This window comes from Heteronotia binoei, chromosome 3 (assembly GCF_032191835.1).
Source record: "Heteronotia binoei isolate CCM8104 ecotype False Entrance Well chromosome 3, APGP_CSIRO_Hbin_v1, whole genome shotgun sequence".
In the NCBI taxonomy this organism is placed as follows: Eukaryota; Metazoa; Chordata; class Lepidosauria; order Squamata; family Gekkonidae; genus Heteronotia; species Heteronotia binoei.
Genome location: NC_083225.1, coordinates 37,871,037 through 38,015,215, shown reverse-complemented (window position 1 = coordinate 38,015,215; position 144,179 = coordinate 37,871,037). Strand labels below are relative to the sequence as shown.

The 144,179-nt window shown below is 45.1% G+C and overlaps 1 protein-coding gene across 2 annotated transcripts; it reads right to left on the bottom strand.

Annotated features, from left to right (window-relative positions):
- Positions 1-27,656: 27,656 nt before the first annotated feature.
- On the bottom strand, positions 27,657-126,145 carry SPRY2 (sprouty RTK signaling antagonist 2). Of its 2 annotated transcripts, XM_060233628.1 has the most exons (3): positions 126,132-126,145; positions 34,197-34,217; positions 27,657-29,485 (listed from the first exon to the last, which is right to left on the bottom strand). In XM_060233628.1, exon 3 carries the CDS (start codon positions 29,432-29,434, stop codon positions 28,493-28,495), a length of 942 nt encoding a protein of 313 aa, XP_060089611.1. In that variant the 5' UTR covers positions 29,435-29,485; positions 34,197-34,217; positions 126,132-126,145; the 3' UTR covers positions 27,657-28,492. The 2 variants fall into 2 exon arrangements, with proteins under 2 accessions (XP_060089611.1, XP_060089612.1); XM_060233629.1 differs by lacking the exons at positions 34,197-34,217; positions 126,132-126,145 and adding an exon at positions 33,416-33,433.
- Positions 126,146-144,179: the final 18,034 nt, after the last annotated feature.

The following is a 144,179-nucleotide window of genomic DNA, read 5'->3' as shown; positions in this document are numbered from 1 at the left end:
TTTATTTATTTATTTGATTTATATCCCACCCTACCCCACCAAGGCGGGCTCAGGGCGGCTCACAATACAAAGATTCTAACATAAAATTCCAATTTAAATATAATAACAATTTACATAGTTAAGAAATTAAAAACATTAAAAACAGTGCATCCGTCCAACAACGTGCAATCCAAACACTTCCTTCAGTTTTTGGTACTTTAGTGGTTTGGTGCCGGTCAGTTATAGGCCAACCAGAAGAGGACTGTCTTACAGGCCCTGCGGAATTGTCCAATATCCCGCAGGGCCCTGACCTCTTCCGGTAACTGGTTCCACCAGCAAGGGGCTGTTATTGAGAAGGCCCTGTCCCTGGTTGACTTCAACCGGGCCTCCTTAGGCCCTAAGGTAGGCAGGTCCTAGACCATATAGGGCTTTAAAGGTAATAACCAGCACCTTGTACCGGACTCGGTATATTATTGGCAGCCAGTGCAGTCCCCGAAGGCTGAATGTGCTCCTGTCTAGGGAGCCCTAATAGCAGCCGGGCAGCGGCGTTCTGCACTAGCTGCAACTTCCAGGTTCAGCACAGGGGCAGCCCCATGTAGAGGGCATTACAGTAATCCAACCTTGAGGTGACCGTTGCATGGATCACTGTTGCTAGATCGTCCCGCTCCAGGAAGGGAGCCAACTGCCTCGCCCGCCTAAGATGAAAGAATGCGGACTTAGCAGTGGCTGCTACCTAAGCCTCCATAGATAAGGCAGGCTCAAGTAGTACCCCCAAGCTCCTGACCCTGTACGCCATTGTCAATGGCACACCGTCAAGGGCTGGAAGGGGAATTTCCCCCTCCCCCCCCCCAGACTACGGTGACCTAAGCAAAGGACCTCTGTCTTCGCTGGATTAAGTTTCAGCCTACTCAGCCTGAGCCATCTAGCCACGGCTTGTAATGCCTGGTCCAGGTTTTCTGGGACAGAGTCGGGCCGGCTGTCCATGAGTAGATAGAGCTGGGTGTCATCAGCGTACTGGTGACAACCGAGCCCATGCCTCCGGGCAATCTGGGCAAGGGGGCGCATGTAGATATTAAATAACATTGGGGAAAGAACTGCCCCCTGAGGCACCCCACAATCCAGTGCGCGCCTCTGGGACAGCTCATCCCCCACTGCCACCCTTTGTCCCCAACCATCAAGGAATGAGGAGAGCCACTGTAAGGCCAACCCCCGTATCCCCACGTCGGCGAGATGGCAAGACAGCAGCTGGTAGTCGACCGTATCGAACGCCACCAATAGGTCCAACAACACCAGCACTGCCGAGCCGCCTCGATCCAGATGCCGCTGGAGGTCATCCATCAGAGCGACCAGCACCGTCTCCGTCCCATGACCTGGACGGAAACCGGGCTGATGGGGGTCAAGAACGGAAGCATCCTCCAGAAAGCTCTGTGTGAAACAATGGTGATGTCAGGGGGTGCGTGGCCTAATATACAGATGAGTTCCTGCTGGGCTTTTCCTACAGAAAAACCAAAAGCCCTGACTACCACTAGTAGCCTTTGAAAACCCTTCCTCTGATGGGGTAATTTAAAGGGAGTGACTTAATGGGTCTATATGGAACACTGGTAAAGATAGAAGGAAAGACATTTGGAGTTGCCTGGTAAGAGAACTGTTACTTGGAAGGAAAGGAATCTAATTTGTTTTGCTGCTAGGTAAAGAGAGGAGCTATGTAACACTATCTGCTGTCAACAGAACCAGGTGTATACAAGAATAAGAGTTAGATCAAAACAGCTCTTCCTCTACTGAAAAGGAAAGGAGGCCCATTTAAAAAGGCTATGCTGAAAGCTCATGGGACCCACATGGACAAAAGCTGTAAGTGATGGGGATTGTTGTAAGCAGGAGAATTGGGTGAGACTGAATGAAAAAAGGTGGCTATATCCAATCAGGGTGCTTTTTTTGAGCACGAACACACAGGAACACAGTTCCAGCTGGTGTTGGGGATGTGGCCCATTATGCAAATGAGTTCATGCAGGGCTTTTCCTACAAAAAACACTGAGTGAAACAATGGTGACATCATGGGGTGTGGTCTAATATGCAAATGAGTTCCTGCTGGGCTTTTTCTACACCCCCCCTCCCGATACAATCCTAGGTGTAGCAACAGGTTACTTAACCATTCCTGTTGCTCCAGCTATTTCCCCACATGTAGTCATTCCACTCTCCCAAGCTGCTTTCCAAATCAAAGGGTGGAGAAGTATAAGTACTTGTAACTTTTCCTCCTGGTGGCAAAATATCTGGGTATCATGCAGGGGTTGTTTTGTTAAAAAAAACCCAAAGTGGCAGAGCTCATTAGCATAACTCATTAGCATATGCTGCCCCCCCCCCACCGACAAAAGAAACCTGATGCAAAGAAGGAGAGCCCCAGATGAGCGAGGCCTGCTTGGGCTGGTCAGAGTTCCAGCCAGGCCAAGCAGGCCTTGGTCTCCTGGGGACCCCTCCCCCAGTCAAAAGGCCAAGCAGGCCATCTGCTGCCCAAAATCACATAAGAAGTGGAGAAAGGGTGGGGCAGGCTTCTCCAGGGGTTAATGAGGGCTGCTGTGGGCATGGCAAAGCCCCTGGTGGTTGTCTGGCTGGCAGCTCTCCTAATCCAGGGATTGTTATGCAGCTGCACCTACTGTTCAATGGACAAGATAGGTGGGGAGGGAGAGTGGGAACCATCAGAAAGGTTCAGGAGCTGCGTTGCTGTGAGCTCCTGCTGAATCTGTGGCCTGACATCATGGATTTTGAGCAGAAAGAAGCAGGCAAAGGGGAAGGGGTAGGAAGCCCCCTCCCACTATCCTTTTGGTAAATGTTGCTGCATTTTCCATTTTAAAAATGTTTGGAGAATGATGTATCTCCCATGTATTAACTGCTGTGGTCCTCCTCCAATGTGGCACAAGGCAATGTGGAATGAAGCTGAGGCAGAGGCCTGGTGAACCAGCAGCAATAGTACCAATGTGGGGAAATCTCAGAGTACACAACCAATAATACCAAATCAGAATTTACACGTATGGTAATAGGCTAATTCCAAACCATGTGCTATGTACAGAAATAGCTGCTCTCCACCAAACTGTGAAAATCTCAATACAAAAGATGTTGCCACTTTTTGCTTGCAGTCTGCAGTTCAAATCACGTAAGATCTGAAGAAAGCCAGTACATATATTTTTTTTATTTACAGAATTTATGCTCCCACCTATCTGTCCTCATGAGGGCCATCAAGGCAGGTTGACAGATTCAGAAACATACATAATAAAAATATGTTTTTAGGGAGGACATGATTGCTCTCTTTAAGTCTTTGAAGGGCTGTCACTTAGAAGAGGGCAGGGAGCTGTTCCTATTGGCAGCAGAGGAGGCGACTTGCAATAATGGGTTAAATTAAGGGCAGGAAGGTTCTCTCTCGGCTTGACTTCGTGAACGAAGATTTAAGAAAGGTGCAGTAGTCCACGTCTGCTGCAGGCTCGCTGGTGGCTGACAAGACCAATGTGGGACAGGCAGGTCCGGCCACAGTGGCTGCAGGGAAAAGTCTGATTTGGGGTTGGTGCTGTAGCAGGAAGGTACCAGCTGGATATTAGGTGAAAAAAAAAACCTTTTTCACATTAAGAAAAAAAGTGGAATCTGCTACCTAGGGAGGTGGTGAGCTCCCCCTTACTGGCAGTCTTTAAGCAACGGCTGGACAAACACTTGTCAGGGATGTTCTAGGCTGATCCTGCATGGACAAAGTGTTGGACTAGATGGCCTGTATGGCCCCTTCCAACTCTATGATTCTAGGATTCTATGTCTTAAGCACCATAAAAACCAAACAAAAAGAAACCATTAAAACAAATAAAACTAAAGAAAAATGCTCTTGCAAAGAAATGAAAAGAACGATTAGCACAGAGGATGGGCAGAAAGGATCACAGAGGGAATGCCAGATCAAACAAAAGTAGGCAAAAAACAGGGCTGCCAACCACCTGCCAGACCCTGGAGAACTCCCAGGATTACAACTGATCTCCAGAAGGTCAGTTCCTCTGGAGAAAATACCGTAGCTGTTTTGGAGGGTGGACTGTATGGCATTATGCTGTACTCAGATCCTTCTCCCTCTAGGGTTGCCAATCCCCAGGTGGGGGTAGGAGATCCCCTGGTTTGGAGGCCCCTCCCTCCGCTTCAGGGTTATCAGGTCAGGGGGAAGGGAATGTCTGCTGTGCACTCCATTATACCCTATGGAAATGGATTTCCATAGGGTATAATGGAGAATTGATCCATGGCTATCTGGGGCTCTCAGGGAGCTATTTTTTTGAGGTACAAACACCATATTTTCAGCATATCATCTGGTGCCTTGCCTCAAACACCCCCCCCCCCCAAGTTTCAAAAAGATTGGAACAGGGGATCCAGTTCTATGAGCCACAGAAGAAGGTGCCCCTATTCGTCATTATTTCCAAATGGAGGGAAGGCATTTAAAAGGCACTAGGTCCCTTTAAATATGATGGCCCAGAACTCCCTTTGAAGTTCAATCGTGCTTCTCACACTTTTGCTCCTGGCTCCACCCCCAAAGTCCCCAGATATTTCTTGAGTCAGACCTGGCAACCCTATTCCCATCCCACACCTTGCGGTTCCCATGCCACACCACCCTTCAGAAAATGGTAGGAGAAGAGGGAAGGACAGTCTAGAGCAGGGGTGGCCAAACTGCATCTTGGGAGCCAAATGTGGCTCTTTCATACACATTATGTGGCTCTCAAAGCTCCCACTGCCCTGTTGGCTGGCTTTCTCTCTTTAAATCACTACTCCAAGCAAAGCCAGCCAGCGGCTTGGAGAATGCATTTAAAGTTAAAGTTGCTTTCCTTCCACCTCTCCTTCTCTCCTCCCATGTATTTTCCTCCCTCCCTCCTTCCCTCCCTCCCTCCCTCCCTTCCTTCCTTCCTTCCTTCCTTCCTTCCTTGTGGCTCTCAAACATTTGGCATTCATGCCGTGTGGCTTTCAAACATCTGACACTAATTCTATGTGGCTCTTACGTTAAGCAAGTTTGGCCATCCCTGGTCTAGAAAGAGTGGGATAGATTCAAATCCAGTGGCATCTTAGAGACAAAAAAAAAAGATTTTTAAATAAAAGCTTTCAAGAATCATATCTCCCTTCATCAGAAAAGAGTAGGAATGGAAATCTGAGTCTTGGTTAACCTCTGAAACTGTCCCATTACAAGTGTTGTCCAGCTACTGCCACAATCTTCTTACCTCCTTCTAATGTGGCACAGCCTGGAGATGGTTGGGATTCATTGGCTTTAGCCACTGAGGAATGTAGGTTCTCAGCCCCTGAGAAACAGCTGGTGTGTGGGCCATTCCCAAAGTGCTGAAAGGTGGCTGTTCTTCAAACAGTACAGTCTGGTAGAAAAGCTTGTTGATAAATGGCTAGCCAGGATATATGCAAGGCCAGACCATGTCTTTTGGCTTTTACCAGTGTGGTGTAGTGGTTAAGAGTGGTGGCCTCTAATCTGGAGAACCAGGTTTGATTTCTCACTCCTCCAAATGAAGTCTGCTGGGTGACCTTGGGCCAGTCACAGCCCTCTCAAAAAAAACCTCTCTCAACCCCACTTACCTCACAAGGTATCTGTTGTGGGGAAAGGAAGGGAATATGATTGTAAGCTGCTTTGAGAATCCTTAAAGTAGAGAAAAGTGGGTTATACATAATGTACAGCACCCAAGCCACACTCCTGTGCGGAGGAAAGGTGGGAAGATTGTGCCTACCTTCTTCACCCCCCAGCCCTCTTGCTGGGCAGTGAAGAGGTAGAAAGATTTGCCTGCCCTCTTCCCTCCTGCACTGTGACAGCAAACTCCTGCCCCTCTGGTCACCCCTCCCGCAGTCAAGTGAGGCACGGTGGAGGTAAGGAGGAAGAGGGGCCCACCCCAGTTTGATGTAGTGGTTAAGTGTGTGGACTCTTATCTGGAAGAACCGGGTTTGATTCCCCACTCCTCCACATACACCTGCTGATGTGATCTTGGGTCAGCCACAAGCTCTCTCAAAGCTATTCTGCTCAAGCACAGTTCTGGGAGAGCTCTCTCAGCCCCACCTACCTCACAGGGTGTCTGTTGCGGGGAGAGGAAGGGAAAGGAGATTATAAACCATTCTGACACTCTTTTGGCTAGTAAATGGTGAGGTATAAATCCAACCTCTTCTCCTCTTCTTCTCTCTAATGAGGGAAAGGAATTAGCCAGCAGGGAATATGCTCCCCACTGGCTGCCCACTGAGACTGGAGGGAGCCTCCTGGGGGTGACCCCCATGTCCTTGACAGGTGGCTTGATAGGAGGACAGACAGAAGAAGAAGAAATTGGATGTATATCCCACCCTATACTCTGAATCTCAGAGGGCGTTTTCCCACATAGCTTACCTCGGAGCGACGTCCCTCTTCACCACGCAGCGTCTACGCGGATTTCGCACCAACTGCTCCGCATAACCAGGAAGAGCCGCGGCTTTTGCGTCGCAGATGTAAACTGGTTTTTAGCGGTTTACATCTGCAACGCAAAAGCCGCGGCTCTTCCTGGTTATGCGGAGCAGTTGGTGCGAAATCCGCGCAGATGCTGCGCGGTGAAGAGGGACGTCGCTCCGAGGTAAGCTATGTGGGAAAACGCTCAGAGTCTCAGAGCAGTCACAATCTCCTTTACCTCCCCCCACCCCCTGAATAACAGACACCCTGTGAGGTAGGTGGGGAGTGGTCACAATCTCCTTTACCTCCCCCCCCCAACAGATACCCTGTGAGGTAGGCGGGGCTGAGAGAGCTCTTGCAGCAGCTGCCATTTCAAGGACAGCTCCTACAAGAGCCATGGCTGACCCAAGGCCATTCCAGCAGCTGTAAGTGGAGGAGCGGGGACTCAAACCTGATTGAGAGCCAGTTTGGTGTAGTGGTTAAGTGTGTGGACTCTTATCTGGGAGAACTGGGTTTGATTCCCCACTCCTCCACTTGCAGCTTCTGGAATGGCCTTGGGTTAGCCATAGCTCTGGCAGAGGTTGTCCTTGAAAGGGCAGCTTCTGTGAGAGTCCTCTCAGCCCCACCCACTTCACAGGGTGTCTGTTGTGGGGGGAGAAGACATAGGAGATTGTAAGCCGCGCTGAGTCTCTGATTCAGGAGAAGGGCAGGGTATAAATCTGCAATTCTTCTTCTCCCAGCTAAGAGTCCGTACACTTAACCACTACACCAGACTGGCTTACCCCCTCCAGCACTGGTGCCCTAGGCAATAGGCTAGTGGACAGGGAACCCCTGAATATTTATCTCCTAGGACCCCATGTTATTCAATGGAACTTACTCCCAATAATACATCTTCAGGACTGCAGCTGTGTTCTAGTTTGGATCTGCCACTCTGTGGTTATCGTTTTCCCTCTGGAGCGAACACTCTCCAACATTCCCATGCAAAATAGGATGTGTGAACTGTAATCAAGGGGATTCGACTGCACCTATCAGACATCCAGTCCTATCCCCTTTTAATGATTGAGAACATTGTTTACAAAGAGCTCAAAGAGCCCCACCATGCCAAGTATGCCCTGATGTCACCCCCACAGAGACAGGAGAAGTGAGACTTATTTGGGAGCAGTGCGTAGATGGGAAAGATCTGGAATTGATCAGGAAACATTTTGGCAGGCGTTTATTGGAAGGGCGCTGCTTCCATTTGGCTTCCCACTTCTACAGAAATAATTGGAAATGACATTTGGCAGATGTCTGTAATGTTTTTGGAACTGGAAGGCAATTTGGCTTCCCCTTTTGGTGTGGGTGGATAATTTCCCCCAGGCCAGATTTTAACATGTTCGAGAGAGGTGGGATCTCAACTCTTCCCAAAAAAGGACCTGTAGCGGCATGTTTTGCAATCCTAGTGGATTGTCTCTCAGCCACCTGCATACTGTATTCAAGTATATCTTAGAAAGTCAGAGGAGAATTCTTCCTCCCTCCCCCCAACTCCTAGCAGGGAACAACTACAAGAAGTTAAGAAATGAGAAGTTCTGACATTGTATTAATCTCTTCAAACACATAACCAAGGATAAACGAATGCACCACAATCTTTAGCGTGTTTGCTCAGAAGTCTTTGCTTGCCTGTCTATCCCTCCCTATTGTGTCAGTGACAAAAAAAAGAAAGTTTTGCAATACAGAATTTCATGCTATAAAGCTTATATTCTTATACAGTGCAGTTCTAAGACACGGTCCTTGGAGTAAGAGACATTGAATAGCTTAGAATAAGATGCCAAGTAGAATTGCCCCATGGCACAGAATGGTAAAGCTGCAGTACTGCAGTCCTAAACTCTGCTCATGACTTGAGTTTGATTTCAGCGGAAGCTGGGTTCAGGTGGCCGGCTCCAGGTTGACCCAGCCTTCCATCCTTCCGAGGTCGGTAAAATGAGCATCCAGCTTGCTGGAGGGAAAGCGTAGATGACTGGGGAAAGCAATGGCAAACCACCCCGTAAAAAGTCTGCTGTGAAAACGTTGTGAAAGCAACATCACCCCAGAGTCGGAAACGACTGGTGCTTGCACAGGGGACTACCTTTACCTTTTTAGAACTGCTTAGGACAGCGCTGATAGAGCCAGTATGGTTCAGCAGCTAAAGTGCCAAACTAGGATTTGGGAGACTCACAGGTTCTAACCCTTGTTGTGCCATGGGAGCTCCCTGGGTAACCTTGGACCAGTGATTTAGTTTAGCTCAGGGGTGGCCAAACTGCAGTTGGGGAGCCACGTGCACGTCTTTCACACATCTTGTGCATCAAGGAGGTCAAGTTGGAACTTAATGCGGGCTTACTCTCAAGTAAGCGTGCTTAGAGTCAGCTTCTGAGCCCTGACCCATAGGTAGGTGATATTTCCACCGTGGGTGAAGCAGGAAAGGAGGGGGAAATAGGTAGGCTTGCAAGCTCTTCTCCTCCACCACAGTGGCCACCCAGAGATCTAGAGAAGGGAAAAAGAGTGCAAGAGCCGAGAGAGTCACTGGAAGGAGGGGCAGAATTAAAGAGGGCAGCGCAGTGCTCCCCTTAGTTTCATAGCTCTTGCAGGAACTGTATTTACTAACCTTGGTGTCAAGGCAAAGAGAGATGCATAATGATGCAAATGGTGATCAGTGATTTATCTAATCAATCTGATGAAATCTGCTTAAAAGCATACGAAAGTTTACATTTTAAATAAAACTTAGTTGGTCTTAAAGGTGCACTTGCCTACTGCTTTGTTCCAGTGATTTATGTGGCACATGTGTATTTCCTTCTTCCACTGGTGCCAAAAAATAATTCCCTAACCTTTCCCTAAACTGGCTTCATGGAGACCATTATTCCCAGCTTTTTTTTTTTAAGTCTCCTTCTAGCATGATCATGTTGTAAAGTGCATACATATGTATTTTATCTTTCTGTGCAAAGAAAGTATTAAGAGTTTTAATAAAGACTTGTAATATTTGCTCATGCCTTGTGGCTCTCAAGCATTTGACATTTATTCTATGTGCTTCTTACATTAAGCAAGTTCGGCCACCCCTGGTTTAGCTCATTTGCTTCATTTATACCCTACCTTTTTCCTCAGTGGGGGAACCCAAAGTGGCTCACATCATTCTCGCCTCCAGTTTATAATCACAGCAACTCAGTGAGGTTTGGTGGAGTGTGTGTGAGACTGTCCCAAGGTCACCCAGTGAGGTTCCATGGCAGAGTGGGGATTGGAACTTGGGTCTCCCAGATCTTAGACTAACACTCTAACCGCTACATCACACTGGCTCTCAAGTTGTTACAAAGATAAAATGGTGGCGAGGAGAATGTTGTTTTATAGCTGCTTTGAGCCCCAATTGGCGGAAACAATGTGGTATAAATATCTAAAAGAAAGAAAGAAAGAAAGAAAGAAAGAAAGAAAGAAAGAAAGAAAGAAAGAAAGAAAGAAAGAAAGAAAGAAAGAAAGAAAGAAAGAAGTGTTTGTTTTTGCCATCAAGTTGCATCTGACTTACAGTGATGTATAAAATCTTGCCTCTGTCCTGAATACTCAAGTGGCCTTCTACTCTCTCATAACCTCCCCCCCCTCCTATTAGCAATATGGGGAAATAATAGCAACCTAGCAGAGCGGTAAGCTGCAGTACTTCAGTCCAAGCTCTGCTCACAACCTGATTCCGATCCCAGCTGAAGCCAGGTTCAGGTAGCCAGCTCAAGGTTGACTCAGCCTTCCATGCTTTCAAGGTTGGTAAAATGAGCCCTCAGCTTTCTTGGGGTAAAATGTAGATCACTGGGGAAGGCAATGGCAAACCACCCTGGAACAAAAAGCCTGCCAAGAAAATGTGATGTGATGTCACTCCATGGGTCGGTAACGATTTGGTGCTTGCACGGGGGACCACCTTTACCTTTAATAGCAACCTTGGGTGCCTGGTGGCAGAGCTGGGTTTGCCTAGTGGCAGAGCTGGGCGTGTCCGCACATTAAGCCTCTGTAAAGGGGACATGACACATTTCTCCTCCTGACCAGTTGGCAGCATTCCAGGTCCCTTCCCCCACCTAGGTTTGGCCCACCAAAACTATTGCACATGGTCTAGACTGCAAGATGTAAGTTGAGGCGAAAACTGCCAGCAGAGAAAATTGCTGCAATTCCTCAAACCCCATAAGCATTTCTTTGGAAGCACATCCCATTGATTATAGTGAAACACATTTGCAAGTCAGGCCTGGTTTCAGTGGTGCCTTTGGGGCATGGCTGTTGTTCCCCTGTGGTTGGCTCTCTTTCAGCATTGCTAAGGTTCCACATCATGCTGGAATCCTGGAGGCACTTCAGAGGCCAAAGTTGCCTCCTCCCTTGAGGCTTATGGCAGGGTGAGCATTCCTATGAATCTGGTGGAGTTCAGATGCATTGGTGGAAGCAGCCACAGAAAACAGCAAACTTCTAGTGAGGGCTGTTCGAACTGAGCTTCACTGGCGGTGGAGAATGCCCTCAGGTCACAGCTGGCGACCCTGTAGGGTTTTTTCAAGGCAAGAGACATTCAGAGGTGGTCCGCCACTGCCTATCTCGGCATCACAACCCTAGTCTTCCTTGGAGGTCTCTCATCTTAGCTTCTGAGATCTGACGAGATTCGGCTTGCCTGGGCTATTCAGCTCAGGGCATCACTGCCTTGAAGATTAAAACTGAAATGAGCAAGTGAGTGGGTCAGGCCAGGCACGACAGCAGCCCATGGGGATATGGTTTTCCAACAGCTTGGAGGGGGAAAGTTCTGAACACCCCCCCCCCCTCTTTTTAATTGCCATCAAGCTGATTTCTCGTGACCCTGTGGGGTTTCCAAAGCAAGAGATGTTCAGAGGTGGTTTGCTGTTGCCTTTCTGACCCTCGTCTTCGTTGATGGTCTTCCATCCAAATACTAACCAGGGACAACCCCACTTAAGCTTCCAAGATGTGATGGAGCAGGCTAGCCTGGGCTATCCAGGTGAGGGTTTCTGTCCCTTTAGTTGACCCTTAATATAGTGAAATGCACATCTGAAACTTTTCACTGCCTGGATGCCTGGAGGTAAAGAAGATTCTATGAAGTCCATTTTTTCTTCCAGGCTGTTAAGAACCCTAAATGAAGAAGAAGAAGATGAAGATGATGACGAAGACAAAGAAGAAGAAGACTGTAGATTTATACCTCGCCCTTCTCTCTCTGAATCAGAATCTCGGAGCAGTTTACAATCTCCTATATCTTCTTCCCCCACAACAGACACCTTGTGAGGTAGGTGGGGTTGAGAGAGCTCTCACAGAAGCTGCCCTTTCAAGGACAACTCTGGGAAAGCTATGGCTGACCCAAGGCCATTCCAGCAGCTGCAAGTGGAAGAGCGGGGAATCAAACCTGACTCTCCCAGATAAGAGTCCACACACTTAACCACTACACCAAACTGGCTCATGTGAATAGGGGAGGGAAAAATTATTTATGGCTTAAGTATAGTGTTAAATGAATCTACAAAGTCCTCCAAATTCTTCCCTCAAATAGTTCAGGTGATTGTCCATAGATCAAGTGGCACAGCACATGTTTTGGTATATCCAGGGCTTTTTTTCCTGGAAAAAGCCCAGCAGGAATTCATTTGCATATTAGGTCACACCCCCTGATGCCAAGTCAGTCAGAACTGTGTTTCTGTGCATTCCTGCTAAAAAAAAAAAGCCCTGGGTATATCTAAGTTTCTTACTTTAGTCTCTACTTGTCACATTTTGATCCCATCCTTCCCCAAGAAGTTCACCTAGATTCGAATCTGACATGAAACTACCTGGGTGACTCAGGGCCAGTCACTCTCTTTAACAGCCTAACCTGGCTTAGAAGGTGATTGTTGTGAGGATGAAATGGAGGTGAGAATGATGCTATAAACTACTCTTAGCTGTTGCTGAGGAGAAAAGCAATACATTTTTAAAAGGCCACTCTGTCTCCATTTTATACTTATACCAACCTTGAGAGAGTGAGACAGGCTCAATATGGTTGAGAGTAGATTTGAACCCAAGTCTCTTTGGTCCAAGTCAAGGCTTTTTTTGTAGAAAAAGCCCAGTAGGAACTCATTTGCATATTAGGCCACACACATACACACACCAACACCAAGACAGTTGGAACTGTGTTCCTGTGCATTCCTGCTCAAAAAAAGCCCTGGTCCCTGTCCAGCATTCTGATCACTATTCCACACTATCCAATTTTCCTCCCTGCTGGCAGCCAGCTAGCTGATGGGGGAAAGCCCTGCCCCAGCAGCCACCATGTGCCTTTAAATCTCCTTTGGCTCAGAGAATGCTTGCAAAGGACTGCTTATATTTTGAAAGGTATGTGTGCCTTTAAATTTCAGCAGGACAAAGTTTCAGGGAGGCGGGGTGAGTATGTGAGAGAGGAAGCCAGTGCATTGCCCTTCCCAGTGAGTGTGTGACAGAGGAAGCCAGTACAGTCCCTCTGTTTGTTTGGTATTCATTTCAGAAGTTGTTTGTATGGGCAGCAGAAGAAGAAGAATTGCAGATTTATACTAAGCCCTTCTGAATCAGAGACTCAGAGTGGCTTACAATTTCATTTATCTTCTCCCCCCACAACAGATACCCTGTGAGGTGGGTGGGGCTGAGAGGGCTCTCACAGCAGCTGCCCTTTCAAGGACAACCTCTGCTAGAACTATGGCTAACCCAAGGCCTTTCCGCAGGTGCAAGTGGAGGAGTGGGGAATCAAACCTGGTTCTCTCAGATAAGAGTCCACACTCTTAACCACTACACCAAACTGGCTTTCCAGTAAAGAGTTAACCAGAACCTCGACTACTGTGGTCAGTAGTTTCACTTTCTTGTGTTATTCTGAAGAAGTTGGTTCTTCATTCAGCAACTCCCGTGAGTAAATTGCCGCAGTGAGATTGTATGTGTGTTCACTTTCTTTTAGAGGAAGTGCAGCTGATTGAGGAACCCTTTGAAGGCAGAAAAGAGGAGGAGGAAATTAAGACTGTATTCAAGGGAACTGCACTGCTATATTTTTATTTGTTTGTTTATTTTAGGGAATAGGCAAGTCTCCAGGCTCCAAACCTAAAGTCCTCAGGTATTTCCTGAGTTGGACCAGGCAACCCTAGGTGGTACTAAGCAGCTTCACTCACTTCAATGGATTCTGCAGGAGTATGACCCTACACTAGGCTTCCCAGGGAATCCCCTGCTCTCAGCACCAGTCTCCTGCCCTTGAAAAACTGAGGAGCAGGAGAATAATATCAACTCCTGTACTACCAAGGGCTGTGAACATACAAATTGTGAATCACCAGCATTTGTCTGGGTGCCTTGGCCAGAGAACCAGGACCATTTATAGAAGACCGGGCACTTTTCCCTCTTTTTCCAGTTAGAATTAGAAGGAAGAGCATAACCTGGTCCTTTGGGGCTAGATCTCTGCCTTTTTTCCTTTTGGGATTTGTTTGTGATCAGCAGCTTTCACCCTTGTTGGATGTCAGGCTCCAAACACAGCAGACAGGCTGGTCCTTTCCGAGGCACATTTGCAAAATCATTCAGCACATTACCATTTCCAAAAACCAACTGTCTGTTCTGGGCTAGCTTGGAACGGAGAGGGAGGGAGAGAGTCAGAGTGGGGAGATCTTTCATTCTACAGAGAAGGGATTGGGAGCAGACCAAACTCAGAGGGGAGTCATCATCATTGTCTAGTTAGTTGTTTGTGTCCCTTTGGAAAGCAAGGAAAATTCTTGGGAAGGTTGCAGATGTAAGGCTGGCAAATTGGGCAATGCTGCTGTGAGATCTTTGGACGGGTCAGTGTTGGTATAAATAGAAGCTACTTGACGATCTTCTGCTTTGTAGGATGGTAATTTCTCCCTGGTACATGTCTGGCTCTAGCTCAGATTCCCTGTTCTAGTTTGAGAAATGGGCGGCTGCAAAGACCATAGCTTGGAAAAACCTCAGCCCAGATGTGGATGGGGTACAGCTGTTCATGTCCACTGCCTAGCCTGAGACAGACGTATGTTCTAAATCATATGGACCAGAGAATTAGCTTTTGTGTTTTGGCCCTATCAAAAAGGGTTTCTGCCATGTATGTATGTCTTACCAAGTCACAATCAACTCATGGGAACCCCAACAAGGGGCTTTCAAGGTAAATGAGGAGCAGAGGTGGCTTGCCATTGCCTTACTCTGCAGAGATTTCCTTGGTAGGGATGGGCATGAATTGGGAAAATGTGGTTTGTGGCAATGCCCAGTTTCTGAAGTGTCATGAACTTCTAGTCACCAAACTAATTGGTTCAGTTCATGAGGTTCATGATGCAGTAGAATGGAACCTCTACAAGCTAGAGAAACCAAACTCACAAAGGATCTCTAGCTGACTACCTGTCCTCCAAATTTGGTGAGGACTGGATTTATGGGGTCAGAGTTACAGCCTCCCAAATAAGGTGCCCCCAGGAAAGTGCTTTCAGGTGAAATCAGAAGTGTATAGAATGGATCCTATGCAGGCTGGAAACATCAAAGACACAGGGGACCTCAGCTGAATGCTCCTTTACCTGCTCTATAAATGCCATCCCCCTGTTGCTTTGAAGTTTAGTAAACATTTAGATTGAGCAGGGACAGTCTGTCTGGAAGTGTACCTGTTCACAAACTGCCACATATCACCATGAACAGCTTGAAAGTTCATGGAAAGTTCATGCTGGTTGACTTGCGATGAGCTTCACTTCATGAACCATGAACGAGCCAAAATGTATCACAAACTTTACTTTGTGAGCCAGTTCATGCCCATCCCTATTCCTTGGTGTTCACCCATTTTAGTACTGACCAGGGATCATTTCATAGAAAAAGAGGTGCCAGAGCTCATTAGCACAACTCATTTGCATATGCCACACACCCCTGACATCACCAGAAGGTGTACTAAATTATATCAGCTCAGCCTCTACCTTAAAATGTTTCTTGAATTATAATGGTCGTAATAAAACCTTACTTCCATCATTCTTTTAAAATTTCTCCTATGTGGCCACCATGGCATGATGAAGATTTCCATCTGTCTGCTTTATATGTTTTGGCTATTTCCCCATTTTTTTTGTGGGGAAAAGTATTAGAAAGTTTGTCAAATCTTAGAGTTCAGCAAAATCCTCCCAGAGGGTTTGAACGATAGAGCCCAGAAGCAAGTTTTTTTTTTGTGGGGAGGGGGGAGAAAGAAAGAGCACAATACAATTTGGAGGTTCCAACGCTCTGCTCCTGCCCAAAATGAGACCCATCTTAGCTTGTGAGCAGTGTTCCTCACAGATTTTTGGCCTCTGGCTCACACATTTTTGTCCTAGCTCAGGAAAAATAGCCCCCGAGCAAACTAATTTATGCAGTAGCTCACAACTTTAATGCCAGCAGCTCACAACTTAAATGCCAATAGCTCACAAGGTAGAATTTTTGCTCACAAGACTCCATGGCTTAGGGAACATTGCTTTTGAGATGTGATGAGATCAGGCTATACCCTGCCGCCTTCCCACTCCGCTTCTGTTACAAGTTTCCTCCTATTTTTATCTACGTTGTTACCTTGCCTTTCCTCTCAGTATGTCTCAACAGTGTGCTCATTCTCCTCATCTCCATTTTATCCCCATGATGAACCTGTGGTATAAATTAGGCTGGGAGAAAGAGAAGAGTGGGAGGTGTCTGGCCCAAGGTCATCCAGTGGCCTTCGTGAGACTTGAACCTGAATCTTCCAGTACTCTAGCCTGTATACCAAAGTGGCTTTGAGAATATACAGACCTAATTGGAGAGACTTGAGAAGAAATAAGAAATGAACTTTAAAAATATCTCCCAATATTAATGGATAGATTGATTGGATTGATTGCCTTCCATGGAACCATTTCTAAATATAGGATTAAAAACAAAACATATCCCACATGGAAAATGGTACTTGAGATCAGAGGAGTGGTACAGGCAGAGATGGTTGATAGAAAATGCCTTTTTTTCTGACGAAGCCTGCACAAAGTAGTATTCACAAACATTATTTGTTCACGACAACGGAACTTTGACAGCTAGGAAAATAGTAGGGAAATAGTAAAATGACTTGCTGTATTTCACCCTCTCAACACTCTGAATTCACCACGCCGTGCAATTTATGGCCAAATCCCCTTGTGTTTGCTCAGTGACTGTTTCAACCACCCGATTCCAGAACTCCTTCAGCTTAAGATATTATGTTCATATATACAAGGCAAACAGATTCAACTGACCCTCCTTTTGACCCATATTTTTATACAGAGTAATAAAGTGTCACTCAAAACATTAACTTTGCCAACAGCCGAGCTCTGTTCAATATACTCACGTGATGCAGATCAAGGAAATGAAATCAGATTTACTACTAAACTATAAAAAGCAACTTGGGCATTACACAGAAATAGAGGTTTGCTGAAGAACAAAGGCTTCCAGCTCTGTTTTGACGGCGCACCCCAAGTTTTGAGATTCTAATAAATTTTACTCACATTGAGATCTGTGCTTTTGAGTAGAATCATGGAGCACCTGGATTTCATCATCGGTGAGAAAATCTAGCCAAGGAAGATTTTACATGTTGCATATAACCAATTCAAAAATGAAACTTACTTTGTTTGTAGTACGATAGACTATTGCCATTTCTGTATTTGCAACTTACAGGCTGCAATCACAAATACTAAATAATGCACCTTCAATCTACTTTCAATGCACTTTCCAACAGGATTTTATTGTGTGAACTTGCAAAATCCAGTTGGAAAGTGCACTGAAAGTGGATTGAAAGTGCATTATTTAGTGTGTGTGATCACAGCCATACTGTCACTTATGTGTGGTGTGTGCCTGACATACGTGATGTGGCATTATTCTTCCCCTCCCTATTTATGATGCTAAAAAGTGGGTGGGGTGGGTGTGGGGGGGGGAAGAGGTGGGGGAAGGCGATGAGCAGGAATAAAACATTAGTTAGCAGCACTTTTATTGGTATTCATTTATTTACACAAGGAAGTCTGCATGGCACATCGGCTTTTAGACAAAATAATATAACAGACTTTATTGATATTACGGTAGTATCTGCAGCCTGTGTTTGCTCCTTGTGTGCCATCATCTCAATGACTACATTTTTAAATTTTGTGGGAAATGTGGTTGTTTTGCTACTGGAAAGCAGCAAACCACGGTATCCAAGGATATTGTCATTTGCGGTGATGCTGGGAACGGTGACAGTTTACCATACCCATTTCCTCTTAAATTGGGCACCTTATACGATCACCTGAGTGATTTGTTTGCAATTCAAAATGAACAGTGTTTTGAATTGTTTTCCCTCTGTACTGAGGTAGCAGCTAGCGCGTTGGCTGGCCAGCTAGTCTCTTTTAGCGTATTCACAATGTGTTGGTTTGCTTGGATTACATATGCTCTGGGGTCACCACAGGTCATGTATCATTTTAAAGAGTTACATTTCAAGTATTTTCTGCCCTATGCAGTTGACAGCATCAGTCAGTCAATGGCGTTCGTCATATCGGCCCATGCTTTGAACTCACCGAGTCAAACTACAGTCGGTAAGTGGAACAAGCAAAACAATGTGATCCAATTTAGAACATTGGATTGCCATGACTCAGTTTAACTTTGAGAGCCTGGATGGCAAACTGGGCAGGGCTAGAAGACTAGAGAAGCAAGCCATGTCTGTTCTTCCCCCAAACCCACCATCCCAGATGATTCGAGGCAATGGAAAAGTCGTTAGTTGCATTTTGGTGTGGGTGGGTTGGGAAGATGGAAAGCGAGGACAGCTGAGGGAAAGCAGTGTGAGAAAGTACAAGACCTTTGTGATACAATGTAGAACATTGTCATGGAGTTGGGGAAATAATCAGTTGTCCAAAGGAGCTGCTTGTAATTAGCAATCAAAGTGCAATTTGAACAGAGAAGTGTGAATTCTCTTGACTATTTTATTTGTAAGGATTGTATTGCTTTGGTATTTTTTGGCATAACTCTTGATTTAATGCTGATCCTTCCTTCTTTCCTCCCTCCCTCCCTGTTTTACTCATTGTCAAGTCGCTTTGTGGCCTTTAACTAAGGCGCGAGGTGACAGTTTCTTAAATAAACATACTTTCAGCTTTCAGTTTTATTGTCCTTAGGGAGTACTTTCCATATTAATTTGTCTGCCAAAGAAGAAGAATTGCAGATTTATATCCCGCCCTTCTCCCTGAATCAGAGACTCAGAGCGGCTTACAATCTCCTATGTCTTCTCCCCTCACAACAGACACCCTGTGAGGTGGGTGGGGCTGGAGAGGGCTCTCACAGCAGCTGCCCTTTCAAGGACAACCTCTGCCAGAGCTATGGCTGACCCAAGGCCATTCCAGCTGGTGCAAGTGGAGGAGTGGGGAATCAAACCTGGTTCTTCCAGATAAGAGTCCGCACACTTAACCACTACACCAAACTGGCTCTCAGAGGGGTGTAGTGGTTAGAGTGTTGGAGCAGGATTAGAGAGACCCAAGTTCTAGCCTCCATACCCATGAATGTCTTGAGGTGTCTTAATGCCAGCCATTGGTATGTATCCGACAAGATCCACATGAACAGCAACACTTTCCTGTTTCCATTAAAAAAAAAATCCCTAGTGGTCAACTTGCAGGACAGAGTGGGGTAAAAAACATCTCAAAGTAAATAAATAAAAATAAATAAATGTAGGTTACCAGCTAAGAGCTGACAACCTCTAGAAGCTTTTGGTGGCAGGGCTTGGAGTCAAGTGGCATGATGCTCTGCCACTGTGGCACTTTCCACAATGAAACTGGAAGTGATATCATGACATTGGCAGAATGGCACGTCCTTTTTGGCAAATATTTCTCCAACTGCTGAGCGATGTTGGCCATAGGAATCAGGGGAAAATTGCTGTGATCTTAAGGCTCTGGAACTATGCGGTTGAACACAAGCACTGATTTTTTTTGCCAATCAGTCTGTGTGAGTTTCCCGAAGGAGCAAATGACAGCTCCTCTAGGGACATTTGCGGTCAGGAAAGCAGCAGAGGGAGAAACCAGCTTAGGCACCACTTCTGATGGACTATGGCAGGGGTGGCCAACGGTAGCTCTCCAGACGTTTTTTGCCTACAACTCCCATCAGCCCCAGCCAGCATGGCCAATGGATATGTTTTATGGATAGTGCTTTTAAATAATATTGTTAATGTCCCATGGCTTGCTTTTAATTGCTTTTTTTTTTAAAGTAAGCTGTCTTGAGCAAGAAAATGATGATATTGGATTTATATCCCACCCTCCACTCCCAATCTCAGAGCGGCTCACAATCTCCTTTACCTTCCTCCCCCACAACAGACACCCTGTGAGGTGGGTGGGGCTGAGAGGACTCTCACAGCAGCTGCCCTTTTCAAGGACAACCTCTGCCAGAGCTATGGCTGACCCAAGGTCATTCCAGCAGGTGCAAGTGGAGGAGTGGGGAATCAAACCAGGTTCTCCCAGATAAGAGTCCACACACCTAACCACTACACCAAGACTCTGCAGCATAGAAATATTCTAAATATACACATGCATTCATTGAAGACGCCTCAGAGACAGGAGTCTCTCACAAATAAGCAACCAACTTCCAGTTAAGAGGCAAGGTGGATGCTTAGAATGCAGGCTATCTCAGCTCCAAGAATGAGCCACAATAGAAGCAGCTCATTGGCCTTGATCTGCAGATACTCTCTCACACACACACACTGCTAAGATGATCTCTGCGTATGTACATTCTGAGCATGTGGTCAGAACTTTCAGCTTCAGCAATGCCAATCACTTATTGGTAGGTGAGGAAAACCCTTCCAAACAAGCAAATGGCATTAAAGCATGGCTACAGAAGGGGTCACATACTTGACTCAGTTGGAAAGTGCTACCAAGTTGTAGTCAATTTACAATGACCCCATAGCGTTTCCCAGGACTTTTTTGTAGCAGGAACTCCTTTGCATATTAGGCCACACACCCCTGATGTAGCCAATCCTCCAAGAGCTTACAGTAGGCCCTGTAAGAAGAGATCTGTAAGCTCGTGGAGGATTGACTACTTCAGGGGGTTGTAGCCTAATATGCAGTGGAGTTTCTGCCACAAAAAAAGCCTTGGCGTTTCCAAGGCAAGAGATGAACAGAGGTGGTTTGGCCTTGCCTGCTCCTGTGTATCTATCCTGGACTTCCTTAGTGGTCTCCCATCCAAGTATTAATCAGGGTTGATCTTGCTTAACTTCTAGTCTGGGCCAGCTAGGTCAAGGCACAGATCTGTTCTAGTACACATACCACCCTGTGTGTCATTTTCAGTGCAGAGTATGTTTTTAACCTTCTTGCACAGACCTAACAACAACGTGCATCTTTTCATTTCTCATCCTTGCCAGGTTTGAGCAACGGTGTATTTTCTCTTAAACCAGGCACAATCCCAGCCTGGACATGACACCAGCATCCTTATCGCTCATCCTTCGCAAACAGAGAGCTGGCCTTGTGATCTTTACTTTAAAAAAGAAGTCAAGGTTCAGAATCAGATTTTGGAAATGTTCCGCTTCCAGACATTTATCATTGTTTACTTTGCATAATAAAAAGGAACAAGTTTCTTTTTTACGAGAAAGTTTAAAAAAAAAATAAGCTGGAGGGAAAACCAGCTAAATTTATGGTTTGTCCCTTTTAGAATTTCTCCCATTCCACTCTTCTGCTTGCTCAGAACATCAGAAATTCCTGAAGATATGGGGAGGCAAGAGACCTCAGCAGGGTATAATGCTGTAGGGTCCATCCTTCAAAGCTGCTGTTTTCTCCCAGGAACTGATCTGTGCAATCTGGAGTTCAGTTATAAACAGGGCTTTTGGGGTAGAAAAAGTCCAGGAGGAACTCATCTGCATATTAGGCCGCACCCCCTGATGCCAAGCCAGCCGGAACTGGGTTCCTGCTCAAAAAAAGCCCTGTTTATTATTCTGGAAGATCTCCAGGCACCACTCAAAGAATGGAATCCTTAGGACCATGGGACTTGATGAACAAAAGTCAAATAGAATGGGATAGTAAGGAGGTGAATTGGATGTCATGGAGCGAAAACACTGGCTGGGTTCAATTCTGTATGTTATACATTTTTTAAACAAAGTTTGTTTTTATCTGCTGTGTTTACACTTATAGTCCTAAGAGCAGTGGTTATTCATTCTCAGAGTACTGTAGCACTAGGAAACCAACACAGATGGTTCCATAATAGGAACCAGTTCACTTAGAAAACTGTTCCTTTGGTCTTTCCAGCTTTTGTCTCCAGCCTTTTTCAGGGTGGAACTGCTCCCTCTGGTCTTTAAAACAAATTCAGTTTTGCGAGGATTACAGGATGCAGACAAACAGAAGTTGAGTCTAAATTGAGTACAGCTTTCCATTGTCTGGTTTTAGAACATGCAGACAAACAAAGGGCCAGTTCACACCACACGTTGCTGGTAGACTGAAGACATGGAGGCTTCTGAGAGTGACCCTGGGCCTGGTGCAGATATTGCATATAGAACATGATGCATGACTTTACACTAACATCCATTAATATGCCCACTGTCTGATCTTTTGGTCAGAGAAACAGAATGTGAAAACAGTCATATAAACTGGTCTGAGGATAGGTTGATACCTGGGGCTTGCTCCCTGGCCAATATTATAGCAGCTGTTTTGGCCATGAGAACGTAGCAGCCTTGGGAATAAAACAGGGGTTTTTTTCCACTTAATCCTTCAATACATTATTAAAAAATCATTTTCAGTTTCAGAAACATTGGGTTACCAGGGTACATATAAACCCATGAAGCTGCTTTATACTGAATCAAACTCTCAGTCCATCAAGACTGATACTGTCTACTCGGACTGGCAGCAGCTCTCCAGGGTCTCAGGCAGAGAGGTCTTTCACATCACCTACTGCCTGGTCCTTTAACTGGAGATGCAGGCGATTGATCCTGGAACCTTCTGCCTACCAAGCAGATCTTCTGCCACTAAGCCATGACCCTTTCCCAAAAGAACTGTCCCTGATAGATCAGCTTGAGGCTCTGTTGACTTCATCCTAAGTACTCCTTCAGGTAAGTGGACTAGAAACCATCCATTTTTAAAACACATGGATCCAACACATGCTGAACTCTCAAGTTATTGTCCCAATCACTTTAGAGCAACTTCATCCCAAAGAGAGTATCAGAAATTACAGGTTAGTTTGGGAGACAAAGGGCAAGGACATTTCAATGTGATGGGAGCGCTTGGATATAATGAATCGGATCGTACATATTTGGTCTATTAATGGTAACATCTTCCCTCTGATGCAAGGCACTACTGTTAGCAGAACAAACCCAACCTAATGTGGGCAAGGAAACTGCAAAGATTTGTTCAAAGCCATTTCTCACTAATATGAAGTCTTCACCTGCTTCAAAACATAGAAAGCACTTTCTTGTAGGATAAAAGGGTTAACACATATTATGAGCACTATGAAACAAAAGCTATGCATGTGTTCTCATTTAGAAACCTCAGAGTAACACCAACACATTATTTTAAATGCATGGGCTGCATAAAGCTAATTCATGAAACAAGGACCACATGACTCGTGCCCTCTTAATGAAAAAGGACCATTTGGCTCCTACTGTTTTCATACATCTTTGTTCATTTGACTTCATATCTTAGCCTGGTTCCAAATGCTTTCCTGGTTTGGTGACTCCAGATATCTGAGAGATTCTTTCCCCTTTGGTGAGTCCTCAAGACCTGAGCATTTTAAAATGAGTGGATTCCTCTTAATATGAATCAGCTTTGACTGAAGTGTTCAAAACCAGACCGTAAACCTGTTATGTCTTATCTACACACGCCTACATGAAGCTGTCTCATACTGAATCAGACCACTGGTCCATCAAGGTCAGTGCTGTTTACTTAGATTGCCAATGGCTCTCTAGAATCATCACTTCCTGCCTCGTCCTTTTTAACTGGAACTGCTGGGGACTGAAACTTGTGCATGCAAAACATGGAACCACACTCCCTCCCTACTTTACATACATTTACGGAAATTGAAGGTCTATAATAAGTGGGAGAGCGATTGGGCAAGCTCCATTTTCCACTTGTAGAAGGTAGAGGCTTTCAGCAACCTCCTCATACCATTATAGGCTTCCACTAAACCTTCTTTCCATGTTGTTCTCAAGGGTCTACTGACCTCTGGGAGCAGAACTTCATGGCAGACCAGAGCAGGGATCCAAGCCAAAGAGCTTTGTCCATGGAGCAGAACAGTTTTAGGCCTCCCCCTTCCAACTACAGCACTTCCAAAGTTGTTGCTGCACATCAGAATTCTCAGAAGTACCCTCAAGGGTAACATGATGTGTCATGCATGGACCAAAGAACCTTTGGGCACATCACATGGCAACTTGAGATTCTCACCACCACTACTGAATTCTTGTGCTACAAATCAAGTCCACCCTTTTACATTGCCATTTGCACAAATCTAACCTAGACTGTCACATTGTCTTAAATCAGCAGAAATATAGCCCAAAGGCACAATTCTACTCGCAAGAACTGAATACAGGTGTCAAGCAGGCAGTCTAATAAAACTCAGTTGCAGTTAGTTTGCCCCAAATGTTTTTAAGAACCTAATGGGATTAAACCCCTTTCAAAGTGCCACACATTTCTAAATTCTCACAATCTCTACTCTCAGACACAACATTAGATTTGCACCTAAGTCCATCTCTACACACTCTGAATTCTATAGTGGAGAGGCTCTCTAGCTACATCAATAAGACATGCAATGTACACTGCTCAGAACATCAGAAATTCCTGAAGATATGGGCACAAGTCATGTGGTCCTTGTTTCATGAATTAGCTTTATGCAGCCCATGCATTTAAAATAATGTGTTGGTGTTACTCTGAGGTTTCTAAATGAGAACACATGCATAGCTTTTGTTTCATAGTGCTCATAATTTCTTACCTTTTTTCATCTGGAGGTGTTTGCTCAAAAGCTTCTCTGTGTGGCAAAGAACTGTGGTGTGCTTCCAGGCCTAGTTTTCACTGAGGTGGCAGTCCTGTTTATGGGCTATACCAGCCAATCACAGGCAGGGGGGGAAGTTCACATGACTGAACATCCATTATAAAAATTACCCTTCACATAGAAAACTACATGTTAAGGTTTCAGTCTTACACCCTCCCCCTGCCCCCCCCCCCAGTTTCCTATTTGAGGGAATTTGGGGTGGGGGGGTTGGAAGAACATTCAGTTCATGCAAGGTACTCCCAGTTCAGACAATCCAAAGCATGACAAGTCAAAGGGTAGTATGTCAGCAAAAACTAGGCCTCAGTTCTTAGAACAGCCTGACCTCAGTGAAAACTAGGACCAATTTCGCAAGCGTCTGCTTTTGTTGGATCAAACAATTTTCCACCAGTTGCTGCATGGCCACATTTTGACTCACAGCTCCCTCCAATTTCCCTCACACCTACTTAATCGCTAAAAAACCAAGACTGAGTAGATGCAAGGGAAATTGGAGAGAACGGCAGGTCAAAATGCAGCCACGCAGCAACTGGTGGGGAATCGATCGCTTGATCCAATGAAAGCAGAAGTCTGGGGGTGGAGCAACAGCGACTGCAGAATTGGTCTAGGCCTCAGTTCATAGAGAATTCTTGCCAAGCCTGTTAGGTTTTGCCATATAAATGAAAAATATGACCTAGAATTCACTTTATGCTTCTTTGCAGCTTTACATTACAAAGGAAGGTTACAGGAATACAGTAATTCAGATAAAGTTGTCTGCCTATTGATATTCCTATCCCAGATAAACTTCCAAGGAACCCTAGGAAGGAAAACCACTGCTTCTGTAGCAGCAAGGCCAATTCACAAGATCATGTTGTCAAACTGAGAAAGCAGGACAGTGTGTTGGGGCCTACTTAGAAACAATCCTCCTCAGCCATGTCCCTGCCCCCAGTCCTGCTGGTTGCCAGGCTCAGCATAGCAACCCTATACTTCACATGAGAGGGGGAGGGAAAGAAACATGACATACATGAATCTACCTGCTACTAAGTCCTAGCACTACTCTGTCTAGGTATCAAGATTTATCTGATTGACAGCAGTTCATGAGAGTCTCAAGATGAAACCTTTGCACCACCTGCTACCTGATCCTTGTAAATGGAGTTTCCAGGGATTGAAGTTAGGGTGTTTTTTTTCTTTTGCATGCAAAGCAGATACTTGAAGCCACAGTCCCTTCTGCACAGGTAGTTATCATGCACAACAATTACACACAAGTCTAACTCCCTGCCTATCTATGTGCACTGTAAGCTTTCTGTAAATTCCAACCACCCTCATCATGCATACTGGTCACAAAAACCCATGTGGCTTTTGTATTTTTCTACAATTCCAGTCCACGTAGGGAATGGGTACGGTTGCCAGGTCCTACCTTGGCAGCCAGTGAGGGGGTCCAGCTCGCTAGCAGGAGGAAATCCCACCCACAATTGGCCTGATAGGCAGGTTAATGTCACCTGGAAGTGACATCACATCACCAGTGTTGGGGGTTATGCTCTAGTTTTTTGGGGGCAAAACTCTATGGTTTGTAGCTGATTTCACCATAGAATTTTGCCGCAAAACTAAGACATTTTATGATGTGATGACATCACTTCCAGGTGAAATCATCATATCCAGGGATGGAATTCTAACAGGAGCTCCTTTGCATATTAGGCCACACCCTCCTGATGTAGCCAGTCCTCCAAGAGCTTACAAAAAAGAGCCTTGTAAGCTCTTGGAGGATTGGCTACATCAGGGGTGTGTTGCCTAATATGCAAAGGAGCTCCTGCTAGAATTCCACCCCTGATCATATCACCTTTCAGGAAAGATCCTACCCCACTGGCCAGCAGTACGAAAGTACCCCACAAAAGCTGGGGTTCCCTGACCCCCTGGGTAACATTTAGGCGGCTCTAAGCTTTGGCAGATCCCAACAAATACAAGCAACAATTTGCAGACACAGTGTAGAACTATCAACTGCCAATATGCAGCAAGAAAAGTTTTCAAAGCCACAGGGAAGAATAAGGGGAGAATGAATGCATTCAATGGTGACATCGACTTTCTAGCAAATGGAACTTCCATGTACATCAGCAATTTTTCTGAATACCAGATGCCAGAGATATCTTTGTGCACTGCTTATGAAAGCGTTGAGAACAGAAGTGTTCAGTCACAAAGCACGGGAGCTCTCTCTCTTTTAAAAGAAAAAAAACACTCCCCAAACATACATTTGTGGAGTTTAACTACACAATCAGAACTAGAAGCTACAAACTTGGAAGACACATGTTTTGAACCAAAAAGAGAGGGGGGAAAAGTTAGTTAATGAAGACGGGTAAATTATTTTCTAGACTTCCGGTAGAAAACTTGGCAGCAGAAGGACACTGACCTCAGCAGAGGGTAAAAGCCACCTCCGACAAACCAACAAAGCGAATTTTCTTTTTTGCCTGCCAAAGGCTTGCCATAAACTGATTGCTAACTCCCTGTGGCACATTCCTCCACTTATAAATTCTGCATTCACTGTTTCATCTCATTAACTGCCTCTTCATTCTGAGGCCGGAGCGTTTTTCACAAACCAGACACTTCAGAAGCCATTAGCACAGGCCAGAATCAGACGTCGCCATGTTGACACACAGCTACCGCTTAAACCAACAGCTGCGTGGCTAGGTTGGCTCTCCTCCGTAATGCCTAGTGCAACTTATCCATGTCCTGATATAAAGCATCTCCTCACCCATCCTATGCATCATTGGCAGCGAAGCACAATGTTGAGATATCAGAGTACTAAGTAAATTATAAAAAGGTAAAGGTAGTCCCCTGTGCAGGTACCAGGTTGTTACCGACCCATGGGGGTGACGTCTCATCTTGACGTTTTCTTGGCAGACTTTTTATGGGGTGGTTTGCCATTGCCTTCCCAAGTCATCTACACTTTACCCCCACGGCAAGCTGGGTACTCATTTTACTGACCTCAGAAGGATGGAAGGCTGAGTCAACCTTGAGGTGGCTACTTGAACCCAGCTTCCACCAGGATAAAACTCAGGTCGTGAGCAGAGCTTGGACTACAGTACTGCAGTTTACCGCTCTGCACCACGGGGCTCAAGTAAGATGGAAGCAAAACTTCAAGACATGTGACTGCTGTTTTTTTTCACGGCAGCCATGTGTATATCATTGCTATTACATGCTCACCCATTTTATATTAGCTCTTCTCCTCTCTATATAGCTTCCTTTCCATCTCTTGTGCCTGCTTCATTTATAAACACATAAATACACGTAAAAGATCACCATGATCTGATTTTTTTTTGAAAAAAAAAAACCACTTGAATATATCCTTAGTTACCTAAAAGACTTTTTTATGCAGAGAACCAGAAGGAAGAGGGGAAAAAAATGACAAACAGCCCAGTTTAATTTCAAACGTTAATATATTTTCTATTTTATAGGGAACATATGAATCTTTCACCCCTTATTTGCAGCAACTGTGGCATCCTCATAAAAGGAGTGAAATTTGTAAGATGCCTCATAAAATAAATATTTTTTATAAAATAATAAAACTTCAAATAAATATTCTTTACACTAAACAATATGTTGAAAAAATTAGAAAATAAAGACTGAATTTTACTGTAACTGTACAATATACATGAAGTCCAAAGGGGGAGGGGGGAGGAATCAAGAGTCTTGCAATTGAAGGGTTTCCATAAGGCAAAATACAATCTAAAAACATACTGATTGATTCACATTCTTCTGAATGTACAACATATTAGTATAATATTTCGTGACCTGTGCCATGTTTTCTATGACACTCGTGGTGTTGTGTTTTTTTTTTTTTCACAGTTGAAAATATCCTATATACAAAAATATAGCACATCTCTGGCAGAAAGAAATCGGGACCGGGTGAAGTAGTGTTCTAATTTACAAATGTACTATTCATTTAAAAAAAAAAAAACCAAAACAACACAACAGATTGCCTAGGGGTGTCTGAGTTGCGTTAGCTTATGTAATATTTGGGTCCCCATGGAGTGTACCCCCCATTGTGACCTCCATTAGGTGGGTTCTAACAAGAGTATCCATTAAACTGGCCCATGCAAACACACACAGAAAAGCAGATCACCGCAAACCTCAATGTATTTCCCCTTCCACTTCCCCCCCACCCAAATCATTTTAACAGTGCCATTTCATTGGCTGCATAGGGTGTTAAAGAAATAATCCTTATTACTTTCCCTCGACTCCTGATTAGTGATGCTATGTTGGCTTGTCAAAGTTCCTGGGTGAGACACTGGGAACCTTGCAGCAGACTGTGTTGGAGTGCTTGCAGCGACACCCGGGCCTGTTGACCCGGTCGTAACACCCCTGGCACAACTTAAGGCAACCCTTGGCTGGCAGGTAACACCACAAGCAAGGCAGGACAAGGGAGACCAGCCCCATGGTGGACCACCGAGTGCAGCAGTGGGACTGGCTGCAAGAGCAAGGGTTGTCGGCGCAGTTGTCCTCGTCGTCGTTGGAGCAGTGGTAGAAAAGCCCTTTCACGCAGCAGACGCAAGTCCCATAATCAACCACATTCTGGGCCGAGCAAAGACACTGCTTGTCACAGATCCAGCAGGAGGGAAGGGTCCGTGGATAAGTGCACTCCTTACACTTACATTTCCCGCAGTCCTCACACCTGTAGGCGTGCAGGTGCAGATCTTCTTTGCTAGGGGGCTTCAGCTCATTCGGCTTCAGCTCCGACTTGGGCTGCACTCGGATTATCCCATTGACCACGGTCCCCAACGAGGACCCCAGAAGTCTTTGTTCAGACGAGTTGCTGCTCGTACTTGTCTTCGTACTGCTCCGTGAGCCAGTACTGACTGTGCTAACTGAACGGGACAGTGGTACCCGGGAAGACGCGTGGACCTGGGGATGCTGGACCCTGCTAACGTGACGCTGTTCAGTCAATCCGTGCGGCCTTTCGCTTTTCTGCTGGACAGGCGGACGGGCGGCCACTTTCACCACTGGCCGCGGAGCCACCGTCGGCGGTTCGGTGTATTCGTTCGTATTTCGGATAGCCTTGATCTGGTCCAAGGACAAGACGTGAACTTGTTGTGCCAAAACATCCCGCAGGTCAGACTCTCCGTACTGCCTCCCACCGTCATGCTGACCCTGTAGCAAGGGCTGTGACCCGCTGCCATTCTGAGCTCTTGTCTCCATCAGTACCCTGAAGAGTAGTCACTCCAGGAAGCTTAGAACACATCTGAAATCCTATGGCAAAAGAAAAAGAAAAAGGAGAGGATTAGCATTTACAGCTCTCTTTCCAGCTGGCATACAACTTCCCAAGTATACAGCGTGCCTTAACATTACTTCAACCACAACACCTAGTGACCAGACAGCAAGGCTGTGATCATGCACACTAAGTAATGCACTTTTAATACACTTTCCATTGGGATTTTACTGTGTCGACTGGCAAAATCCAGTTGAAAAGTGCATTCAAAGTGGATTGAAAGTGCATTATTTAAGGTGTGTGATAGAAGCCTATGTTACACGATCTCATGCAAAAAGAAATACATGGAGCTAGCTATCAAAGGCATGCAGTTTGGATACAGACCATCACTATTAAGAGAGTAGACCCTATTCATGAACATGGTAACACCTATGGAAAGAATGGACTCCCTTATGGACGCCCACCATTCTCTAGTGCTCTGCAGCTGACATACAGTGATAGCATTTCTGAAGAAAAAGGGTTGGATCCAGTCTATTTGCTTGCTCAGTCTCATCACAAGAGCTTCCATCCCAGATGGGTTTTGCCAGTCCAGGCCCCATAATCTCCAACATAGCTCCTTTTTTTGGGTGACAGAGGTCTACTTATATCTCCAGCATAGCCTTTTTCGGGTGACAGAGGTCTACTTTTTCCTAGAGAAGAAGTTGGCTGGACTCAACCAAAAACCAGGGTTTTCTATATTTCATCTGGTCAAATGCTTTATTTTCCAGATGTGTTTTATGATTCTACAAGCAACTCCACCCCTTCCACATTTTTCCACATGCAAACAGAGAAACCTGCATGAAATCATTCCTCGATAGTTAACTTACAGCCATTCACACATTACACATCACACAAATTCAAGTTTGCAACCAGGCACTTGGAAACTACACTCCTCCCTAAAACATTCCTAGATGATACATGCATTTCCAAACACCTGCTTGTTGCATGCACACGTACTACTTTTTAAAAGAGGTCTACTTATAAATGTTCTGCAAGAATAGTCTGTGCCTGTATTTGTGGTTCTAGAAATGCCAGGTGTTTTAAATCCTCCTAGATCACAGATGCGGACACATGTGCAGCAAATTCCCAGGCACTTCCACAGGAAAGCTAGCTGTAATCAGTTAACTGGAGCCAACTCCCAAGTATGCACAGAACTATGGCCTTAAGCCATGAACAGTCACTTTCCCTTCACGCAGCACTGTCACAAAGAAGCCCCTAGTTCAAATCTTGCCACTCCCCTCCAGTTAGTGGCCTTGGACAAACCACTCTTAGCATCTGCAAAACCAGGGGATTATTACCCTGATTCATCTTGCAAGGTTGCCAATTAAGAATTATAATGTTAGGACTAAAGCAAAATGCTAATATTTCAGGTCTGCGAGCAAACCAGGGACATCCGAGGACAGAAACCAAGCCTATCACTCTCCTCTTTGCCAGTAAGCTTAGAAGGAACTATGCCACTGAATCACAACCAAAGCATGGTGACCCCATCCACAGGGTGGTGCAGGCTAAGGGATAATCAGGGGTGTTCTGCCACCGCTACTGAATGACAGGTTGAAGTTGTTCCACATGGGCACCACAAACAATTCCAAAAGAACAATGAAGCTTCTCAGGTTAGTCTGAAATGTCCCAGAGAGGCCCGAGTTATCAACAACTCCAGCAAGGCTTATATTTGTGTAACATTCTGCCATTCAAAGTTATCAGTAACCTGGGTCCTAAACGGCCACCAGGCTTTCTTTATGGCGCATTCCAAATGCCCAGAGATAATCCGCGCACTTCCTGAACATGACCAGAAAAGGCAGTTTAGGCTTCCAAGGCACAAATATCCTGCAGGGATTCGACAAACCACACGACTACAACTTTCCATCTTAATGCTTCCTGTACCTCATTGCCACATATGGAAAACTGAACTTTGCCAATACCTAACCCAGAAGACACCAGAACACTTGATTTTCTCACTGTATAAGCAGAATCTGGATTGTAAAGCCTTACACAGGCGCAGTTCAATCCCAAACAATGACTTGACTGCACTTCAATCTAATGCTGCAACCCCATGCATACTCAGAAGTAAACTCCACTGAAGTCTGCAGAATTTTAAACATCTGTAGAATCAGGCTGTTCCTAGCTTCATTTCTAGTAAACATACATCAGATTGGATGCCCAGTTGCCCTGACCTAAGCGTTTGACCTGTGGAACTCCATGGGACTTGACTTCAGAGTATATTCAATTCTGGCTTGGAATTAAAGGAAACACAGCCCAATCATCTTTCCTAATTATTGAGTAAAAAGCACGGTGGTGCCCTTCTTGCCGAAGTTACAGAACAAGGGGCCACTTGGGGGAGAATAATGCTACAAACTTTTACAGGCTTGAATTAGTGGACTAAAATTAGTGGACCAGGAAACCTACTTTACTAAGCAAACCCAGATCAGACTGGGCTGCATTTCTGTCCAAGACTTCTGTCAAATCCTTGCTCACAGTCCTCTCCCCCCCCTCCCAAAAAAGCAGGAATCCTTAACCTTTTTCCTGCCTTTCTTATTCTAACCTTGCATGCAACAAAGACAAGAGGCCCAGCAGGTGTGTGCATGTGGAAGAATCCAAGAAACCTGTTCCTTTCCTGTAAACTAGCTTCTAAAACGATTCAAAGGAACACCCCCCCCCCCCCACGGGAAAGACAGACAACCTGGAGATGAACAGGAGACACATCCCGGTGGGAGGGAAGGCGAGAGATCACCCGGCTCCTAATAAGATTGCCTTATCAGGAAAGACGTTTTTCCTTTTCCCCCTCCCAGCAGGAGACGAGAATGGACGCTTTCCCACATTTGAGTTATGTAAAGCGACCTACATATCGACTCCATTCAAAGCACCTTCCGGGCAGGTAAGCCGGAGCCAATCGATTCTTTTCCTGCTTTCTCCCCCTCCCCCCCTGCCCCAGCAACTCCCACCCGCCTAAAACTTCAAGAAGTCACTGCTTTGCAAGGAGAGGTCTTTCCTCCCCCCGCTCCCCCCCCACACGCACCCCCCCCCCGGGCCAAGGAGTGCGCTCACTCGAACATCTTGTCTAATTTGTGTAAATTTCAAGCAAATCCGAATCTCATGAATTACAAAGTAGCACTCTCCACTTTCTTTCTTTTTTTTCTTTTTGCATAACAAACAGTTCCCCAGAATGTTACTGCCCAAAGAGCCCGTTCCCATCTCGAGAGAATCAACCCTAGACTTGGGGGGGGGGGGGGGGGGGGGGGGGGTGGTGGTGGTGGAAGTTACTTTGACTCTTTCCCCTCCCCAACTCGGCCGCACCCCCTAGAAAAGTGCGTGGAGGGATTTTTTTTTGTCCGTCCCCCCCTCCCGCAGTCTTATCTCTATGTACGGAAGCGCTTTCCATTGCCACAAATTTTTGCAAAAGCCAAAGTCCATTCCGGGCCCCTCCGGTTGCTAAATAATGCAAACGAATCCAGGAATAAACAAATGTAAAGAGGGGAGGGGTCCTTTAGATCTTCGGGGGGGGGGGGAGAGAAACTTGCACTTAACACGCCCAGCTTTTCAAGTACGCTTTAAAGAAAAAAGGGTAAGGTGAAATTTCTGGCTGTTCAGTTCAGCAGTCTTTTTTCCCCAGGCCTTTCAACTCCCCCCCCCCCAATTGCACAACTGAACTCCGCGTATGTACCCCCCCTTTCTTTTGAACTGCCCCCCCCCCCCTCCATTCAAGCACTGGGAGATCTGGGGCTACTGAACAAGGGACTGAGGTGGGGCAAACATTTAGACAGTATTTCGTTGGTTTAAAAAGAAAAAAGTCGTTTCTAAAAGTTCAAGAAGAGACGTGTGCGGGGGGGGATATGTCAAAAGCGCGCTTCTCGAGAGGAAGCGAGAAATCCAACGTGCCGCTCCTGCCTTCTCCCCCCCCCTCCAGCAAAACACATTTACACGAGGCGTCAGCTCACTTCCGAATTGCACCGAGAGAGAGAGCGAACATTCCATCTGCACACGTTTAAAAAGAAGGGCGGCTAAATCCCCAGCTCGCTACTGAAGCGAAGCTGGACGCTGAAGAGTTTTGACTTTTCGACCCAGATTTGACAGGATCGAAGCAGGAGGGCTACTCCTCTTCCCACCCCCACCCCCCCCATGCTCCTTTCCGTCCCGGGCCTCGGGAACACGTTTCTGTAGGGCAGGATGGCATGTCTGCACGCACCCAAGTAGGGCAAGCGAGCCTTTTGCAGGCGTAGCTGCAACCCGGAGGGCAAATGTCTGCCCTTTTGAACCACCCCGACCCCCCCCACCCCCGGGGCTCCCTTCCCTCGTCAAAGAGAAGGGCAGGCTCAGTCATTCTTCCCGGCCAGAAGGAATCGCTTCCCACCCGGGAAACCGCCACCTTCAACTCAATGCACCGTCCCCAACTCCCCCCCCCCCCCCGCTTCAATAAAAGACGGTGCAGAACACAAAAGTTGGGGGGACACCACCGGGAACGGCCAGAAATGTGCAAACCGTCATTCTCCTCCCCCCCTCCAAAAAAGAGATTGCTTTGCAAAGGAGGAAAGTCACCGTGGAAAATGGCTTTGCACCAACTCGCCTCATCAACCCCCCCCCGCTCCCCCCCCCACCTCGGATTTTCTTCTTCCTGCGGTCGGGAACTCAACCTCCCCCCCCCCCACTCCCCCAAGCCCGTAAGAAAACGAAAGAGGAGAACAGAACAGAAGCGGATCTCCGTCCGGAAAACGAACTCACTTCAGTCCAGGTTGCAAGCAAGAATCATGGAAAGTCGACAAGTCAAACATCCACAAGGAGAAATCTGGATTTGTCCCTCCAAGGCAGAACACGGGAATAAATAGCAAACCAAAACGGATCAGGCAAACATTGAGAAGTCCCCCACTTTTTTTGTTTCTCCCAGGCGGAGGTGAGGTTTCCCCCCACTTCTTCTTTGCAACCACGCACGTTGAATTCCTGTCTCTCTCTCTCTCTCTCTCTTTTCCCCCCTTCAATGAACGAGAGGCCGATTCGTCAATCCCAAATCACTTTCTCTTAATGGCTCGTGCATGGGGGGAAGGCAGGGGGGAGCCCCGGACCGCAACATCAAAAGGGGCACTTCCAAACAAAATCCAAATCCCCCCAAGCTTGTTTTTCCCCCCTTTCCTTCCCCCCCTCCCTTAGATTTCGCGCAGTCCTCCTTAGCTTGCGTGTCCCCCAAGTGCAGGCTGTTGGGGAGGGGAGAAAGCGAAAAAACACAGCGAGAAAAAAAAAAATTCTCCCCTCGCTTGCTGGCTCGTTCGCTGGCTTCCTCGGAAGAATGTGTACGTGTTTTCTCCGAAGGCAGCTTTTTTTTGGGGGGGGGGATGTGCGGCTTGCAAACGAGAGGAGAGGGGGGCAAGAGAAAGAAAGAAAGAAAAAGGGGGCGAAAAAAGAAATAAGTCTGCGGGGCTTGACGCTGAGCTCGTTTCGGCTGCTTTGCAGGAAGGGAACAGCTTTGAGATCCGTGCTCGAAGAGGGCCGGCGTTTTTTCTGCTCCCTCTCCTCCGGCTCCCCTCCCCTCTCTTTCTCCCTCCCTCTCCCTCCCTTTCGTCTTCTTTCCGGAGGAGGCAGGGTGATCGCTCCGCAAAAAGAAGCAGTAAATGGCGTCATGTGGATCTGAGGAGGGAACAGAGCAGCTGTTGTCCCAGAGGATATATCGCATCCGGTCCCTGCTCATTGGCTCGCCCGGGCTTACATTTCGCTCCTACCCTCCCCGCCAGCTCCCTGGCCTTGCCAGCGCTTTGGAAGCGGCGGCGGCGGCGGCAGCAGCGAGGGATTCAAAAGGGCAACACCAGCCGGGGGCGCGGGGGTGGGTTGCTTGCTTGCAGTACAGATTCCTCGCCAATGCTACACAATGGTGTGTGTTTTTTGATGGTGGGGTGGCGCACCCCAGACAAGGTCACTGTGTCCCCCCACCCCACCCCAAAGCGATCTCAATGTTATGTTGGTGACATGTTTGGACACCGAGGGAAGGGGAGAGGGCGGGAAGCGATCGGAAGGGTCCGATCCGCCGCGCGGCTGACTTCGCGTTAAGCTCTTGCTCGAAGCGATAAGTTCTTGTAAAACGCGTGCAAGGGCGCGGTCTCGGGGAGATGGGCTGCTAAAGGAATGCAGATCGATGTGCATGCAGGATTATTATTATTATTTTAACTTTCCCGAAGGGGCAGATCCCGCTGTTTAGTCTTGCAGAGATGGATCCAAGCGGGCAGCCGTGTTGGTCTGAAGCAGTGGAACAAAGTAGGCGTCAAGTGGCACAAAGTTTTAAGGCCAACAAAGTTTTATTCAGAGTGTAAAGCTTTCTGATGAAGTGCGCTTGGAGCACACGGAAGCTTGCATTCTGAATAAAATTTTGGTGGTCTTAAAGGTGAAAACTTGACTCCTACTTTGTCCTACTCCTGCAGAGAGTTCGCGATAGGCTCCAGAGAGGTTTACGGCTAGCAGAGCCCGTTGGCGGGGTGTTGCTCGTGAGTAAAAGTGTCTGTGTGTGTGTTTGACGAGGGCAACACCTCCCTTCTCCCCCCCTCTTCCTCCCGAAAGGGAAAGCTGAACTTCTCGAGGCGCTTTTCGCCTGGCTGAAATCCAGCCTACTCTGGAGTAGGCTGGAAGACTGCAGAGATGACAGGCAGACAGCTTCCCCCAGTGAAGGTTTGGGATTCCTGGGCACGCTTAGTTAGGAAGTTTTTGAACAGAAGGGGATTTCTTTCTGAGCAAATGTTGCACCAAGACTGGGGCGCACGACTGGCCCCGCACATTGACTTCCTAAAGGGTCCCGAGAGACGGCAGGTCCCAGTTGAGCAGCCCAAAGGCGCCACCGTCCTCTGGCACGCGCGCTTGCTCGCGAGTAGACCCGCCTGGCCCCGCTTCCCCGAGCGCCGAAAGAACTAAAATAATCGCGCGAGGCTCAAGGCACTTACCCGCAAGTAGGTCCCTGATAAAGGTCAATATTACTGCAGGACACATGGTTTGAGGATTGCATCATGGATGTTACACTTCCTACTTCATTCACACACACGCTTTTGCAAGGGAGTCAATCCAATCACCTACCAGCTTTTGCAAGGTGCTGTGTGTGTGTGTGTGTAGTGGAGGTGTGTGTGGGAGGGTATTGTTTGGTGGAGGAACACAAAGATAGGCTGTGGTATTACCTACCACCCCAGTCCCCCCCTTCCAGCGTTTGTGTAGGTGATGAACAGGGTTGTAGGTGAAACAGACCGGATCTCTTTGCTCCTTGCTTTTAAATGTTCCAGTAAAATGGGATTAGGGGATGCTATTTCCGGAGTATTCACACTGTGAAGTGCAACCCTTTGGATGGAAATCCTTCCATTCATGCTTCCAAATACTGTTAATGTGAAATAAATAAATTTGCATTCACGCAGATAGAGGGCAAGTATAGCTCTCTGAATCAAATGGGCATTTGAAAACAAACCCTGCAATCTGAATCCATGTGTGGCTCCATTCAGTTCAATAGGACTCACTGGCCCCTGTGAAACTAACTTATGAAAAAAAAAAATGTATCCAAATTGATCTTAAACTCGTGCAGTTCCAGAGTATGTTTACTTGGAAGCAGGTTAAAGTGAAATCCCTGAGTCTTACTTTCGGTAAATATGATTGCTGTTTGGGTACGAGTCTCCAATTCTGGAATACTAAAGCCTTCAAAGATGCGCAAGAACTGGTTTTCAAGTTAATGACCCATATGCACGTGGGATGGGTTTGAAACGGATCAGGAAGAAAAGATTGCATCTGCAGGCCTGGGAAGATCCCGAACCCCCATAGAATGTTTCCCACACACCTTCCTCCAGTACATGAAGATGATTATTTCCTCCAGTTATTCAGAAAGGAGACCAGAGGATCTAAGATGACTGTTTAGGGGACAGTCTGAGGTCTCTTGCTGTAGACTTGACTGCAATAGAGGAAATAATTTTTTTTTTAAAGGTTGGGGATCTGGTGGTACAATCCAGAAAGCCCTTCAGTTTATTTCCTTGTATTCAAGTCCATATTCAAGACTATAGTCAAGATGCCTGATTTGGATAGACCAATCTTATCATATCTCAGAAGCTAAGCAGGTCAGCCCTGGTTAATATTGGGTTGGGGGCAACATTCGCTCTAAGCTGGCAGAGTCTTGTGAGCAAAAATTCTACTTTGTGAGCTACTGGCATTAAGGTTGTGAGCTAATGCATACATTAGTTTGCTTTAGGGCTATTTTTCCTGGGATGAGATAAAAATGTGTAAGCCAGAGGCTAAAAAATTGGGAGCTAGCTCACACTAACTTATCTTAGAGGGAACACTGGTTGGGGGACCACTAAGGAAGCCTAGGGTCATCTGTGATGTAGAGGCAGCCAATGGCGAACCACCTCTGAATGTCTCTTGCCTTGAAAACCCTCCGGGGTCACCATGTCAGCTGCCGCCTGATGGCACTTTCTACCACCATTCAAGACCATAATTAGGATCATGCAGAGGAAGGCAATGGCAACCCGCCTCTGCTCATCTCTTGGCTTGAACAACCCACGGTTGGAGTCACCATGAGTTGTTTGCAACTTGACAGCACATTTTCTCTCTGATCGATTTCGCACTCAGCTTACCCCGCTGTCCCGTTCTTCTTCGCCGCGCAGCGTCCTTCAGATTTCCCACTATCTGTTCCAGAGCTGCAGCAAACATCGTGAATTTCGCGCAGCAAATGGAAACTGCTAAAAATCAGTTTCCGTTTGCCATGCAAAAACCGCGATGTTTGCTGCAGCTCCAGAGCAGATAGTGGGAAATCTGAAGGACGCTGAGCGGAGAAGAGGAATGGGACAGCGGGGTAAACTGAGTGCGAAATCGGTCTCTATGAGGATTATCTCTCTTAAAAGGTAATGCTTGAAAGATTCTTTCAGATCCCATTTATGTTTCGTTGAAGGCAACAATGATATTATTTTGAGATGTTCTGTTTTGAGTGGCCTACGAATAACAAACATATTAGTCAGCCATAGCAAAATTTAGCTAAAGTCCAGTGAACTTCTAAAAAACTACGGTAACTACATAAGCTCAAATTGAAATAATTGTTGGTTGACTCTAAGGTGCATCTAGACCAGGGGTGGCCAAACTTGCTTAACATAAGAGCCACATAGAATAAATGTTAGATGTTTGAGAGCCGCCAGGAAGGCAGGCAAATAGATGGAGGAGAGAGAGGTAGGAAGAAAGCAACTTTAAATGCATTTTGCAAGCTGCCAGCTGGCTTGTCCCAGAGAGGTGATTTAAAGAGACAAATGCCTTCCGCAAGCTGACTGACGTGGTGGTGGAGGCTTTGAGAGCCTCACAATATGTGTAAAAGCCTGCTTCGGCGGGGAAGGTGGGATATAAATCAACGTATAAAGTATAAGAGTCACATGTGGCTCCCAAGCCACAGTTTGGCCACCCCTGATCTAGACTTTTGTTTTATTTGCAGGTAGCTGCCACAAGTTTATCTTTGATGCATAAACCTTCAGTATTCCCCTGAAATCAGCAAGTATAGCTTGATCCTCTTTGGTGGTGGAAGCTGTTGTCATGTTGCAGTGGCCCTATGGCTTGACTGGATGGATTTCTGTCCACAGAGCATGTCTGTCTTCCTTCTCCCTTGCTGCCATTCCAAATGCTGTCCTAAAATGCTGTTCCTGCAGGACCTAAGACCATGTATTTTAGGCCCTTCTGCAGAAGGCTGTTTTATGGGCAGAGTTTGGGGGTTCCTTCTTTTCATCGCAGTCTGACAAGTCACCACTGTAAATCAAGGGACTTCCTAGGATGATGAAGAAGAAGAATTGCAGATTTATGCCCACCCTTCTCCCTGAACCAGAGATTCAGAGCGGCTTACAATCTCTTATGTCTTCTCCCCTCACAACAGACACCCTGTGAGGTAGGTGGGGCTGAGAGGGCTCTCACAGCAGTTGCGCTTTCAAAGCAATGACTGGCATTGCTTGGAGGAAGGGGAGAAATGAAAATCCTGGCTTACTGATGAAAACCATGAAATACTAGTTTGTTTGAGAGAAGGCTGTTGGTTTGCAGGCCAGTAGCCTACCCTCAGTGAAGTCTAAATCCCTCCTCCAGCTTCAGTTCAATTTCCACAAGAGGATGGCTCCTTCACCTAAAGGAGGGCTTCACACTTTGCGGAAACAGTGGTAGGACATGGGCTGGTGGGTTGGATCCAACCAGCTTTTCTACTGAGGCAAACAGGTGGAAGGGACCCCCTCCCCTTGACCACTTCAAAAGGCTATGGATCATTGGACCTGCATGGTCTTGTGGGACTGTAGTGAGGATAGGAATTCAGCAAGGCTGGCTGAAAAAAAAAAACCCTGGCCAGATCTAGCCTGATATATCTGCATAATTACATGTCTAGGCTAGCCCGATCTTGTCAGATTTGGAAGCTAAGCAGGGAGACCACCAAGGAAGTCCAGCACCGCTATGCAGAGGAAGGCAGTGGCAAACCATCTCTGCACGTCTCTTGTCTTGGAAACTCTACAGGGTCCCCATAAGTCAGCTGTGGCTTGATAGCACTTTCTACCGCAACTAAATCCCCCTCCCCCACATAACATGCAGGGCCGGCCCTGCCACTAGGCAAACTAGGTAACTGCCTAGGGCGCTGGCTTTCGGGGGCGCCAAAACATGCCCCCATGTGACTCAGTGATGTTAGGGGGGCACCAGAAGTTAGCCTTGCCTGAGGGGAGAGCGCCATAAGTTAGCCTTGAAGAAGAAGAAGATATCGGATTTATATCCCGCCCTCCACTCTGAAGAGTCTCAGAGCGTCTCACAATCTCCTTTACCTTCCTCCCCCACAACAGACACCCTGTGAGGTGGGTGAGGCTGGAGAGGGCTCTCACAGCAGTTGCCCTTTCAAGGACAACCTCTGCCAGAGCTATGGCTGACCCAAGGCCATTCCAGCAGGTGCAAGTGGAGGAGTGGGGAATCAAACGCGGTTCTCCCAGATAAGAGTCCGCACACTTAACCACTACACCAAGCCGCCTAGGGTGCCAGACAGCCTAGGGCCAGCCCTGATAATGTGCCCCACATCTTCCCCACATTCCTTTAGAATCCTAGATGCCACCACAACAGATTTATTTATCTTCTCTAATTTGTAATCAAAACCTTCTCTTGTGGAGAACCAGTCCTCCCTGGTTTTTAACATAGAGCTTAGAGCTGCAAGCTATTCCTCATTTAAGGGTTTTCCCATAGTCAGTGTCTTTGTAATGCAGTCTGGATGCTTTCTGCTTGCTAGTGGGGGAACAGGGAACTGGCTTTTTCGCCTGGCGTGTAACTGATGCCCCTTCACCCTTCTTTCTATTTTGGTGCTCTTTCCCAATGCCCAGCCCTGCAATAAGCCAAGCTATGTTTTCATTAAGTAATTTTATGAATGACAAGGGACTGGCTGCTTTCGTGCCCACTAGAGGGAGTAATGAATTGGCCAGCTTTGTTGTCCAGTGAGGAGAGAAGTGTTTTCAGAGCTGGGAGCGACCGAGAAGATTGGGTTCAGTCCGGAATGGCAGCGTTAACCAGGCGGTGCCCATCGTAGCTTTCTTTTTTAAAAATGTCAGGTTGTTAAAGGCTGCTGCTCAAAAACAAAGTCCAAAGTGTATGTGTGTGCGTGTATTGGGGAGGGGAGGGCTAAGAGACCATTTGCTCCTTGTTGCATAATGCTACCTGGAAGCTGTTTTCTCGCTACTTGTGAACACGACTGGGGCCTCTTGCCAGCTGGTCCTAGGCCAAGCAAGGTAAGGGCACCACCTCCCTCCTGGCGTGCTGCACTTCACTGGCTGGTTCAGGGTTCCACCCAGCTGCCCTGCGTCGGCCACGACAGGAACATTATTGTCTGCACAATGCAGCTTTTTGTCCCTTTGGGTTTCCTCTTTTCCTTTGTGAGGCAGGCTTGGCCAGCTTGTATTCTCTGAGGTAACTATAGTATCCAGGCACTCTGCTGGAGACCAGAAATCAATAGAGCAGCGGGAGCAAACCTTGGGGGGGGGGGGAGGGGGCAGGTTAGTGTACACTAGGGGTGGCCAAATTGCGGTTCAGGAGCCACATGTGGCTCTTTCACACATATTGTGTGGCTCTTAAAGCCCCCACCACCCCATTGGCCGGCTTGGAGAAGGCATTTCTCTCTTTAAATGATTTAGAGCCAGCCAGCAGCTTGGAGAATGCATTTAAAGTTAAAGTTGCTTTCTTTCCACCGCTCCCTCCCTCCTCATCTATTTCCTTCCTTCCTTCCTTCCTTCCTTCCTTCCTTCCTTCCTTCCTTCCTTCCTTCCTTCCTTCCTTCCTTCCTTCCTTCCTTCCTTCCTTCCTTCCTTCCTTCCTTCCTTCCTGTCTTGCAGCTCTCAAACATTTGATGTTTACAGCTTGTGGTTCTCAAACATCTGACGTTTATTTTTTGTGGCTTTTATGTTAAGGAAGTTTGGCTACCCCTGGTGTACACCAACATTCTGACATTCCATTGAGTGCAAACCTGGAAGTGACATCACCATGTCAGGGTGATGCTGTAGGACAGGGGTGCCAAACTTTGGCTCAGGAGCCACGTGCAGTTCTTTCACACACATTCTGTGGCTCCTGGAGGTTGAGGAGACACTTAATGCAGGCTTACTCTCAAGTAAGCATGCTTAGAAGAAAAGAGATTGGATTTATACCCTGCCCTTCTCTACCCAAAGGAGTCTCAGAGTGGTTTACAATCTCCTTTCTCTTCCCCTCCCCACAACAGACACCCTGTGAGGTAGCTGGGGCTCTCCAAGAACTGCTGTTGAGCAGAACAGCTCTGAGAGAGTTATGACTGACCCAAGGTCACTCCAGCAGATGCAGATGAAGGACTGGGGAATCAAACCTGGTTCCCCCAGATAAGAGTCTGCATGCTTAACCACTACACCAAATTGGCTTAGCATCGGGACTTCAGCCAGCCTGAAGTGCTGACCCATAGGCAGGTGACTATTTTCTCCATGTGAGAAATGGGGAAGGAGGAGAAGTAGGCAGGCTTGCAAGCTCTTCTCCTCCACCACAGAGGTTGCCCAGAGACCTAGTGTGGGGAAAGAGAGCACAACAGTCAATGGAGCAGCTGGAAGGAGGGATGGGTAATGCATGGTTCCCTCTTAGTTTCATAGCTCTTGTAGGGGCTGTATTTACTAGCCTTGGTGTTAAAGCAAAGCAAGATGTATAATGATGCAAATGATGGTCAGTGATTCATATGGTATATGAATCACTGGTTTCCTTCTCTCACTGGTGCCAAAAATTAATTCTCTAATCTTTCCCTATGCTGGTCTTATGGGGACTGTTATTCACAACTTTTGTTTTTAAAATAGTCTCCTTCCAGCATGGTCAACATGTAAGGTATTCATTTTAGCTTTCTGTGCAAAGAAAATATTAAGAGTTTTTATAAAGACAGTTGTGTAATATTTGTTCATGTCTTATGGCTCTCAAACGTCTGACCTTTATTTTATGTGGCTCTTACATTAAGCAGGTTTGGCCACCCCTGTTCTAGGATTCAATTAAATCTCTCTGGTTGTACTACAGAGTTTTGGGAGAATCCTAGAGCCTTCTCCCCAAAGGCAAATCTAACAAGACAGTAACAAAGCCAATAAGAGTTGTTTAACAGACAGCTTCCAGTTGGTGATGTGAGGTTCCTCAGGGTGAATTTGTTTGAAAGAACAATCCAGAGCACATCTACTTAGAATCCTGCACAAGTCTACTCAATGGGGCTTGCTCTCAGGTAAATGTTCTTAGGATTGTACTGTTAGACACATTACATCTGCCCCAGACAATGTAATTGCTGAATTATAATTCATCAGGTTCAAGACTGTTACCCCTTCTGCCCCAGTCTTAACAAGGACACAGAGTTCCTTGCACACAGTTAGAGAAAGCTTAGAATCCAATAGAACCTTAAAGACCAACATTTCAAGAGACAAAGCTCTGATCCTCGGGTACCTTCAGTTCGGTGAAGTGGTTTGGTGAAGAGCCAGTTTGGTGTAGTGGTTAAGTGCGCAGACTTATCTGGGAGAACTGGGTTTGATTCCCTCACAGGGTGTCCGTTGTGGGGGAAGGCGATAAAGGAGATTCTAAACAGCTCTAAGACTGATTCAGAGAGAAGGGCGGGGTATAAATCTGTGGTCTTCTTCTTCATCAGAGCTTTGTTTCTTTGAAGTTTATATATCGGAAATCTAGTTGGCCTTTAAAGGAGCTACTGGACTCAAATCTTGATCTTTTACTACAGACCACCATGGTTACCCACCTGAAACACACACACTGCGGTGGGTGCTAAATTCTTGCATACCCCACCTTTTATGGATGCAAATTATTTCAACTATACAGGACCCCTCTAACTTCTTCTTGTGCCTGCTTATCTTGCAGTAGATCTTATATTTAACCTCGTGCCCATCTAACAACAGATTCATATAATTCAGTGAGAGGGTGGCCCTTATCCGTTTTGAGTGAATGGATTGCTCTTTTTTTATTGTTTTAAACTCTTGTAACATCTCATTCATGAGATGGATTAAGTCAATCAAGGAAGCCAAGACCTTCAGTTTGCAAGACCCAAGCAAGGTTGTTAACAATAAGACGTTTTGGAGATCATTAATTCAGAGGGCCCCCATAAGTTGGAACTGACCTGACGGCATTTGAAACACACACACGACATCTCATCCTACCCTACCTCCTTTTCTGTTATCAGCCTAATGGACGTACACTACCCTACATGTGATGAAGTGACTCTTGAAAGATTGTACTGGAATAAAATGTTTCTAGTCTTTAAGGTAGAAATCAGCAGAGTGGTAAAGCTGTAGTACTGCAGTCCTAAGCTCTGCTCATGACCTGAGTTCGATTCCGGTGGAAGCTGGGTTCAGTTAGCTGGCTCCAGGTTGACTCAGCCTTCCATCCTTCCGAGATCAGTAAAATGAGTACCCAGCTTGCTGAGGGTAAAGTGTAGATGACTGTGGAAGGCAATGGCAAACCACCCCGTTAAAATGTCTGTTGTGAAAACGTTGTGATGTGACATCACCCCAGAGTCAGAAATGACTGCTGCTTGTACGGGGGACTGTTGTTGTTCAGTCATGCAGTCAAGTCCGACTCTTTGCAACCCCATGGACAAAGTCATGCCAGGCCCTCCTGTCTTCCACCATCCTCCATAGTCTGCTCAAATTCATGTTTGTACATCAGTAATGCTGTCCAGCCATCTCATCTTTTGCCGTCCCCTTCATCTTTTGCCTTCTGTCTTTCCCAGCATCAGGATCTTCTCCAGCAAGTGCTCCCTTCTCATTTGGTGGCCAAAGTATTTGAGCTTCATCTTCAGCATCTGACTTTCCAGGGAACAGTCTGGGTTGATTTCTCTTAGGACTGACTGACTAGATCTTCTGGCAGTCCAAGGGACTCTCAAGATTCTTCTCCAGCACCACATCTCAAAAGCATCTATTCTTCTGCGCTCGGCCTTCCTTATGGTCCAGCTCTCACAGCCATACATTACTACTGGGAATACCATCGCTTTGACTATATGGACTTTTGTTGGCAGGCTGATGTCTCTACTTTTTATTATACTGCCCAGGTTCACCATAGCTGTTCTCCCAAAAAGCAAACGTCTTTTAATTCCTGGCTACAGTCACCATCTGCAGTGATCTTGGACCCCAGAAATGTGAAGTCTGTCACTACTTCCATGTCTTCCCCTTCTATTTGCCAAGGTGCGGATGCCATGATCTTAGTTTTTTTGATGTTGTGTTTCAAGTCTACTTTTGTTCTCTCCTCTTTCACCCTCAACAAGAGGTTCTTTAGGTCCTCCTCACTTTCCGCCATTGGAGTGGTTTCATCTGCATATCTGGGGTTGTTGATGTTTTCCCCGGCAATCTTAATTCTGGCTTGTGCCTCATCCAGGCCAGCATTCCACATGATGTACTCTGCATATAAATTAAATAAGCAGGGTGACAATATACATCCTTGTCGAATTCCCTTTCCTATTCTAAACCGATCAGTTGTTCCATATCCTGTTCTGACCATTGCTTCTTGACCCTTATACAAGTTTCTTGGGAGACATGTGAGGTGGTCTGGTACTCCCTTCTCTTTAAGGACTTGCCACAGTTTGTTGTGATCCACACAATCAAAGGCTTTAGCGTAGTCAATGAAACAGAAATAGACGTTTTTCTGATACTCCCGTGCTTTCTCCATAATCCAGCGAATGTTGGCAATTTGATTTCTAGTTCCTCTACCTCTCTGAAACCCAGCTTGAACTTCTGAGATCCCAATCAACATACTGCTGAGGCCTAGCTTGTAGGATCTTTAACATAACCTTGCTGGCATGTGAAATGAGTGCAATGGTGAGATAGTTTGAACATTCCTTGGCATTATTCTTCTTTTGGATTGGAATATAAACTGATTTTTTCCAATCCTGTGGCCACTGTTGCGTTTTCCAGATTTGTTGACATAATGTGTGCATAACTTTAACAGCATCATCTTTTAGGACTTTGAAAAGCTCAATTGGGATACCGTCATCTCTGCTCACTTTGTTGTTAGTAATGCTTTCTAAGGCCCATTTGACTTCACACTGCAGAATGCCTGGCTCAAGGTCAGCGATTTCACTGTCATGGTTGTCAAGTACATTGAGATCCTTCTTGTATAATTCTTCTGTGTATTCTTGCCACCTCTTCCTGATATCTTCTGCTTCTGTTAGGTCCCTACCATTTTTGTCCTTTATCATGGCCATCTTTGCACGAAACGTTCCTTTGATTTCTCCAGTTTTCTTAAAGTGATCTCTTCCCATTCTATTATTTTCCTCTATTGCTTTACACTGTTCCTTCAGGAAGGTCTCCTTATCTCTCCTTGCTGTTCTCTGGAAATCTGCATTCAGTTGGATGAATCTTTCCTTTTCACCTTTGCCTTTCACTTTCCTTCTTTCCTCAGCTATTTGTAAAGCCTCATCAGACAGCCACTTTGCTTTCTTGCATTTCTTTTTCTTTGGGATGGTGCTGGTTGCTGCCTTTTGTACAATGTCATGAACCTCCGTCCATAGTTTTTCAGGCACTCTCTCTATCAACTCTAGTTCCTTAAATATATTCTTCACCTCCACTGTATAGTCATAAGGGATGTGATCAAGGTCAAACCTGAATGGCCTAATGGCTTCCCCAGTTTTCTTCAGTTTAAGCCTGAATTTTGCAATGAGTAGCTCATGATCTGAGCTGTAGTCAGCTCCAGGTCTTGCTTTTGCTGACTGTAAGGAGCTTCTCCACCTTTGACTGCAGAGTATATAATCAATCTGATTTCTGTGCTGCCCATCAGGTGATGTCCATGTGTAGAGTCGCCTTTTAGGTTATTGGAAGAGGGTGTTCGCTATGACCAGCTTGTTCTCTTGACAAAACTCTATTAGCCTTTGCCCGGTTTCATTTTGTTCTTCAAGGCCAAACTTGTCAGTTGTTCTGGTTACCTTTTGACTTCCCTCTTTGGCATTCCAGTCCCCTGTGATGAGGAGGACATCTTGTTTTGGTGTTAACTCTAGAAGGTGTTGTAGATCTTCATCGAACTGGTCCACTTCAGCCTATTCTGCATCAGTGGTTGGGGCATAGACTTTGATTACTGTGATATTGAATGATAGTCTTTAAGGTACAGCTGGGACACCACTTTATTTTAAAGATAGAGAAGATGCATCTCCAAATATGTTTTACCAGAATGAGGTTCTGTTTATTGGTTTTAGTTTCTTGCAGGTTTTTTTTTTTTAAAGCAGGAACACCGTTTCAGCTGGCTTGGCATCAGGGGTGTGGCCTAATATGCAAATGAGTTCCCTGCTGGGCTTTTTCTACAAAAAAAGCTCTATGTGAAACAACGGTGATGTTCTGAAAGCCTGAATTTTCCTTCTGTGGCCCAGGGAACTGTGAAGAATGTCACAACACGGAACCTCCGAGAAAAGCAGGAGCATGCTTCAGCATTCACAGCAGGCAAATTTTTTTATTGGCAGCTCGGGCACCTCAGCTTTTCCTCTCATTTCCCTTTTGGGAACCCTCCATCTGGATGTGGGTTTTGCACGAAGTGGAAGACATGAGCCCTCTTTTGTTGGATCCACCCCAGTCACGGCATTCCTTCCACCCAACCATCTGCCTCGTATTGGCGACTGCATACTCTTTTTCCTGTTGGAGGCTGGCACCCTGCTCCCTATTTAATCCTGCAGAAATTAAATAAGATGAATATAAAAGAGCAGATTTTGGCAAATGGATCATAATAGGAAAAACTTCCAGGATATTGCCTGAGTCAAAGCGAATGTCATATGCCTGCTCATTTGGGAATTTTGTTGAGTTAATTGCAGTTAAAGCCACTGGAGTGAAGCCTTTCATATGTGGTTATCTGACTTCCTTTTGGTGCTTTATGGGGCGGGGGGAAGAATTATCAGAAGGATTGCCAGATCCTGGATATCTTGGGAGTGGAACCAAAGGAAGGTGGGGTTTGGGGAGGGACTCCGATGGGGTATAATTCCATAGCGTCCACCTTCTAAGTGACCAGTATGTAGAGATTTGTGGTCTCTGAACATGGTGCAGTAAAAAAGAACCAGTAGCACCTTAAAGATTAACAAAAATTGTGGCAGCGTATGAGCTTTTGTGAGTCACCGCTCTCTTCTTCAGATAATGGTACCTGAAGAAGTGAGTAGTGACTCATGAAAGCTCATGGCCTGACAAAAATGTTAGTCTTTACGGTGCTGCTAGACTCTTCCTCTTTTCTACCACTACGGACGTCTTGACCTGAACATGCTGGTTCCTCTTGGCCATCATAATCAACATCCACTGATGGACCTCTCCTACATGAATTTTCATCCCCCTTCAAGGCCATCTAAGCCAGCCGTGGACTCACTATAGCTAACTGTGCATTGTGGGAAGGAGTGTTTCTTGTGCCTGACTTGCAGATTTCTTTTACTCGGCCTGGGAGGCGAAGATGCAGGACACGCAGCAGCAATGTGGAACATCTGGCCAGTGCTGAACTCCTTTCCCATTCACAGACCCACCTTGGTGTCTCTGTCTCATCGGAAGTAGCCGCAGACCCTATCAATGCAGTATGATGTCTCCAGGTGTTGATTGAACATCCATCCTTAAGCACATTATCTAAATCAGGTTAAAGGTAAAGGAATAGAGCACATGATTTGTCTATTTTATTTCGGGGTGGGTGGGTGGGGAGAAGCTGGTAGTACAAATAAGATACTCATCTTTCTGCTGGGTGTATTTCCTTAAAGTGGTTATTCATTGCAAGGGGCCGGCTGCCCCATTTGTCTGGAGCGTCCCCTGAGCTTTTTGTACATTGTTTCATGGCTTAATGCAAAGATATTGATCCAGGACATTATTTAGCGAGGGAGATGCAAGCATTAATGCCTGGTATTTCCTTTAGAAACATAAACCTTTAATTGACATTTTCTTTTCATGTCGGAGCATTTGGAAGAAAGATAATGAATGTAAAGGAAGAAGGGGAGCAAATAATGCGCCCGAGGAAGGAAAGAGCTTTAATTATCTATCAGCAACTGGCTCATTGAGTGGCTTTGGAAGGGAGCCGTGTTCGGTTGAAATCCACTAAGTTGCTTCCCCCACAAGCAGCCGGACTTTCCTTTTCTACCATTGGGAGGCCCTGTCAGGAAGTGCCAAGACTCAAATCATGAGCCTCTGTGTTTGTGTGCTGGCAGCCTTTGTAATGAGTATCTAGAGGGAAGGAAGAAGACATTACAGAAATATGGATCTGGAAGTGACCTCAAGGGTCATAGTCAATGTTCCCTCTAAGCTGTGGAGTGCTGTGAACAAAAATTCTACTTTGTGAGCTACTGGCATTAAAGTTCTGAGCTACTGCATAAATTAGTTTGCTCTAGGGCCATTTTTCCTGAGCTGAGACAAAAATGCGTGAGTTGGAGGCTAAAAAATTGTGAGCTAGCTCACACTAACTCAGCTTAGAGGGAACACTGCTCATAGTTATAATCAAGCCTTGAATTCAGCAGGAGCTCACAGGACTTTTCTGAGGGTTCCCCCTCCTCCTCCCTACCTTGTCCATTGAATAGTAGGTGCAGCTGCATAACAATCCCTGGATGAGCTCCACCACCTATTTTTCTACAAAACAACCCCTGGTTATAATTCTGGAGAACTCCAGTCCCCATGTGGAGGTTGGCAACCCTGCCTTTAAATTCATACATGCAAGTTTTTACACTGCCTTTTAGCTCTATAGAGACCTCTCTCCAGGTGACTTTATGAGAGCTCCAATATGAAACAAACCATAAAATAAATCATTGCAAAGCAAATAAAATCTGTACAACTAACAACAAAGTTAGATAAAAAAAGAGCTAGATGTGCCAACAAAATAATTTCAGTTGTAGAGAGATCAATAATAATCGTAATGCTTCCTTAGTAAAGAAAACGGAGCTGGACAGGTAAATTTCTCTGGTGAGCAAGTTCCATGAGGCCACTACTAAAAAGGCTTTGCCCGGTGACTCAGCTCACTTAACTTCAGATGAAGAAGCAATTCAGTCTCACAGTTTTATCCTAAACACAGTTAACAGTCTTCTAATTCTGTTATGTCAGTGGGCTTTGAAGAGCCTAATTGTGCTTAGGATTTTTTTTTTTTTAGAGAAGCCATGTTGGATTAGGCCAAAGACCCATCCAGTCCAACACTCTGTGTCACACAGTGGCCAACCCCCCCCAAAAAACAAACCAGGTGCCATCAGGAGGTCCATCAGTCGGGCTAGGACGCTAGAAGCCCTCATACTGTTGCCCCTCCCAAGCACAAAGAATACAGAGCATCACTTGCCCCAGAAAGAGAGTTCCAACAATACACTGTGGCTAATAGCCACTGAGGGACCTCTGCTCCATATGCTTATCCAATCCCCTCGAAGCTTGCTATGCTTGTAGCTGCCACCACCTCCTGTGGCATTGAATTCCATGTGTTAAGCACCCTTTGGGTGAAGAAGCACTTTCTTTTATCCATTCTAACCTGACTGCTCCACAATTTCACTGAGTGCCCATGAGTTCTCGTATTGTGAGAAAGGGAGAAAAGTACTTCTTCCTCTGCCTTCTCTATCCCATGCATAATCTTGTAAACCTCTATCATGTCACCCCTCAGTCGACGTTTCTCCAAGCCAAAGAGCCCCAAGCATTTTAACCTTTCAGGATGGCACTAAAAGCTGCTGATCTTGTTGCATGAGGAGCTTCACACAGGATGAAGTTGTACAAAAGGCATCACAGACTAAGGCCATTCAGCACTTAAACACTTCTCAGAAACAAATGATAAGCCATAATCACCGGTGCAGCGGTATTGTGCTCCTGTTGGCTTATGCTTGCCAATAAACTGAAGTAAAACTGAAGTAAGATAGTATAGTAATTCAGCTTGGAGGATATAGCATCACATCCTCATATCACCAAGTTCAGGTTTAGATATTTGATTGGCCTGAGGCTACCTAGTCAATGTTGTGCCTGAATGGGTAGCCAGGTTAGTCTGTAACGGTGGGGCAGAATTTGAGTTCAGTAAGATCTTAAATACCAACAGGAATTTCCAGGATATTAGTTTTCATGAATCAAAGCTCACTTCATCTGATACAGGTTTAAAATCTGATGTTGTGGCCAAACATCCTGCTGGGTCTCAAACTCATCTGCACCACAAAGATGTTGCGTATTACTTTTGGAACTGCCTAAGGAGTAGGAGATGATGCTGCCAGAACGTCTACCACCCAACTCCTTCCACTCTTTCCTGGTTGCTAAGAGACAGAACGAATTTTTTTTTTTGCATGTGTAGATAGAAGATGAAGATATTGGATTTATATCCCGCCCTCCACTCCGAAGAGTCTCAGAGCGGCTCACAATCTCCTTTACCTTCCTCCCCCACAACAGACACCCTGTGAGGTGGGTGGGGCTGGAGAGGCTCTCACAGCAGCTGCCCTTTCTAGGACAACTCCTGCGAGAGCCATGGCTGACTCAAGGCCATTCCAGCAGCTGCAAGTGGAGGAGTGGGGAATCAAACCCGGTTCTCCCAGATAAGAGTCCGCACACTTAACCACTACACCAAACTGGCTCTCCGAGTATATGGAGGGGGGATAGGCAAAGGGTCCGTGGAAGGAAGAGGGTATTAATAGCCGGGTCATTTCAGCGGTGGGGACACAGTTATGGAACACTTAAAAATGTAATATCCAACAGGACCTCAGCCATGTTTGGCCAAACCAACCATATGTAAAGGGAGATCACACTGTGCATGATCATCTCTACATAACTGGTTGTCATTTTGTGTGAAAAGTGTTTATTTTCCAACTTCAGCATCCATGGTTGGAAACTCAAGAGTGTATCCGTTTGTATGTACTGCAGCTGGAAAAATGCACATATTGTATGTTTCCCTAGTCACACAAAATGGGGTCCATGTGTATAGGGAGGATCATTTGTAGTGGACTCTCCTGTTGTGTAAGGTTGGAGTGCCAAAATTGCAATGGGCTACAGTTTCAGGACATAAATAAACATGTTTCTATATGCCCAGATTTGGAACATTCAGACTTCTAAAATATTCTATTTCCAAAACTGTGTTTTCAAAATATTATTGTATCGGTTTTATGATTGTACTTTTTAATAAAAATAATCAGTCCCTATACCCCCACAGGTAGAAACACTATCGGGTTGAAATGAAATAAAACATTCTCCTTTCCTTATACCCTATGTGAGCTACCAAAGTGGCAATTTTTAATTTGTTTTGAAGGGGAGGAGCAATTAATTGAAATCTGATTCACATAATTTCCATTAACAGTGACTCAGGTTAAAACTGTGTTATCTTCACCACAGAAGCTAGAATCTTTCAGAATTATTTTTTTTTATTTTTTTGGCCCTCAGTATGGGAGTTTGTTGGGAGTTGGGATTTTGTTGTATCAACAGGATATCAGGCCACTCCTATGTACATGTTCTCAGCAACTTCCCCCTGTCTTGGGTTGGGGAGGAGAGAGACCTCAGTGGGATAGACATTCTAAGGATGCCAGCCTCCAGATGGTTCCTGGGGATCCTATGGAATTACTACTAATCTCCAGGCTACAAAGATCAGCTCTCCAAGAGAAAATGGATACTTTTGAGGATGGACTTTCTCTAAAGAAACTGATTTCTGTAATCTGATGATCAGTTGTAATTCCAGATCTCCAGGTGCCACCTGGGGTTGGTAACCCTGCCCCCAACGTCTTCTGGCATTTCAAGTAAGTTTCACATCCATAGAACTTTAGAAAAACAAGAGAGGGAAGCTAGTAAGACATATTATAATACTTCAGGCAGGCAGATGTTGCTCTTGAACATACAGACGGAACAGACTGAGAGAATTTTGTCTGCTGCTGGATTAAAAAAATAATGGTGAAACTTGAAAAGCTTGCTATGATTTAAACACTGTGTGCCCCTCCCTAATTCCTTTGACTGGATGTTGTGATTTTGTAGTTAGCATGTTCCTGTCAGTTTTGTGTAGAGACACCGAGGGACATTGACTCACAAGCCCATTTGCCACCCACCCCTCCCGCTTTGTTCTTCAACAGCAATGATGTTGCTGGAAACAAAATGTGCTTTTATTTCGACAGTGGCATGTTTTTAGGTAGACCCAAGTGGGCAGCTGTGTTGGTCTGAAGCAGTAAAAAAAATTAGGAGTCCCGTAGCACCTTTAAGACCAACAAGGTTTTATCCAAAATCAGTGTTCCTTCTAAGCTGAGTTAGCGTGATCTAGTTCTCAGTTTTTTTAGCCTCCAGCTCACACATTTTTGTCTTAGCTCAGGAAGGATGGCCCCAATTTATGAAGTAGCTCACAAACTTTAATGCCAGTAGCTCACAAAAGTAGAATTTTTGCTCACAAGACTCTGCAGCTTAGAGGGAACATTGTAATGTAAGCTTTCGTATGCATGCATACTTCATCAGGCAGTGGGAAGGGGTACAGTGAGCAGAGCTACTTATAGCTGGTGGGCAGTGTTTAAGAATACAAAGTGGTATAAATTTAGAATCCAATGGCATAATAGTGAAATTAACAACTTGAAAGAATACTTGATGGGTCTCTGGTGTTCACATTCTCACAAACCTGCTCATTTCCCCCCACCCCTTTCTCTCCTCCATGTCTATAACAGCACATCGAAGGTACAAATGCCACCTCTGGGTTGCAGAACACCTGGAGATTTGGGGAGCAGACCGTGAGGAGGTTGGGGCTTGAGGAGGAGAGGGACTTCAATGGGTATAATCATGCCATACAGCCCTCCTTCCAATGTGACCATTTTCTCCAAGTGAACTGATCTCTTTTGCCTGGAGTTCAGTTGTAATCCCAGGCGATCTCCAGCTACCACCTGGAGCTTGGCAACTCTAGTTGAAGGGGTTGTGTGAGCAATATTGGCTCTGGTCCACAGATCAAATAGCCAGCTGTGATTTGGGGCGACTCTGTATGTTTACCACATGGCAACACTGGTGGAGGTCGCAGGACTACCCGTATACCCTCCTGCATGCCATGTAATACACTGCAAATCAGGCATCAAATCACATTTTCAGAAAGAATTCTGAACATGAAGTGATCCGTGGGTTTTACATCTCAGCAATGGAAGGTCCTTGATGTTGCTTTGAAGGTGCTTATGAGGAGATGGTCAGGTCCAGAAAAAGCAGGGGTATTTTGAGCAGGAACGCACAGGAACGCAGTTCCACTGGTTTGGTGTCAGGGGTGTGGCCTAATATGCAAATGAGCTCCTGCTGACCTTTTTCTGCACCCAAGCCCTACGTGAAGCAATAGTGATGTCAGGAGGTGTGGCCTAATATGCAAATGAGTTCCTGCTGGTCTTTTTCTACAACAAGAGCCCTGAGAAAAAGCAAGCTGTTTCCACAGTTCATATCTATATGAAACAGACAGATGGATGGGGTTGATCATGTTCAGGTGGGGCCTGGAGATCTTCCACTATTAAAACTGATCTTTGGACAACAGAGATCAGTTCCTCTTGTGAAAATGGCTACTTTGGAGGGTGGACTCTATAGCATTGTACCTTGATGAAGTTCCTCCCCTCCCCAAACCTTGCCCTTCTCAGGTTCTGCCCCCCAAATCTTGAGGTATTTTCCATCCCAGAGCTGGCAGCACTGTGAAATGGTAAGAAAGTTCTCTGTGGTGAGCTGAAAACCTGAAAGAAAAAAACAAAAACAGGAAGGACTTCTAACTCTTCTTGGACAACTTCAACATTTTGATCTTTTATCTCATTAGCAGGAGAGACAGAACCTTCTGGCATCTTTTGAAGTGACCAAAGTTGGCAGCAAAAAAGCATCCGATCCCATCTAAATTCTGTTCACAGAAGTGTGGCTTCTTGGCCTCCTTGTTCCTACTGCAGCCCTGAAAAGCCTCCACAAAATTGGAGAGCAGTATGAGAAAGGAGCTGAAGGGTGGCCACAGCAAGGGAAAGAACATGTGAGAATCACTTCCTCCCTTGTGCTCATGGATCTCCACCCTCATGGGGTGCAACTAGGGTTGCCAACCTCCAGGTGGGACCTGGAGATCTGGAATGACCGCTGATCTCCAGGTCACAGGGATCAGTTCCCCTGGAGAAAATGGTTGCTTTCGAGGGTGGACTTTGTGGCATCATATCCTGCTAGAGTTGCCAACTCTGGCTTGGGAAATTCCTGGAGATTTGGTGGTGGACCATAGGGAATGTAGGATTTAGGGAAGGGAGTGACCTCATCAGGGTATAGTGCCATCCAGTCCACTCTCCAAAGCAGCCATTTTACCAGGGGGGGGCCGATCTCTGTCATCCGGAAATCAGCTGCAATTCCAGGAAAGCTCCAGGCTGCACCTGGAGGTTGGCAGCCTTATGCCCGACTGAAGCCTTTTCCCTTCCAAAACCCCAGTCCCCCCCCCCCCCGAACACCATCTCCAAATCCCCAGGACTTTCCCATGGCAGCCCTATGCAGCCCCAGATTTTTCTCTCCCACAATCTTAACTTTCCTTTCGTTTGACAGAAAAAGAAGGCTGTCTATGCTGGTGTTTCATTTCCGAAGACTCCTTGCTAGTCCCCCTGTCCCATAGAAGAAACTGGATTTTCCTTCCTTCCTGCCTACATCTGCCTTCCTCTTCTCACCTTTTATTATTATTATTACTTTAAAAAGAGAATCTGTTTTGTATACAGATGTGAGCCCGGCTTTATTGTTCGCCTCTTCGCCTGGCCGTTTCCACCTATGGCTTCTCCCCCCACCCCCTTCTTTCCCCTCATTTGGCTTGCCGGTTGGACTTCTTCCTGCCCTGAATAAACCACATTCCCTGGTTATTCAAGGGCAGTCATTAGCACCCTGGTTCCTCTCTCCCTTCCCCCCCCCTCCTGAAATTATGAATGAAAAGCCTTGTTGTTCTTTACAAATAACTCCGGGTTCCTCAGTCAGTCAAATTCAAATGGAAAGTGACTGCCGGACAAAGCGGCCTGTATGACGGACAGGAGGCTCAGCAAGTCATCAATGTTCACAGGAAGTTTGCTCCCCCCCCCACTGCCTTCCAGCAAGGAAAAAAAAAACACAGGAGGGAGACACAATGTAGATGCTGCTTGCTGTGGTCAGGGCTGCCTGAACAAGGAGAATCTGGTGTGTGTGTCTAGTGGCCGACTGGCCATGGTGTGAGCTTGCCTGATGGCAAGTGGGCCCCCTTAAACGTCAGAAAATGTGTTAAAAGTGTTAATGTCCTTTTAGTAGCTTGAAAATACAATAGAACTTCCAATATTATTACTGTAATGCAACTAAAATTTACATGGTATTTAGGGTTGCCAGCCTCCAGGTGGGGCCTGGGGATCTCCTGCTTTTACAACTGATCAGCTCCCCTGGAGAAAATATGATCCGTATCTACATTTAATATCTACATTACATTTAATTACTGGCAGTAAAATGTACAACGTATGTACACTGTAATTACTACAGACACACACATACATTTATTTCACAAAAGTTTTAATAGTACCTTTTCCCTACTTACGTATTTTTTTTAAAAAATTGCATTTATTTCTTATAAAAATTAAAGGATAGCCTTATAGTTGTGGGTGGGCCCCCTTTGTCTCCTGGCAACAAATATTTTTAGGCCCAGTCCACCACTGTATATGTGGAGAGAGAAAAGGAACCCTAAATGTCCATCCTCTCTGCTGTCTCTCATAAGAAAGAGAAAAGAATCTCCCCAGCGAAATGTGAATAAGGCGGCCAGGCCGTTCTGCCCCAGCAGAACTTCTCTGAACCTCACCATGGTGACACCTAAACCTCTTGGTCCAGCCATCCTCAGCCATGCAGATAGAGGGAGGTTGGTTGGGGGAGAGAAGAAGAGGGCAGGCCCTGCCATTTAGTCAGCTTTGAATGCCGAGTGGGTCACATACTTGGAACGGCACACCCACCCGCTGAGGGCTCGCCATTGTCGCGGGCCCCCTTTTCACAACAGGGGGAAAAGGTAATTGACAGCTCGATTGTTTGGCCGGGACCCCCGCGGTTTTAAAATACTCCCAGGCCCCAGTCAAACCCGTTGTCAATAATGGCTGTCGGAGGTGATGAGTGTCGAAGGGGGCTGTTCAGGAAACGTGGGGGAAGGGGGGGGGGGCTTTGAGGCCTTCAAGTGGACAGGCCCGGGTGACTTCTCCCAGCCTCTTTTCCAAAGGAGCCTTCCAGCCATAAATCAAACTTGTTTCCTGGACTATACAAGGAACAGCTGGTTATTTCTGCCTTTTTTTTGTAAAAAAAAAAATATTTAAGCACAGGAAATCACGCATGTCAAAGTTTGGCAAAACACTTTGGGTGATTTAACAGAGGAACATGTCTTGGGCTTTTTTATGGTTTTGTTTTTTTGGTTCCTTTTTTAAAAAGTTTTGAGACCCTGGCCCGTTTTCCCTGGTCAGACTTTTTTATATACCCCCTTCAATCACCTCTCCCTTGGCTGTGTCGTCTATAATTCACCTCCTGTCTCCCATGCAGCACAGGAAGCAAACTGAGTAGCTTGCAAAGGGGGGGGGGGGGGAATCGACCACAGTTCCCTGTTTGGGACAGATCACGTATTCCCCAAAGAGGAATTGAACCTGTCGGGTCAGTTGATTTAGGAGCCCATAAAATAGGCATTTGTGGTGTTCGGCGGCTTTGCATTGTTCAGACGATTGTGCTGCGGGTACAACAAGCGTGGGGGAGGTAAAAGATGGGCCCCACACAAAAGCGGTTCTAATTGTGAGGCACAGTCTCACAGGCAGCTCGACCCACACTCTCTTCACCTGCTTTGAGGAAATGTACTTTCCGCTGAGTCTCACAGCCACCTACCCCAAAGAGGCCGCATTCGGCAGGAGGCTTTAAAAAGTAGATTTTGACAACCCAAAGCAGGAGTACAGAGCATGTGCCAGGGTGGGTTCAAAGGGACGTTAATATCACCACTGAATATCATGCTATTCTTATGCTACAGCAGTTGGTTACCAGCGGATTTTCTTATGGACAAGATACAACTCTGTTTTGGGTTTTTTGCTGTCAAGAGCCTCGTGGCGCAGAGTGGTAAAGCTGCAGTGCTGCAGTCGGAGCCCTCTGCTCACGACCTGAGTTCGATCCCAGTGGAAGCTGGGATCAGGTAGCCGACTCCAGGTTGATTCAGCCTTCCATCCTTCCGAGGTCGGTAAAATGAGTACCCAGCTTGCTGGGGGGAAAGTGTAGATGACTGGGAAAGGCAATGGCAAACCGCCCTGTAAAAAGTCTGCCGTGAAAACGTGAAAGCAACGTCACCCCAGAGTTGAAAACAACTGGTGCTTGCCCAGGGGACTACATTTACATTTTCCATAGAAGATTTACGGCAGGGGTGTCAAACTCATTTGTTATGAGGGTCAGATTTGACATTTATGGACCTTGTTGGGGCCGGACCATGTCGGGTTGGGCTGAGCCATGTCGTCCTGCGCCATGTATTTAAGACTAGGTACCAGAGATATAAAATTTATAAAGAACATAGACAAACATAAATATATATTTTTAAAAACACGCTTAAAACATTAGCACTCATTGGTCTTAAAGATGCTTTCTTTGTATTTCTCCCATGGGATTCGGGGAACTGGGCAAAGGAAGCTCTGGCTCCTTCCTTCTTCAGGAGACTGGGGGGAACCTCTGCCAATAGAAGGGAGGCTTGGCTCAGTAGCTCTGCTGTGCAACTGAGAGAGCCTGGCAAAGCAAGCTCTTTCTCCCTGCCCATCCTCCCCAAGGGAGGAGTATCAGCTGATGGAGAAAACAGAGGCTTTGCTCTGTAGCTCCTGTGCGATTGAGCAAGCCTTGTAAAGCAAGCTGTGATGCAGAAGGAAGCAAGAGAGAGAGGGAGTAGGAAGCAGATGGCAGCCAGTTGCTTGGGGGCCTGATAAGAGCCCTCTGGGGGCCTGATCCGGACCCCGAGCTGCATGTTTGACACCCCTGATTTATGGTGACCCCGTTGGGTTTTCAAGGCAAGAGGCATTCTTATGGTTTGCTGTTTCCTGCCTCTGCTTCACAACCCTGCTATTCCTTGTTGGTCTCCCATCCAGGAACCAACCAGGGCCAACCCTGCTCAGCTTCCGCAATCTGACAAGACTGGCTAGCCTGGGTTATCCAGGTCAAGCCATGATTCAGATAGGCATTCTTCTTCAGAACAATCCCTGTGGGAAATCTGGAGATGGCTGGTGGGAATGGTGAAAACTGGGTGGATGGTATTTTGGGATTGGCAGCCGGCAAAACAACATGGGCAAGAAGGCAGACCATGGGAAGGAGGGCAGGAAGGAGAGCAGGAAGTAGGCCCGTAGCTGCAGTGGGGTCTGGGAGAGGCCAGGCCTACCCTTTCAATCCCCCCTTCCAACGATACGGCCCTTCCATTGGAGGGCCCGCAATCTGTTCCCTTGGCTCACTTCCACTCTGAACAAGTCGTAGCCTTGCTGCAGGTCTTTTCGCTTTTTTCTCTCCCCTTCCCTAACACACCTTGCAGAGCAAAGGGGGGTGGGGAGAGTCAAGAGCTCTCTTTCTCTCTGAGAGATTTGCACATAAGAAAGGGGGGGGGGATCGGAGTTGCTGTGACTGCCCAGGCAAAGGGGGGTTAGCTTGTGGAACTCAAGGCAGTTTGCAGTTCCGAGAGCCCTGGGTAGCCAAACCAGGTGCCCCCCCCCAGCCCCCACAAACAACAAAATCTGCTGTGGCCCCACCAAGCATGAAATCCTGGCTATGGCCTGGAGGAAGGATTGCATCAGTGCATCAGTGCTCAGCTAACATAACCCTTTCTTACAAGCCCAGGGAAATGCTGATTGCCATCTTGGGGTCACACAGTAATTTTTTTCCAGGACAGAGTGGTCCGGGATCCTGGAGGGTTTTTTTTTTTTTTTGCCATCTTCTGGGCATGGAGCAGGGGTCACTGGGGTGTGTGTGGGGGGGAGGTATTTGTGAATTTCCTGCATTATGCAGAGGAGTGGAGTAGAAGATACATTGTTGCTGCAATCACACGTGCTAAATGATGCCATTTCAATCCACTCCCAATGCAATTTCCAACTGTATTTTGCTAGTTCACACAATAAAATCAATTTAGAAAGTGCATTATTTAACAAGTATGATCACAGCCTGGAGGTCCCGTCTAACTTTGTGATTCTAAGGCAATTGTCATGCTTAGACCTAAAGCAGGGGTGGCTCTTTCACAGGTATTGTGTGGCTCTTGAAGCCCTCACTACCCCGTCAGCCAATTTGGAGAAGGCATTGCTCCTTTAAATCACTTTTCCAAGCCAAGTCACCTGAATTCTTGGATAATGCATTTAAAGTTGCTTTCTTTCCACCTCTCCACCTTCCACATCTATTTTCCTTCCTTCCTTCCTTCCTTCCTTCCTTCCTTCCTTCCTTCCTTCCTTCCTTCCTTCCTTCCTTCCTTCCTTCCTTCCTTCCTTCCTTCCTTCCCTCCCTCCCTCCCTCCCTCCCTTCCTTCCTTCCTTCCTTGCGGCTCTCAAACATCTGATGTTTATTTTATGTGGCTCTTACATTAAGCAAGTTTGGCCACCCTGATCTAAAGGCTTCCATCTGAAGTGTGCACACACAGGCCTGATTGCCACAAGGCATTTGTCAGAAGAATCGTTCTCCCAGTGGTCAGTTTCCCAGTTTTCAGCTGATCCTGCAGAACCGTGTGAATCAGGTTTCCTGGCCTTACTTCTGGTCATTAGTGATCACTAGTGAGCAGCAGTGGGAATTACATCCATCTTGATTTACATGAGAAGTGCAGCTACACTTAGCATGCATAAAGCTTGCCTGGAAGATACTGATCCCCATTGCAAATGAGAACATTTAGGCCAGACAGTTCCTGGAAGTAATTCTCATTTAATCCACATTTTGAGGTAACAGGTTTCTTACATCCTCCCTGCCATTGTTGCTCCCAATCTAACCAGTATCCTCCAGTCTCTCCTTTGTCGGCACTTTGCTACTTCCATGCCTCTGTATTTTACATACTTTATGGATGGTCTCCAGATATGGGAGGGGTTGAACCTGGGACCTTCAAGATGCACAGCAGATGTTCTTCCCCTGAGCCAGAGCCATCACCTTCTTGGTCTTTGAGGCATTTGGCCTGACCAAACAAGTCCCTGTAGCAATGTCTCACCTTAAACCTGTCACTTTCTGCGCTATTCTGCACCTCTGGTGTGTCAACACTCTTCTCACCAGTGCTTGGGTGGCTTAACTGGTGAACTGTCCATGAATGCCAGAATTAGTTATTTGGGTGAATTCTTTGGAGGTGTTTCTGTTCTGAGGGGGAATAAAACTGCTTTCTAAAATGTAAACCAGTGGAAGTCTGAATGAAGAAGTCATTTGTGCACCCAGTAAAAAACCCATAATGGCCTGATGCATCTATCTCAAGTGGGAAGTCCTGACTCTTTGTAGAAAGATGTATGAACTTTCAAAGCAAAGGATGCTTGGGAACAACAGCCCTTCCCACCTCCAGAGAACTGATTGGTTAGCCCTTGTGCCAGTCACAAAGCCACATTCCCCCTCACTTCTTTGTCCGGCTTGTGTACGTTCCAAGTGGTGATCCTTTATGGCAAACAGAAAACACTCTCTCCTCTCTTTGCTGTATTTTAAAAAAAAAGGGTTTTAAAAACTTTTTAAGTGTCAGGGAGAGGAAAAGGAAAGGCCCCCTGTGCAAGCACCTGTTGTTTCTGACTCTGGGGTGATGTTGCTTTCACAACATTTTCACGGCAGACTTTTTATGGGGTGGTTTGCCATTGCCTTCTCCAGTCATCTACACTTTCCCCCCCAGCAAGCTGGGTACTCATTTTACCAACCTTGGAAGGATGGAAGGCTGAGTCAACCTCGAGCCGGCTACCTGAAAACCCAGCTACTGCTCGGGTTTTCCATAAAGTCTACCCTCCAAAACAGCCACCAAATGAATAGATAAGCATCTGAAATTTTGCTTGTAAAAAGCCAAACGCCAGCCTTGAACATGGGTGAGGAAATAAAAAATCCACACTGAAGCCCCACCTGGCTCTATGTGCTGATAGAAGAATGAGACTGAGGAGAAGCAAAAGCCACTGTAGAGTAGGTAACCGATGAGTGCTCTTGGAAGGAGGAATTTCTGTACAACGCAGTATGTTTTTTGCACAAAACTCTAAAACCTCAAAGCCTGTTTCACATTATACATGCAACATGTGGATGGAAGGAATGGGGAATGGAAGGCTGAAGATGCAATATGTGAAGCCCAACGTGAATACCATTCCTGCATTAGTGTTACAGGGTGTGTTAAGCAAAAGCCAGTTTAATCCTCATTTGTGAAAGCTGGCAGGTTGATCACAGGAGTCTGACTGTGATCTTGGTCAGCAGGTCAGTCATATGTGTCAGGATCTCCAAGTACAAGTCAAGTGCTAAGACATGAGCAAAATCACAGATGGAAAGCTTTGAGCTGTATCAGGAAAGAGCCAAGCCTCAAATTAGGAATAGAAGGCCTCAAAAATATCTCCGGTAGCCATGCTGCTCGCCTCTTCTCAAAAGGGATCTCTTAGAGCTGGAAAAGGTACAGAAAAGGGCAACTATAACAATCAAGGGGTTGAAGCATCACCTTTAAAGAGAAAGGCTAAAGAATTTGGGGCATTTCAATTTCTTCAAAAAAGAAAATGAAGGGGATGATAAGATCTGTGTAATATTAGGGGTGGGGTAGAGAAAATGGGTAGAGAGATTTTCTTCCCTCTCAAAATATTAGAATTCAGGATCATCCAATGAAGGTGAAGGCAGTAGATTCAGTGTAGATAGGGTTGTCAGCTCTGGGCTGGGAAATACCCAGAGGTTTTGAGGGTGGAGCCTGAGGAGGGCTGGGTTTGGTGAGGGGAGGGAGTTCAGCAGGGTACAGTGCCATAGAGTCTGCCCTCCAAAACAGCCATTTCCCCAGGTGAATGGATCTCTGCAGGGCTTTTTTAAAGCAGGAATGCACAGGAACGCAGTTCTGGGTGTCTTGGCATCTGGGGGTGTAGTCTAATATGCAAATGAGTTCCTGCTGGGCCTTTTCTACAAAAACCCGGCGCAAAACAATGGTGATATCAGGGGGTGTGGCCTAATATGCAAATGAGTCCCTGCTGGGCTTTTTCTACCCAAAAAAGCACCCTGGAACACTGTCTCCTGCAGATTAGTTATAATCCCTCACAGGAAATCTCTAGTTACCACTTAGAAAGAGGCTGGAGGTCCTAACTATAGACATGATGAAAAATCATAGCCACAAAAATGGGAGTGTCAGCTGTTCTGTGGCTTTAAGGAGCAAATGAATGGAGGATGGCCTACAAGTGGCTATTAGCTGTGATGGCTGGATCCAGGGCCTTTTTTGTAGAAAAAAAAGCAGAAACTCATTTGCATATTAGGCCACACCTCCTGACATAGGCTTGCCAATCCCCAGGTCCCAGCGGGGGTTCTTCCGCTTTCCCAGACTCCTTCCTGCCCCCAGTCAGCTGGCCAGAGAGGGGAAGCCCCGCCCCCAGAGGACCATGTGCCTTTGGAGGCTTCAGTCTCTGATTGAAAGGCTTCCTCTTGGGATAGTGTCTCTGTGTTACTTGGAAGAAGTTGGCAGCAACTCATGAGTAGAGATACCAATCCGTCGCTTCAGAGTCGCCAGAAACGGGGTGTTGGTGGGGGGGAGGGAAACGTCTGCTGAGCACTTCATTATTCCTTATGGGGAGATTGATTCTCATAGGGTATAATGAGGAATTGATCTGGAGGTTTCGGGGGCTCTGGGGGAGCTGTTTTTTGAGGTAGAGGCACCAAATTTTCAGTATAGTATCTAGTGCCTCTCCCCAAAGTACCCCTCAAGTTTCAAAATGATTGGACCAGGGGGTCCAATTCTATGCGCCCCCCCCAAAAGGTACCCCTATCCTTCATTATTTCCTGTGGAAGGAAGACATTTAAAAAGGTGTGCTGTCCCTTTAAATGTGATGGCCAGAACTCCCTTGGAGTTCAATTATGCTTGTCACACCCTTGTTCCTGGCTCTGCCCCCAATGTCTCCTGGCTCCACCCCCAAAATCTCCTGGCTCCACCCCCAAAGTCCCCAGATATTTCTTGAATTGGACTTGGCAACCCTATCCTGACATTACCATTGTTTAGCGTAGCTTTTTCTACATAAAGCCCAGCAGAAACTCATTTGTATATTAGGCCACACCCCCTGATGCCAAGCCAGCCGGAACTGCATTCCTGTGTGTTCCTGCTCAAAAAAAGCCCTGACTGGATCCATGTTCAGAGGGAATGTATCTCTGAACACCAGTTTCTAGGGGCGCAAGCTGGGGAAGGCTGTTGTCTTCATTTCCTGCTTGTGCATTCCCCAGAGGCATCTGGTTGACGGCTCTCAGCCACAGGATTCTGGATCAGATAGACTTTTAGTTTGATCCAGCAGGGCTTTGTTTTAGTGGGAAAAAATATGGCATAGGCCACAAAAGGATGATCTCGTGTCAAATTCATTCTAAAAGTTTAAAAAATTACCAAAGGTTGCTGCAGTATTTATGAGGATATAGTTGGCTGTCCAATCTGTGAACTTGCAGCAAAATAAATACAACAAGATTTGCGCTATGGCACATACACCTTTCTTCTTCTTTGCAGATTGTGTTTGTGTAGGAAAAATGTGGTAGACCCAAGAACTGTTTTAAAATAGCTATGTATGCAAATGGAAATGACACACAAATCCATGCCACAAGTCCCATGTTTTAAAGCCTATGATCACATTGAAAAGTTGGTGAATTGGTTTGCCTTGGGTTTTATCTTTTCAACAATTAAGTCTTTTCTTTTTATGTCAGGATCTCCTGGAGGTGGGACAGAGCCCATTTTGGCTGTTTTATTATCGTATACTGAATTCTTATCACTATATCTAATTGCAGAGTTCTAGCCTCAACACAAATAGTGAAATCCATGCATTGGGGGCAGCCAAATCCCAAGGGAGGATCTGCAAAGTTGGGGGGAGCCCCAATGTATTCAGATAAATCTAACTTCATTTTTTTAAAAAAATCTCCAAGTTTGGGGTAACTGTTCCTCCCAAATCATAGAAGTATGTACAGTCAGGATGTGTTCACTTCACACTGCACTAAACAATGCGTTTTGCAGCTGGATTTTTGCCATTCTAACATAGTAAAAATCCAGTTGCAAAATGCATTATTTAGTGTAGTGTGAATGCACCCTCACAAAAATCATTCCCCTGTATGAGTAGGGTTACACTCCTTCTAAGCTGTGGAACCTTGTGAGCAAAAATTCTACTTTGCAAGCTACTGGCATTAATGTTGAGAGCTACTGCATGAATTAGCTTGCTCTGGGGCCATTTTCCCCAAGCTAAGACAAAAATGCGTGAGCTGGAGGCTAAAAAACTGTGAGCTAGCTCGCATTAATTCAGCTTAGAGGGAACACTGGTTACTATCCTCCCAGTCATGCCTAGAGTGGTTCCAGAATTTCAACTGATCTCCAAATTTCAGTTGAAATTACAGTTCTCCTTGAGGAAATGGTAGCCTTGGAGAGCAGACCCTGTGGCATTCTAGAGCTCCCACACCTTTCCCCCTCAAACTCTGCCCTCCTCAAACACTGCCCCAAATTTTCAGGGTTGTCATCTGTGGATTGGGAAATACCTGGAGATTTTGGGAGTAAAGCAGCTATTTTCTCCAAGGAGATCTAATCTTGGTCATCTGGAGATCAATTGTAATAGCAGGAGATCTCCAGGTGGTCCCTGGAAGCTGGCAACCCTACAAGAATTTACCAAGACAGAGTTGGCAACATTATATATAGCATTTATCGATTTACATGTAATCCATTTCTAGACCACTCCCCCCTCACCAGTGGGGACCAAAATAGCTTCCATCATTCTCCTCGTCTCCATTTTATCCTCATGACAACGCAGTGAGGCAGGTCAGGCTGAGACAGTGGGACTGACCTAAGGTTGCCCAGTGAGTTTCCATGGCACAAGTAGGGATTTGAAATTGGATCTCCCAGATACTAGTTCAACACTCTTAACCACACCACCACACTGGCTCTCATGTTAAATGAAAACTGAAAGCTAGTGTAGTGAAATGGTTAGGGCATCAGACAAGGATCTAGGAGAAACAGATTTAGATCCCTACTCTGCCGTGAAGCTCACTGGGTGATTTTGAGATAGTCACACCCCCACTTATCCTAACCTACCTTGCAGGATTGTTTGTAAGGATAAAATGCAGGAGGGGAGAATTAGCTCTTTGGAGGCAAATCAGGTGATAAAAATGTACTAAATAAATTTTAAAAAGTGATGCTGCAGAATACAAAAGCTGCATGGTTCTCCAACCTACAATTTGGTTTCTCACCCCTAAATGGGAATGGGGAACATTTTTGCTGCATCTCTCTTGGAAGGAATGAGAGGCATGCAGGGCTTTTTTTGTAGCAGGAACTCCTTTGCATATTAGGCTACACCTCCCTGATGTAGTCAATCCTCCTGGAGCTTACAGTAGGCCCTGTACTAAGAGCCCTGCAAGCTCTTGGAGGATTGACTACTTCAGGGGTGTGTGGCCCAATATGCAAAGGAGTTCCTGCTGCAAAAGACCTGGGCAAAAGATATGCTCATTAGATAAGTCTTTGGTGCCATTTTTGCCCAGTCAAGGAGGCTGGAAGAAAGGCAGAACTCCGCCTCCACTGCCAGACTTTTGCTTGGTGTTAGCTATCCATCTTCCCTAGAATGGGCAGTATAAGATTTACTGGTCACAGGATTTGGTGAAGGGGGGGGGGGAGAGATTGAATCAAATTGGCCTATCAGATCTCCTTTTTCTCCTACTTCATACTGTCTCAGGGGCCTATTCCAAGATGTCCAGAGTATAAGTTTTCAAGCTCCTTCAGCCCTTCATCAGGTATCTGATGAAAGGAATCTTGACTTTCAAAAGAGATTTGCCTATCAGATCTCCTTTTTCTCCTGCTTCATACTATTTCAGGGGCCTAGTTAGTGGGGCTCAGCACTTCTCAGAACAAGGCAATGAAAAACAAGGCACACGGCAGCACTGAGTGCACATAAAGTGTCATCAAGTTGCATCTTTCTTATGGCAACCCCAGCAAAGGGCTTTCAAGCCAAGTGAGAAGCAGAGGTGGTTTCCCATTGCCTTCATCTGTAGAGTCTTCCTTGGTGGTCTCCCTTCCAAGTACCGACCCTGCTTAGCATCCAAGATCTAATAAGATCAGGCTGTATCATGCCACTTTCCCTCCCATAGCAGCAATAGCTGTACGGAATTTTGGGGAGGGACTGTGGCTCAGTGATAGAGCATCTGCTTAGCATGCAGAAGATCCTAGGTTTAATCCCAAGTATCTCCAGTTAAAAGGTCTAGCAGTAGATGATATGAAAGACCTCTGTCTAAGGCCTTGGAGAGTCATGCCAGTCTGAGTAGACAATACTCACTTTGATGGCCCCATAGTATGATTTAATATAAGATAGTTTCCTGTGTTCACATGACCCAGTCTGGGGTTCATGCAGTTTTTAATGACAGTGCTGACCCTGATGGACCAAGGGTCTGATTCAGTATAAAGCAACTTCATGTGTTCAACTGATGGACAGCTTTGAGTTGACCTGCACAATGTGGGGTATTAGAAAGCAAGTACAGCGGACATTATTTTGTAGCTGATCAGTTTTTAATAAACCTTGTTTAACTCATAAGTGTGTGGCTCCTATCTTCATTCCAGACCTTTGGGGGGCAAACAGTACAAATCAAAATGTAAAAGTGAGGTATCTCCTTTAAAAGTTGACTTTTCAGAATGCCTGTTCTGCATTTACTGTGCCACTGGAAAGGATAATGTTATTTTATATGTAAAAAAAGCAGAATTGGCCGATGTACACTGGATGGATTAATTCCCTGTGTGAATCCTTGGTTCCTCCAGCGAGCCTGCAGCAGACGTGGACTACTGCACCTTTCTTAAATCTTCATTCGCGAAGTCAAGCCGAGAGATGTACTAACAATGCTTTACAGTTGATTTCTTTTTAAGCAGAACAGGTTACCACCTGTACAAAAGAGCTTTAGGAGTGGAAAGCTTGCCTGCATTGAAGAAGCTTGTTCTCGTGGTTCGAAAGCAGATTTAAGTGAACTGTCTAGAACTTGGATGAAGGCAGAGCAGATTGTCTAGGCATCTTCCTCAACCTGTTGTTGACCTTGAAGGATTACGATATATATCTGTTGACTACCATGCAATGTGTAAATGATAGAATAGTGTCGTTATGTATCTACTTTTTGAAAAAGGGGGAAAGTGAAGCTATTGACAAGTTAGAGAAGCCAAAGTACTTTAAAATCAGGAAGCTACAAGCTTTAAAAAAGGAAACGAAAGCAGTTACTTCAGTTTTGGAACCTGCAAAAATGAGTGAGCTGTGCTCCCCCTGCTGGCTTGCCAGGAACAACTGACCAATCAGTCTTCTCCCCTGAAAAGAATTGATACTAAACGCCAAAGGGAAACCTGCCATCCTTGTCCACTTACGTATACAACCGTTTAATACAAGCAAAACTCTTGGATTGTTAGCTTACTTGCAACTTTGTAAAAGTGAACTTCATTCCAAGGAAGGGTGCCACTTTGGGGGCGGGGGGCATGGGACACCAGCTCTTCTTTTCTTGAGCCTTTAAAAGCAACTTGAGATGCAGAAATTAAGCAGATAAAAAAATAAAATAAAAGGTAAAGGTAGTCCCCTGTGCAAGCACCAGTTGTTTCTGACTCTGGGTTGATGTCGCATTACGACATTTTCACGGCAGCCTTTTTTATGGGGCAGTTTGCCATTGCCTTCCCCAGTCATCTACACTTTCCCCCCAGCAAGCTGGGTACTCATTTTAACGATCTCGGAAGGATGGAAGGCTGAGTCAACCTTGAGCTGGCTACCTGAACCCAGCTCCACTGGGATCGAACTCAGGTCACGAGCAGAGAGTTTGGACTGCAGTACTGCAGCTTTACCACTCTGCGCCATGGGGTTCTTTTAAGCAGATAAAAAGTTTCTATCATATTCATGCTTCCTTTTACATGATGGGGCTTGCTGTTAAAAAAAAAAGCATAGAAAGTGGGTCTGTAAATGAAGGGGGCAATCTGAGTTGGAACAGACAAGGCAGAATGCCAAAAAAACCCCACATATAAGCCCTTGGGGAAGGGTTATGGTTCAGTGGCAGAGCATCTGCTTGCATGCAGATGGTCCCAGGTTCAATCCCCTGGTATTTCTGCTTAAAAGGATCAGGTGATGTGAAAAGTGTCCTTCTGAGAACCTGGAGAGCTGCTGCCAGTCAGAGTAGACAATGCTGACCCTGATGGACCAAGGGTCTGAATCAGTATAAAGCAACTTCATGTATTCAACTGTTGGACAGAACTGGACTTTAGTTTTGCCCCCACAAGCTATGGAAAATGGAACAGTGGCCACCCTGACTTGGATAGCCAAGACATGCCTGATCTCATCAGGTTTTGGAAACTAGGCCGGGTCGACTCTGGCAAGTACGATGGGAGACATCCTTGGAATACCAGCAGTCAGGAGACAGGTGCAGGCTTTATTCAGCCACCTCTTTAAATATCCTCCAGGCCCTCAGAAGTGGTCAGTCACCAGAAGTCATCATGACTTCCGGGTGCGGACACAAACATACACACATAAAATACAAAACCACCCAAAAAGTGTGGGGGGGGGAGAAGGAATGGAGCAGTGGGGCAGGGGATGGGACGGTGGCTCAATAGTAGAGCATCTGCTTGGTAAGCAGAATGTTCCAGGTTCAATTCCCAGCATCTCCAACTAAAAAGGGTCCCGGCAAGAAGGCATGAAAAACCTTAGCTTGAGACCCTGGAGATCCGCTGCCAGTTTGAGCAGACAATACTGACTTTGATGGACCAAGGGTCTGATTCAGTATAAGGCAGCTTCATATGTTCATAAGACATAGGAACTTGAACCTTGTTCATTGCGTTGGACCTTTAAAAGTCTCCAACATGACTTCTGGGGACTCAAACTTTACTGATAATTAACTATTCTCCTATGTCACAAAATCAGTCAGTTCCTGTTTGTATTGTGATTTTATGATTTTGTGTTTGTTGCTTGCTACGATTTTGAGTCAATGTTGTTCAGTAGCACAGTCGAGTCCAACTCTCTGCGGCCTCATGGACCACATCACACAAGGCCCTTCTATCTTCCACTGTCCTCCTAAACTCTCTCAAATTCATGTTCGTTGCATCGACAACACTGTCTAACCATCTCATCCTTTGCCATCCCCTTCTTCTTTTACCTCCATTCTTTCCCAGCATCAGGGTCCTCTCCAGTGAGTGCTCCCTTCTCATTTGGTGGCCAGAGTATTAGATATCTGTCATTCCAGGGAGCTCTCATGAACCAATTTGGGCATGTTCAGGAGTGAGTTAAAGTAGACTCATTATGCCTGAGCAAAGAGTAGGATTTGAAGCAGACCTTCACAAACGTGGAGTTCAAACACCTCTCCCTTTTCTGGGCACCAACTGTTCTACTCTCAGGGTTGCCAACTTTACCTGAAAAATTCCTGGAGATTTGAGGGTAATTCTGAGGGAGGGCAGAGGTTGGAGAGGGGAGGAGCTCAGTGATGATGTGACATTAATTTAGCAGTTCTATTGCTCAAAGAGTATTCTATACCATAGAGTCTGACCTCTCAAGCTCCCATTTCCTTAAAGGGAACTGATAGGGTTTTCAAACTGGCAAAAACTGAGAGATTTGGGGGGGGGGCAGTGTCCGGGGGGGTGGAGTTTGGAGAGGATGTGATGTCATTTCTGGGTAATGCACTAGGAATTTCCTCTAATCTCTGTGGTAAAAACCATAGAGGCTAGGGGGAAATGCCAGAGGGATATCACTATGGAGGCCATTTTTCTCTCTGGCTTCTCAATTTCTTGAGGGTAGGAAATTAGCAGTAGGGGTGGGGGTTGGGAATTCTCCACTGGATTGAGGAAGTTGGGAGGCCTCATTCTGTTTGGAAATATGATGTAGGGGAGAGGGGGACTTCAGCTTCCAAATTAAAAAAAAAAAAGAATTCCCAATATAGAACAAACAGCAGCATGTCAGGGCCATTTCAGGTTCGCAAAATAATTTGCAGGGAAACAGAGGCTTGAGTCTTCTCTCCCTCTGTGCTGTGATCCATATCTAAATCAGTGCCCATAAAATTACGTTTCAAAACCTGGGAGTTACGTGTTTCAAACATCTAGTTTCACAGAGTTTGGTGGAAACCTAGAAACGGTGTAGCATATAGATAGATGGGATCTGGTTGAGCACTCTGTTCAATGAGACCCAGGCCCTGTGAGATCGGAGACAGGTTTGCAGGGCCTGTAAGATAGAGTTTTCCCACCAGAAACATGGTCGAGGATGAGGGGTGGACCCAGGGATGAAATTCTAGCAGGAGCTCCTTTGCATATTAGGCCACACACCTCTGATGTAGCTAATCCTCCAAGAGTTTACAAGGCTCTTTTTTGTAAGCTCGTGGAGGATTGGCTACATCAGGGATGTGTGGCCTAATGTGCAAAGCTCCTGCTAGAATTCCACCCCTGGGTGGACTAATTCCAGATCTGTCGTCTAACATGGATCCATCAACGCTGGGATTGTTAATTTTAATCTAAACTGTACTGAATTATATATTGATTTTAAATGTTGTGACCAGCCCTGAGCCTTACTCCATAGGGCAGTGATGGCAAACCTTTTAGAGACCGAGTGTCCAAACTGCAACCCAAAACCCACTTATTTATCGAAAGTGCCAACACGGCAATTTAACCTGAGTACTGAGGGTTTCGTTTAGAAAAAAGGGAAGCGGGGTGAGCGGGAGAGGCTAAAATGGGTGGCAGGGAGAGTGGGACAGGCTAAAACAGGTGGTGCGGAGAGCGGGAGAGGTGAAAATGGGTGGTGGGGAGAGCGGGAGAGGCAAAAACGGGTGGCGGGGAGAGCGAGAGAGGCGAAAAGGGGTGGCAGGGAGAGCAGGGGAAGAAAAAATGGGTGGCGGGGAGAGCAGGAGAGGCAAAAACGGGTGGCGGGGAAGCAGGGGAAGCAAAAACGGGTGGCAGAGGGAGTGAGAGAGGTGAAAACGGGTGGCAGGGAAAGCAAGAGAGGTGAAAATGGGTGGCGGGGAGAGCGAGAGGCGAAAACGGGTGGCAGGGAAAGAGAGAGGGGCAAAAATGGGTGGCAGGGAGAGCGAGAGAGGTGAAAACGGGTGGCAGGGAGAGTGAGAGAGGTGAAAATGGGTGGCAGGGAAAGTGAGAGAGGCGAAGACAGGTGGCAGGGAGAGCGAGAGGTGGAAATAGGTGGCAGGGAGAGCGAGAGAGGCGAAAATGAGTGACAGGGAAAGCGAGAGAGGTGAAAACAGGTGGCAGGGAGAGCGAGTTAGGCGGAAATGGGTGAAGGGGGAACAGGGGAAGCAAAAATGGGGGCGTGGATAGCGGAAGGGAGAGCGGGTGGCAGGGAGAGCGAGAGGTGGAAACAGGTGGCAGGGAGAGCGAGAGAGGCGAAAATGAGTGACAGGGAAAGTGAAAGAGGCGGAAACAGGTGTCAAGGAGAGTGAGAGAGGCGGAAATGGGTGACGGGGGAGCAGGGGAAGCGAAAATGGGGGCGTGGATAGCGGAAGAGGCAAAAACAGGCGACGGTGCATGTGCCCAGAGAGAGGGCTCTGATTGCCACCTCTGGCATGCATGCCTTAGGTTCACCACCAGGGCCATAGGGGAAGGCGGGCTACAAGTCTAATGATAAGAACAACATAGAAATGCCTTAAATAAAATAAAGTGCCTTTTGTTGTGTGAGTGTCAGTGTACCAATTTATATTTGCCTTGATGTTCCAGACAGTTTTTGCAAAGAAACACTCCCTCCATTAAGCCCAGAGGTGTACCAAACCATTGCATGCTGTTCCCACAGCATAATATGTGTACATAGGACAATTCTCTATTATGTACATTGCCCTGCTGCTGTAATCCTAGTGACAGGAGAGGGAGAGAGCTTCTCCTACCATCTGCAGCTACTTTCTGCCCTGATGTGTTCCCAGCATGAAGCCATAAAAGGTGATAAGGCTTTCTAAATAATTTCCTTCCTTCCTTCCTTCCTACCTACTATAAAAACCCTCTTGCAAATGCTCTCTTTTGATGGACAGCTAAAATCTACATAACATATTCAGCCTGAAACTCCTGAAAGCAATTAGAGGGATAGTCTCCCATTACATCTCTTTGATCGCAGAGATTAGTGGAAATGCCTCATGGGTCCGTTTGCTCATCTGCCTGGCAGGGCTGAATTGTTCTACACGCAGTAAAGCTCTTAGAAGTCCTTCTCTTACTACTCTAGTTAAGTGTGTATGGGAATTTGCTGGCAGGCTGTGTTTCACCCTGCAGTTGTATCTTGCCTAGTTCAACCGGTTGCAGAAACATTTGAGTAACAAAAATCAAACGTTTCTGCCGTTTGTTAAGAAAGAAATTTACTGTTGGGATATAACTGAATAGGGGAAAAAAATAGGACTACAATCAGGGCTTCTTCTTTTTTTAGCAAGAACTTCTTTGCATATTAGGCCACACATCCTTGATGCAGCCAATCCTCCAAGAGCTTACAGTAGGCCCTGTACGAAGAGCCCTGTAAGCTCTTGGAGGATTGGCTACATCAGGGGTGTGTGGCCTAATATACAAAGGAGCTCTTGCTATAAAAAATGCCTTGACTACCATACAAATGAATCAAGCACATTTAGGGCTGCCACATCATGGTGGCGGCTGGAGATCTCCTGGGATTACAGCTGCTTTGCAGGCGACAGAGATCAGTCCACCTGGAGATAATGGCTGCTTCAGAAGGTGGTCTCTACGACATTAGACCCTACTAAGGTCTTTCCTCTCCCCAAACCCCACACTTCCCAGGCTCCACCCCACAAATCTCTGGGTATTTCCTAATCTAGAGCGGGCAACTCTCTTTGCAGGCCTTGTAGTCCATTCAAGGGTGTCTTCAATGAGCAGATTTTAATTTTTTAGCCTTCTCTTGTTAGATCTCAGAAACGAAAAGGATTGGCCTTGGCTAGTATTTGAAAGGGCAATCTCCAGGGAATACCAGGGTCTTGACGCAGAGGCCGACGATGGCAAACCACCTTTGGAATGTCTCTTGCCTTAGAAAAAACAAGTCTGGCTTGCCACCTAGTGGTGCATAACACTAAAAGATCTAGAACTGCCAGGCAACCTTAGGATCTCCTGGCTATTCTACACACGATGCCATGCAACAATTAATTCATTAGTGGATATGGGTTCAGTTCTGACAGCACACAGAACTGTAGCTTAATTATACTCTAGAGCTTCCAGCAAGCCTGGGGGAAAATGTCTTTCCCCTTTAGTATAGGCTTAGCATGTGGAAAGGGCAGTGGAAGCTTTTCATAGCATGGAGGTAAATGACATCACGTGGTAAAGAACATCCTATTAAGTCTTTGTAAAAGGGATAGGAGTTGGGCTTTTTTTTGTAGCAGGAACTCCCTTGCATATTAGACTACACACTCCTGATGTAGCCAGTCCTCCAAGAGCTTACAAAAAAGAGCCTTGTAAGCTCTTGGAGGATTGGTGACATCAGGGGTGTGTGGCCTAATATGCAAAGGAGCTCCTGCTAAAATTTCACTCCTGGAAGAGGTATTTCTTCTTTTGCAAATAATGGGGATGCCTCTTTTAAGCTGGCACCTAGTTTGTCATGGGCATGCATCCTAAGAACAAGGAAAGGTTTTTCTCAGAATGGTTGTGTATTGTTCATGTGAAAAGTTATGTAATTTAATGGATTCATTAATTAACTGATAATTTTCAGTTTATCTGATGAATTTAGTAAGATTGAACTGAGAGACAGCCCTAAAAACCTTTATTGTCAAGAAGCCATCTGAATATTGTGCTTTTCAGTCTTTTTTAAAATTACTGTCTGCCAGTTAATTATTTTTACATTGATTTTTAATCGAAGTATACTTCTAAAAAGATACTAATAACAAAGATTTCAAAAGTTAATTAGTAAATTAGAGTCTAACTCTAACTGGAGAGCAGTTTTAAGTTGTGAAGACAAATTCATATCAGTGAAGTTATGTTTCAAGTTGCACTTTTTTGGATGCTATTTTGGTTCTGGTCTATTAATTGCAATGCATAATTTAAAAAATAGTACCAAAAAGTGCCTTTCCCTCCTAAAATTGATTGGTAAACTTTTCTTTATAAGTGGTAATTACCTTAACACTTCCTACCAAATCCCAATATGGTATTTATATTGAACTCTGACTAATATGTCAATTTATTTAAAGAGAACCTGAGTAATACTGTGGATTAAATATTGGCTTTGAATCAAGGAGCTCTAGCTTCAAATCTCTGGTAAGCCATGTGACTTACTGCACAGCTTTTCAGCAAGTCACGATTGTAAGCTGCTTTGAGACTCCTTAAGGTAGAGAAAAGCAGGGTATAAAACCCAACTCTTCTTCTTCAAATATTATTTATTTATTTACTTATTTTTGCAGTTGGACTGTGCTCCATGAGAATGTCCTTCTGTGGTCATTCTTGCTTTCCTCTTTTTTGGTGACTACAAAAGAGTTTTACAGACAAGGATACCTTCTGAACTGATCTAGCTGGGTCATCCTTGTCCCACCTGTGAGGCATATTTTACAGCATATAAGAAGAAACAAGGAGAGGATTTCAACAGGCCCACAGAAGGAGAGATAGGGCCATAACTTGGCAGGGGCTGTGCGGGCGATGCTCCTCCAAAATCTGTCATGCACCTTCTCCTGCTCCCATGATCCCCTCTCCTCTTGTTTATGCTTTGTTAATTATATTAGCATATCCTGGAGACCCCTCTAGAAGAAAAGTCCTGAATACGGGCCTGAAAAGAAGAAAGTGGAAGAAGAAAAAGGTTTTTATACCTCTCTTTTCTCTACCCCAAGAAGTCTCAAAGTGGCTTAGAAACACCTTTCCTTCATTTCCTGACAACAGACACTCTGTGAGGTAGATGGGGCTGAGAGAGTTCTAAGAGAACTGTGGCTGGCCTGTGGTCACCCAACAGCTGCATGTGGAGGAGTGGAGAATCAAACCTGGTTCTCCAGATCAGAGTCCACCACTGCTAACCACTACATCATACTGGTGAAAGGAAGGGCTACAGCAAAATATGGTTTGTGCGCAAAACCCTCATTTGAGGGCTGATCTCCTTCCACTCATTTGTAAAATTATATATTTTGGGCTGTCTCCTAAAATAACAGGCAACACAAGAGGCATTCATTCTACAGCTGGAAAAAAAGACACTATTGAGATCTCATACAATTCCACGCTCTCCAACACTAAGGGATATTTAATTATTTTCCCAATTTTAAGGCAGATCAATTCCCTCATCTACTTGTTTCCCCCTATGGTTTCCATTATGGAATGAAGTCTGTTCTTTCTTTAGCCTGCTTGTAAGGATCATCCCAGTGTGCTTTAGTAAACAGGCACTAGCAATAACAAGAAATCTCAAATTCCTTTACCACTTGTTACTTATTACCCTCTCCTATCCCTCGGCTTCAGAACACTTTAGCTTCTGTCTTAATATAAGTACTGGAAGAGCATAACAGATGACTTAAGTGAGTGAAAGTTCTTTCACTTCCTTTCCTTCGAGCTTAAAGAGCCTGCCGAACAGGCTTTGCCGGTTCCCCTCCTCGGAGGCTGGCAACCTCTCCGCTTAAGTGGAGACAGGCTAATCCAAATAGTTGGCTCCGGGTGCAGAAGGCGTTCTACTGATCTGCGAATTCAAAGCCCTCCTGTCTCCTCTATCAGATCATCCACCGGTTCGTTTCCCGTATCTCTCTTCTCCTTTCTTCACTCTTGTTTGGCAAGGGCAAAATCTCTGAAGGGATCACATGCTGAGTTTCCAGTTCAGTCGTTTCTCACTCGCTGAGGTAATCCTTGATTATACAACCTTCCTTCACTTGTATGGTTCCTGGGCTGGTGTATAATACAATTAGGGCCTAAGACTGTAGTTCTAATTCCTTTAAAAAATTGTTTATTACATCTTTTATCTAGCATATGGGAGCATGGTTCAGGTGCTGAAGGATGTGGGAAATCTGGGTTCAAATTCCCACTCTGCCGTGAAGGTTGCCGGGTGACCTCAAGCCATGCTTTTCCCCCCAGCTTATCCTACCTCACAGAGTTGTTGTGAAGATAAATAGAGGAACACTGCCCCGAGTCCCTTGGTAAAAAGGGTAGGATACAAAGTGATAAATATTCATCCCTTCCTCCATGAAATTCAGGGCAGTAGACATTTTCTACACTAGAAAGCCCTGGCCTGTCAGATTTTGGAAGCTAACAGGGTCAGCTGTGGTTATTATTTGGGTGGGAGATCACCAAGGAAGCCCAGGGTTGCGACACAGAGACAGGCAAACCACCTCTGAACATCTCATGCTTTGAAAACCCTACGGGACTGAGGAGGCTGAAGTTACTTCCCAGTTCTTTATTAGTGACGTATTCATGAATTAATCCAGAGAACATTGCGGAGAGTTTAAAAGCTTTGAACCCCAAAATAAGGTTTGAGCCACCATAAATCATAGCCCCTACATTCAGGGGACTACCCTTTTTGAGGTTACATGTCATGTTTCCTGGTCCAAAGTGCAGTTCTTGAGCCAGCTGCTCCAAAGCTGGGTGCCCTCAGGACAATCACACAGGTGGACCCTAGGGCCAGGCTGCACTCCAAAACAATCTTTGGACCACCCCAAATGACACATCCCCACACTCCAGAGACTGTCCCCTGTGAGAAGACAAAATGGTGCACAGTCCAAACACTGGTTCTGCCACCACAAGCTTCTATTAGGACTGCCACCAAAAGGCCTGCATTTCAAAGGAGATTTGAATAAGGAACTGGAAAGACTGCATGCCTTTTGCTCCCCAAAATAAGATTTGGAACGGCATGCATCACATTCACAGGCCTCTCCCCTTTGAGGAGACAGAAGGTGTTTCTTGGTCCAAAGACCAGTTCTTGTGCCAGCTGCTCCACAGTGAGGTGCCCCTAGGACAATCACACAGATGGACACAGGAGCAAGATTTAGGATTGCCAGTTCTGGGCTGGAAAATAACTGGAGATTTTGGAGGTGGAGCCTGGGGAGAGTGGGGTTTGGGGCATAGCACCATAGAGCAGGGTTTCCCAAACATTTTTCTCCCATGGCCCAGTTTTTTCCCTGTGGTCTGGGCTGAGGACGCTCAGGGAGCGATACAAAGACTGCGCTGGCCAGCAGCTTTCCCCATCCTTTTCTGATATTTCAGAACATCAGAGAGGGACAGGAGAGGTCTTCTGGCCAGCACACAGTCTCTGTAGTGCTCTCTTAGCATCCTCTGCATGGAGGATGCTCAGAGAGTGCTACAGTCGGCGATGGCAGCATGGGGGGGGGGCTGAGGGTAGCGCGCAGGACTGCATGCAGCACTGAATATAAATAGAGAAGGGAGGGGGCTGTTGGGCCGCCCTAGTGACCCAATATTGAGGCTTGCATGGCCCAGTACCAGGTTGCGACCCTGCAAATGGGAAATGCTGTCATAGAGTCAAACTTCCAAAGTGGCCATTTTGTCCAGAACTGATCTCTGTCACCTGGAGTTCAGTTGCAATAGCAGGAGACCTCTGGTCACTGCCTGGATGTTTCAGATCAAAAATACACTGCAAAAAGGCACAACAGCACAACAATCAGAGTATTTTAGTGATAGTCAGTCATACACAACAAAACACTAATTCCAAATATACATTCCCAATATATGGATACTTACTGTAAATAGATAAATGAATGTATAAATATATAATCTTGGTATCACTTTGAAATGGGACCTTAAACCAAGACTATATATTTATCTATTCATCTTGGACCTGATGAAGATTTGAAACGGTGCACTTTGGATCGACCCACCATTGTCCATATATGTGTGTCAATATATTTGGAATTCATTTCTGGAATTTGTGTATCCAAATATTGGGAATGTATATTTGGAATTGGTGTTTTGTTGTATATAACTGGCTATCACTAAAATACTCTCGTTGTTGTGTTGTTGTGCCTGAAAGCAGTGTGTTTTTGATTTGAATTTTCCACACTGCAGTCCATTGTTTCGACTACTTAAGAACATAAGAGAACATGCTGGATCAGGCCAATGGCCCATCCAGTCCAACACTGTGTCATACAGTGGCCAAAAAAAACACCCCAAGTGCCATCAAGAGGTCCGCCAGTGGGGCCAGGAGCCCTTCCACTGTGCCCCCCACAAGCACAAGAATGCAGAGCATCACTGCCCCAGACAGATAGTTCCAACAATAAGCTGTGGCTAATAGCCACTGATGGACCTCTGCTCCATATGCTTATCCACTCCCCTCTTGAAGCTGGCTATGCTTGTAGCCAACACCACCTCCAGTGGCAGTGAATTCCACATGTTAATCACCCTTTGGGTGAAGAAGTACTTCCTTTTATCAGTTCTAACCCAACTGCTCAGCAATTTAATTGAATGCCCACAAGTTCTGGTATTGTCAGAAAGAGACACTCGGGCCAGGCTGCACCCCAAAACAATCTTTGGACCACCCCAGATGTTACATTCCCACACTCTGAAGCCTGTCCCTTTCAAGAAGACATACAGAGGTGCCCAGTCCAAACACTAGTTCTGGCACCACAAGCTGCTATTAGAACTGCCACCAAGAGAACTAAATTTCAAAGGAACTGGGAAAACTGTATGCCCTCTGCACCCCAAAATGAAGTCTGGAACACCACACATCATAAATCCCTACTTTCAGAGGACTCTCCCCTTCCACAAGAAATATAGTGTTTCCTGGTCCAAATCCTTGTTCTTGTGCTAATTTCCACAAAGTGGGGTGCCCTGAGCACCAGTATGTTGGAAATGGTGTGCAGTCTCAATATGGCTTCTCATACTAAAATGTTGTGGTATAACCACCAAGATAGTTTCCATTGCTTTAGGTATACTTGGTCCAGGCTATAAATCATAATAGTGTTAAGCGATTTATCATTCTGAGCGAAACCATCTGCCACTTGAAAAGTTATTTATTACATTTAAAAAAAAAACATTTTCAGTGTTGCCTCACCAGTGTGGCTACAATTGTGGACAAAACAGTATCGAGTGTATAAAAGTCAATTCACCTAACATGGATTTCTCCTTTGTTATCTGTAGATTTATTGTTCCCAATCATAAAACATCCTTCTCCTTCAACAGTGCCTGGTTTACTGGGGGTTCCTATGGTAGTAGAGTTCTGCTGTTGTCAGCAAGGTATGCCAAAGCCAGATCAGGTTGGCACAAATCCTCGTTCTGCACAGCTGGAGAGTGCAGGGACTTTTCTTAGATGTGAGCCTTGAAAGCCCCAAAGAGCAATGAGCTAGTAAGGAGAATGAGTAAAGTGGATGCAGGTCTAAACTATTGTTTCAGGGTAAAATCTTTACATGCCCCCTGGTCAGTGGTGGCCCTCATGCCCTGGAATCTCGTAGTCAGGGGTGGAATTCTATTTATTTATTTGTTTGTTTATTTGTTTATTTGTTTGTCTGTCTGTCTGTCTGTCTGTCTGTCTGTCTGTCTGTCTGTCTATCTATCTATCTATCTATCCCACCAAGGTGGCTCAGGGCGGCTCACAACACATGGAATCCAACATAACAAAATTAAGTTTAGGCATTTACACAATTAAGACATTTTAAAATATAAAAACATTAAAACAAGGCAAAGCAAAGCATTAAAACAAAGCAGAAATCTAATAGAGCTACACTTAGTTTCCTATGCCAGATTAGTTGTAGGCCAGCCGGAAGAGGGTTGTCTTACAGGCCCTGCGGAACTGAGCAAGGTCTAGAGGAGCTCCTTTGCATATTAGACCACTCACCCCTGATGTAGCCAATCCTCCAAGAGCTTGCAAGGCTCTTTTTTGTAAGCTCTTGGAGGATTGGCTACATCAAGGGTGTGTGGCTTAATATGCAAAGGAACTCCTGCTAGAATTCCACCCCTGCTCTTAGTACAGTTAATTGTGAGTATGGATGGACAGTGAGATAATAAGTCACTGAAAACTTGAACTGTAACTTTGTTTCCAATACTTTTGACCAAGTGTCCCTGGAAATTTCAGTTTTCCCTCCTGGGGCACATGGCTGTCACACGTAGCTACAATGTGGTTGGGGAGTGGATGTCTCTTTAGAATATTGCTGAAGACAGCTTCTGTGGGCTCTCTATTGCCATAACCAATGTTCCCTCTAAGCTGTGGTGTCTTGTGAGCAAATATTCTACTTTGTGAGCTACTGGCATTAAAGCTAAAAGCTACTGCATACAGTAGCTTGCTCTGGGGCCATCCTTCCGGAACGAAGACAAAAAATTGTGTGAGCTGGAAGTTAAAAAACTGTGAGCTAACTCACACTAACTCAGTTTAGAGGGAACACTGGCCATGTCCTGAGTGTTGTTATTCCTTCGGTCCACATCATAGAGATGCCAGTTTCCAAATCAGCAGAAGCAAATGAAATATTGCCCTGTGTTGTAAGTTACACCAATGATTTTGTATCTGGAGAAGAGATTATTCATGTGTTATTCTGTCGGGGTGGGGAGAAGGGGAGACTCTTTCAGGGGACAGTCTCTGAAGTGTGGGGATGTGTCATTTGGGGTGGTCCAAAGATTGCTTTGAGGTGCAGCCTGGCCCCAATGTCCATCTGCGTGATTGTCCTGGGGGCACCCCGCTTTAGAGCAGCTGGCACGAGAACTGGGCTTTGGACCAGGAAACACCATATGTCTCCTTAAAGGGGAGAGTCCCCTGAATGTGGGGGTCTATGATTTATGGTAGTCCAACCTTACTTTGGCATTCAGAGCTTTTAAACTCTCTTCAATGTTTTTTTGACTGACTTCATGAACAAGGAAGAAACACAGATCTGGGAATCAAATTCAGCCTCCTGATATTACAATAGTTTTGTCTCTGCTGGCTGTTGCAGTTCCTGCCACCAGAGCTGAGGGGTTCTGGTCTGCACGGTGTGCCTCCAGCTATGTGGGGGTCACGTCAAAACAAAAGAGGAGGCACTTGTTAGAAACCTTTCTAGGCATCCCAAATTCTTTCTCTATGGCTTATGCTTAATACTTTTATATTCCATTTTCACCAGAACCCTGCAAGACTGGTAGGGTTGAGAGAATGTGACAGGCCCAAGGTCCCAAGCAAGTTTTCAGCCAGAATAGCATTTGAACTTGGCTCTCCAAGATCCTAGATCAGCGCCCTGTTTGTGAGCCCCTAGCAAGAAGGCACAGAGAATGGGCCTCTATCAGCACCACGGTTAAAGCCACAGTCAGTACAATCCTGAAAAAAAAAAAAAAACCCTTTTGACCCTTGATGGCACAAAGGAAACCCAGAAACATTTATTCTTTGCTAGAATGACTTGGAAATCTTTTCTGCGGCTGGCCTGCATACATGCACAATGTGTGCTTGCACAAAAGCCATAATAAAAATGAAATGGCTTGTTTTGGGGGCAGTTTGTGTTGTTATTGGTGGGGATCCTCCTCATGTACTGCAATGTGCCCTGCATGATGATGTCACCGGCATGATAATGTCAGTTCTAGGTGACATCATCGGACAGGGCACATCGCAATGCGCCTGTGCTTTCTAGCCCTTTTGGGCCATTCCACACCTTTTCAAATCGAATACATCAACAAACCATTAATTGTTCGGGAAATTAAAAAACAAAAACAAACCACCAAATCAGGTAACCCAATGAACCACAAAATGAAACAAAACACCATTTTCATGTTCCAAGCCTAGTAAAGACCTAAACACATGCTAGCATTGGCCACTGAGAGAACGTTGGTGGTGATTAAAGTTACCAGAAAGAATTGGGAGGAAAATCAGGCTAGAAAGAACTGATGCTCAAATGAGAAGAATTATTAATATGGTAAACTTTGAGGTCTTACTAAGTGAGTAAAATATGCTGGATCAGAGCCATAACCTCAGCAGTAGAGAACATGGAATTTTCATGTTTCTTCCAGTGGAAGAAAAATTTATAATGGAGATGTTCTCCAGGGCTTTTCACTTATTCCCATTTTTTGTATGTGTGCCAACATAAGGTAGAATTAGATACGAAGTTCTTATTTTTCTGTACTTTCCTCCCTCAATTTTTTTTGCAGTTTTTCAGTATAAGAAATTGAAACATTCAAGATATGGTTACATAGATACCATTTTGCTTGAAGAATACTCCAAACATACACGTGGCGGAGTTAGGTCTTTTCAGGGCTTTTTTCGTAGCAGGAACACCTTTACATATTAGGCCACACCGCCCTGATGTAGCCAATCCTCCTGGAGCTTACAGTAGGCCCTGTACTAAGAGCCCGGTAAGCTCTTGGAGAACTGGATACATCAGGGGTGTGTGACCTAATATGCAAAGGAGTTCCTGCTACAAAAAAAGCTCTGGGTTTTCTTAGGTAAGCACATTTTTTGCAGATTGTAAGGCATGTTTATTTTATTGCATTCTGTGTTTTCAAAAAGCAGCATTGGATAAATAGAAAACTGTCTTACATCGCTAAAAGATTTTAGTTGCTGATGTATTTGTGTGCCAGCACATGCTGTCGCAGGTTAGCAGGAACAGAGGTCTTAACCCCATGTCCTAAATGGGGTCACAAATACATTCCTGCACAGTTGCCTGGGAACTGCCGTTGGATCCAGTATACTCTGAGCCAAACATTGTTAGTGAGGCAGAAAGGAGCTTGTACTGTAGAGATACACAAATAGCACATACATTAGACACATAGCTGATGCATATGGCTTCAGTGCTGATCCTAAGGCATCCAGGATCCAAACTAGCCAGTAAGATATAAGCTTGTGGGAACCAAGGCTATCTGCCTGACTACCACTTCATGGGTGTCCACAGATATTAATTCTGAGGGTGAAGGCAAAGCCTTTACATGTTATCAATAAGTTATTGGTAGGGATGCCAGCTCTGAGTTGGGAAATACTTGGAGATTTGGGGGTTGGAGCCTGAGGAAGATGAGGGTAGGAGAGAGGAGGAACCTCAACATGATAAAATGCCACAGAGCCCACCTTCTAAAGTGGCCATTTTCTCCAGGGGAACGGATCTTGGTTGTCTGGAAATCAATTATAATAGCAGGAAGTCTCTAGGTGCCACTTGCAGGTTTGCAATTCTAGTTATTGACCTGAAGTATAGTAGTCTTTATAAGATGTCCAGTGAATCTTCCAGAAACAGTAGCCTAAGCTGTCTGCTGGTTCTCTTAGCTCTCAAGAAAAGTGTAGAGAATTGTGGTCTCAAAGCCGGAGTCAAGTCTTTCATCAAGAGTGGTCTCAGAGATCACTCTGTCAGGGCTTCTTTCTGTATAGAGACCAATCTGGTGTAGTGGTTAAGTGTACAGACTCTTATGTGAGAGAACTGGGTTTGATTCCCCACTCCTCCACTTGGAATGGCCTTGGGTCAGTCATAGCTTTCTCCGAGTTGTCCTTGAAAGGGCAGCTTCTGTGAAAACTCTCACAGCCCCACCTACCTCATAAAACCAGCTATGTATGGCTCTGCTCAGCTATGTATGACTTTGCTCACTGTGCTGGATTCCTCGTCTGATGAAGTGTGCTTAAGATCACACGAAAGCTTATGTTCTAAATGAAAATTGGTTGGTCTTAAAGATGCAACTTGACTCCTGCTTTGTTCAACTACCTCAGAGGGTGTCTGTTGTGAGGGGAGGAAGGTAAAGGAGATTGTGAGGCGCTCTGAAACTCTGAGATTCAGAGTGAAGGGCGGGATATAAATCCATCATCATCATCATCATCATCATCATCATCATCATCATCATCATCATCATCATCTTCTTCTTCTTCTTCTTCTTCTTCTTCTTCTTTAAATGTAAATTAAATGTCTAGTTAAATGTAAAATTTTCTAGTTTAAATGTAAATTAAATGTACATTTAAATATAAATTAAAGAAATAGCAAAAGTAGAATTCTTGAGGGGAGGGGAGCACCCTTCCATGCCCCCGCATGTACAACTTTGCACCACTCTGAATTTACCAATGGTGGTGATGCAAAGCCACTCAAAGCAGTGTTTGTTTTTCCTTGCAAACAAATGAACCGTGTGATTATGGCGGGTTGTTCATCTCAAGAGGACAGGGCCCTTGTGAACAAGGTTAAGGTTGATTTTGAATGTGTCCTTTACCAGAATAGAATCACTACTATCCTTCACCATTGCCATGATAGTGGCACGTATATGCATGCTTGCCATTTGCCCTCCCACAGTGGATAACGCCCCACCCGTGGCCCCATTCCTCTGCCCTCAAGAAACTGAAAAATGGGAGAGGGAAATGACCAGAATATAGCCTCCAGAGTGACATTCTAGGAATTACCTCATGTCTCTATGCTTTTTATCAAAAAAAAAATGACCAGAAAATAACCTCCAGAGTGACGTTCTAGGAATTACCCCTTGTCTCTATGTTTTTACCATATAGACTGGGGAAATTCCTACTGCATCACCCAGAAAAGATGTCATATCCTGCCCAAACTCTACCCTCCCCAGCACCACTCGCAAAACCTCCCATCATTTGCCAAGGCAGTGCTAGCGGCTTTATTTACAGGAAGAGTCTTTGTGGAATACATTACACACACAGGCAATTAAACAGAAGATCAGTAGTTCTGACTCACACAAGTGGGAATAAATTTTGTTAGTCTTTAAGGTGCCACTGGGCTCCCGTTTAATTTCGCCACAGTTGACTAACACAGTTTACCCTTCCAGAATGATGACAGTTCTTCTGCTTTTAGAGTAAGAATTTTTGCTAAACTTTGAGGGTGTTCAAAAACACTGTACCATTCTGTGCCTTGCTAAGTTCTCAAGGTCTTCATTCAACTTGGTACATTCTCTCTCTCTCTCTCTTTCTCAGAATTGGCTGATATTTTGTTCTGTTGACAGGCCAATATGAGGTTTCCTGCTGAGCTTGTCTTTACAAGTGCCTTGCTACGTTGAACAGTAATGTTCCTCATTATCCTACTGAATGAAAAATAAAAAAGGGAATATAAATAGAGAGAAAAAGATGTGTTTTTGAAATGCTTTTCATATTAACAAAAGAACAAAGCCAGAGTTGCGAAGCCGCATGCGACAGGTTGTTGCTTTGCTGCTACCTGTGGCGACTGAGCTTTGAAATGGTGCCAGGAAACAAATTAGGTCAGTGTGACATTGTTTTGATACATCCAACAACTACTGGATCACCACTTCAGCCTGTCCCTGCATGCTGGAGCAATATTCTTTCCCGGAGTGTTTGGCTAGAGCTTCCATTGTAATAAAACAATGTTAGTACTTGGGTTGTAATAAATAAGTAAAATATAAGTATTCTTCTTAATAGTATTTATATTGATTAGACTTATATCCCTCCCTCCCCTCCGAAGCAGGCTCAGGGAAGCTTACATACCAACAGGGCTTTTTTTGTAGCAGGAACTCATTTGCATATTAGGCCACACCTCTCTGATGTAGCCAATCCTCCAAGAGCTTACAGGGCTCTTAGTACAGGGCCTACTGTAAGTTCTTGGAGGACTGGCTACATCAGGAGTGTGTGGCCTAATATGCAAAGGAGTTCCTGCTACAAAAAAAGTTCTTCATACTAATAAAACATTACGTAAAACCAATTAAAACAAATGTAAACAACAGTACATCAAAACATTAAGATAATACATGTGCTATACCAAATAATCTTTAAAATGGCATATTTAATGATGGTGGATAACAGCATGTCCATTCCATATCTATTTTGCATCTTCAATGGTCACACCAAGATGTTCCATAAAAGACATAAGATCAAGTCTGTGCTTCAAGGTGGTTCAGTTCACTTCATTCAGTGTTGCAGTCTCCAATCTTAGCTATCAAAGACTTGGCGGGTTTGGAACCCTAGTTTGTAGAGGAGATAGCAAACCATAGCTTCTGGTTCAAGCACACCAGCTAACTCAGATTTGCTGTGAAAGTGCAAGTCTTTAGTTAGAGGGCAAAGCATAAAGGAAGGAAAGAATGAGGAGAGAGCTCGTGAGCCCAAGGATCCCCCAATTACAAATAATAATTGAAACCAAAATTGGCCAAATTAGAATGGATTGCCTAATAACATCAAAGAGAAACCCATAATAAGGATATACTTGTGGTACTCTGCATAAACATTTATGGAATGTAATTAGTTGCTATCCTGTAGGATCTAGGCTCCTTTGGGTGCTCCAGTGGTCCAGAGGGTGTGCAGAATATCCTCCATCTGGCTTTAGACATCTCTCTCTCTCTCTTTCCATTCTGCAATTACAATGGCCTCTTCTACAGTCCTTCCTTCCTTCCTTCCTTCCTTCCTTCCTTCCTTCCTTCCTTCCTTCCTTCCTTCCTTCCTTCCTTCCTTCCTTCCTTCCTTCCTTCCTTCCTTCCTTCCTTCCTTCCTTCCTTCCTTCCTTCCCCCAGCTTTCTCCCCAATGGGAATCCAAGGTGGCTTACTTCAGTCTCCTCTTCTTTGTTTTTCCCTCACAACAGGATCTTGGCCTCAGTCTCCAGGATATATTTTGCTCAGGAGGGCATGCTGCTTGTGGTTTTGTTATACTCCTGCCTTTGACAAAGCTGATAGTTATCTCACTACCTATCCTGGGGTTTGACTGATTCTCTTTTTTAAAAAAAAACAAAAGAACATCCTCCCTGTAATAATTCACATGGAGCCTTCTGAGATGTTATCTTTGCAGTGGCTATAAATACAAAAGCTCTTACAAGGATCTCCCCCCCCCCACACACACTTCCAAACATTTAATTGATATTACAAACAGGAGCCGGAGGGTTCAGGGATCTGGCTAAGGTACATAGTCAGGCCTCTTGTTCAGCTTCATCCTTGTGTTTGTAAAATGAAGGGACTATCAGCCCAAGTCTTACAGGCTTCCTATTTCTGCATGCTAGAGTGGAACTATTTCACAGTTTACTCATAGTGCTTCTGCTAAAAAAAAATAATTTGCCACTCCTATCATAAAGCCTGTTGCTAACTGCTTTGCATCTCCTTCCACGCATCCATCTGGAACTACAAAGCCTGGGGTTGGAATGAGCTTTGCAAAGCAAGTAGGACTTTTTAAAAAACCCAGCACAGTGCTGGAAGTTCTTATTGGGAGTGAGAAAGAGTAGCTCTAGGAATCACTGGAGAATCTATGGTAAATCCATAGAGTTTTCTGGTGATTCCTATAGCTACCCTTTATATCATGGCTGTTTTTTGAAAACTGAAAGCAAAATAGCGCCACACGCAATGCTGCAGCCCACCCTCGCACCCCTACCCCTGCTCACAATCTTCCTGGAGGTTGTCAGGCAGCAAAACAAAGAGCATTGTCCTCTGATCTGGTCAAACTAATTGCCAATTCTTTCTTAAGCACATAGCTTTCCCGCAGGGTTCCATGAGGACTAGAAATATATATATTCTACCAAAAGAAGAAGAAAGTCCAGATGATTAGAAGAAGACCCAACCAGGCCACAAAGAGCTTTGTGGTGCTTGCAACACACATCCTCTTGAGGGTTTTTGATTGGCATATTTAAGGGGAAACTTCAGCATATGGTTTTCTTCCACTTCTGAATATTTTGGTCTCCGGTGAATCCACATACAAAGGCTTTCTTCCTCTTGCCGGAGTCCACAAATGAAAGGCTTTTCTTTCTCTGATTGCAGGCTAGCTTGCCAAGAAACAAATTTGCACTGGAGAACATCACTTTAATTTATTTATGGAACACAGATGTCATGGAAGGCTGTCCTCTTCTCTGGCTTTTTTGGAACGCGTTAGGATGACCCAGCCCAACAGAGTTCATATGGCAGAGGCAAACTTGGCCAGGAAGCAAAAGCCAATAGTCACTTGCAAACCCCTGAACCAAAACATTCCTTCGGTGCTTGAATTTCCCTATAATTTGTGTGGATTCCCTTTCTGTCAATGAAGCTAGCAGTGGATAACTGGCTTAGTGCAGTCAGACAAAACAACTGTTCTATTCATTCGGTAATTAGATGATAGCAATAATGTATGCTTTATGGTTTCCGTTCTTCATTCTTCCCTTGCTTTGAAACTTCCCTTGCTCAGAGACAAATTCTGGGATGTTTGGCAAATGGGAAGTTGCTGTTGAAAAATCTTTTATTTTTTTTGTGTGTGTGTGTGTGTTGTGTTTTTGTGTTTTTTTTAAAATGTTAGTGTTGCTATTAAATTCAAAGGCTAAACATTAGCTCAGAATTGTAAAAGAAAAAAAAACATTTGGGAAAAAACCCAAAACTATGACAATCATGGGCATGCATTTTTGCTTTTCTGTGTTTGAATTATGAAGGAAAGTCCTCTTTCTTTTTTTTAAAAAAATTGTCAACATATGCCCTAATTTAGAATATAACTAAGAATATCTTCAACGTAAATAATTTTAAGTGGAGCTAAGTTGAAACAGTCTTGGTCTATAAATGGCACCCGAGAAACAGAGAGAAAGACAGACGGATGAAGGCTTTGTGATTCTTAACACACACACACACACACATTGCCTTTGTCACTAGAAAAGTAGGGGGAGATGTGTGATTGTCGTTGGTAAAGTATGCTTTAGGGAAGCTGAGAATATTTGTTGGTTTCTGTATTTGCTGGGGGAAAAATGTGTGATTGGAAAGATCACCAGCACAGTTCACTGAAAAGTCTGAAATCTCCATAAAAATATTCAAAGCATTTTCTGTGTTATCAGTGTTATGGCCCTCAGTTTGTGAGACCTGAGCAAGGCTGTTAATGATAGGACATTAATTCATAGGGTCACCCTAAGTCAGAAGTGATTCAATGGCACTTCATACACACACAGCACATATCACCTATGACTTTCTACAACAGCGGTCCCCAACCTTTTTGGCACCAGGGGCCAGTTTTGTGGAAGACAATTTTTCCAGGGGAGGGGGGAATGGTTTCAGGATGATACAGTTGTGCACTTTATTTCTATTAGTTTGTATGGTGGTTAAGTGTGTGGACTCTTATCTGGGAGAACCGGATTTGATTTCCCACTCCTCCACTTGCAGCTGCAGGAATGGCCTTGGGTCAGCCATAGCTCTCACAGTTGTCCATGAAAGGGCAGCTTCTGGGAGAGCTCCCTCATCCCCATCCACCTCACAGGGTATCTGTTGTGGGGGAGGAAGGTAAAGGAGACTGTGAGCCACTTTTGAAACTCTGAAATTCAGAGTGGAAGTCAGGATATAAATTCAATGTCTTCTTATTCTTCTTATTACTATTATTATTATTACTACATTGTAATATATAGTGAAGTAATTATTCAACTCATGGCCCAGTTGCTAACAGGCCACAGACTGGTACCGGTCCATGGCCTGGGGGGCCGGAGACCCCTGCTCTACAAGATGGGAAATCATGTAAAGCCTGAACTGGCCCACAGCCTGTTGGCCTTCCGTGTATCCCTCAAGGACTTCTCCTACTCTGTTATGAACCTCCTACACATTTCTCCTGGGACATAGCCCACAAATGCTTTAAGCTCCTCAGCTGCAAGGTTTTACCCAAGTTGACCTGGACATCTCCTAGAATTACAATTGATCTCCAGACTTCAGAAATCAGTCCTCATGGAGAAAATGGCAGCTTTGGAGGGTGGGCTCTATGGCATTATATTTCATTAAAGTCCCATAACAAACTTGGCCCTCCTCTTAGTGTTACTCACCTCCAGTCAACACCTGGAGATCTCCAGTTATTACCACTAATCTCCAAAGGACAGGTTCCCCTGGAGGAAATGACTGTTTGGGAAGCTGAACTCTATGGCATTATACCATGCGGAGGTTCCCCCACCCCCATCCCAAACCTTGCCCTCCCTCAAATTCCCAGGTAATTACCAACCCAGAGTTGACAACCCTATAACTGACTACAGAGCCTCTTTCCAGACCCCTGAAACCCAGAAAACATGGCATAGGAGAAGGCACCTTTGCAACCACTGCATAGCCCCAAATCAACATAAGTCAAGGGTGGAGGGAAGCATACCTGTTACCAGGGCTTTTTAAAAAGAAAAAGCCCAGCAGGGACTCATTTGCATAATAAGCCACACCCCTGATGGCAGGATTATTTCATTTGCATATTAAGGAACTCATTTGCATATTTATTTATTTTTATTTATTTACGTTATATTTATATCCCGCCCATTCCATACAGACTCAAGGCGGCTAGCGGCATAAAATAGACAGTAAACAAAACAATATTAAAACAACAAAACAATCAGATAGGAGAGGGACAGTGGCTCAGTGGTAGAGCATCTGCTTGGGAAGCAGAAGGTCCCAGGTTCAATCCCTGGCATCTCCAAAAAAGGGTCCAGGCAAATAGGTGTGAAAAACCTCAGCTTGAGACCCTGGAGAGCCGCTGCCAGTCTGAGAAGACAATACTGACTTTGATGGACCAAGTGTCTGATTCAGTATAAGGCAGCTTCATATATGTTCATAAATAACAACGGTGCTACTTCAGGCAGATCAAATAATATTTTCTTTCTCATGCGCACAGATCCGGGGCAGTTAGTAATAAAAGCACTATGAATCCAGATGTTGTGGCAGCCCTCTCCCATTAGATGTTATATGCCATCCGAAACTCAGTCTTGCAGGCCCTGCAGAACTGCGACAAATCCCACAGGACCCTGATGGCTTCTGGAAGGGTGTTCCAAAATATTGGGGCCGCAACCGAGAAGGCTCTTGCTGTGGTGGAGTTGAGCCTAGCCTCCTTTAGCCAAGGGACAGCCAAAAGATTTTGAGAACTTGATCACAGTGCTCTCTGGGAAACATGTGAGGCAAGGCGGTCCTGCCGTAAGGGCTTTGAAGGTTAATACCAGGATCTTGAAACAGATTCAGTACATAACAGGCAGCCAGTAAAGCACTCTCAGCACATGCTGAATGTGCTTCTGATGAGGAAGCCCCATTAGTAGCCTGGCTGCAGCATTCTGCACCAGCTGCAGCTTCTGAATCTGAGCTGCAGCCCCATGTAGAGAGCGTTACAGTAATCGATTCTTGAGGTGACCGAGGCATATTAAGCCACATCCCTGATTGTTTCATTTGCATATTAAGGAACTCATTTGCATATTAAGCCACATCCCTGATTGCACTATTGTTTCATTTGCATATCAAGGAATATTTGCACATTAAGCCACATCCCCGATGGCACCATTGTTTCATTTGCATATTAAGGAACTCATTTGCATATTAAGCCACATCCCTGATGGCACCATTGTTTCACGCAGGGCTTTTTTGTAGAAAAAACCCAGCATGAACTAATTTGCATATTAAGCCTTACCCCTGACATCACTATTGTTTCACACAGGGCTTTTTTAAAGAGGAAAAAAAAAACCCCAGTGGGAACTCATTTGTATATTAAGCCACACCCTTTGATGCCAATCCAGCCCAAACAGCATTCCTGTGTGTTCCTGCTTAAAAAAAGCCCTGCCTGATACCATGTGGTTCTCCTCCCAGACCATCCACATGGGGCAGCAAAATGACTTGAGGCAGCCCTGGCTTATATCTAAGTGGAAAGAAATGAAGCATTGTGAATGTGAGCCTAGATTTATAAGGTTTTCGAATGTATCTAGAAGCAACAGGGCCTGGCGTTTCCATGTGGGAGTGCTAACCCCAACAGTTTTTAAAAAACAAAAACACCAATCCTGAATGAAAATGTGAAGTGTGATCATAAAACCAATTGGCATGGCTAAAGCATCTGTCCACACAGTCAGAGAAGTGTCAATTATATTATTTATCTTACCATAGAAAATACCTGTAGGGAAGAGAATTGGAGGCTTGAATGAGATCCAAGTGCAGCAAAAGCCTTCTGGAAGGAAATGTATGTAGGTTATCTCCCAATGTCTCAACAGAATATTTCCACCCCACAGGACAATGAATAATGACTAGTGTTAAGGCACCAGCAAATTTCCTTTTAAAAAAGAGAAGCAGAAGAGAAATTATATAACACTATCGTTTGTAGCATGGTGCCTATTTGAAGTTTGATGTAAGTCTCAGCTGAAACATTAAACTTTTTATGAACTGGGAATCTTGGAAATTCTTCTGAGGCGGGGTTTTATTTATGATCCTGTAGTCAGCATTTCCATGATATCCTCCTCTTTTTCGAGGATTTATAACGTGGCTATAAAACTTCATTTGAGGATGAAATCTGGCACCTTCCTCCTTCTCATTCCCAAGGGAGATAATCATACACCAAGTCTGAAAACTAATGTAAACGAAGTGCGAATGGAAGACAAAAAAGAAAGATCCAGATATCACTTTAGGTCTGGGATAGACAACTAAGAGTCTGATGGATCTGTCCACCCCAAAGATCATTCCTATCTAACTAGGTACTTAAACAGCTTTCTCCTAGAGTGGTAGAGACATAGGCAAGTGAATCCTCTGTTTAGGGTAAATGTTAGCCACTCTCCAGTTTGGTGTAGTGATTAAGTGCGTGGATTCTTATGTGGGAGAACCGGGTTTGATTCCCCGCTCTTCCACTTGCAGCTGCTAGAATGGTCATGGGTCAGCCATAGCTCTCACAGAGTTGTCCTTGAAAGGGCAGCTTCTGTCAGAGCTCTCTCAGCCTCACCCACCTCACAGGATGTCTGTTGTGGGGAAAGAAGATAAAGGAGATTGTAAGTGGCTCTGAGACTCTGATTCAGAGAAAAGAACAGGGTATAAATCTATGTTCTTTTTCTTCTCCTCATCCTCCTCCTTCTTCATCTTCTATTTAACTCTTGTTGCACTTGGAGTATTGTTGAGTATTGGTTTCTGCACAGCTAAGGTTCACAATATCTCCCAGACTGACTTGTTCATACCAAAGAGGAAAAGATTGAGAGCCCCTTTCAGCTCACTGAAAACCAGGGCTGTCAATGTTACATTGTTATTACTTTGATTCAGGGCTCTCTTGGTAGAAAAAGCCCAGCAGGAACTCATTTGCATATTAGGCCACACCCCTGATGGCAAGCCAGCCAGAACTGTGTTCCTGTGCGTTCCTGCTCAAAAAAAGCCCTGCTTTGATTTCTCTTTTTTATTGACCTGCCAAACCTTTCTTGCTTTGTATATTCAAATCTGATGTGTTTCTTTGAGATTCCTAAACATGTACAAATATTTGTGGAGAAAGACCCTTGTGGAAATGCTTCAAATTTGGGTTTCCCAGTTGCCTGGGGCAGAATGCCCCAACCCTATCTCCAGCTCACAAGAAATTCAGGAGTAAAAAACAAAATGGCTTCCATGGTGATGTTCTAGGAATTTCACCTAGTCACTAGGGTCTTTACCATAGATATTAGGGAAAATTCCTAGAATATTACCTGGAACTGACATCACATACTCCTTGAACTGCACCTCCGCCAGGCATTGTCCCCCCCCCCCCCCAAAAAAAAATCTTCCAGTGTTGGTAACCCTCTCCAAAGTAGTTCTTCTAGGTCACAGTGTATCTTAAGCATTTTGAACTTGAGGTCCATCCATCTAAACATAGGGTGAAAACAGACATCACATTTGCAAAGGAGAAGGACTGGTTTGGAAATCTCCTCCGCCTGTTCATACCTTTCTTCTTCTGGACTGAACTCTGAAAAGATCTGTTCTGCAACTTTTCAGGGTGTTTCCATTTGAATGGGGAAAACCAGATGGGCTGTAAAATGTGCTAATGGGCACTAGCCAATGTCAACATGAACACAGCTTCTCTCAATCAGCAGTACAGTTTTGCAATGGCTGGACCAGCATTTGAATCCTATTTTGGCATTCAACATAAGTTGCAACATAGGACCAAAGCTGGACTCGCATAGAAAGAACTTGCAGTGACCACTGTTAAAAAAGTTTTGGGTTGGATCCAGCTAGCTTTAATGATGCTGAAAATAGGTGAAAGGATCTCCTTTAACCAGTGGCAGCTTTAGTCATTCTGCCACCCTTGGCAAAAGTCCAGGATGGGGACCAAGAATCAATGCCATCTTCACCAGCTCTCTGCAGAGGGCAAGCAAGGTTTGGCCTCACCTTGTGCAAGGTGGCTGGAAGCCAGCTGCCTGAGCACCTGAGGGATCAAGTGCACGTGATAACATGAGCCTGCTTTTCTTCTTTCCCTCTCCTTTCTGGGGAGTGGATGGTTTGTGGGCAATGAGCCCTCCAAGCATGGTCCCTAGGACAGCTGCCTCTATTGCCAATTGGCTAAAACCATTCCTCCTTTGACCAATCAAAAAGGCCATTCTGGGGATTGTAGGATCTCTGCCGGAGGATGAATGAGCCAGCAAGGAGCAGAATTTGGCAAGCATGAGCAGCAAAGCTTTCTGGATGCAAACCTTTATCTGTCTTCAGCCTGTATCTGTGTTCTAGGTCTCCCCCAACTGCACAGCAATCAATCTAGTCAGTGGCTGAGCACTCTATAGCAGGGATGGCCAAGCCGCTTTAATGTAAGAGCCACATAACATAAACATCAGATGTTTGAAAACTGCAAAGGAGGGAGGGAGGAAGGAAGGAAGGAAGGAAGGAAGGAAGGAAGGAAGGAAGGAAGGAAGGAAGGAAGGAAGGAAGGAAGGAAGGAAGGAAGGAAGGAAGGAAGGAAGGAAGGAAGGAAGGAAAATAGATGGGGGAGAGGGGGGAGAGAGAGAGGTAGAAAGAAAGCAACTTTAATACATTGTCCAAACCACCAGCTGGCTTGGCTTGGAGAAGTAATTTAAAGAGAAAAATGCCTTCTCCAAGTTGGCTGGCAGGATGGTGGGGGCTTTCAGAGCCACACAATATGTGTGGAAGAGCCACGGGTGATTCCCAAGCAGCAGCTTGGCCACTATAGAATCCTCAGTGTTGTCAGGCCACAATGGTACAGTGACCTGCCTTGATGAAGTCACTGTCCTTATATTATCTTTAGGGGATGCTTTAAACATTTTTCTTAAAGGTAAAGGTAGTCCCCCTGTGCAAGCACCAGTCTTTCCCGACTCTGGGGTGTTGTCGCATCACAACATTTTTCTTAGCATCCAGACATGTTGACTAAAATGCTTGTTGTTTCAGCTCCCTTCCTGGGTCTTTAGAAAATTAATCTTGAGGAAGAGGGAGAGGGATACATTGACCGTGGTGCACATACGTGCATATGTATGCACAAGGATACAGAATGTTACTTGGCTGCCTCATGAATGTGGCTGAATGTTTTTGAGGCCCAGCTGTTTGGGAAGACATGTAACAAGATCCACTGAGAGATCAAACATTCTATTTTCTGTTAGATTTCTTTAAACAGAAAGAAAAGAGAGGAAATGGTAGTAAATTGACTCAAACAGCCCTTCCTGTGGAATCCAGAGAAAGCCAAGTTATTGTAAAGTAAATAATACAGTACCAAAAAAAAAAAAACCTGGAAAAGATCTTTTACTAATTTGTGAAGTGGCTCAAGCTGTGCTTTTTGTTGCAAGAATTAGGATCCTAGAAATACACAATGTTGCTCCCTTTTATGAAATGTGGGAGGGTATTTGCAAGAGGAAGCTACAACTGGCAAATTTCCTCTCCTGTGCAACTCTTTAGAAGACTGCAGGCCTGCTAATATCTAGACTTCCACTAGCTCACCAACCCAGCATTCCATTTGTGGAGAAATTCCCTGCATCCTAGAGTTCCACAAATGTTGAGATCAAACCTTGGTGATGAAGAGGAAGAAGAAGAAGAAGAAGAAGAAGAAGAAGAAGAAGAAGAAGAAGAAGAAGAAGAAGAAGATATTGGATTTATATCCTGCCCTCCACTCCGAAGAGTCTCAGAGCCGCTCACAATCTCCTTGACCTTCCTCCCCCACAACAGACACCCTGTGAGGTGGGTGGGGCTGGAGAGGGCTCTCACAGCAGCTGCCCTTTCAAGGACAACCTCTGCCAGAGCTATGGCTGACCCAAGGCCATGCTAGCAGGTGCAAGTGGAGGAGTGGGGCATCAAACCTGGTTCTCCCAGATAAGAGTCCGCACACTTAACCACTACACCAAACTGGTGATGAGTTGGAGCTAGGGTGGCCAATCACCAGGTAGGCAATAACAATATTATCAAAACTTATTAAGGCATCACCCTCCAAAATCTCACTACTTATCTCTCTCATAACAGCGGCCAAAACTATTATAGCACAAAACTGGAAGTCCCCCAATACCTTGAACACTGATAGCTGGCTGCTCAAGATTTGGGAACGCGTCACAGAGAAAATTACTGCAGATTTAGACTCTCATGATCCTATAAAAGCTGCTCAAAGATATTATGAGAAATGGTATCCAGTTTTAGATAAAATCAATGTAAATCCTTTGTATACTGAATCAGTCAACAAACATGTAATACATAAGACCATTACACTGTCTTGATTTATAAATTACTGCCTCCTCACCTTATGTATTTAAGGTTTATTGTACATGTATCTGAGAATATGTTGCTGTACAAGGAATTTCTTTGAATAATATTTTTCACTTAAATACTTGTGTATTATAAATAGGGGTCCCAAATCCCCTGGTAGGCCTGGAGACTCCCGATTTGGAGCCTCCTCCCCCCGCTGGCCATAAAAGGGAAAGCGGGGGGGGGAGGGGAGGAGGAGAACGGCAGCCCTTCGCACCCAGCCCCGATCGCAGCAGCCAGAGCTCTTCCGTTTTCTCAGGCTGCTTCCCGCCCCCAGTCAGCTGGCCGGTGAAGGGAGGGGAGCCCAGCCACGCCCCCAAAGGACCATGTGCCTTTGCACCTCCGGAGGTGAGTGAGTTCTGTCTCCTGCATCAGATTTCCCAGAAAGGGGGGGGCGGGGTGGAGGGGGGTGGAGAGGGAAACGTCTTCTCATAGGGTATAATGGGGAATTGATCTGGAGGTTTCGGGGGCTCTGGGGGAGCTGTTTTTTGAGGTAGAGGCACCAAATTTTCAATATAGTATCTAGTGCCTCTCCCCAAAGTATCCCCCAAATTTCAAAACGATTGGACCAGGGGGTCCAATTCTATGAGCCCCAAAAGAAGGTGCCCTTATCCTTCATTATTTCCTATGGAAGGAAGACATTTAAAAAGGTGTGCTGTCCCTTTAAATGTGATGGCCAGAACTCTCTTGGAGTTCAATTATGCTTGTCACACTCTTGTTCCTGGCTCCGCCCCAAAGTCTCCTGGCTCCACCCCCAAAGTCTCCTGGCTCCACCCCCAAAGTCCCCAGATATTTCTTGAATTGGACTTGGCAACCCTAATTATAAACAACACTGAAGACAAAATCAATGCAGTTCCTTATACAAAACGGAACATCACAAAGAGACCATCGGAAATTAAGTCCAACTTTAGAGCAATCCAATGCTGTCTTCTTGCCAGAAAGTCGGATGATGCACTGAGGAAGACTGATGTCACAAATAATCCAAATTTCAATTTATAAGGCAGCCAGCAGTCCAATCATTGCAACAAGGATGTACTAATGCCTTGTTTCACAATTGCTTCTTCACGCTTCAATAATTCATTTCAGATAAAAGGGCATGAATGCCAAGAAATTCAAGTCTCTCAAAGCAAATCAATGCATTGCATATTAGGCTGCACACCCATGATGTAGCCAATCTGCCAAGAGCTTACAGGGCTTTTAGTACAGGACCTACTGTAAACTCCAGGAGGATGGGCTACATTGGGGGGGGGGGTGCGGCCTAATATGCAAAAGAAGTTCCTGCTACCAAAAAAGCCCTGGATGTCTCTGTCTTAACTTGGGACCTGTCCTTTGACCCCTCCTCTCTGTGTGTGTCCTTGGTTCTCCCCATTCTTGGCATGGCTCTGCATGGAGTCACATGTGTCTACACAGCTCCCTGTAGAAACAATGTCCTTATCCTTCCATGCACATGATGCCAGATTTAGCTGGCCACTTGCAACAGGGGCAGTTTAGATTAAGCTTCACTCTCTTCTTTTGTCTGCAACCTGAAGGTGAACTGGATCTACTCAACTAAATGTAACTTTTACTTTTTGCAATGCACTTTTTTGGTAGATTTATTCACTGCACTCCAATACCATGCTCCTATGACTGGGCAAACTCTACTGTATTAACCAATAGCCCAATAAAGTGCAGTAGGTCAGCAGGCAATTTCAAGCAAAGTAGTTGATAGGAATGGTGCCCAAATCCCTCCTTCCTCTGCTTCTCCAGTCTGAATCATTTTTCCTCCAAACATAGGATTCCTAACACTGTCTTGACAAATGCTGGGAGATCTGGTGGGAGAGGTGGTGCCTGGGAAAGTCAGAATCTGGGGAGGATATGATGTCATGTCCTGATGATGCTCTAGGCTGCATTTCCTAGGCTCTGTGGACTTTACCGCTGAGATGAGGGGAAATTCCTAGAGCATCACTATGTGGAGGCCATTTTTGTCTACTGCTGCTCAGTTCTTCAGGGTGGAAGCTGGTAATTCCTCACCCTGGCAGGTAAATGGGAGGCCTAACCAAACATGTGTTTGCAATCTTGAAGAAGAAAGTATCTTTGTGGGGGGGGGGGTATGTTCGACGGCAAACAGAGAAGGGTTTTCAACATCATCATTGTTTTCCTACCCTAAATTCACCCCATCTACACCAATTCCTTTTCTTAAAAGGAAATCCTACTGTGGTTCTCTTTACACATGCTTGTACATCATGTGCATTTGGTTCCCAATAGTGTTGATGCCTGCAGTATAATTTCTCTAATCAGAGGAAAAGAAAACAAGAGGGTGGGAATCTTTCCGGGTTCCTTCTCAGACTGTTCCCATTTACTGGAAACTGGAAAAAAATGCTGCGTTCCTGCCTGGAAGCACTGTCTGCAACTGCAGTCAGAGGAACAAACCTCCTAATCAGGCCTGAGAAACAGGCTGCAATTAAGAGGGCTCAGAAAAAGAGCAGAGGAGCAAACAAAAAGTTATTAACCATCACTCAGGAGCCCTGTTTCTAATTTGAAAGAGGAAATGATGCATTAATCAAACCCAAGCCCTCTGCTCAGAGGCACGTTTCTGAAAAAGAGTCTGAAACAACAGGAGGAAATCTTTGCCGCATGGAAGGCAAACCTCTTCAGGTTGGTCAGGATACGTAGGGAAATTTATCTGGCCATGAAATCAGGTAGGGTGCAGCGGTCTCAGCTTTCGATGCCTCCAAGCGAAATAGTGGGAACACTGCTTGAAAATCAGGCATATGACATTGATCAAGATTACCCCTGGGTTTGGTTTATGTCAGGATTAACTGATATAGTTAGGCCGGTTCCCACTAGTTAGCAGAGTGCTTGAATGAAACCACAAATGCAGGAGCGTCACTTAACCAGGTTACTCAGCTTACAGAGTTACCCAGAGCCACATTGCAAGTTAAAATGAATTTTAACAGAGGAGGATATAACAAGCTGGAACATGTCCAGAGGAGGGCGACAAAAATGTTGAGGGGTCTGGAGACCGTCCTACGAGGAAAGGTTGAAGGAGCTGGGGATGTTTAGCCTGGAGAGGAGGCAGCATCTTCAAGTACTTGAAGAGCTGTCATATCGAGGATGGTGTGGATGTTTTCTGTGGCCCCAGAAGGTTGGACTTGAACCAACAGGCTGAAATGAAATCAGAAGAGTTTTTGACTAAACATTAGGAAGAACTTTCTGACAGATAGGCCGTTTTCACACACAGCTTACCACGTGGTCACGTTCCTGTTCTCTCTGCAGCGTCCGCTTAATTTCCCACTATCTGTGCCGAAGTTACAGGAAGTGCCGTGGTAAGCTGCGTGCGAAAACGGTAATAGAGTTGTTCCTCAGTGGAACAAGCTTCCTTGGGAGGTGGTGGGCTCTCATTCTTTGGAGATTTTAAATAGAGGCTAGATGGCCATCTGACAGAAATGCTGATTTTGTGAACTTAGGCAGATCATTGGAGAGTGGGAAGGGTTGCATCAGTGCTTAGTTCTTGTGGCCCCATCTTACATGCTCAGGGAAATATTGTTTGCCACTTTGGGGTCAGGCAGCACTTTTTCCCCAGGCCAGTTTTACCAGCAATTCTGGTTTTGGGTTTTGTTTTGTTTTTGGCCATCTTCTGGGCTTGGAGGAAGAGTTAGTGTGTGTGTGTGTAGGGAGGAAATACTAGTAAATTTACTGAATTGTGCAGGAGGTTGGACTACATGGCCCTATTGGTCCCTTCCAACTTTCTGATTCCACATTTGAATTTCAGGCTTCCTCTAAGGAGTTTAGGCAGCACACATGATTACTCCCTCTGCCATTTTATCCTCACAACAAAGTAGGTGAGCTAGCTTAAGCTGTGAGAAAGTGGTTGGGCCAAAGTGACCCCATAATCTTCAAGGTGCAGTGGAGATTGGAACTCAGATCTCTCAGCCGCGAGACCACATCACTGCACCAGCCCTGGCTCTCATTTCACACCTATTTGATAGGTATGGCTCTATTCATCTGAGAGCTGTTTAGATGTAATGGTTCTGCAAAACGAATTTAACAATGCTGCAAACATGATAATGGCAACAATGATAATGACAGTGGTGGTAATTAAAATCAGAGAACGGTGATAGGCCCTGCCCCACAGTCATATAAAAGGCAATGTAAACATAATAACATAGCACAGCTCATTTTTTAAAAAAAACAGCAGTCAGAAGAAAGTTTCAGAGGATAGCTGTGTTGGTCTGTAGTAAAACAGTTATATTCATGTCATAGGGTTGCCAGGTCCGATGCAGGAAATATCTAGGGACTTTAGGGTGAAGCCAGGAGACTTTGGGGGTGGAGTCAGGAACAAGGTTGTGACAGGCATGATTGAACTCCAAAGGGAGTTCTGGACATCACATTTAAAGAGACTGCACACCTTTTAAATGCCTTCCTTCCTTTGGAAACAATGGAGGATAGGGACACCTTCTTTTGGGGCTCATAGAATTGGACCCCCTGGTCCAATCTTTTGAATCTTGGGGGAGGGGGTGTTGCAGAAGAGGTACCAGATGCTATGCTAAAAATTTAGTGCCTCTATGTCAAAAGACACCCCCCCCAAGCCCCAGATATCTACAGATTCAATTCTCCATTATATCCTGTGGGGACTAATCTCCGTAGGGTATAAAGGAGTGCCCAGTGGGCATCCCCCTCACTTTCTGATAACCCTGAAGTGGGGGAGGTCCTCCAAACCAGGGGATCCCCTTCCTTCAACTGGGGATTGGCAACCTTATTGAGTCCAGTATCACCTTAGAGACCCATGAGGTTATAAGGCTATATGTTTTCAAGACTCAAAGTTCTCCCACTCCAATATTTAGCTTCAGCTCCACTGGCTCCCAGTGGAATCCCAAGTCAGGTTCAAGGTCTTTAAGGCCTTTAAGGCCTTAAGTGGGCTGGGACCCACGTTTCTTTGGAACTGCCTCCTCTGGTATACTCTCTGAAGAGTGTTACACTCTGCTGAGAACAATCAACTGGTAGTCCCTGGCCCTATAGACATCCAGCTGTCCTCAACCAGAGCCACAGCCTTCTCAGCCCTGGCTGGAACTCTCTGCCAAATGATATCAAGGCCCTGTGGGACTTAGTGCAATTCTGCCGGGCCTGCAAGGCAAAGATATTCTGCCAGGCTTTTGGCTGAGGGCAGTGATGGGTAATAATGTGGCCGGCACTCTCCTTCCCCCCTTTCTCTCTCTGCCCCCTCTTTATCTAAAAGGATTACTGAAGGACGATAGGGAAATGGCTGAGAAGCTGAATGCATTTTTTGCCTCCGTCTTCCTGAGGACTGTTTGCCTGCTCCAGAACCACTAATTTTGGAAGGAGTGTTGAAAGACCTGAGTCAGATTGAAGTGACAAGAGAGGAGGTCCTACAACTGATAGACGAATTAAAAACTAATAAGTCACCAGGTCCGGATGGCATCCAAGAATTCTGAAAGAACTCAAAGCTGAACTTGTGGATCTCCTGACAAAAATATGTAATCTTTCATTGAAATCTGCCTCCGTTCCTGGAGGACTGGAAGGTAGCAAATGTCACCCCCATCTTTAAAAAGGGTTCCAGAGGAGATCTGGGAAATTACAGCCCAGTCAGTCTGACTTCAATACCGGGAAAGTTGGTAGAAACCATTATCAAGGACAGAATGAGTAGGCACATTGATGAACACGGGTTATTGAGAAAGACTCAGCATGGGTTCTGTAAGGGAAGATCTTGTCTCACTAACCTGTTACATTTCTTTGAGGGGGTGAACAAACATGTGGACAAAGGAGACCCAATAGATGTTGTTTACCTTGACTTCCAGAAAGCTTTTGATAAAGTTTCTCATCAAAGGCTCCTTAGAAAGCTTGAGAGTCATGGAGTAAAAGGACAGGTCCTCTTGTGGATCAAAAACTGGCTAATTAATAGGAAGCAGAGAGTGAGTATAAATGGGCAGTCTTCGCAGTGGAGGAAGGTAAGCAGTGGGGTGCCGCAGGGCTCGGTACTGGGTCCCATGCTCTTTAACTTGTTCATAAATGATTTGGAGTTGGGAGTGAGCAGTGAAGTGGCCAAGTTTGCCAATCCAAGAGGATTGTGAGGAACTCCAAAGGGATCTGTTGAGGCTGGGTGAGTGGGCGTCAACGTGGTAGATGTGGTTCAATGTGGCCAAGTGCAAAGTAATGCACATTGGGGCCAAGAATCCCAGCTACAAATACAAGTTGATGTATATATGTATGTATATATATATATATATATATATATATATATATATATATATATATATATATATATATATATATATATATATATATGGCAGAGACTGACCAAGAGAGTGATCTTGGGGTCATGGTAAATAACTCACTGAAAATGTTAAGGCAGTGTGCGATTGCAATAAAAAAGGCTAACGCCATGCTGGGAATTATTAGGAAGGGAATTGAAAACAAATCAGCCAGTATCATAATGCCCCTGTATAAATCGATGGTGCGGTCTCATTTGGAATACTGTGTACAATTCTGATCACGGCACCTCAAAAAGGATATTATAGCATTGGAAAAAGTCCAGAAAAGGCTAAAACACTTGGGGCTTCTTAGCTTGGAGAGACGTCGACTGCGGGGTGACATGATAGAGGTTTACAAGATTATGCATGGGATGGAGAAAGTAGAAGTCCTTTTCTCCCTTTCTCACAATACAAGAACTCGTGGGCATTCAATTAAATTGCTGAGCAGTCAGGTTAAAACAGATAAAAGGAAGTACTTCTTCACCCAAAGGGTGATTAACATGTGGAATTCACTGCCACAGGAGGTGGTGGCGGCTACAAGTATAGCCACCTTCAAGAGGGGGTTAAATAAAAATATGGAGCAGAGGCCCATCAGTGGCTATTAGCCAGTGTGTATGTGTGTGTATATATATATATATATATATATATTTTTGGCCACTGTGTGACACAGAGTGTTGGACTGGATGGGCCATTGGCCTGATCCAACATGGCTTCTCTTATGTTCTTATGTATCTTGCTTGCAGTGTGGCAACACGGGCCAGAACTGGTTAAAGGCTAATAGTAACTCCATCTGGGGATTAATTTTGAAGTCTGTAAAGCCCCATGGTGCAGAGCTCTGCTCACAACCTGAGTTCGATTCCAGCAGAAGCTGGATTCAGGTAGCCGGCTCAAGGTTGACTCAGCCTTCCATCCATCCAAGGTCAGTAAAATGAGTACCCAGTTTGCTGGGGGCAAAGTGTAGATGACTGGGGAAGGCAATTGCAAAAAGTCTGTAACAAAAAGTCTGCCAAGAAAATATCATGATGTGATGTCACTCCATGGGACAGTAATGGCACGGTGCTTGCACAATGGACTACCTTTACCCTTTTAATGTTGTATTTATTGTGTTTTAACTAATCATTCTGATGTATTTATGTATTTTTATAGATGTAAATTGCCCATTTTATAGATGTAAATTGTGTATTCAGGGATTGGCTGATTCATACATCCAAAGCAGAAACAAACACACATATATATTTGTATTCCAGTCAGAAGGTGGGAGGGATGTGGTAAAGAAGGAACTCTTGATGCAAAGGTACCATGCATATCGTAATCAGCTTGATTAAAGCTGAGGGGAAATGCTTGGGGACAAAACATTACCATCTGTAGTGAGATAAGAATCCTGTGTCCCTATTCAGCTCTGTGCGGTTCATAGTTCTGAACTTGTGAATAGACCCTCCAGGGCTGAATAGGGACATAGGATTCTTATCTCACTACAGATGCTAATTTTGCTGCACCTAAGCATTTCCCCTCTGATCTAATCATCTAATTACAATAAAGGTAAAGATAGTCCCCTGCGCAAGCACCAGTCGTTTCTGACTCTGGGGTGACGTCGCATCATGACATTTTCACAGCAGACTTCTTATGGGTGGTTTGCCATTGCCTTCCTCAGTCATCTACATTCCCACCCCTGCCCCCCCAGCAAGCTGGGTACTCATTTCACTGACCTCAGAAGGATGGAAGGCTGAGTCAACCTCGAGCCGGCTACCTGAATCCAGCTTCCGCCGGGATCGATCTCAGGTCATGAGCAGAGAGCTCAGACTGCAGTACTGCAGCTTTACCACTCTGTGCCACGGGGCTGCTTCTGATTATAATACTCATATCTTATGAAGGAAGTGTTGACTCCTGAATACTGACCCAGAAAATCTTCTTGGTCTCAAATCTAACCAGCTAGACAGAAGAGCTAAGTCTACCACCCCCACCCCCCACAAAAAAATCCCACTTTTAGCGGGCTACATCAAGCTGTGCAATGACAGACACATAAACACAAGAAGCTGCTTTATACTCTCTATTGTCTGTTTAGACTGACAGCAGCTCTCCAGGGTCTCAGGAGGAGGTCCACTTACTACCGGATCTTTTTAAAATAGGCATGCTGGGGATTGAAACTGGAACCTTCTGAATGCCAAGCTGGTCCTCTACCACTGAGTCACAGGCCCTCCCCTAGGATATGGCCTGAAGGAAACTCCACAGAAAGAAGTTTCTACAATTTTGGTAGCTGAGTTTAGGCGCTCACCAAAGAAACCTCTTGGGGCCATTATGCTCATCAAAGTTTTCAAAGTGAGAAGATCCTTATGGAGAGGGGAGCTATTGTTCATATATGGCTGTCCAAGCCAGTGCTGGCGTTAAGGCATATGGTGCCCCAGGCAGGCTCCCTGCCAGCTGCCCCACCGCCACTGCCCCCTCCCTCCCTCCCTCCCTCCCTCCCTCCCTCAGAGAAGCACGATGAGGCTGGGCCCTATCAGCTTCCAGGCAGCCAGCATCTGCGTGGTTTTCAAAGAGACCACTGGAGGAGGCTTCTTCCCCCTCTCCAGAACCAGAAGGGAGGGGGGAGTAAAGCTTCCTCCAGCGCTCTCTTCAAAAAATGCGCAGATGCTGGCTGCCTCGAAGCTGGTAGGGCCTAGCCTCATTGCAGTGAGCTTCTGGGGGTGGGGGGAGCACAGAGGAAGGGAAGGGAGGGGGCTGGCAGCGGCAGCAGCGGCAGCAGCTGCAGCAGCGGGGGGGGGGAGAGGCAAATTTAGGCAGTTGTCTTGGGTACTAGGAGGGGGGAGCCCAATTTGGTGCCCCCCAGCACCCTAGGCAACTGTCTAGTTTGCCTAGTGGGTGAGCCGGCCTGGTCCAAGTGCAACTAGGATATAGAGAAGGAAAAGCATGGCACCTGAACTTGCACACCTTTTAGGCTTCCCAATCCCCAGGTCCCAAAGGGGGATCCCCCGGTTTTACAGGCTTCCCCCCTCCCCCAGCCAGCTGGCCGGCGGGGGAAGCCCCACCCCCAGAGCCATCATGCACCTCTATGAACCATTTCCATAGGGAATGATGGGAAATTCATCTGCAGGTATCGAGGGCTTTGGGGGGGCCTGTTTTTTGAGATAGAGGCACCAAATTTTCAGTATAGCATTTAGTGCCTCTCCCCAAAATACCTCCCAAGTTTCAAAAAGATTGGACCAGGGGGTCCAATTCTATGAGCCCCAAAAGAAGGTGCCCCTATCCTCCATTATTTCCTATGGAAGGAAGGCATTGAAAAATTTGTGCAGTCCCTTTAAATGTGATGGCCAGAACTCCCTTGAAGTTCAATTATGCTTGTCACACCCTTGCTCTCAGCTCCGCCCCCAATGTCTCCTGGCTCCAACCCCAAAGACTCCTGGCTCCACCCCCAAAGTCCCCAGATATTTCTTAATTTGGACTTGGCAACCCTAACACCTTTCATAATGGCAAGCTCATTTTTTTGTTGCAATAGGATTTTTGTTTTAGCTACAGGATTTCTGGTGGGCCTATTATATTAGGGCTCATGAAGGACAGTTGATGGTGGAATTATACCATTCCACATTTTGATGTACGTTTGCTGATGTATGTTCGACACTGTATGTAGTGTGGTAGATAACATAGCTAAAGTAGCAACACTGGAGGCCATCTTGGAGTAGCCCAGAGAGGCAGTTCACTCATGCAGCAAGAAGGGAATCATCTCTGCATTGCGTGGTTGCTTGTGTATAGAACCCAAACTATATGCAGGATGCAACATTTGACTTGGGTATATCCTTGAGTGTGAAATCTCATTCCAGATTTCAATCCCCTTTAGTTGGAATGGACTGCAGGTTGTCATTGGTATCACATGTTCAGATGTATGCGTAAAACAAGGACCTAGTAAGAAATTAAACTCATGATTCAAAACTAGGGCTTTTTTCACCTGGGGAATGCAGTAAAATGGACTTCCGGAACCTCTTTGTGGAAACAAAATTCTCAACAAATGTTTAAAGGTCATGGGGGCACCCATGTGTTTCTCCTTCATTTTCTCCTTGAGAGTTCTAGCACCTCATTTTCTAGGGGAAAAAACCCTGTTCAAAACTATAACTTGGAGCATCCAGAAGGTGAAGAGCAGATTTAGTTGATCACATTTCTATCCTACTTTGCTCCCAAGGGGGTTAAAGGTACTATACATGGGGATTTCCCTCTTTTATCCTCAAAACAAACCTGTGAAGTATGCTAGGCTAAGAGACAATGACCGTTACCCACTATGCATAAGTTACCCACTATGCATCATGGCTGAATAGGGATCTGAACCCTGCTCTTCAGCCCAAATCTCCCACCCTATTTATAGCTCTACACTGACTCCATTCTATTAACAGAATTGCTCCTCACTCATTCCCAGGATTCATCAAACCATTTCACTTTCATCGGAAGGACAGTGGATGAGGTTGGCCACACAAGGAGCACGGGCCGAGGCTTTCCCCTCCCATCAAGTTCAACATCCCCCTGCTGTGCTTCTTCGTTTAGGAAGGAAAACTGCTTCTTCCCCCTGGCTTGTCTATTGGAAACTCAGAAGTAACATCTGGACTCAGAGCATTCAGCCATGAGGAAAAGGACCAAAGTGGCAAGCCTCCAATTTTAGTTGGCATTGAAAAGACCGATGAAAACCCACCCAAAGTCCTTGCCAAGAGGCTGAGCTTGATCTTTCACAGCACTGATGCCCTTTCCTCTATAAGTTTCTCATAAACATTGAGGTTGGGTTGCACATTATACATCAGAATATTTGACTAACAATGGAGAAATGCAGACAAACACAGTACTTTGATGAGAGTGCTGCAGGCTTTGTGAACTAACAATGAAAGGCAATATGCATCTATAGTAAATATTAAAAAAATGTATTTATTATAGATTCAATTTATTTATGAAATGCATTCTTATCCTACTCTTCTTGAAAGGAACTGTGGGTGGCATATATGGCTCTCTCCTCCTCCTCCATTTTATCCTTACAGAAATCCAGGTTGCATCCATATGGCTAAGATTCTCCATTTTGCATTCACTACTTCCAAGAATGCATAGCGATTTGCATTGGCAATGGGGCATGCACGAACTTTCCTCTGTCAGCAGCCATGTCCATTGCATTTTCCTTCAGCTGTGCCACCAGATGGCTTATGATGGATTTTTAAAGATGAGTGATTGCTATAACACTACAATATTCTAGCACTATAGTGATTTTTTTTAAAAAAATGTCAGGTCATAGATGACTTATGGTGACCCCACTGGGTTTTCAAGGCAAGAGACTTCAGAGATGGATTGCCATTGCCTACCTATGCATAGGAACACTGGACTTCCTTGGCGATCTCCCTTGCACGTAGTAGCCAGTATTCCCTCTTCTAACTGGCATCTCCAGTAGTTCAGGGAGCAGGAAACTCCAGAATGATCCGCAGGGCTTCCACTTCAGAGAGTCAGTTTGGTGTAGAGGTTCAGTGTGCGGACTCTTATCTGGGAGAACCGGGTTTGATTCCTCACTCCTCCACTTGCAGCTGTTGGAATGGCCTTGGGTTAGCCATAGCTATTGCAGGAGTTGTCCTTGAAAGGGCAGCTGCTGTGAGAGCCCTCTCAGCCCCACCCACCTCACAGGATGTCTGTTGTGGGGGGAGAAGACATAGGAGATTGTAAACCGCTCTGAGTCTCTGATTCAGGGAGAAGGGCAGGGTATAAATCTGCAAGTCTTCTTCTCCCAGGTAAGAGTCCGTGCACTTAACTACTACACCAGACTGGCTTACCCCCGCCAGCACAGGTGCCCTAGGCAATAGGCTAGTGGACAGGGAACCCTTGAATATTTATCTCCTAGGACCCCATGTTATTCAATGGAACTTACTCCCAATAATGCATCTTCAGGACTGCAGCTGTGTTCTAGTTTGGATCTGACACTCTGGGCGGAGAAGATATAGGAGATTGTAAGCCGCTGTGAGTCTCTGATTCAGAGAGAAGGGCGGGGTATAAATCTGCAATTTTCTTCTTCTTGTTCTTCTTCTTCCTGCAGCACCCGAGAGAATGATTGATTGAGTATGTAGTGCCTATAGGACTGTTACTTCTTCCTGGCATGTGAAGGAAGTTGTGAATCAACTGACATTCCTAGGTTGCCAGTTGAGCTACCCATACTAGAACAGCATCAGTTATCTACACTGGGCAGTTTTTTCATAAATATAATCAAGTGATTCATTTTTGAAAAGAACATTGAATTATTGGGGAGGGTTTTTGTTTTTTTGTTGTTCAGGGACCTGGAACAAATGGGGATCCCTGCATCAAGAAAATTGCCTTTTTGTATTTTGCAACCTTGCATTAAATGGATTTAACAAACAGGAAAGCTGGTCCTAAATGGAATCACCTGAGGTCCGGATTAAGGATTTATATGTGCTGTCTAAAATGGTTTCCATCATAAGTGGACTGTGAAGATAATTTCCCCATTTTTTTGGCAAATCAGTATAGATTTTCTGGCTGAAAGTCAGGTAAACAAATATGTTCTATATGGAATCATTCTGAAAATATTATTTTAAGGATAGTGGAATAAGACATCCACATGGCTATGGTTTTTCAGAATGAAGGGAAATGGGGGCCTCTCACTACTATTATAATCTTTTTCCAAAGTACAGGGAACCCAATATAAGTATTTAACCTTTGAATGGCAAATGTTCCTTCTTCTCTTTCTTCCTTTCTTTCATCTTTCTGGCCATGCTTAATATGTAGTCCCCCGAACCCCTGCTGGTGCTTGTTCTTAAATGCACCAATCAAGTTCTTTAGATTGCTATGATATATATATATATATATATATATATATATATATATATTAAAAAAAATGATATTAAAAAGGTGTTTTAACTGGGTTCATCTGCTCTTGTAAGATATACCACATCTCATCTTATCCAAGTTGCCCGAGGTGGCATGAATAGGGACAACCTGTTCTTCTAAGAACCCTGCGGGATGCAGCTAAGAGGCAAAGGTAAATCAGGCATAACACAAAACTATGGTTTATTTTAACAGTGGTTAGTTTAGGAAACCAAGTCTCAGTTCTCAGACAATCATTCAAACCTTGGTTTCCCTTAACACATATTGGTGTCGTGGCATTATCTCTGTGGCTTGTTCACCAGAGAACAAATCAGGGTTTATTCTTGCAAAACTGGTGCTAAGACTGATTAAATAAATAAACCATATTCATATCCTGGTTTCAGATTCTAGTTTTATGACTGCTAACTAACCATCATTTGGGAGTGGCCTTCAGTCAGCCAGTTCCACTAACCATAGTTAAATCAAACTATTCACTTCTGTACTGGACCAGGGATTGCCCGACCCAAGGCTAGTCAGTCAGCTTTATGGCTCTGTACGGATATTCTTTGGTATCCCAGATCCAATATGGACACACATGGAAGAACTGCCATATATTGAATCAGTCCATCATTGTCTACTCAGGCCAGCAATAGTTTTCCAGGATCTCAGGACCTGAGACTCAGGCTGAGGTCTTTCACATCTCCTGCAACCCATTACCTGATTCTTTTTACTGGAGTTGCTGGGAACTGAACCTGGGACATTCTACATGAAAAGCAAAGGTACTTCCACTGAACCACAGTCCCTTCCTCTAAAAACAAAGCCATCCTGGTTCCTAAAAGGCAATAATGTTGATGGAATGTATGTTCAGTTTTGTGTGAGACAAAAGGGTGACTTTTGAGATCTTCTGAATAGTCTTGTGGTAGTCCCCAAACAGTTGATGTATCTGTGTTGGAAGCTAGCAGTAATTACTAGAATAGATAAACATGGTATTCATCTACATTTTCAGCTAGTTCAGGTTCACACAGGTCTTTGTGAACTCCAGTTTGGTGTAGTGGTTAAGTGTGTGGACGCTTCTCTGGAAGAACCAGGTTTGATTCCCCACTCCTCAACTTGCAGCTGCTGGAATGGCCTTGGGTTAGCCATAGCTATCGCAGGAGTTGTCCTTAAAAGGGCAGTTTCTGTGAGAGCCCTCTCAGCCCCACCCACTTCACAGGGTGTCTGTTGTGGGGGGAGAAGATATAGGAAATTGTAATCAGCTCCGAGTTTCTGATTCAGAGAGAAGGGTGGGGTATAAATCTGTAGTCTTCTTCTTCTTCTTCTTGTGTTGAAGTGGCTTACTTCCTGAAACTTTGGGAGACTTGGATTTTTTCAGTCTTAACGTTCACAGAACCAATATTCCAGGATCGATTGCAGATTCCTGAAGGTCCAGGTCCCAGCTTCCCATGCATAATCCACCACCTGCCAGAAACAGTGGTGGTAGGTTCAGTGGTAGGGAAATTATAGAGGTGGCATGCAAGATGAATATTTAAAAGCCTACCTAGGAGGTAGGTAGGGAACTCCTTGTGTGGCTAGGTGTGTCTATGCATAAGTCTTCAACTATGAATGTTAAATGAATTCTCAGTAAAAGGCTCTCTATCTTCCACCAGGGTCCAAGGCCATCACAAGATTCACTCCTACCATGCCTCAATAAGTCATGAGAGCCGGTTTGGTGTAGTGGTTAAGTGTGCAGACTCTTCTCTGGGAGAACCGGGTTTGATTCCCCACTCCTTCATTTGCACCTGCTGGAATGGCCTTGGGTCAGCCATAGCTCTTGTAGGAGCTGTCCTTGAAAGGGCAGCTGCTGCAAGAGCTCTTTCAGCTGCACCTACCACACAGGGTGTCTGTTGTGGGGGGAGGTAAAGGAGACTGTTACCGCTCTGAGACTCTGAGATTCAGAGTATAGGGCGGGATATAAATCCAATATCATCATCATCTTCTTCATGGACTGGACTTCCTAAAGTAAAGGCTTTTGCTAAATGTTGGAAATTTTGCCATGGCTGTAGACAGTTGGTTCCTGCAGTTCTATTGCAGTTTTGCAAAGGGTTTCTAAAAGGGCTGAAGATGGCAAGTCTACTGATGGTCGTTAGCTCTGAAACTTACAAAAAAACCCTTCATGTGCAAAGGCTACAAGCCATAGTCTTGAGGACAAATTAAGAGAAAAAGCCATCACCACTGTCACCGTCATTTGTGAGTGGCCAAAGTCATAGGCTCCAACATGGACTATGGTCTATTTGGCACTTCTAACATTTTTATATGCCCCCCTTACTGGAGCTCGTAGGACATATGGAGTGACCTTATTCCAAGTCAAAATATTGTCCACTCTGTCTAGCAGTGGCTCTGCAGGTTCTGAAACAGAGAAAGATCTTTCCCAGCACCTACTCCCTGAGATCCTTTATGCCATACCTCTGAGCCCTGTCCTTGCCTGTCCTATGTTTGACTGTTATGCTGACTTCCTTATTTTCCACACTTGGTGCCCCATTCCTCTGCATGGGGTGAGCAAGAAGAAATACATGTCAAGAGCTCTTGCAGCCTCTTAGCAGTCTGCATTCTGCCAGGTGAGTCCTCTATCCTAAGACCAGAATTTCTTTTCTTTTTCTTTAATTTGCTTTCCTTGCATCCTGTGCCTGTAGCTACAAATCAGAGTACACATCTGCCTTATCTGTGTTACAAATCAAAGACTGGAAATTAACATCTGTCACCATTCGTGCCATATTTATGTCCCCCCCCTCCTTTAAACTACCTGGTGGAAAGCCATATCTGACATCATGTTGGGTGTGCTCCCGCATAATTAAAATGCTCCGAAAGGAAAAGGTAGATTCTATGAATTTACCCACATTTAATTACATGCTTCCTTAGTCACTGATGTATACTTTTCCCATTCAATGCATACTTATGCACCATCCAGTTTATACTTTATGCTATTGCTTAATTTGGGGTTAGGCAACAGGAAGACAAGGCATTTGTAACTCTGAATTTTCCTGAATGCAAGCACTTGTGCTTCTAGGAAGAAGAAAAGGAAGAAGAAGAGTTGGTTTTATACCCCACTTTTCTCTACCCTAAGAATTCTCAAAGTGGCTTACAATTGCCTTCCCCTCCTCTCCCCCCAACAGGCACCTTGTGACCAATGCTGTGGAGTCTTGTGAGCAAACATTCTACTTCATGAGCTACTGACATTAAAGTTGCGAGCGAGCGATTTGGCTCCTGCATCTGGGGCCATCCTTCCTGAGCTAAGACAAAAGTATGTAAGCCAGAGGTTAAAAAACTGTGAGCTACCCGCACTAACTCAGCTTAGAGCTGGGGTGGCCAAACTGTGACTCAGGAGCCATATGTGGCTCTTTCACACATATTATGTGGCTCTTGACGCCTCCACTGCCCCATTGGCTGGCTTGGAGAAGGCACTGCTCTCTTTAAATCACTTCTCTAAGCCAAGTCAGCCAGTGACTCAGAGAATGCATTTAAAGTTAAAGTTTCCTTCCTTCCTTCCTTCCTTCCTTCCTTCCTTCCTTCCTTCCTTCCTTCCTTCCTTCCTTCCTTCCTTCCTTCCTTCCTTCCTTCCTTCCTTCCTTCCTTCCTTCCTTCCTTCCTTCCTTCCTTCCTTCCTTCCTTCCTTCCTTCCTTCCTTCCTTCCTTTTCTCTGATGTTCATATTTTGTAGCTCTCAAATATCTGACTTTTTTTTCCTATGTGGCTGTTATGTTAAGCAGGTTTGGTCTCCTCCGGCTTAGAGGGAACACTGCTTTTGACATAGGTGGGGTTAGGAGAGTTCTGAGAGTGTTGTGACTGCCCAAGGCCAACTAGCAGGCTTCATGCAGAGGGCTGCGGGGGGGGGGGGGGAGAGTTGTCATATCCAGTTCTCCGGATTAGAATTCATCTCTCTTAAACACTACACCATTCTGTCTCTCTCTGTCTGTCTCAGGAGGATGGCAGAAAAGAAAAAAAAATGGGACTCTCAGCATGTAGGTAGCTGTCTCAGGAGGACAGGTCATGTCAAATGCACTCCCAGACAGACAGGTCATGTCAAATGCAGTCAAATGCACTCCCAGACTGACCACACAATGAAGAGGTTCACTGAGTCAATGTGCTGCCAGGTGTACAGGCATAATGTGCTCCTTGAGGAGCAAAGATATGTACTAGTCCTCAAAAGAACTAACGTGCTTAGCCTCGCGTCAGGTTCCTTTATCAGTTTACTGTTGAGTAGCATCAGATTCTCATTTGCAAAGAGTAGGTTGAGTTTAGCCATGGGTTTATTTCTGTGGGATTTCCCCAAAGAATGACTAACTGCTTTCTTAGGGGATTCATTCTCTCCAAACCGCTGAACAGAAGTATATGTTTTTGCACAAATTAATCCTCAGTGATGACTCCTAAACTGATGGAGTGAAGCTTTGCAAACATCCCTGAACTATCTTTTGGGAACCGAAGGAAATCATCTTATTCATGGCTGACATTTATGGGGCCCAAAGAAGATGGAGCTTCCTCAGCAGTCAGCTACGATCTTATCGGTTAGATTTAATTGTTACATTTTTATGTGTGTGTGCATTTCTTTCACAGTCAGGGAACCTTTACTGGAATAACATCAGTATCCAACCAAGAAAGCAGGGGGAAAAGGTAGTTAATTAAAAATTCTAAACAGACTTCTCCTCCTGTAAGCACTGTAAAGGAAGATTGTCACCACTTCAATGGTTTCAGCCTTATTTGAGGCTAGTAAACGCACTATCTTGCTTGCATCAGATTTGCCCTCCAGGGATTGCAATATAGGAGCCAGATAAGATGCATGTAAATCACAGTAGAATCTACAGCAGGGGTGACCAAAATGCGGCTCGGGGGCCACGTGGCTCTTTCACACATATTGTGTGGCTCTCGAAGCCCCCACTGCCTCGTTGGCTGGCTTGCAGGAGGCATTTAAAGTTAAAGTTGCTTTCCACCTCTCCCTCCCTACCCCATCTATTTGCCTTCCTTCCTTCCTTCCTTCCTTCCTTCCTTCCTTCCTTCCTTCCTTCCTTCCTTCCTTCCTTCCTTCCTTCCTTCCTTCCTTCCTTCCTTCCTTCCTTCCTTCCTCTTGTGGCTCTCAAACATCTAACGTGCATGTCTTGCAGCTCTCAAACATCAGGCATTTATTCTATGTGACTCTTAATGTTAAGCAAGTTTGGCCATCTACAGGATGAAAGCACATGGTCCATTTCTTTCTTTAGAGTGCTGCATCCACACATCAGCTTTGTACTCACATGGCTTCTTCTGCTATTCTGCTTAGTAGATCAGAGCTGCTGAACTGACACATTTGTGGAAAATCAAAGCCTTGCTCTTGAGGCTTACATGTCCTTCTCATAGTGGTCAGCTGCCAATCCATAATTTAACCATAAAAAGAAACCCATATTACCCGAGCTGTCTTCAGTTTCTTGATCCTAATCCCTTTGACAAATATTAACATGTCAAGTTTCACCACACCCTGCCAAGCAGATTGTTGTTATTAGAGGTTTCTGAGGTTTATTTCTCAATCTGATAACAGTTATTCTTTCACATGATAATTCTGCGAGACCTTTTATTGCGCTCCGTTTTCATGGGTGTGTCAGGAATCTTCTTTTGCAAGAGACGTGCACAGTTGGGTGTTATGCTAAACCAAGCGGGCTACAAGCATGGTGAGAAGGCTTTTGGCTGGAGTCTTGGGGTTTGTATTTCCCTCTGTGGTCTTATTTAAGGAGAAGTATTAAGAGCCATTACATTAAACCAAGGGTGAGGCCAACTCAGCGTTTCCGCAGCTAATAACTTTTCCAAATGTTCCTGCAATCATTTGCACCAAGACTTTTTTTTTGTTTTTGAGCAGGAACACACAGGAACGTAGTTCCAGCTGGTTTGGTATTAGGGTGATGGCCTAATATGCAACTGAGTTCCGGCTGGGCTTTTTCTACAAAAAAAAGCCCTGATTCACACCCTCCTGCTATGATGAAGAGAAGTTTACCATTCCCCTTCTGTTGAAGGGAGCGTTGACTTTCAAATGCTTCTGTCCAAGAGATCTTGTTGGTCTTTATGGTGCTGCTGGGTTCGAATCTTGTTTTTCTACTGCAAACCAATATGGCCGCTCTCCTGATTATTTTTAATCAGAAGTGTGGCAAATGTCAGCTTCCCTCTTTGTACGATCATATACACCACCTATATGGGCAACCAAGATAGGGGTGGTGAACCCTGAATAGATATTCTCCACTTAGTACTAATTACCTCACGGTCTTTCATTGTGGAAGCCCTGTGGCGCAAAGGGGTAAGCTGCTGTACTTCAGTCCAAGCTCTGCTCCTGACCTGAGTTTGATCCCAGTGGAAGCCGGGTTCAGATAGCTGGTCAAGTTTGACTCTCAGCCTTCCATCCTTCCGAAGTTGGTAAAAAGAGTACCCAGCTTGCTGGGGGTAAAGTGTAGATGACTGGGGAACGCAATGACAAATCACCCCCTAACAACAACAACAAAAAGTCTGCCCATAAAATGTCATGATGTGACATCACCGCATGGGCCAGTAATGCCTTGGTGCTTGCATAGGGGACTACCTTTACCTTTACTTTTCATTGTACTCACTGACATGGAACCCTTCTATAAAAACAGATATCACAGGAAAAAGAAATATCACTACCCCCCCCCCCCCCTTACTGTTTGAGGATATTCCTCTAGAGAAGAGCAAACTTGCTGAAGCATACCCACTTCAATACTCAGGAGTAAGATTACCACAGGTGATATACGATAGGTTATAATCAGAGGTTTCTGGTTCTGGAGGATATACATCTCCCCCCACCCCCCACACATGCGATTGGGAAGGCTTTTCCAAATAGATTTTGGATATACCAATATAACATTACATCAACTTTTCAATTACTGATTACACTCAGAAAAGCTGTCCAGTGGTATTTAGTTGGATGAAAGGTGACTGCTGGGGTGGGGGGGGGCATTTTCATGTGTGTTTGGATCACCCAACCTTTCCCTTTTCCCTTCCCAGTTTCCTCTTCCGACAAGCAGCATTACATCTCAACAGACCTTTGCCTTGGAAGTTCTTTAAAAAAAATCCTGTATTTATGATCCACCTTTCTCATGGGGATGCAAGGCAAAAGATATAGTGAAAATCAATGCAATGCATAGGATGACACATCTAATAAGCAGTGTAATAGGATGAAGATTAGAGAAATCTGAAATAAAGCATGAAGTATTGTGACTGAACCAGACAAAACGTTTCAGGTTGGAAAAGCAGTGTGTGTGGGGGGGAGACAGGAGCCCCTCCTCCACTTGAGCCACAATGGTTCTGACCAGAATCAGGACCACACGGCACAGTTGAGAGGTTTTCTCAGCTGGGAACTCCATGCTTCAAAATGGCAGACATCCCTGGGGAAGCTTGTATTGTTCACTTTCAACGTGACATGTTAAAGAAAGCAGAAGAAGTGTGAAAACCCACATGAGGCAGCCTTATACTGAATCAGACCATTCTATCAAAATCAGACTGATTCTGCACTCACCTTGGTCCAGGGCAGGCTTCCGTTTCCGCACGGAGTAAATTGGCGATTTCGCACCTAGGGTTGCCAAGTCCAATTCAAGAAATATCTGGGGATTTTGGGGGTGGAGCCAGGAGACATTGGGGTGGAGCCAAGATCAAGACTGTGACAAGCATAATTGAACTCCAAGGGAGTTCTGGCCATCACATTTAAAGGGATGGCACACCTTTTCAATTCCTTCCTTCCATAGGAAATCATGAAGGATAGGGGCACCTTCTTTTGGGGCTCATAGAATTGGACCCCCTGGTCCAATCTTTTTGAAACTTGGGGGGTATTTTGGGGGAGAGGCACTAGATGATATACTGAAAATGTGGTGCCTCTACCCCCCAAAACAGCCCCCCCAGCCCCAGATACCCACAGATCAATTCTCCATGATTTTCTATGGGAATAAATCTCCATAGGGAATAATAAGAGTTCCCAGCAGACATTTCCCTCCCCTCCTCCCGCTTTCTGATGACCCTGAAGTGGGGGGAGGGCCTCCAAACCAGGGGATCCCCTGCCCCCACCTGGGGATTGGCAACCCTATTCGCACCAGTTGCTCCATGCTGCCATTTTTCGCGAGGCAAATCCATGACTTGCCGTGCTGCAGTGTAAATCTGAAAAAAAAACCAACCCAGGTTTACATTGCGGCGGGGCAAATCGTGGGTTTGCCTCACGCAAAATGGCGGCACAGAACAACTGATGCGAAATCACCAGCTTGCTCTGTGTGGAAACGGAAGCCTGCCCTGGACCAAGGTGAGTGCAGAATCAGCCTCAGTAGTGTCTGCTCAGACTGGTAACCGACTGTCCAGGGTGTCAGGCAGAAGTCTATCACATCACCTAACTGCCTGCTCTCTCTCTCTTTTTTTTTTTTACTGGAGAGACCTGGAATTGAACCTGCGACCTTCTGCATGCCAAGCAAATGCTCTACCACTGAGCCATGGCCCCTTCCCAAACAAAGTGGTGAAACCAGGATAACTCACACAGCAAGCAGATAATACATAGTGTACACAATGGCATAGCTCACAGCCCTGTTCCTTTTTATAAAAAAGCACATTCCTGAACCATATTCCACAGTTATATAGCCCTATTAACTTTATAAAACTACCCTCCTGAACACAGAACTATTACACAGCTTGTGCAATGGTGGAAGCATCATACTAGATAAAGATTTTTTTGGGGGGGACAAAGTTCTGAGGGTTGCTCCCATCACTACAGAGCTCTCTTGCAGCATGAACTGCCGTGCAGCAAGCCTGCTAATTCTGTTTCAATGACTCTGCCGACAGGCTGGTTGCACAGGCTGCCTTTGATCTACCGTTTCCCATTCATTTACTTTAATAAGAGCTGGCTTTACAGGGCCAATTAAAATTTACAGCCCTCCCTTATTATCTCCACCAAACTCGGTAGCAGTGCACTGGATGTCAGGAAATTTTTTTGGGTTTTTTTTTTTTGCTTAACGTGGAAGTTATGTATTCCTGGCTCACGCAGCCAACCTGGATTTCTCAAGTGCACTGTAATATTTCTACAACTAATTTTTTTTACAGTTTAGAAAACAATATTTCTAAAACTAAGCTGGTCTTAAAGGTGCAATCGACTCCTATTTTGTTCTACTACTTCAGACCAAACACGGCTGTCTGTTTGGACTTCTACCTCTTGTCTGTGGAATGAAACTTTCAGGCTCCTGGATTAGGAATTTTGGACTGATTTGGGCTGATTGAATATTGCAGCAAACTAGTCTCCTGGGCAAGGGGGTCTGAACAGCTGCAATTGGGTCTCCAGGCCAGCCTTGGATTATTCCATGTGTCGGCTCCTAAATGTGATTGAGTGAGTCTCAGGGGCCCTCCTTCTGTGCGGCACAGCCATCATTCTAACTCCATCCCTCCCAAAGGCATTAGATGGTTTTTCTCCCCACATCTCACTTTTTCTTGCCCTTTCAAGGCTGGATTAACGATCAGGCTAACTGCAGCTAGCCAACCTGTCCTCCGTCATGACGAAATTATCAGGACACTCTCTAGAGTGCTGTCAGTGCTTATCTTGATTCCTTCCTCACAATTCGGAACTCGGCCGGTCTTTCTCCTCATGACAGTGGCAGCTTTCCCAGACGTGAAGCAACTTGAAGAACCAAAGGGAACAGAATTTAAGCCTGACATGGGCCAGCGCATCTCCGCCTGCTGTGTGTGCAGAGGAAAGAGACACAGAGTCTACGGAGATGGCTTGCCATGGGTCTTGACTTCCTCCTTAGAGCCTATCATTGTTAACTGTGCAGGTAGCATGCATTTCCATGATATTCCAGTGCTACTTTATACCATTTATTTTATTCTGTTTTCTTCATTTATAGCCTGCCATTCTCACTGAGACTCAAGGCAGAGTACAATATTGGAAAAAAAAAATGATTCAATCAAACAGCATAAGATATCAGGTGAGGGCCACTGGCTCCCTCGCCTGCTCATGATGTCAGTGTCTACTGCTGTGCCTCATATGTGTAGCGAGGATTGCCAACTTGGTCACTGTGGCTGCCCTACATGGGGCGAGGGCCATCCCTGACTTGGGGCCAGTGTGGCCCCAGTAAAGGGCACTTCCTCAGGTCATCAGCCCACTGGAATGTTTCCTGGTGGTCTTTATTATTATTATTATTATTATTATTATTATTAATAGCCAATCTGCCCCTGACCTTCCTGAGCTCCTCAGGCAGACTGTTCTACAAGATGGTAGCCATCACAGAGATTGCATGTGAATAGGCAGCTGCCAACCTTACTCATTTGCAGAGTGGCATCTTTGGAAGGCTTTGCTTACCTGTGTGAAGCTGTTGCACTCAACCAAGACCCCGAAGGGCTTTGTAGGTGACAACCAAAACCATGAACTGATCTCATAACGGATATAGCCAGTGGAGTGACTGCACAATCGGTGTGACGTGCATGTTCAGCCAAGCCACTGGCAGTTGACAGCCTGTGACATTCTGTACTAATCAGAGTTCTCAAGTAGATTTTATGGATAGACCCATGCAGGGCTTTTTTGTAGCAGGAACTCTTTTGCATATTAGGCTACATCCCCCCTGATGTAGCCAATCCTCCAAGAGCTTACAGGGCTCTTCTTACAGGGTCTCCTGTAAGCTCTTGGAGGATTGTCTACATCAGAGGGGTGTAACTTAATATACAAAGGAATTCCTGCTACAAAAAAAAGCCCAGGACCGATGTAGATTGCATTACAGTAGTCAAGCTTTAAGGTAACCATTGTATGGATCCAAGTGGCCAGATCAGCCTCTGAATTGCATTTGTTATAGCCACAGGAGATTCTAGCTTAGCTCCTATTCCACTCATTTCATCCCCCTCTGCTGTTTTCAGTCCTTATTTGTTGTTGTGCATCAAGTGAAAATCTGAGTACTTGTGATAGCTAGAGAAATTTTTTCTTGTAAGTCAAGTTTTGTGAGTAGATCGGATATCCTAGCTAGGATATAAGTGTAAGGCTTCTTGTTAGAATCTACAGAGAAGAATGCTTCATGCAATGGTAGAATATTCAAACAAAAGTTCTTAAAAAGATGGAGAAGAGGGGAAAGAGTGAAGAAAAGGCACAGGGCTATCTCCCCTTTTTTGAAACCCCATCACTCCTTTCTCCATTTGTAGTGCACAAAGAGAATCGTTCTATTCCTGCTACAAAAAAAGCCCAGGACTGATGTAGATTGCATGACAGTAGTCAAGCTTTAAGATAACCATTGTATTAGTTCCTTCCATCCCCCTCTTGCTTCTGTGTATATTTGAGTTGTGGTGCTCCAATGGAGAATTGGTTGAGATTGCTGATTTTTAGAGTTCAAAATATTTCATTCAGTGGTCTGTCTATTTAAAAGGATGTTTTTCTAGAAGGATAGGCTTTTAAGAACTCATTGCTGAATGCAACTAATTGTTGGCTTTTCACAATGAGCCCCTAAAGTGAACCAAAGATGAGTGAAGAGCTCAACACCCAGTTCCAGAATTAAAGACGTGTCTGTGATTACTTACTGTAGCTGTACCTAAGCAGGCAAATCTAAAATTTTCTTCTACTGAAGATTGCATAGACAACTCCACTAAAATTACCATGTCAGCATGCGTAGTGGTCAGATTCTAAGTTACTGCAGCAATGGAGAAGTATGAAGTAAAGGACAAGTGGGAAAGGAAGCCCAAAGGAATAGCCAAAGAAGGATAAGAAAATTATATATATAGAAAAAAATAGCTTAAGGGCAAGCTAAGTAAAGATGGGGCATGAGGGGAGTTAGTAAGCCATAGCATGGTCTTCACTGGAGGGTCAGAAAATAAAATGAGAATTTCCTATTCTCTATCCTCCTTACCTCAATCACCATCTCTTATGGTGTTTGTCCATGCATGCCCCATAATTCCCGGCATAGCCATTTGAGGTTGTCAAAGAGGACCCATCAATCCTTTTTCATTAGAGGAAAAGCTGGTTGGATCCTACCCAGCATTTGTAGGTTCAGGTGAACCATCACTGGTGCCCAGGATCACCTGTAACACTCAAGAGACCCCATCGATTATGGCAAACTATGGTATATTGTATCTGTCTGGGATCTCCAAGAACTGTAGGTGACATGACCATTTGATGTCAGCTATCTCTATGGCCCTGAAAATAGCACACTGGCTGCTACACACCCTGGTTAGAGATCCATAACATAGTTCCTGTGGTCAGGTTTACTGGTTTCAGTAGGATTTTCTATGACTAACAGTACAGTCCTAGGTAGAGTCGTACCCTTCTAACCCCGCAGCCTTCAATGGATGCAAGAGGGTGTAACTCTGTTTGGGATTGCACTGTTAAGTGCCAAATACAATATCGAAACAGTAAGCGAGAGTGATTTATGACATGTTGATCATTATACAGTATTCTGAGAGCAGCTTTCACCAAACTAATAAACATATAATCTGAGCAGATTCTTTTCTTTTTTCAGGCAAGCTGCTCCCTTGTTTACACCTCTCTTCTGAATTTGGCCCATGGTACTCATTACCTAAACAGCTAGTCATCAGTTTTAAATTATGGCATCTGTGTACTTGTGCATCCTACATTGCAAAACAGTGTTGAGAAAAAGTAATATGTAATAAGATTTAGGTACCATAGGGTTTGGTTTCATATCAAGAACATGCTGGTTCGGCAGCTACGCCACAGTCATTGAGATCGCTGTGTGGCTTCCCAAGATTGTGCAATATTCGTGCATCTCATCAGCGAACAAAAAAAAGGAAAGAAGAACAAATGGTTCCACACTGTCTCCTGCTACTTGTGCTGGGAACCATCATGATTTCTCAAGGCCCAAAGGACCCACCTTCTGCTGAGTCTCTTACTGGCAGCCAGCTACTGCTTTTATGCTAACCCAAAACACCCTGCAGAAATAGCATTCTTTTCACACCTTCGCTTCCTTGAGAAATAGGAAGTTCTGGAACCAGTTTTCAGAAGACTCAACTTTCTGGTAGAGTGTACTAGAGACAGAGTTCTTGTACTACCTTTTGTTCAACAGAATGCTGGTGGAGGATGGTGGAGAATTACAAGTGCCTACAAGACAGTGCTCACCTTTAAATCAGCATTATTCCCCCAAAGGTAATGACATAGTAATAAATCAGGTTATACATCTTTCCAAACAAATAAATAATTCTGACTGTGGTCTGTGCTCAAGAGAACCACCATGCCTTGAGGCTTCCCTGCCCTGGGGCATTGGTAATGACAATGTCAAGGCTGATTCATAATTAACTTGGACTTCAAGTTGGTGCTTGAGTTAATGTCAAATTGTATCCTAATTATTTCACTAAATGACACAGACTAATGACAAAGAGAACTAACAGCCTTTCCCATCTCTAGCGTTCTTCAAATTGATAGTTATTCCCGTGCGAGTAGAGTTGCATTTTTTGCTGATTGAAACTTGACCACTGATCACAGGGGATGTAGAATACTTTTTCAGAGCTTATGTTCAGAGTCACAGAATAATCTGTTAGGATTTACTCTTGGATAATGTATTTATCAGGGTGACATGATATATTCCAGTCTCATCAGATCCTGGAAGCTAAGGAGGGTTGGTACTTAGATGGGAGAACATTAGAGAAGCCATGTTGGATCAGGCCACTGGCCCATCTAGTTCAACACTCTGTGTCACACAGTGGCCAAAAAAACCAAGTGCCATCAGGAGGTCCACCAGTGGGGCTAGAAGCCCACCCATTGTGCCCCCCAAGCACCAAGAATACAGAGCATCACTGCCCCAGACAGAGAGTTCCAACAATACGCTGTGGCTAATAGCCACTGATGGACCTCTGCTCCATACGCTTATCCAATCCCCTCTTGAAACTGGCTATGCTTCAAGAGATCACAAAGGAAGACTCCGCAGAGGAAGGCCACGGCAAACCACTTCTGCTTCTTGCTTCCCTGAATGCCCCTTACTGAGGCCATCATAATTTACTTGTGGCTTGAGGGCTCTTCAGTACATAGTGTATTTGTAGAAGTCCAGTAATACCTGAAAGGTGCTAAGTTAGGGTCCTCTGTCTTCTCTCCCACAAGTAAAACTCTGTAAAGCTGTTTATTCTCTCTTTCCATCCTGGTCCTTCCTTCCTTCAGCCCAGCATGATTCCATGGCAACATCTGAGGATATGCATACTTCTGAAGTATGATTCCTGAACTGGTCCATGGCGATAGCTAACCACGGATGTTTCCAGTCTTGCAAATATCAAAGATGGAGAATGTAGTCAGTGGCCTTGTTCATGAATTCCATGGTTCCATGTCTATGAGGTCAGAGATAATCTGAAACTTTCTTGAAAAACTTATGTTCAGAATGTTCAATTAGAACTCATACATTTCTGATAAGGAATGTGAGGATGGATTTATTCTGTCTCTGGACAGGGAACTGAACTAAGAGCTCTTTTAAAAAGAGAACTTCCACATAACCATAGGTATGTTTGATATAATCAAATTTTTGTATGTTTGAGAAGGTCTAATATTAGGACACCTTGAAGAACTTTTTTTTCAGGCTGCTAAGTGTAGCATTTTCTCCTTTACGGAAATGGCAACAATATCTGCAGTATGCTTTTCATTAAATCCAACAGCAAAGAATAAAACAAATTTCCACGAGGCCGTACAGACTGTGTGTCTCCTCTGTAACCGGATGCAAACGCCTCGAGAACAAAGTGGCTGCTGTCTCTAGACACAAAGTCCTCAGAGTGAAATTGCAGAAAACAGATCACGGTATCGGAGTTGCAAGGGCCACTGAAACAAACGGCTTTATTCAGCCTGAAGCGATCTCTTCCCTCCCCCCCACCCTCTTCTGTATCCATTTAGGGCACCAGGTCTGTGCTCTTTTGCAAATGAAATGGCCTCTCTTTCAAACTCCCCTTTTCCCAGGGCAATTGTTTAATGCCTACCACTTGGGTATCAAACCAGCAAAAGAGGAAGGGGTGCCAGCAATCTATAAACCTTGGTCTGCTCAGCTGATCAGCTCCACAAATCCATCACCGTATTTGTTCTGAGTTGGTTCTGGAGGATAACAGAAAACAGGTCTTATATGCAGATGAACTTTCTTCGGAGGATGTGTGCCAAGTCTTCAGTTTCAAGGACTCTAGCAGATTTCTACAGCCTAGCTATCTGATGAGAAAGGGCCATGGATCAGTGACACAGAGTATTATGCAGAAGGTCCTGGGTTCAGTCCCCAGCATCTCCAGTTCAATAGATCAGGTGATGTGAAAGACCCTGGAGAGCTATGTTGGTCAAAGTAGACAATACTGATCTTCATAGTAGAACAATGGTCTGACTCAACCCTTGTTCACATGGCACAGTGAACACACAAGATCCTGCATGTTCATTAATTTGTAAGAGCCAACATGTCTTCGTGTCCAAGCCCTCTGAACCTTAGGCCATTCCTCCTGGAACATTCATCCACTACCAGCATTGCCAAGGACAAGCCAACACCTGGGAATTGCAGAGTTTTCACTTTAATTGCTCAGGTGACTTCGTGCGTTTAAGAGTCCTCACCTCCACCTTCTCCTCAATCGAGGCTCCAGTTCCGCTTTTTTTTCTAGCATAGGTCCTTTCTCATGTCTGTTATCTGCTGACTTTGGCCACTGCACCTTTGCTGCAGGATTAGGCCATTAGATAGTTAGACTGCAAATGTTTGAGGAGCTGCAAGTTTCTGTAATACTAGTCCAGAAGACCACCACCCTTGTCCTATGGAGGCTATGGGTGCTCGCAGCTGTGACAACACTAGACCTTGAGGGCTACTCTCCTTCCAGCTGCCTGCATGAGCCAACCAGCTCCCTTTCTCCAACAATTTCTTTTTTTTTGGGGGGGGGAGGGTCAAGTCACAGCTGACTCATGGCAACCACATCGTGTTTTCAAGGCAAGAGATGTTCAAAGGTGGTTTGCCATTGCCTCCCTCTGCATAAGGACCCTGAACTTCCTTGGTGGTCTCTCATTCATTCAAGTATTAACCAGGGTTGACCAAGATCTGATGAGACTGGGCCAGCTTGGGCCGCCCAGATCAGGGAGAGAAACTTATACTCTTTCTGAAGAATCATTGGAAGACTAACAGATTCCCCTGAAGAAGCCTCTTGGAAAAATACATAGGGAATATGGGGAGTTTTAACTTAATAATATTTTTTTCACTTTATTTTGCACCATCAGCCTTGGTTTTATCTTTTAACTCTCATCCAGATCAAGGCTGCTTCTCTCAGCTGGTGCCGTTTTCATACTCCTCCCTGCCACTCCATTTGGTATTTCACTGAGCTTGCTCCTGCTTTTGTCCCCAGTAGACCTCTACTCCATGGGGAACATATGAACATATGAAGCTGCCTTATACTGAATCAGACCCTTGGTCCATCAAAGTCAGTATTGTCTGGTGCTGGTTATCATTCCTTCTGCCTGTGCCTTAGTTTCCCCTTTAGATCCACCTTGCCATTCCCCCTATGCTGCAGCTAAGCTGCTGTCTCCCTTAGGAAGACTTTACCACTGAATCTGGGGTTCAGAACCTGAAAAAAAACCTAGACCAATTTTGCACACAGCTTACCCCGCGGTCATGTTCCTGTTCTCTGCGCAGTGCCCGTCGGATTTCCCACTATCTGTGCCGGAGTTACAGGAAGTGCTGCGACTTTTGCGTAGCAAACATAAACTGGGTTTTAGCGGTTTACGTTTGCTACGTGAAAGCCATGACACTTCCTGTAACTCCAGCGCAGATTGTGGGAAATTCGACGGACGCTGCACAGAGAACAGGAAAGTGACCGCGGGGTAAGCTGTGTGCAAAATCGGTACTAGTTTTTTATTGCACATTCAACTGTATATATGCTGAATGTATCATGATGATTATTCAGCCCATACACAAAGAAAAACCAAGTGTGCCGTATGGATTGTATGTGTGGTCAGTATAATTGTAAGGCAGTCTTGTGTGTTCATTTACCTATGGGAAAGATTTGGTCTGCAAAAAGTATTACCATCCTACCTGCTGTTGCAACAAAAAGCAGCAGTGGTTGCTCTAAAGCCATGTAAAGATAAACACTGTGTTTGGCAACCAATACACCCTCTAAGCCGTGGAGTCTTGTGAGCAAAAATTCTTCTTTGTGAGCTACTGGTATTAAAGTTGGAAGCTGCTGCATGAATTAGGTTGCTCTGGGGCCATTTTTCCTGAGCTAAGACAAAAAATGTGTGAGCTGGAGACTAAAAAACTGAGAGCTAGCTCTCACTAACCCAGCTTAGAGGGAACATTGGTAGCAACTTCTAAGACACCTACCCCCTCTTGGTTGTAGAATATGAGAAGAGTCCCGCTGAATCAGATCAATGGTCCATCTAGTTCAGCATCCTGTCTCACAGAGTGCCCAAGCAGTTCTTCTGGTAGTCCAGCAACAGGACATAGAGGTCAAGACCTCCCTCTGTTGTTGTCTCTTGGCTGGGGTTCAGAGAATTAATCTCTCTAAATGTGGAGGTTCCCCTCAGTCTCTGTGGCTAGTAGCCACTGATATGATGTGAATCTGTCTAATTCCCTTATAAGAACATAAGAATCCTGCTGGATCAGACCAGTGGTCCATCTAGTTCAGCAACCTGTCACTGCTCTCTGTTAAGAGGAATATTTGAAACTGCCAGCAACGGACACTGAGGCATGTACTAAGGCCACAGAGGGAAGGACAAGGGAGTAGAGCAGGGGTCCTCAAACTACGGCCCGCGGGCCAGATGCGGCCCACTGAGGATGTTTATGCGGCCCGCCAGGTTATGGCAAAATCAGACCGGAAGTGACTTTCGACCTAAACTCGCGTTAGCAACGCACACTTCCGGCACTGGGCTGAGGCAGCGGAGACAGAGTGTGAGGTGATACCGAGGTGAGGTGAGTTCCCAGGCCGGGGTGTGTGCTGTGGGGAAGGGAGAGAGATGCAGAAGACAGAGAACTGATGGCCCGCGGCCTTGTACAGTAATGGCAGTCCGGCCCTCCAACAGTCTGAGGGACAGTGAACTGGCCCCCTATTTAAAAAGTTTGAGGACCCCTGGAGTAGAGCATAGCTTTCTAGAGGAGACATGTAGTTGGAATTGTGTCTTCAACACTGCTGTACAAGCCCAAAACAAGAGAAAGGAGAGCAGCCACAGGGTCTGACAGTGAGGTAAAGAAGAAACACTTTTCAATTAGATGGGAGTTGCACTTGTTATCCAGATACTACTTGGCTGGGTGGATGGTGCCCCACCTCACTGAAAAGACAGGTGTATAGAGGTTAAGTCGGTGGTCTGTTAGGACTTATGGTGGGGGTGGGGGGAGCAAAATCATACCCTTTTCTCTGGCTTTGCAGTCAAAAATTACAAATAAGGTAGTCTGGCTCCCACCAGATTCAAAAGATGCCACTCAGCACGAGGAGAGCTCTACAGCACACCCATGTGATGGTCTGTCCTAGACACCTTTCATCTGATAATCTGTTCCGGACACCACCACTCATCATGCCAGATGTCTCAGGGTGTACCTCTCTTATTTCTGCCAACTATTTGTGGCCTATAATGAGGACTATTTAATGAAGAACACCCCGTCCATGGAGACAGCATGGAACAAGTGAAAAAAAGGCTTTGCATTTGGCCAGTCCGGCAAAAAACCATCCCCCAATCATTTTCTGCTCAGTCCTCCAATAGCGAGCTGCTATTCCCGTGATATACAAAGAAAGGGTAGGTGAGTTAGCAGCAGTAAAATGCTGTAGGTAAGAGGGGAGAGCAGAATAAAACCAGCCTGCTGCCCTCTCCTGATGAGAGTCTCCTTGAGTCAATTGCATCCTGTGCCATCTTTAAATAGGGCTGGGGCAAATTGATGCACAACAGGATATGCTATGAATGTCTCTTCTGTAAAGATCTTGATTCATGTCATAAAAAAGCAAAAATCCGCACGCCTACAGATTGCTAGTTTGTTCTGATAGGCATTCTCCATTGCCCATATTTGGTCAAAGAGAGACGTTTCTACAGATTCTTTAACATTCCACACTAACGACTTTGCGCTGAAGTGCCAAGCCATTGAGTATACAAGGCCACTCACAGCGAGTCATTTGTGTCTGTTTTCCCCATCCGCTTCTCAAAAGAACCACAAAGACAACAATAAATCATTAGCGTGTGTTTGGCTGTTCCCCACCATGGAGTCGAAAATACTGTGATCCAAAAATGAAAGTTCCATCTTTTCTGTAAAAGGAACAAACAGTCAAAGCCAGAATCCAAATATTTATATGATAATTTAATATGATTCTAAATGTTTGTGTATTAAAAAAAAATAGTGTTTGGAGTGCTCCCCAGTTTTGTCCTGCTTTTGTTCGGGGACTGTGATATGCACAGAGCTTTCAGAATCCAAAATGGCACCCTGTTGCTTTCCAACATGGAAGGAGATGACCTGTTTGCATAGGGGAATGTTAGGGTTGCCAGGTCCAACTCAGGAAATAGCTAGGGAATTTGGGGGTGGAGCCAGGAGACCTTGGGTTTGAAGCCAGGATCAAGGTTGTGACAAGCACAATTGAACTCTGAGGGGGGTTCTGGCCATCACATTTAAAGGGACCACATTCCTTTTAAATGACTTCCTTCCATTGGAAATAATGGAGGATGGGGCACTTTCTTTTGGGGCTCATAGAATTAGACTCCTCGGTCCAATCTTTTTGAAACGTAGGGATTTTTTTAAAGGAGAGGCACCAGTTGCTATGCTGAAGATTTGGTGCCTCTACCTCAAAAAACAGCCCCCTGAGCCCCAGACACCCACGGATCAATTCTCCGTTGCACTCTATGGGGTCTGGTCTCCATAGGGTATAATGGAGTGCCCAATGGACATTTCACTCCCCCCATGCTTTCTGATAACCCTGAAGTGGGGGGAGGGCCTCCAAACCAGGAGATTCCCTGTCCCCCAACTGGGTTGAAGGAGCTGGGCATGTTTAGCCTGGAGAGGAGGAGGCTGAGAGGTGATATGATCACCATCTTCAAGTACTTGAAGGGCTGTCATATAAAGAATGGTGTAGGATTGTTTTCTGTGGCCCCAAAAGGTAGGACCAGAACCAATGGGTTGAAATTAAATCAAAAGAGTTTCTGGCTCAACTTTAGGAAGAACTTCCTGACCATTAGAGTGATTCCTCAGTGGAACAGGCTTCCTTCGGAGGTGGTGGGCTCTCCTTCCTTGGAGATTTTTAAACAGAGGCTAGATGGCCATCTGACAGCAATGAGGATCCTGTGAATTTAGGGGGAGGTATTTGTGAATTTCCTGCATTGTTCAGGGAGTTGGACTAGATGACCCTGGAAGTCCCTTCCAACTCTATGATTCTATGGGGATTGGTAACCCTAGGGAATGTGCCTTTAAAAGCAAAAGGATTATTTAGTTTTGAAGGCTGGTAATTAGTTATTCTTACATATTGTGAGCGAGAGAGAGAGATTTCCTTGCCATATGAGCCAAAAACACAGGGCAGGATCTTCATGTGAACACAGAAAGATACCACATGTTTTGGATTAGTGGTAGAAGCAGGTAGAAGTGGTAGAAGCATTGGGGGCCTTTAGCATAGCTGAAAGCATTGACTGAGGCCTGATCAGACATTCCACCTTTTTATTTACACCGAAACTGTCACTTGGAGCTGTTAATTTGCTGGGGAACTATAACTTACAGGAAAGAATGCCTTATTTCTCCCATACCTTTCCCACAGTATGGTCTGGATTCCACCAGCTATTGAGCTGATGAGAAAGGTGGCAGAGGGACTCCTGTTGTAACTGTCAAAGAGACCGTGCTGGGGATTGTCCACATAGACAAAATCCATGTGGGACAGGGGCCAGAATTACAAGGGGAATTAAGTGACATTGAATGAAAAAGCTAGCTGGCTCCTACCCCAAACCTCCCCATCCCACCAATTATTGTCTTTGAATCGTAGATTCACAGAGTTGGAAGGGGTCATACAGACCATTTAGTCCAACCCCCTGCTCCATGCAGGATCAGCCTAAAGTATCTCTGACAAATAATCATGTAGCCACATTTTGAAGATTGTCAATGAAGCTCTTCTAGCTACCAGTTAGCTACCAGAAGGAGCATCTGAGGGGCAGCAAGCAACATTGCTTGATGAAGAAGAAGAAGAAGAAGAAGATATTGGATTTATATCCCGCCCTCCACTCCGAAGAGTCTCAGAGCGGCTCACAATCTCCTTTACCTTCCTCCCCCACAACAAACACCCTGTGAGGTGGGTGGGGCTGGAGAGGGCTCTCACAGCAGCTGCCCTTTCCAGGACAACTTCTGCCAGAGCTATGGCTGACCCAAGGCCATTCCAGCAGGTGCAAGTGGAGGAGTGGGGAATCAAACCCGGTTCTCCCAGATAAGAGTCCGCACACTTAACCACTACACCAAACTGGCTCTCCTTGATGAATGGCATCATGATGTCACTTCCAGTTTGTACATGGAAGTAATGTTGTTATGCTCTAGGAATTCATTCATCTCTATGGCTTTCTATCTTTGAGATGGACAAAGTTCTAAAGCATCTTGATGTCATTTCCAGATATAAACCAAAAGCGCTAGCACAGAGTTGCATGGAATTGTGCAATGTCACTCCTGGCCTTTGCCTCTTACTCCTTCCGGGAAGAAGATGCCCAGTAGGACCTGGAGCTCAGAAGCAGGAGCTTGCTCGCTGCTCCCAAGGAAGCAGAAGGTGACAGAAGATAGCTCTAAGCTCTTTGTTCTCAATTGGTAGGCCATACAAACAACACTATAAATACCTTTTGTAAAAGAAGGAGGTGGTCAGGGGCAGTTTTGTAGAAAAATAGGTGGCAGAGCTCATTAGCATAACTCATTAGCATATGCTGCCCCCCCCCCCAGCCAAAAGCAACCCGATGCAAGACAGGAGAGTCCCAGGCGAGCAAGGCCTGCTTGGGATGAATAGAGATCCAACTAGCTCAAGCAGGCCTCACTCGCCTTGGGCTCTCCTGGGCCACCGCCCTCCCCAGTAAAAAGGCCAGCAAGCCACCTGCCGTCCAAATCACATAAGAAGTGGAGAAAGGGCCCAGGGTTTAATGAAGGCTGCTGGGGGCATAGCAAAGCCCCTGGTGGCTGGCTTGCTGCCCGCTCTCCTAACCCAGGGATTGCTATGCAGTTGCACCTACTATTCAATGGACAAGGTATTTGGGGAGCAGGGGAGGAACCCTCAGAAAGGTTCAGGAGCTGCGCTTCTGTGAGCTCCTGCTGAATCTGAGGCCTGGAGGTAGTAGTGGAAAGAGCTATCAAGGTGCAGCCAATTTATGGCAACCTTGCTATTGTCTGCCCCTATATAGCAGCTCTGGACTTTGGTGGTTTCCCATCCAAGTCCTGACCGTGGCTTTCTTGACTTAGTCACCAAATCTGATGAGTTCAGGCTAGCTTGGGCCATCCAAGTCAGGAAAGAGAGAGGGAGGGAGGGAGAGAATCATTTGGAGGAAGGCATGATAGTAGTTTTCTTTCTTTTTTGTATTTTTATGTGTGTGTACATGTCTGCATCTAGAGGTCATGGCAACCTCTGGTGACTGACCCCTATTGGGCCATGGAGGATATTCAGAAAGGTGGCTGAATAAATCCTGTCCCCACCTCCTGACTGCTGGTATTCCAAGGAGGTCTCCCATCCAAATACTTGCCAGACTCAATCCAGAATAGTTTATGAGATCTGACAAAGATCGTCCTTGCCTGAGCTATCTAGGTCAAGGTGACAAGATAGTAATTTTCAATACTGGTTTGATTAGGACTGGAAACAGCTTAATACAGTTTTGTTTGACTAACCATTGCCCATTGAACTGATTAGTAAATTATCAACAGGTTAAACAAAACACGCTCAGATATTACCAAAACCTGCTTGAGTAAATTAAGTGTATGTAAAAATATGAAGTTTAATAATTCAGATGGTTACTAATTGTTAGGATAAAATTCCATCTTTTGTTTTTGTTCTCTATTACAACAAATCAACCAACCCAAAATAGATGAAGAACCTATAAATTGTCACTTACTCTGCCATCTGGTTCGCCTTTACCTCTTACCACTATGGCTAATCTACCCACTAAACAGATTTAAAAGTTACAGCCCCATTTAAGAAATAAACCTTCTTTCTTCACCAAATTTCACAGAAGATTTTGCAAGACTATTTAGCATAGTATTCTCAAACCTAAATTTGGTACATTATCGACATTTAAACCCCACATTGCCAACTAACACGGGATGCTTTCAGGATTACGTCAATGTTTGTTCGGCTATGAGTCATGGACAAATTAGTTTCATGGTTGGGTTAGATTTATACATGTCAGGGTGTGAATTTTATACACAGATCAACAAGATGAGACAGATTTAGGTGCAAGAGTATTTATGTAAGGGACTGGGGGGAAAAAGGTCTAGAATTGCAGAAAGAAAAATATGGTCTCTATTGAAGTCATTTACGAAGCAGTTCTAAGCAGAGTTACACTGTTCTAAACCCATTGACTTCAGTGAACCTGGAAGAGTGTGATTGTTCTTAGGATCTCATGCCATTAGTGGTTTGTACAGATAGTCTGTTTATTTGTTTTCAACTCTGTGATTCAAGGAGTTTTGAAGAGGCTGATTTGACTGAGGGTATTAAGTCGGATTCTGGCCAAAGGCTTGTGGTAGAGCAAGTCTGAAAGCGAAAGATATTTATTTACAAAATAAGGTATCTCAAATCCTTAACTAAATATGGACAAGTGCCGCGTGTCAGTCCTTCACTCACAGTCCATGAAACATACCTGAAATGGCAATCATGCATGGATTTCCTTGGTAAGGGACTGCAGAAGGTTACCATGAGGCATAATTGACCCACGCGGACATTTTGGATGAAACGGAAAAGGCGACATATAGCCAGGCCTCCCTTTATAATACACGGCATGGCAAAGCATCATCTATTGTAGCTGAAACAAATTGGAAAATGGTCTTATATGCAGTATGAGGTTCTGCACCCACGCAAATATTTGATATCCATCATCAGCATGTGACATAATAATAATGTTTACTATCCCTCCCCCACGTGTATAAAATCCGACTTAATGGTTGTAAATTTAGCAACAAAGTGAACTTTGATGCTGAAATAACTTTTGTTAGTCTTTAAGGAGCTATTTTACCTCCTGTGCAATTTTGCTATAACAGACCAACACAATGCCACCATGGAATTAGTATTTACATAGCGTCACTACACAGTTGTCGTGGTATTTATAAATACGACTACAGTATGAGGTAATATTTATATAGCATTGCTGAACATTGTATTGTTTTTTGCGACAATCCTTGCAATAACCTTGAAAAGTAGGTCTGTTTTATTTGTTGTATTGTAGTCAAGTTGATCGGGTTTATGCTAGAGTTGTGAATATGAATGTTGTTAACCGCCCTGAGTCCACTTGCGGAGAGGGCGGGATAGAAATTTAAAGTAATAAATAAATAAAGAGTTGCCAGGTCCCCCTGGTCACTGGCATGGTATGAAGGTAGGGTTGCTATCTATCTGTCTGTCTGTCTGTCCGTCCGTCCGTCTGTAATATTTTTATTCCACTCTTTCCATTTTAGAGCTTTTTCCTCCTCCATTTTATTCTTACCACTCTGGGAGGTAGGTTAGCCTGAGGGACAGTGACTGGCCTAGAGACACCCAGTGAGTTTCATGGCTAAATGGTAACATAAGCTTTCCTAGTCCTGTCTTGATACCCTAATGAATGCCTACACCACCCTGGCTTGGCTCCTAATGCTTTTCCAGAGGTGATCCAGTGAATTCATAAGGGGTGAGATTCCAACTATAGTTACTCCCTTCAGCCACAATACTAAATGTGTACTCTTTTGATAATGTTACCTTTTCATTCATTTCTGACCTGGTCTTGCAAGAGTGAAGAGATAATGGATAGAGCTCCCCCTTTCAGGCCATCCAAGTTATTGCATCCATTTGAATTTTGCCCATGGGCACAGTATTCTTCTTTCATTTTGAATTTTATGGCCCAACATTACAAGCAGAACGGACCCAGATGAAGTTTGTACATAGGGATCATTGCTTTGGTCTTTGGGGAAGAGGTTGGTTGAAAAGGATTTTGACTAGCTTTGCATCAAGGAGCTATTTATCCTCATCCTCATAAATGGTAAACTTCTTTTTATTTTTACTTTTTTATTTTAGAGAGAGACTATGGCTCAGTGGTAGAGCATCTGCCTAGCATGCAGAAAGTAGCAGGTTCAATCCCTGGCATCCCCACTCAGTTTGGTTAAGTGTGTAGACTCTAATCTGGAGAACTTTTGTTAGTCTTTAAGGAGCTATTTTGGATGAAGTTGGTTTGATTCCCTACTCCTCCACATGCAGCTGCTGGGTGACCTTGGGGCAGTCACAGTTCTTGAGAGAGCTGCTCTTCTCAAGAGCAGTTCTCTCTCTCTCAGCCCCATCTACCTCTCAGGGTGTCTTTTATGGGGAGAGGAAGGGAAGGACACTGTAAGCTGCTCTGAGACTCTCAGCAAAGGGTGGGGTATAAATCCAATCTATTCTTCAGCTAAAAGAATCAGGTAATAGATGATGTGAAAGATCTCTGCTAAAGATCCCGGAGAGCTGCTGCTAGGCTAAGTAGACAATACTGTCCTTGATGGACCAATGGTTTGTGCTACTTATTCTCATTGTTGGCACTCACTGGGTTCAATCCAACCAGCTTGTCCATTGGTGACAGACAGTGACAGTAAAAAGTCTATGTTGGGGATCATAAGGCATACATGGGCAAAAGGCACATGGACTGGGGCTTTACTAAGGAAGGGGACAGAGTGAGTGAAAAAGTTGATTTGATCTAGCCCAATGTTGTGCTTGTTTTCATGAGTAATATGTAACATTCTACATTTATTCACTGACATACAATATAGATACCTGACATGATATCCATGCTTAGCTATAAATGGGAATTGATGCATGTCTTTCTATTTGATATTTTAAGTGGCAATCTTGTTATGGATATACCCCTTTTATATTTTGACCTTTAGCACTCAGTATCTTTTTTCTGCTCCTGCTGATTCAGGGTCTCTTTTCAGCGATGCAGTGGTGTTTAGTGAATTATGTACCAATTTCATTCTTTGATTTTTTTTTAATCAGAAAGCATCCTGTTAAATTTATAACAAAAAAGTCTGAATTTTAAATGTTGAAGCCAAATTTTAATTTTGAATCACGAATATGTTTGAGTTTGAATGCCAATGTGTTTTTGAATATACTCAGCATTTCATTTCAGCTTTATCATCTACAAATATCACTAGTTTAAACATTCAGAATAATTGCTTCCATACTTCATATTAACCGAACCAATAGAAAAAATGCACTAATCTCCCACCTTGGGTGGTTTGTGGTCCAAACGTTTGCATTCATATTCAAAAATAAATATAAGCAAAATGCCAAACTGGACAACGGAGATTCCTAATCAGATGTTTGGATTTTCTCATCACTTAAAAAGCACATTCCCCCTCTCCCCAGTCAACTCACAACCAATTTATGGCAATCCCATAGGGCAGGGGTGTCAAACTCATTTGTTCTGAGGGCTGGATCTGACATAAATGAGACCTTTTTGAGCTAGGCCACATTGGGCTGGGCCGAGCCATGTCGGGCTGGGCCATGTGTGTACCTATTTAAGATTAGGTAGCAGAGATACAAATTTTATAAAGAACACAGACAAACACAAATATATTTTTTGAAAAAACTTAAAACATGCTTAAAAACATTAGCCCTCATTGGTCTTAAAGATGATTTTTGCATTTCTCCCATGGGATCCAGGAAACAGGGCAAAGGAAACTCTGGCTCTTTCCTTCCTTCCCCAGGGGACCAGGAGGGGGAGGAACCTCAGCCAATAGAAGGAAGCGAGGCTTGGTTCAGCAGCTCTGCTGTGCAATTGAAAGAGCCTGGCAAAGCAAGCTATTCCTCCCCCCTCCTCCCCAAGGGAGGAGCCTCAACCAATGGAAAAAATAGAGGTTTTGCTCTGTAGCTCCTGTGCGATTGAGCAAGCCTTGCAAAGCAAGCTGTTATGCACAAGGAAGCAAGAGAGAGGGAGAAGGAAGCTGATGACAGCCAATCACTTGGGGGCCTGATAGGAGCCTTCCGGGGGCCTGATTCGGCCCCTGAACTGCATGTTTGACACCCCTGCCATAGGGTTTCCAAGGCAAGAGACTTTCAGAGGTGGTCTGCCATTGCCTGCCTCTGAGTAGCAATCCTGGACTTCCTTGGTGATCTCCCACAAAATACTAACCAGGCCTGACTCTGTTCAGCTTTAGAGAACTAATGAGATTGGCTAGCATGGGTGGGCTATCCAAGGCAGGGCAATGCAGCTACTAAAAGCAAAATAGCAGCTACAAGCTAAAGGGTATTTTAGCTGGTCTTCTGGGCCATTTTCCAAGTAGAGACAACACTATCCTTCCCCAATTATTGCCTGTCAGCTATGTTGTTCAAGCTATTTGGCAAATACATTTATGTTCCAGTATTCCAAGAGTCTGAATGATTTTCCTTTCCTATCTGTCTGGAATGTCTAATAATTTGAATTTATAGATAATCACGATAGGAAGACACTTGCTGAATTTAAGGTTTAGGTCTGACCCTGTGAACATACTCACTAATATATTTCAGTAAATGTATTAGTAGCTGATTATAGCTAATTGGGATCAATCAAAATTTTGACAATCAATAAATATGCATAATCTAATTTTTATCAGATTTTATCAGATTTTATCAGATTTTATCAGGGTTACCAAATTTCTATGATTTGGTAACCCTCAGAAACATTTGAACATTCTTCTGCTAACTTGTTGTTTTTTGTTTCAGTTTCCTGGCCAGAGTCAGGGAAAGCATAGGAGATATTTGCTGGATGTCATCCAACCAGAATAGTTTGCTAGTGTTCCCACCGCATGTGATCATCTTGACTGGCGTTTCTTTGTGGTGTTTCCAAGTTCTTCCACACATTGCAAGAGCTCAGTGATTTGGGGAGAGACAAAGTTTCGTGTTATCCTGTGGGCAGCCAGGCAGGGTTGAGCAGACTAGAAAAGGATATAACTGCAGAAGGTAAGTCTCCTTTCCCCATTAGAGACAGCTTACTTGATTTGCAGATTAGAGTGTAGATACGGCTTCAAAAATCAAGGTAGGGGGAGTGTGATCAAAGCAGAGGACCACGCCCTGTTTAGAATGCCTGTTCTGGAAGAAACAACATAGGTTAAATACTTTGCTTGTACCTGTTGGCAGGCAGACTATGGGGACAGAGGAAGAAGTGAAAGTCGTCCCCCCCCTCCAGTGATAGGTAGTTTGACTACTTTGCAGATGCAGGAGCGAGACAGAGGATAACACTTTATCTCACCATCAGCAAGCAGCAACCTAAACAACACAAGATGTAAGAGATCGGGGATTTAAGAGAGAACCACAAACAAACTGATAAATGGTTATCTCCACATCTTTAAATTCATCATGCAGAGTCTTCCTTGGTGGTGTCCCATCCAGGTGCTGACCTGACCTGATGAGACAGGGCTATACCATGCTGCCTCCCCTCCCTCATGCTACTAGAAACAACAATAAAAGCATGCATAGTGTTAACAGGCAAAGACATTATAGAACAACAGGTATCTCTCCCCCCACCCCCCCACTGCCCAACAGCACTGTGCTCTGCAGGTAAGAACTTGCTGGTGATCCCTGGCCTGAGAGACATTGGCTTAACATGCCCTGGCTCCAACCTGGTGGAACTCTCTGCCGAATGTTCGTGCCCTGCGGGACTTCATGCAATTCTGCAGGGCCTGCAAAGCAGAGGTCCTCTTGTGGATCAAAAACTGGCTAATTAATAGAAAACAGAGAGTGAGTATAAATGGGCAGTCTTCACAGTGGAAGACGGTAATCAGCGGGGTGCTGCAGGGCTCAGTACTGGGTCCCATGTTCTTTAACTTGTTCATTAATGATCTGGAGTTGGGAGTAAGTAGTGAAGTGGCCAAGTTTGCAGATGACACTAAATTGTTCAGGGTGGTGAGAACCAGAGAGGATTGTGAGGCACTCCAAAGGGATCTGTTGAGGCTGGGCAAGTGGGCGTCAACGTGGCAGATGAGGTTCAGTATGGCCAAGTGCAAAGTCATGCACATTGGGGCCAAGAATCCCAGCTACAAAAACAAGTTGATGGGTTGTGAACTGACCAAGAGAGAGATCTTGGGGTCGTGGTAGATAACTCACTGTAAATGTCAAGACAGTGTGCGATTGCAATAAAAAAGGCCAACACCATGCTGGGAATTATTAGCCAGTATCAGCCAGTATCAGCCAGTATCATAATGCCCCTGTATAAATCGATGGTGCGGTCTCATTTGGAGTACTGTATGCAATTCTGGTCACTGCACCTCAAAAATGATATTATAGCATTGGAAAAAGTGCAGAAAAGGGCAACTAGAATGATTATAGGTTTGGAACACTTTCTGTATGAAGAAAGGTTAAAACGCTTGGGGCTCTTTAACTTGGAGAAACGTCAACTGCGGGGTGACATTATAGAGGTTTACAAGATTATGCATGGGATGGAGAAAGTAGAGAAAGAAGTCCTTTTCTCCCTTTCTCATAATACAAGAACTCGTGGGCATTCAATGAAATTGCTGAGCAGTCAGGTTAAAATGGATAAAAGGAAGTACTTCTTCACCCAAAGGGTGATTAACATGTGGAATTCAACTGCCACAGGAGGTGGTGGTGGCTACAAGCATAGCCAGCTTCAAGAGGGGATTGGATAAAAATATGGAGCAGAGGTCCATCAGTGGCTATTAGCCACAGTGTGTGTGTGTGTGTGTGGGTGTGTGTGTGTATATATATATATATATATATATATATATATAGGCCACTGTGTGATACAGAGTGTTGGAATGGTTGGGCCATTGGCCTGATCCAACATGGCTTCTCTTATGTTCTTATGAGATGTTCCAGAAGGCATTTGATTGAGCAAAGTGATGGTTTCCATCTGGTCTGGTACTTCATTTCTCCCCTCATTTCCATGGGATGGTGGCACAATTTGAAGTTGCTTAGTGCCATCTAATTGGGTTAATTGTTATATCTATTGTATTTTATCACTTTTAATTGTGTATTTAATTTATAGTGGCATTTTGTCTTGACGTACACTGCCCTGTGCCCTGTTTACAGGAGAAGGCAGTCTAGAAATTATTTTATTTTATTTTATTTTAATAAATGAATGAATGAACAAATGTGGATTTCAAATATTCACTGAAAAGGTCTATAGGCTATTCAACTCGGAAGAGTTGAAGTCATTTCTTGTTATTGTGATGACCTATCCAGCAATGCTCCTATGAAGGTATTTTGGGAACGGCCTTCAGGTAAGACCGGGGGAAAAATTTAAAAAAGGGAGGAGGTGAGAGAGTGGGCAATTCATTTACTGTGCAGTTACAAGTGGAGTAATATCCTTCTAAGTCCACTGAAGTCTACAGGCTTCAAGAGGTGTAACTCTCCTTAGGATTGCTCAAGGGATCAGCTTGGTAGTTGACTGAATATGAAGTGATTGAGCAGACTGATCAAACCCAGGTTTGGAGGAGCAGGAGGTATTATTAGCTGTCCTTTTAATGAAGAGATTCCAAATGTTGATTGGTGGAAAGTTAACTGACTGTAAGCAGTCTTCTACTAATGTACACTAATGTACACATGAGAAGTTCTCCCTCTTTCTGCCTTTAGTATCTTAGTAGCGGCTTCTACTGAATGACTACAAGGATTGTCTCTGAGTCTTTCAAAAGCAAACCATTCATTAGGATGCTTTTTCTTCACTACAAGACATGTTCTCAGCTTCAGCATGGCTACCAGCCAGAAAAGCAATTTCCTCTTTTTGCCTTTCCTTCTTTTCAAGAAAAGGGGGGGGGGGGATTCTGAAAAACCACCGACTTATATCAGGAAGGAGTATTTCAATCCTAAAGGTGGAATAACATTTGCTCCTTTTACACAATTAGTGGAGGAAATAGGATCTACTAAGGAAAGTGAGCAGGCAAGGCAATTAAAAATACCCAAAGGGAACAGGACACCAGTCTATCCTAATGTTCAAATAAATTAGTATGCGGATTTCTTTTCTTTTTGGGGGGGGAGGGGGGCTTCATCCACTACAGAAATTTGGTGGCTTTCAGAATTTGCTTTTCCATACGGATGCTTTGTTTCAATGTGACTTCTTTACAGGGTTGCTGGTCCTGGGAACATCAATATAATGTCCCACTTTTTCTGCTTCTGCCATTTATTTATTTATTTTATTCAGTAGGCTTATATTCCGCCTTTTCCCGTAAACGGACTCAAGGTGGATCACAGCGTATAATAATAACTGTAAAAACCTACATTTCAAAGTTAAAACACCATATTAAAATAAAACAGTAAAAACAATAAATAAAATGCACCACCGGCGGACAGGGCACAGCGTATCAGTAACCAGTTGTAGGCCCACCTTAAACGATGGTAATAACAATAGGATACCGCTGTAACAAGGCACGATGTCACCACAATTCTCCCTCCCCCTCAACATTTCATTGATATATATATATTTTGAAAGGTCACAGTCCAAGTGCCTTTGGGTGCTACGTGGATGGGACATGCACATTTTTGCAGGTCCCACTTACATCAGTACTATTTTCATTACCTCACACAGCCACCCACCACCATTCCCCACCACACACACAATGAAGAGATTTTTTTTTTTAAAGTCTTCACTAGACCATAATACTGTAGGGTTGCCAACCCCTGTTGGAGGTGGGGAATCCCCGTCCCTGGGACCTGCCCTCCACCACTGATCAGATGGCTGGCAGGGAGACTTACCAGGAACAAGAGGAAGATCCAGGTCATGTCACTGACAGTCTGGTGACATCACTTCTGGCGTGTACTGGAAGTGATGTCATCATATCAGTGGTATCTAGGTGATGCTCTGGTATTTAGACAAAAACTCTGGTAGAAGACATGATAGAGTTTTTGTCCAAACACCAGTGCACCACCAGGATGTCCCAGCATGATGACATCACTTCCAGTATGCACTGGAAATTATGTCTCCGCATTGCCCACTACGTACCCTGGTCCTCCCTCTCGCTGCTGATAAATCCCCACCCCCAATCCCTCTGGTTAGCAACCTTACTATATTGTTATCATGTTATAACAATCTAGTAGCATGTAGGGGTGTGCAAAAAAAAAAATCGGAATTAATCGGATTTGGAAATGTATGGGGCCAAAATATTCGGAATACTGTATATTTCCAAATACCGGTATTCAGAATAGCCACATATACTGGAGATATACGTCTGTTTCCGAATATATGGCCCCGTTATTTCCTATGGGCTACTGAAATCAATGGCAAAATAGGGTATATTGGAAGGTGCCTGGAGGGGAGGGGGTTTGAGAGAGAGCTCCCAAATCTGCAGGGGACCTGCAGGGGACTTTCCCCTACAACCTCCCCAAGTCCCAAAAGGATTGGGCCAGGGGGTCCCATTCCAGGGGCACCCCAAAAGGATGCCTCTATCCCACCATTACACCCTATGGGCCATTGAACTCAATGGCAACATAGGGCATAATCAGAGGCTACTGGGAGGCAGGGGGTTTGAGGGAGAGCTCCCAAAACTGCATGGAACTCGCAGGGAACTCTCCCCTACAAAACCCCCAAGTCCCAAAAAGATTGGGCCAAGGGGTCCCTGTCCTTGGGCTCCCCAAAAGGCCCATTACGACCAATGCTGGGGAAAGCCCAATTAGCCACTTCCTCCACTATAATTGCTGTGGGAAAAGTGGCTCTGGCCAGAGGTGGGCTTGAGGGAGAAGCCCCCAAACTGTAGTGCAGCTTCAGGGGGCTCCCCCACATGCAACCCCCCTGGCCCAAAAAGACCACACTTATCTGTGGGCACCCCAAAAGGAACACTGTTCCCAATGGTGAGAAAAAACCAATTAGAGCCACTTCCCCCCACTGTAATTAACATGGGAAAAGTGGCTCTGGGGAGTAGGAGGTTTTGAGGAGAGCCCCCAAACTGCTGTGCAGCTTCAGGGCACTGTCCTACACAAAACCCACAAGGCCAAAAAAAAAAAAAAAATGGACTGGGGGTCCAATTCCTGGGGCACCCAAAGCCAAACCTAACTTTCGTGGCAGGAGGGGCTGGCTGCTGGTGGGAAGTGGGTAGAGATGGAAGCACCTTGTGTGTCTCCATTTCTTCCCCCTCCACCCTATGCAGCCTTCCCTCCTGGCCATCCCCTGAAGAACTGCTGGTCCCCAAAGGAACCGAAGGAGGGGGCTGGTCCTCCTCAACCAGCTTCTCCTTCAGCTCTTGCATGATACTCTGCACCCTCCTTGGGGTGATTGTTTTGGACAGAAAACTGTCCCCAAAGCTCATCTCCAAGGAGGGCTGCTCTTGCTGCCCCTCCTCCGGCTGCTTTGGCCAAGCGACATCAGCTGGAGGAGAGAATGCTTGAGCAGCAGACCCCTGCTCAGTGCCAGCACCTAATGGCACCTCTGTGGGGGCGCCTCAGCAGCAGCCCCGATGAAGGGCCCAAGGCTGGCCTTCTTCATCACACTCTGTCCAGAGGTTGGAGTGCTGGAAGGTGGCTGTGGAGTGGCCCTATGCACAGATGTGGGGGGGAACTGGGTCCTCCCCCTCCCCTCCACCCCTCTAGTGTTCTCCTTGGCCTTGCCCCCAGGGCCCCTCTTCCGCTGCCTGTCACTCATGTCACCCTTGGCCAGTCTCACACAACCTGAACTGAGAGTGGGTTTTTTTTTACAAACCTCACTCACTACACTGTACCCTGAGCCAACAGGTGCCTTGACTTCTTTTTAAAAACCCTCCCACCAAAACTTCTTTGTTTGTTTTTTTGGTCCCTAACCTGTCCTTCTTTGGAAGGGGGTAGTAGTCTGGTAAAGTTTAGGAGACCTAGTGATCCTGCCTCTACCTGGCTACAGTTTTTAAAAGGCTACCTTGAGATGAAGGCAATCCTTGTTATATCCTCCTAGTTAAACTTTTCCTAACTAGATCCTGTGACAAACCAGATTTCCTTGCAATCTAGAAATCAGGTGTCCCCTATAACTATAGAGAAACTGTGGTTTACCCTGTGGAAATCTAAGGATGCACCGGCTTTCAGTGGCTGAAAGCAAAATGCACTACAACCCTAGTCTCTTTAAAACGGAGCCTGATGTGGCCTA

Bases quoted from the DNA above. Each gene is read 5' to 3' on its own strand.
- SPRY2 (XM_060233628.1), bottom strand. From the start codon at position 29,434: ATGGAGACAAGAGCTCAGAATGGCAGCGGGTCACAGCCCTTGCTACAG.